The sequence below is a fragment of the Schistocerca americana genome, unplaced genomic scaffold (genome assembly GCF_021461395.2).
Source record: "Schistocerca americana isolate TAMUIC-IGC-003095 unplaced genomic scaffold, iqSchAmer2.1 HiC_scaffold_277, whole genome shotgun sequence".
Lineage (NCBI taxonomy): Eukaryota > Metazoa > Arthropoda > Insecta > Orthoptera > Acrididae > Schistocerca > Schistocerca americana.
In genome coordinates, this window is record NW_025725991.1 from 4,281 (window position 1) to 148,459 (window position 144,179).

Genomic DNA, 144,179 nt, shown 5'->3' on the forward strand with positions numbered 1-144,179 from the left:
TCAGTGCCAACCAGCATGGCAGTGCTCAGCCCAACTCACACTTTTCTCAAATGACATACTGAAAGCTGTGGATCAAGGCAAACTGGTGGGTGCAGTGTTTCTTGATTTCCAAAAAGAATTTGACTCAGAACTGCTCCTATGCTTAATATCAAAAGTACAATCATATGGGGTATCAAGTGAAATTTGTTACTGGAGTGAGGACTTTTTGGTATGGAGGACTCAACATGTTAACATTTATTTATTTATTTAGCCATCTGTGGAAAATTTAAAATGTATGGATGTTGTCATCATCAGACCTAGAAGTAACTTTCGATGTGCCCCCGGTGAGTGTGTTGGGACCCTTGCTGTTCACGTTGTTTATTAATGACCTTGTAGAAAATATTAATAGTAAAATTAGTCTTTTTGCAAATGATGTAGTTACCTATAACTAAGTTGAAAGGGACACCCTCCTCTAACATCACCTTTATGGAACAGAAGTAATCGATATGAAAAATATTTTCGAATATTGTATAGGTTGATAATATCTCAGCTGTTTAACTAAAAGAATTTCATATGATTTTGTATATGTCATACATTTCAGACTAAAACGTATAAAAAAATTACTTTGTTACAAATGATATGTACTAACTGTGTATGTACAGTTAAAATTACTCATCTTTGAAAACATTTGAAATTACAAAATATTTGGCACACTTAAAATTCCTATTATTAATCACACAATCTGACGCTAATTATTAAATTTATTTCTGGATTTATTTACAAAATAATGATACAATTTGGTGAAGATTCTTCTTTTGTCAAGAAAGTTTGTAAACTGTTTTGTTTTGAAAACTTTTTGGAATATTGTTAATACCTCAGAACGAGGTAGTAGCAGGCATGCTTCTGATGTGATCAGAAGTTTATTTTATGTTTGGCAATAACAACATAATTTGTGGTGATATAGAAGTGAAAACTGTAAAGACAGTGTAGTATAGAAGAATGTGACATAATGAAAAAGGGAAAAAAGAGAAATTAGGAGCAGGCTTACTTAAACATTATCATGTCATATGGAAACTGAAATGTCAAAAAATTCAGCCTCATGAATGAACCCCTAGACATAACAAACTGGAGCCAATGACAAGAAAAGAAGATAAGTAAGAAAGTTTATTTGTAAATCTCACTCCTCTCAAAGCTCATGAAATGAGTCAATTATGAAGTGAGTGAAAATCAACTGGTGATGTGAAAAACGGTAAGATTACAAAGTGTGAAGATTTCAATATGGTGCAGAGATTGGCAACTTGCTCTAAATGTTCACAAATGTAAAATTGTGCACTTGAAAAAATGAAAAAAATGTGGTACCCTATGACTATATCAGTGAGTCACTGTTGGAATCAACCAACTCATACAAATACCTGGGTGTAACACTGGGTAGGGATATGAAATGGAATGATCACATAAGTTCAGTTGTGGGTAGAGCAGGTGATAGACTTCAGTTTATTGGGGAGGTGCAATTAGTCTACAAAAGAGACTGCTTGCAAATCACTTGTGTGACCCATCCTAGAATACTGCTGAAGTGTGCATTAATCCAGATAGGATTAACAGGTGATATTGAATGTATACAGAGAAAGGCAGCATGAATGGTCACAGGTTTGTTTAATCCATGAGAGAGTGCCACAGGGATATTGAAGGAACTGAAATTGAAGACTCTTGAAGACAGACATAAACTATCCCAAGAATGTCTGTTAACAAGTTTTGACAATGGGCTATAAATGATTACTCTAGGGATCTACTACAACCCCTTACATTTCATGTGAGTATGAGATTAGGAAATTTACTGAATGCACAGAGGTATTCAAACAATCATTCTTCCCACACTCCATACATGAATGGAACGGGAAGAAACCCTAATAACTGGTTTAATGGGATGTACCCTTTGCCATGCACCTCACAGTGGTTTGCAGAGTATAGATGTAGATGTAGATATAGGCAGATGACAGGCACACATAGGGCTGCCATGATTATGTTTTGCTGGAATCCACACCATAGGGTATTACATCATTTCAGAGAGAGCTGCATGAGGACGGGATAGAGAAAACATTTTTGACACTATTACAGCACTCTTCTGTACAGATTCACATCCATCTTGACTGCAGACGATATTGGAATAATAGTGAGCGATGTTATGGAATCTCTGACCAGTACCTCAAGTGCTCACAGTTAAGGTTCTGTTCCAATAGGCTGACCCTTAATATGAGGAAAACAAACTATATACAATTTTGAAAGATGAATCAAAACCTGGTATTGGATGGAAATGAGTTAGAAAGGGTACGATGCATGAGACTTTGAGGAATGTGTATTGACCAGACAAACTATGAGGACCATGTAACCAAACTTTCTCAGAGGCTCAGTTCTACAAGATTTGCTCCGGGAATTATTTCTAAAGTTTGCTCTCTAGATGGTTCCAGAATGGCTTTTTTGGGTACCTTCAGTCCTTTTAGCTTATGGAATAATTTTCTGGTGTTTAATCAAAAGTCTGTCAGATGAGATTTTTAGATTACAGAAAAGGGCTATTCAGTTCTTATCACATAGCTCTGCCAGTGCTGACACCAAGCCCCTATTTAAAAAGTCCTGTTTGCTTACGCCTCCTTGAACATATACAAATGTATGACGATGCCAGGAGCTGGACTTGGTGACAAAAACTAGCTCTAATTACCACAGTTATAATACTTGTAACTGTGCGTCCATCCACATAGGACAAGGTAGAAGGACCTATGCTCAAAGATATCTGAGCCACTTTTTGTCATTCTTTTTATGCACTGCCAACACATATAAAAATGTTGAGATGGAAATGGCTATTAGAGCAAAGTTAAAATTGTTTCTTGTTGAGAAGTATCTTTACAATGTCAATTTTTTTTCTTTATTCTGATTTCATTCCCCTGCCAATATGTGACATGACATGACAACTAATACGAGAATAAAATGTTACACATAAGGTGACAAAAAAGGGGGACATAGAACAGGGTAAGGGGAGATAATGGAGGTAAAAGTACAATGACATAGAGACGTTCATGGGTGGACAATTAAAAAAGTTGACATAAAGTTAAAACACAGAGTTGGTGATTTTTAAAACACAAAGAAGACACTGAAGGCACACACACAGGTTAAAAGTCAGCCACAGTACTCCATAACAACATGTTATAAACCCACTTGGAGCACACACGATGAAGAATAAAACTACCAGATGGGACCTGCCAAGGGAGAAGCTGGAGAGGATCAAAAAGGAGGGAAGAGCAAGGTGCAGCAGGGGAAGGGGTGGGATGAAAAGAGTAGGGGTGTCAGCAGGTACACTAAGAGGCAGGAGGCTGGTGGGGCAGGAGATGAAGAGGGAAGACAAGGCAGGACAATGTCAATGAATATTTAAGCATGTAGGGATACTAAGCCCTCATTACTTGTTGAGTTCTTTGGATTTTCTTAATTGATGTACTGTCTATGCTGTGTCTTTCCTTCCAAAGAATGTTTCCCTGTTGGTTTTCTGTGGTCCCTGTTCACATGCAATGCAATGCACCTCCTCTGAAAACGGAAGTGGAGCCTGCTCGGTTGTGGTGGATATAGTGTCAGCGGGTTTTTTTGTGTTTGTGCATTATATTTTTTGGCAGTGTTATATAATATGTTCATATGATTTTATTTTTTCATGAGGCTTTTTAGATCAATGTTTCATGATTTAGCTACATCACTGATTTATTTATTGTGCATCTTGTACTTTTCAGTGGTACTACGTAATGTGTTCATGTGTTTTCACTTTTTCAGCAGACTTTTCATTTTCAAAATTTCTATGTCATTTATTAAGTTCTTTTGCATGTTGCAATCACAATACAGACTATGTTTCTGTGAGTCCCCTCATAATCATGCACTCAGCAAGGTAGCTACACCACTGTGGTATCGGACTTGTATTTGGGAGGACTTAATTGCCCATCTGGCCATTCTGACTTGGATTTTCCATGGTACCCCAAGCTGCCAAGATGAATGGTGAGATAATTCCTTGGCTTAGACCATGGCTAACTTCCTGCCCTATTCTCACCTAATTGTCTTCTAATGTTTTATATATGTACATATTATTTTTGTACTGTATCTTCACATGTCAGATACTGTTGTATTAAATCGTCTATGGATGAATAAATAAATAAATAAAAGGCGATGGCATCAAAACTGCCACTGTTCCAAGGAATCAGTATAATTTGTTGTGGATGATGTGAAAACCAAACATATTCCTAAGACAGCTAGTCGTCACAAAGGTCACAGTATTTCCTCTTGTGCCAGGAAGTGTTAACCTGCAGATTAGTAATGTCACAGAGAATCGTTTATAGAAGCTCTATAGAATTTTTATTGTAACGGAAACTACTAAGAGGAGTTAGTGCAAGTATTCGAAGATCCTCAAAAGGTTTTCTACAAGATGTACGGTTACCTACTTTATACAATATTGTCTGTGGCCACTCCACTGGATAAACACTATGTTTACCTGAGATGCACTGCCCAGGAAGAGAATTCTGTAGATGTGAAAGGAACAAAAATATGCAGTATAAGCCAATAAACTATTGTTTAGACCAATACAATAAGAAATGTTTCTAGGAGAAAATCGTACTCAATTGTACATCTTGAGCAGTTTATTTATATGTTTATTCAGTTTTAACTTGTTATCAGAAAGGACACAAAAGAAAAATTAGGAGGGTCTTGGCATAATTTCATTTCATTCACATGTATCCTTGGAGCTGAAATTTTCTTCAATTGTAATGTACAATTGTCAATTACTGGCAGTGACAGATTGGCTATAGAAGGCCTTACATTCTCCATAATGGAATATGATGTATCTCTGTGGCACTGAGGGGTGAGACTTGACAGGTCTTAGCAGACCATTCCACACATATGTAATTACGAACTAATACCCCACTGTTGGATATCTTAATAACCTCACTCATAACAACAATGTATAACACTAATAATTTTGGTCTGAGGTACTCAGCAAAACAAATGGTAGTGAAATGTGCTCCCACACTTTATGTTGCCCATTTGTGTTGCCAAAACTTTTGAGATAATATACCCCAGCAACTCATGAAGCTTTTAACTGAATAGCTTTTTCAGAGCCTTTCAGCAACTGCTGTAACACCACCAAAACATCCAGTCTTGCTTAATATGCACACAATATCATAATTTCATTTAAACTTAACCACCCCTATATTGTAACTTACAGAAATATATCATGTCAAGGGAAAGGTGGAAGAAATAAATAGAAAAGTAAAAAGGGAAAACAACTTGAAAGCAATATTTTAGAAACACTGGGGTTGTAGATGAAGATCAACTGGACATGCTACACTGTGACAAGAATCTGGCAGAGCTATGAGAAACCAAAAATAAAACATGGCACCTGCAGTGGACAACATTTCTTCAGAGTTACTAAAATTCTTGGGACAGCCAGCCATGACAAAGCTGTTTCACCTGGTGTGCAAAACATATGAGACAAGTCAAATCCTTCAGACTTTAAGCAGAGTGTAATAATTTCGATATCAAAGAAGGCAGATGCTAACAGGTGTGAACACTATCAAACCATCAATTTCATGTCATGATAGCAAAATAACATGAATTATTTAGAGAAGAATGGAGAAACTGGTAGATGATGACCTCAGTAAATGTATCTTAAAGATATGAGAAAAGGTAGGAACACATGAGGCAATAATCTTCCTATGACTTATCCAAAAAGACAGGTTGGAGGAAGCACACCTATGTTCATAGCATTTGTAGATATTGAGAAATGTTTTGACAATATGAACTGGAATATACTCTATGAATTTATGAAGGTGCCAGATATAAGATACAGGGAGCAAAAGGTTATTCACAATTTATACAAAACCAAACTGCAGCTATAGGAGTCAAAGGACTTAGAAGAGAAACAATAACTGAGAAGGGAGTTAGACAGGGTTGTAGCTTATCCACAATGTTATTCAACCTATATGGTGAGAATACTCAGAGGAAACCAAGAAGAAATTTGAAAAGGGAATTTAAGTTTTGGGAGAAGAAATAAAACCTTCAAGGTTTTCCAATGACACTGTCATCCTATCAGAGACAGAAAAGGACCTGGAGAGCAGTTGAATGCATGGAGACCCACAGAAATTTTTCCAGTGAATGGTGGGCTAGGGGAGGTCAAGACTCTAAAACTGTCATTCTTTATAATAATGAGCTGGTCAGTTTTGATTCATGTCATGCCATAAAAACTAATTTTTATAGGTGGCACAAAATAACTTATTATATCCCAAAGAGTTCATGTTTATCCAATCAATGTATGAATAAAATCTCTGGATCCAGATCCATGGAGGAAGGGGGGTTTGGGGGGCAGTACATGCCCCCTCTTACCCCCTTTGCAGATGCCTATGGTGAACATAATGGATAACATCTTGAACAGAAATGATAATATGAATATCAACAAGGGTAATAGACTGCAGCTGAGTTATTTCAGGAGATGCTGAAGGAATTAGATTAGGTAATGAGAAACTAAAAGTGGTAAATCAGTTTTGCTGTTTGGGTAGCAAAATAACTGATAATTGCTGAAGTAGAGAGGAAAGATAATGCAGACTTGCTATAGCATGATAAAGATTTTTGAAAAATTGGAATCTGTTATCCTCAATATAAATTTAAGAGTCAGTGGTATTTTGTGAAGGTAGTTCTTGGGAATGTGGCTTTGTACTGAAATAAAACGTGGATGATAAACAGTTCAGGCATGAAGGGAATAGAAGCTTTTAAAATGTGGGGCTGCTGAAGAATGCAGAATACTATATCAGCAGACCAATCTAGTTGAGGAGATACTCAAAGAGACTGGGGAGAAAAGGAATCTATGGCACAACTTGAGTAAAAGAAGGTATTGGTTGGTAGCACACATACTGAGCTACCAAGGAAGCATCAGTTTGGTAATGGAAGGTGGTATGAGTGGTTAAAATTGTAGAGGGAGACCAGGATATGAATACAATAAGCAGCTTGAAATTATAGTAAGTACAGTAGATATTCACGGATGAAGAGGCTTGCACAGAATTAGACTAGTGTAAAGACTTGCATCAAACCAGGCTTCAGATGGAAGACCACAAAATAAAGTCTCATTTTCTCTCCATTAGAAGTGAGTTTCACTGTCTCTAACTGATATAGCAGGGTTTGATAAACATGCCCTGAGAGATCTTTGTTTCCACAGATTTTGTATATGCTGCTGTTTTGGCGGTCAGTAAGTATATTGAACTCTTCTTTAAAATGTTGCTGCCGTTTATCCATACTTTCATACTACATAAAAGTCAACTAAATACATTTCCTAGATAATGTTTAGTCATTACTAAAACTCTACATTCACATTCTAAATATGTAAAATATACCTGGAAAAGCATTGGCCTATGAATTTAGAGAACAGCCATTGACCTCTTCATTCTTGCTGATGTAATAGGTATATGTAGCCACAAGAGAATGATTACATTATTTTAACTATGTTTTGCTATATTTGTAATTACATTTGGTGTCTGCATCTCTAAAACACAGTTAAGGTATGCTTACAAACTAATCACTTGAGTTGTGCTGTGCATTCATAGAAGTGCAATCGCTGTATGTAAGACACAGTAACTGTCTTCTCGAGCACTGTGTACCAATTCTCCAGCACAGCATAGATCAAACTGCAAACTGCTCACAGGGGGCAGGGGGGGGGGGGGGGGGCACAGGAGATGCAGCAGTCATACTGCTGCAGTCAATGGAGCCAATCAGGATGCAACCCCACGTGATTACATCAGGCTGTCATGGCCTCAAAGGGGAGTCATCTGGTGGACCTCCTGGAGTATGTAGCAGATCTTCTCTCAGTCATGCAGTTGTTACTGTGATAGTGTTTAGAGGAGACCAACTTTTGCTACAGACATGAACGCAAGTCATTAGGCTGAGTTATGTTTCACCTTGTTTTCAGAATAAATTTTCTAAGTTGTAATTAATTCTGACTTTCCATTTAGTAGTTTGTACCTGGGACACAACTAGTTGTTCTTATTTCATTAAAATTTGTATCTTCAATTCAGAAAATTCGAAAAGGATTCAATTAATAACTATACAACAATGTTTATTTCAACTTGTGTCTCCTACATTTACTGTCATGTGAAAACCAGTCCAGGGGCAGCAGTGCAGATGCAGTAAGTGAATTGGCAGTCAGCAATATTTTTTTTTCTTGCAACACTTTAAAAATTTTTATTTATCTGCTATGCATGCTGGTTTTTACTCCAAACATACGTCCTTGTTTGCATGCATGGAACTCTCTTGTAGCAATAAGAGGCTATCCCCTCTCATGGCCCAGCCTCATGGCTGGAGCCACAAGCCAAACATGTATGGTATGCTGTGGCTATTGTGACATCACCTGCTTGACTTTGTCTGTGGAGGGGTCATGCAGTGAGATAGATAGAAATTTTATTCCCAGCTACTTCTGGTTCCAGATGGTAGACTGTAAAGCAGTGGCTGGTGCTTCCATCTGTAGAGTGTTTAGCGCTGTATGTTTCAAATATGAATCCTGCTATACCCGGGCCACTGATACATGTGACTTCAAGATCACTTCCCAAGCGCCATAGAGTTGGTAGTATAGCTAACAAAGTGAGGAATGGGAGGTGCCATGTCTTCTGAAGCAATAACAGCACGGAACAATAGCCGGTACCACCATCGACGCTACCACGTTGCCGGATTCCGTGTAAACATTGTATGTTAGTGTGTGAACACCTGCTGTTGTGTTGTGTTACCACCTTGATTACAGTTTTTGTTTATTAAACAATGTCACCAAAACAATGTTGTTCACCAAGTGGCAATCTGTTGCGCCGTGGAGTGCCATTAAATAGTCAGGCTTTGGAATTGCTACGGAGGACGCTTTACCAGCAAGAAAAAGAATTTGTTTCTGTTCATGGACATGCATCAGTTCCAGGCTATAAAGTTTTAGAGCATACCTCAAAAACTCTAGGACTCAGTGAAAGAACAGTTATAAGGAAAGGGGTGCTACTTCAAGACTTACAAGACAGTGAAGTAAACAGTGTGGAAGAAAGCCCCTGTGGAAGAAACAGTTTGTTTTTAAGTACTCCAAGCAAGAAAAAAAAGCAGCCTTGTCCTGTTACAGATATTGATTCTTTTGAATCTGATGCAATTCGTCGACACGTATACAGATACTATAAAAGGAAAGAATACCCTGCAATAGCAAAGCTGCTAATTTCTTTAAAAGAAAGTGAACTTTTCTCAGGGGGGAAACGTCATTTAAAATGATATTAAAAAGTATTGGGTTCCATTTCAAAAAGTTTGATGGATGAAAACTGTTACTAGGAAAAGCTTATGTCATTGCAGCTTGTAGCATTTTCTTACACAAAATTGCAGGAAAGGACATACACTCAGTCACATGGTTAGACAGAACCTGGGGCAATGCTGGAAAATCAGTTAAGAAATGCTGGACAGATGATACTCTGAATAGCAGTGGTCATCAGCCAACAGGAAGAAGATGCCTATTAATTATGGCCCAAGCAGGATCTTCAAACGGCTTTGTGCCTGAAGGACTTCTAGTTTTCCTATCAAACAAAACCAGCGACTATCATGAGGATATGGACCACCCACAGTTTCTACAGTGGTTTAAAAATTTGTTGCTACAATTTAGTGTTCCGACAGTTTTTGTGATGGACAATGCATTGTGCCATTCTGTGATTTTAGATAAAACTCCGACCACTAGTGACTGTAAAGAAACTATGGTGCAGTTGTTGCAGGCGAGAGACATTGCTGTGGACATGAGCATGATGAAGCTGCTGTTATACTCCCTTGTGAAACAAAATAATCCTGTGTCACCTAAATACATTGTAGATGAAATCACCAGCAAACAGGGTCACTTGGTAATTAGGCAACCACCTAATCACTGCCAATTTAATCCAATTGAATTGGTTTGGAGTGAAGTGAAGGCATACATTATAAGTAACAATCAGACTTTTACTATAACAGAAGTGGAATGACTGCTAAGTGAAGGTCTTGCTACTGTAGACGCTACCTCTTGAAGGAAAAAGTAGACCATGTTGCTAAACTGATAAGAGAAGCACAGACTATAGATGGTATTATAAATGAAAATGAACAATTAATGATTTCTCTTAATGATGATGATGATGATGATGATGATGATGACAAAGACAATGGTTTTGGTGCCAATTCCTATGATAATGAAGGAGAACTAGATGGAACTGCGCCATTGACATCATAAATTGGTGAGTGTAAATGTATGCAGAATAAATTCTTTTTCTCTCTTCAATTTGGTAGGCTATGCATGTTTTGCTTTATTTCTTTCTATGAGTGTTGATAGTGTGTTATTTGGTATCCTTATATTTAAATTATTATACAACGATTCTCATGCAGCTTTACTGTGACAATTTGGAATGACTTGTCATATATATTGTCATTAGCTTTGGGTGTTTTTATTTCTCAGTTTCATATACCATCAAACACCTAGTCTCGTCATTCTCTACATTGTTAGAAACATGTACTTTGTTGCACTTACGTATATACGTTGATTGTAGCTTACATTTACAAAACGTACTTCAGAGTTCTGGGCTTGTGCAGTGGCAGCTACTGCAACCTCATAATCGCAGTGTAGCCAACCACACGTGAGCTGTCAAGTGACATGTTTCACCGACCTGAGTATAATGTGCTAGTATGTATTTTATTAGAAATGAGCTTTTCCTATTGTGTTGAGCTTTGTCAGGAAATTTTGTATCACTTTTGGATGGAAATGTATGAGAGACGTGATCCAGTTCATTTGCATTGCTGATACCATGAAATAATTTAAAGAATATAACACATTTTTCTTCTAGTGCACTAGAAAACTTACAAAATTTCTTTGTACCTGTGTTTTTCTAGACACAATGCTTATGAAATGAACTCCCTAATCATACGTTGATGAGAAGAGAACAAAAATTTCCACCAGAAAGATGTTCAAATTGCTTAATGATATACTATTCTCCTATATTCTGTCCATTTCTTCTATTACAGTATCTATAAAATAAAGCTTTTCCTGCTTGAAGCAAAAACACACCTGAGAAATGTAATTTTAGGAGAGAGACTTACTTCTTTAGCAAATACTTCAATTCAGAAAGAATTTATGGCACAGCAAGTAAAAAAAGCCATTCCTTAAAGCTATCACCAAAAAAACTTGAAGACTTAAAGAACCGAAAGATTGATTTGGTGTACAAGGAATAGCTAAGTTCAATTATTAAGATACGTTTGTGTAAATATAGGTATATTTCTCTTTCCTTCTAGTTCTTCATTTAACTTACTAGACATGGCCACTATGATACACTTATGATGTGTTATGAATGGAACTGGACGACTTTTTTCAAAAAAATTGTAACCTAAAACAAATACAAATGTAATTTGTAATTGTCATTCATCCTCTGCCAATGGCATCAGCAGGTGCAGTATGTGGAAGTATGTGCTTTGCACACCACTCTCCCAGTCATTGTCAGGTTTCTTCATCTACATCTACACTCTACTTCATAAGCCAAGAAATGGTGTGTGGCAGAGGGTACTTCTGGTACCACTAACTGTTCCCCTTTTGCTGTTCCACTTGCTGATGGTGCATGGGAAGAATGATTGTCAGTAATCCTCTGTATTGACTCTAATATCTTCAATCTTTTCATCAGGGTCATTACATGAGATGTATGTGGGAGGAGGTAACATGTTGTCTGACTCTTCCCAGAAAGTGCTCTTTCAGAATTTCAATCTGCAACCCTCTCCATGATTCACAACACCTCTTTTGTAACATCTACCATTGGAGTTTGTTAAACATAACAGTAATGCTCCCATGCTGTCTAAACAATCCCACGCTGAAATGCATCACTCTTTCTTGGATCTTCTCTCTCTCTCTCTCTCTCTCTCTCTCTCTCCCTCCCTCCCTTTCTGTTTCTCTATCTCTCTCTCTCTCTCTCTCTCTCTCTCTCTCTCCTCTCTCCCTCACTTTCCCTCTCTCCCTCTTTCTCACTTCTATCAGTCCTATCTCCTAAAGGTCTCAGGCTGATGAACAATTCACAGGAACTGGTCAAGGAAGTGCCTTACAATCCACTTCCTCCATGGTTGAGTTACATTTACTTAATATTCTTCCTATGAATCTTGAATGACCTTGAAACCACTACTAATTGGCCTCACTAGGCTGAGTGCATCCCATACCACTTTTCCCACAAAGGAAAAATCACTGGAAGTCTAGCATACAAAATTAAAGGAAAATGAAGCAGCCATTCTTATTGCCAAAATCAGCAGCTGCAGTATAAGAAGATGGAAAGTCACTAAGAACTATGTAAGCTGAAGACATAAAACCTAGAATTATGATGTCTGCAATGTGAAAGAAATAAAAATGTAACACAGAAAAGAAATTGAAACAAATTTTCCTTTCTGGAAATCAGGGTGATCCAGTAAGTAGTGATGTACTGCTCACTACCATTGTATTGACTGATATCAGCCCCTGCTCAAATTATTGATTGGACTGCTTGTCACTTCCAGCCAAACAAGTTGTTATTTTGCCTTCCCTAATGCTTCAAATTTGAACTGTGTAATTCAGAGTTCTTCCAATTGCAAAGCTATAAATGTTACATGATTTTTGAGCACTTGGAAATTGAAACCTGCAGAAATTTACAGCCAGTAAAAGGAAATGTATGCTGGTAGAGTAATGAAGGAACAAAAAATGAGAAAATTTTGTTAAGCAATTCACAAAGAATGAACAAATTTGCATGATGGAACTGGACATCCAATGTTTGTCACAGACAATATGAGGAATCAAGAGAACAACAAAATTGTGCAAGACTCACTTTTGAATAAAGCTCAAAGCTTTTCTGAGTGGGAAACATTTAGGAAATGATACCAAGATAAAAAATGCAGTGTCTAAATGGCTTAATGGACTGACAGCAAATTACTGTGTGATAGGGACTCCACCACTTATGGATGGACAAGAAGAGATTGAAATAGTATAGGTGATTAAAAAAAGAAGAGAAAACAGACAACAGAAGCATTACTTGCTACTGATGAACCAAATATCTTTATAATAACAGAACATGGACTGGTTGAAAATGAAATACAGATGTACAATTTACAAGCTTATAATAGTGTGTCATTTTTTTTCTGCATTTCAACATAAAAGTGATGAGATAGATTGTATGTGGATAGCAGTAGAAGTGAGTGTGTTCTGTGGCCATGTACAAACTGCAACAAAATTCATTTTGAAGCATCAGTACTTCAAATAAATTTTCTGGTGGTCAAATGTCTGGTGTTAGGGATTAGAGATATATCACCCTCTGACTGCTATGATTAAAGCTTTCCTAGCAGAATTTTAAATACTATTTTACAAAGCTATTAATGAACTTCCTTTATGTAACAGCAGTTGCTGAGCTAAATATAAATACAATGAAACTGAGCAGTAGTAGAAAATATTTTAATGATATTGTTAATACACATAACATGAAGCTGTGATTACGTAGGCTTTTCCTGGCATAATAAGTCTTGAAAGTCTCTTCGGATTTGCTGCCGGATCCTAAAATCGACTTGACTCGATATTTCGGTGATCCAACTGGTCGCCATCTTCAGCAAATGCTGCTTCCGCTGATGAGTCCCCACTGAGAACTGACGCCAGGCTGCAAATCAATGTCCTATATAGGCCACCATTCAGTACACGGCGCATGCGCCGCCCATCACAGTTGCTGCCCTCCAAGACAGGGAGGTGGCGCCGCCCTTGGCGGAACACTGCTGGCAGCGATATATCGCACTCAGGGCCACACCAAACAACGTTCAATTTTGATGCCAGATAATACAGGATTCCACGTCTTGCTAAGAGGAAACCCATTGTCTCTGTTGATTAAATTATCAGCCAACCAAATTTCAATCGCCTCTTTATAGACACTGTTCTAAAAACTGAAAATTTTGGCAACTACCACAGTTTCATCAAATTTCATACTGAGTCCCTCATATAAGCCTCGTACGATGGTGATGTTACACACACCTGTCATGCACTGTGCGAATCGAACGGCCAATGTAAGCTTCCCCACATTGACACGGAATTTTGTACACACCAGGTTTCCTAAGCCCCAAATCATCTTTCACAGAGCGGAGCAGTGCCCTAATCTTAAATGATAAGTGTCCAGCATAAGGAAGAAAGGCTACCGATCTATGTTCCTCTTCGTACACCTCCGGAGATGGTCCAAACTCCATAGCCCAATGAATCTGCTTCTCGGGTGTACCCATTTTCCTTAAAAACAGCCATCAAATGTGCAAGTTCTTGGGTTAAGCTGTCTGCATTGGAAATGGCATATGCTCTCCGTACCAATGTCCTAAGGACACCACTGTGTAGGTGTGGTGGATGACAACTCTTAGGACGCAGATACCAATCTGTGTTCGTTGGTTTTTGGTGAATACTGTGTCCCAAAGTACCATCTGGTTTTTTATACACCATAATGTCTAATAATGGAAGCATCCCATCATTTTCAAGCTCCATAGTAAATTTGATATGGGGATGAAGACAGTTGAAGTGGTCCAAAAATCTATTAAGAGCATCACATCCATGCGGCCAGACGAAGAAGGTATCGTCCACATACCTCCAGAAGCACGTTTATCACCCATAGTCACCAATTTATTTATGGAGGACTTTGAGGACATGGCAATGTACTGGCAGGCCAACTGCCTGGTACTGACACAACAGTTGCCTTCCACAGTGTTAATCACATTTTCCTCCAAATTTGGTGTCTGAACATTTTGGTACATCCTTCATGATTTCCTGTTTCCTGAAGCGACTGTCTCAGACAAACGGCAAAACATTGTTGCAAACATTGAATGCTCTGGTTGTTGTCAGCATGGATGGGTCTCCTAATACAACCTTGCTGCCTGCCACCCATTGCCCTTAGCCTTTCTGTAAGTAGACACCTTGTCTAGACAGGGTCCCATATGCCACCAAATTATGCTTCCAGTATTACTGACATGTTAGTGTCTATACAGCCCATGAAACACATAGATAATACCTGTTTCGGTGGAATACCAAACTTTTAAAACCTGTTCCTAATGGTTGACTCTTACTTAATCTGCACACAGCCCCACTGTTTCAAACTGAGTTTCATTCAGTCACTATTTTTGTAAGTAACACTAATGTCACATTTTTTTCTGCATGTAAGCACTCATGACTGAATCCACCCAGCTGATACAACAGAATATATGGTAAACTTGTGCTCAGTTTCAAATGTTTTTCATGTTTTTGTTGCTTCATAACTTCACACTTTGTTTCTGTCTCAAATGTTGTTCACATTAATGTCTCCCATGGCAGAGTCTGGAGTCAGGAAGACAATACCAAAATTAGAAGTTATAAAGCACAGACATGGTTACAATTTCTATTCAAATAGCATACATAAATATCACACAAACCCTTTTAGCAAACATAAATGAATCCTTTACTTCAGGTATTTTTACAGAATACCTAAGTCACACGTGAGTCGTTCCCTTACTATTTATTTATTTAGCATTCTTGTATTTCATTATTGTATGAGAATATAGGGTATGTCATACATGATCTTACATAGATAATTGGGCATGAAAGATTTATAATTATATGTTAGCTGATAAAATATTCTTACATATAACATGAAGCCATACACATAATGTCATAACATGTTAAATTAGAATAATAAATGAATACAACTTATTTTTCAAATGGGCACTTCATGTCACTATGATGAAAGAAATGTGCTGCTCTATTGTGAATGCTGATGATTCAAGTGTTCTTTGACAGTAGAAAAGCTCTTGTGAATTACCATTTTTTTAGTTCTTTTTTAAATATGTGGAATTCTGATATACTTTTAATTTTCCTTGGTAGTTCACTAAACAGAATTTTAGGCTGATAAAGAACACTTTTCTGATATATGTCTTTTGCATGAATTTTTCTTTGAAAATCATCGGTATTTTTTTATTTTGTAGTTGTGGACTTGACTGTTTAACACAGAATGTTCGTGGCATGCCTTCAGAAAACATATACTTTCATAAATAGAAATATATGATAGGGTTGTGATTTTTAGTTCCTTAAAATTTTTTGCATGTATCACTAAATATGGGAGAGAATGTCACAGAAATGATACAGGATTTGGGCTGGAAATCATTAAAAGAAAGGCGTTTTTTCATTGCGATGGAATCTTCTCACGAAATTCCAATCACCAACTTTCTCCTCCGAATGCAAAAATATTTTGTTGACACTGACCTACATAGGGTGGAACAATCACCACTATAAAATTAGGAAAATCAGAGCACGTACAGAAAGATATAGGTGTTCATTCTTTCCGCGTGCTATACAAGATTGGAATAATAGAGAATTGTGAAGGTGGTTTGATGAACCCTCTGCCAGGCACTTAAATGTGGTTTGCAGAGTATCCATGAAGATGTAGATTCTTCATGTGTCAACTCTTTTATTATTCTTATTGCTCTCTTCTGATGTATAAATGTGTGTTTTCTCAGACTGTTATTTTCCAAAAAGTATAATGCCATATCTTACTGTGCTTTACATGGGTGCAAAGTGTGAACATAACACTGCAACAACATTAGGATGTTTTTAGCATTCTGAAAACATAACAACATTTCTATATCTTTATTCCAGATTAAATTTTCATCTAGCCATGCTCATAAAAATTTAGTATGGGGAGTTTTCTCTATCTTACACTGCCCAAGTAAAGATGGTTAATGCAGAGAACAGCAAAAACTATAGGTCTGTTTCACAACTGTTAGTATTCTCAAAAAAAATTTATCAATCATGAAAGATATGCCAATGAATCATATAGATGAACTCAACCTTTTAATCAAAGCACAGTGGCTAAAACATACTTTGTAAGTGATGCATGCTAAACAGTTAAAGATTACTTAGAGGGCTCAGAGTAGTTGTTAATAAAGTGAGGGACAACTAAATCACCCTGTCACATTACAACACATGACAACAATGTAATACTATTACAAGAAAACTATTATTTATAATGTGTGACAGTAATGTTTTGTCATTATCCTGAACTCAGTATTTCACTGATCATGGGAGTTTGGGGGGTGGGGGCAGTGCTGTCTCAGTTTTCCAGATGGACTGAAAGGAGGACATGAACACATGCATTGGGCTTTGTAGCATGTTTATGAGCCTTGAGTCAGCTTCCTGAACCAAGTGGAGAGAGTGCAAGGGGCAAAGCATCACATTTGTGGTCCGAGTCATCAGTGGGTGTGCATATTGTGTGCAGTGATACGCTGTGTTTTATATAGTAAGTAATCTGTTACAAGCAATAATGTAACTGGGTAGTTTTAAAAATTGTTCACAAAGGGGCAGCAGGAGAATGCACACATGTGAATTTTAAGGAAATTTGCAAGCTTTCAGAGCCAGTGGCTGCTTCTACTGGGAGTAGGTTTGAAGGGGAAGGAAGAGGAGTGAAGAAAAAGAGCTGTTAGGTTTAGGAAATGGGAAGAGCATGGGAAAAGTCACCCAGAACTATGAGTTAGGGGAGACTAACCAGATGGATTGAGAGGAGAAGACTGATTGTTGGGGACTGTACTGGAGGAAATTTGAAAAGCTGGGAGCTTAGAAGTGAAAGACAGGGTAACACATGACACAGAGATCACTGATAAAATATCATGCAAGAACTAATAAGAGTGAAAAACTAAATGCAATTTATGTGGTAGAGGTGGGAGATGGGGAAAAATAGATGGGTCAGGAAATGGAAGAAACAGTAAATTCAAAGAGAGTGAAGAGAGGGATAGTTACTTTGAAGAAGTGCTGAGACTAAAGGAATACATGTACATTAAGGTCAGATGGGATGTAATGTGTTGTAATGTTTGTTTCCACCTGTGCAGCTCTGAGAAGTTAGTGTCTGAGGGAAGAATCCATAAAGTAACAAATAACAGCTGAAAAACAACATTTTTGTCCTCATGAATACCAGCATCTATGTATTTACTTTGAAAATCACTATGAAGTGCATGGCAAAGTGCACTTCACATTGTAGCAGTTATTAGGGCTTCTACCCATTTCATTCACGTATATAAAGTGGGAAGTTAGATTATTTCAATGCCTCTGTGCGAGCTGTAATTAGTCTAATCTTGTCCTCATTATCCCTGTGGCAGTGATACTTAGTCATTGTAGTATATTTCTAGATTCATCACTTAAAGCTGATTCTTGAAACTTTGTGAGAAGCCTTTGTTGGGAGAGTTTGTGTCTATATTTAAGCAACTTTCAGTTCAGTTCATTCTACATCTCGTGTGACATCCCTACAAGTTGTTACATTCATGTATATGTACGAGGGTCAGTCAAAAAGTAATGCCTCCTATTTTTTTTTCTACGTTTAATTGTCAGGAAATTTAAATGCAATTACATAGGTTGAAAACCACAACATTGAGGATCATTTTGTCATTTTTCAATGTAATCTCCGCCTATCTCTACAGTTTTGGTCCATCTTTGAACAAGGGCATGTATCCCAGCACGGTAAAAATCACAGCTCTGCTTCCTAAGCCATTGACGCACGGATGTTTTGACGGCCTCCTCATCTTCAAAATGAATCCCACGATGAGCTTCTTTTAGTGGCCCGAACAGATGGAAGTCTGATGGTGCCAGGTCAGGGCTGTATGGGGGATGAGGCAAAACTTCCCATCCAATTTTGACAATCTCGTCAGAGGTGTGACGACTGGTGTGTGGTCTTGCATTGTCATGCAAAAGAAGAACATCTGCCATTGATTTTGTTGGGCGAACTCGCTGAAGACGTGCTTTAAGTTTGTTGAGGGTTGTGACGTATTGAACAGAATTTATTGTGCATCCCTGCTCCAAAAAATCAACCAGAATCACACCCTCTGTATCCCAGAAAACTGTTGCCATAACTTTCCCTGCCGATCGCACAGTTTTGAATTTTTTCTTCCTCGGCGAGCTTACGCCACTCCATTGACTTCCTCTTTGATTCGGGTTCAAAAAAATGCACCCATGTTTCGTCCCCGGTCACAATTTTTTTCAGAAACTCATCTCCCTCCAAACGGAAGCGCTGCAAGTGTTGGGAGGCTATTGTTTTCCTTGCCTCTTTATTCTGATCGGTTAACATTCTTGGAACCCACCGTGCACAAACTTTTGAGTACCCCAATTGTTTAATAATCGTGATCACACTGCCTTTACTAAGAGAAATAATGCGACACACTTCATCTGCAGTCACCCGACGGTCACCACGAATGATGTCATCAACTTGCTGAATGTTGTGTGGAGTCACTGCACTCACCAGCCTGCCGCTCCGCTTTTCGTCAGTCAACGGTGTTTGCCCTTCAGCTTCCTTACAACGACGAACCCATCGTCTAACAGTGCTGACATCCACTGTCACAACACCATACACCTTCTTCAGTCTTTCATGAATGCGAATGGGCGTTTCACCTTCTGCATTCAAGAATTCAATCACACAACGCTGTCTCAAATGAACATCGATGTCGGCCATCTTACAAACTTCTGCTGTGCTGCCACCTGTTGACACAGAAAGTTACTACTGCAGTGGATTGCAGAAGAAGGTTTGAGGAATGGCGCCAAATTCAAATTTTTCACTTAACTTAATTTCTTTAAGTAGAAAATAAATGGGAGGCATTACTTTTTGACCGACCCTCGTATTAGTTGACAGATTCCTGAGGTACAGAACATGGAACTGAGTAACTATTGAAAACATGATGGTTGAATGAGTTGTACAGCAATATGTGTGATCAGAAATGACAATTTTACACCCAGATTAGCTCATGAAGAGCTGTCAAAAAATTGCAAAAAGAAAAAAAAGGATGCCCGTAAACCTTGTCAATGTCAAGGAGCCTGTTATCAGCTTGTGGGTGAGACTGAATTGATCAAAACTACTAGTGTTCAGAAAAATGCGCTTACAGCTGATTTTGTGCATCAATGAGTGAGTGTGTGTCAAGCAGAATGTGATGTGATCAGTGATTGATTTTGTCAACATTAAACTGTACTGTCAAAATACTAATTCACCTATTGAAGAAATGCAGGTAAAATAAATCATGAAACTGTTGGTTACTCATCAGCTAAACTGAAAAACTGTAAGCAACCCAGATAAGACATTAAAGCCTTCTCCCTAACAATTTAAAGAGAAACTCAGACATTGTACTATGATTTAAAAGCCACACATTAACCACCTCATCATCAGCTATATTAATGGGCTGATCAGCTGGTAAACTAATCCCTACCCTTCTGCATGAATGTGAACTGCAATCGGTTAAAATGTTGTGCACTGAAATATGAATGTATTAAACACTCTAATAACTGCTACAATGTTAAGTACCCTCTGCCAGATCAAAAAACAGTGTGTCCTGAGCTCAATCTGTGGACTAATGAAGCAGGCTTCACCTGCCTCAGAAGTAGACAGCAAGAGGTATGACTGTTTCTTTTTGTCTGCCCCTTCCAACTAGTCTTCCTACCACCAAAATGTAACTCTGTACCACAACAGAGAGGACGTATAGGGTACAGCACACAGAGTTGTGGGATCTTGAGCACATGCTTCTTAGGCTGTCACAATTAATAATTCAATTGCCTGAATTAAAAGAGTGAAAGTTTGGACTGGCACTGGATACAACAGATGATGTCCTCTCCTAAGTATCAAGAGAAATTTGAATACCAAAATCTACATTTCTTACTGAGTATTGGAACCAATTTCTGTGACTGAATCCTGGATGTCTTTGCAGACAATTTTCACCTTGTTCTTGTTAATGGGATAAAATTAACAGCTGTAAAATTAACTTTGGGAGTGCCCTGAGCTAGTGTTATAGGAGCATTACACTTTAATCTTGATTTTTGAAGTGCAGATGTAGACATAGATCAGAATAATTAGACAGCCCAAGCAGCTGCTCTACTTGGCAACTGTGGATGCCATACATCAGCAGGGCAGTTACCAGACACATGCAGTGAGGAAAGTGCAGGCATCTCAGAAGAATGATGATTTTCACTGCTTTCTGCAACCACACACTCTCCTCGTGTGCCACTGATTCAGTACATATGAGACAAAGCTGATTCACAACATGTTCACAGCAATCCTCCAGAAATCACTGCCAATACTTGCTGGACACACATTTGAATCATGTCAAGGAGGTCACAAGGAACTCTATCCGTCCACCTACAATTGCACACCATAATGTTTGGAGACACATTAGGGCTCACACAGTACTGAGGTATAGAATTCTCAGATGATGTACCCATCTTTGCTTGTAACTATCTGTGTTTGGTTAGGTATCCAACCAGTTTATTCATTCATTCAGTCATTCATCCATCATGTTCCATAGACCAAAAAACTGTATGTTCCATATACCAAAAGAAGAAGGGGGCTCCACAGGGATATGAAATGAATCAAGGCATACATAAACCAAAGACAAGCAAATCACAGAAATTTGGTCCATATGCCACCCTGTACCAACAATAAATTGTAATCATACTACCTGACATTACACATGCTAAAGCCAGTTAAATTTAGTCACGTAATTCAGAAAGAAAGCTGCTACTTCAAAAATACTGCTGCATCACTAGTTGGATCTCATACTGGTGGCTTAAAATTTACTTGATATCACTGGTGTTTTTCAAAGAAAATAGTTGCATGCAATTGTAAATACTAGGCCCTGTTTTCAGTACATTACTACTTTACTGTGAAGACAGCTACTAGCACTGTAGCACAAAAATTTTCAGGCCTTGAATATAGACATGTAGATAATTTATACAAGAAGTGGCTAATGAGGTAAGTTTTCTATTTTCTTTTGAACTGGCTGGGATTCCCAGTTTCTTGCATTATGTTAGATGCAAGCTTGTTGAATACTTTTGTGTATCTTCAGAAATTTTTCCAAGAGGGACCAAATTCTGAAATAGCAAGGTTTTTTATATTATTAATTCAGTGAGACAGGAAATGTTTTGTGGCTAAGCAACTAAATTTTACAAGAAGTGCACAGAATTTATTATACCTCAAGCAACTGATAGTTATCTAATTAATATTTTTAAGATAAATTACTAGGATATTTTAATGTACTGGTAACCATTTTGAATTATATATCTAAAATACTTTCTTTATAGTATTAATATTAATATGGATGCTACTTTTTCGATTTGACAATCTAAACTTTCATCCTCATATGCTTAAATTCAGCATATCCATGAGTTAAGAAACAAAGCTTTAGAATGTTTGCAGAACATGTATTTATAGTTGCACAATGTATGAAATGAAAATTAAAAATCTGGAACATAAAAAATTACAAGAACTGAGAAAACACAGTTGAATATAAAAACTAAACAACATTAATACTCCCGAAAGCGCAAATTTGAAAAAAGGCTCTTTAGATGTTCTGCCTTCTACAACATTTTCTTTGCTTGCAAAACACATCTGATAATCTTAATGGTTTTATTTCATCACTGTCACGCTTCTTTTTGTACTGACAGGCTGACAGGATGAAATGGAGCAAAGTGTATTTTGATAACTATGTTTTTATGACTTGGAAACATAAAGTGTAATCTAGGGCCTGTAACCGACTAGAGATATCTACCATAGGTTACAGTAAGAAGAGGACCTAACTCAGCTGCATATCCAGTACAGAATCTGAAAGCGATTACATCAGAGCCTGGAGCTTTGTTCAGTTTCAACGATTTCAGCTGTTTGTCAACACCACTGACACTAATTCTTATTTCATTCATCTTTGAAATTGGTGCAATTCTCCTGGGTTTTCCTTGGTAAAGAGACATTTGAAAATAGAGTTAAGAATTTCAGCTTTTGCTTTTCTACTCTCAATTTCAGTTTCTGTCTCATTCACTAGGAACTAGACACTCACTCTGGTGCCAGTGCATATCCATCTACATCTACCACTATTATGAAAAGCAAGGTTGCCACTCACCATATAGTGGAGATGCTGAGTCACAGATAGGCACAACAAAAAGACTGTCACAAATAAGCTTTCAGCCAGCAAGGCCTTCATCAAAAATAGACTGAAGCACACAATTGCCAGAGACTGCAGTCATGTGTGTGGGAGTTGCGTTTGCATTTGTGTGTGAGTGTGTGTGTGTGTGTGTGTGTGTGTGTGTGTGTGTGTGTGTGTGTGTATGTGTGTGTGTGTGTGGCCTATTTTTGATGAAAGCCTTGCTGGCAGAAAGTTTACTTGTAATAGTCTTCCTGTTGTGCCTGTCTGCGATTTAGCATTTCCATTACATGGTGAGTGGCAATTTTCCTTTTCATAATATTGTTACATTCCATCCCAGATGTTACATCTTCATCCATATAGATATTCCATATTCCATATGGTGGATAGCAGGAGGTACCCTGCAGCAATACTTGTCATTTGCCTTCCTGTTCTACTTGCAAATAGACCAAGGAAGAAATTGCTGTCTATAGGCCTCCATATGAGCCCTAATTTCTCATATCTTGTCTTCATAGCCCTTACACACAATGCATGTGGGTAGTCTTTACGTGTGACCAGGATTTCCTTGGATTTTGTGAGGGCATCACACACTGATCTCTTGACAGCCAAAAGTGTTTTGTTCAGAATCTCTCTATATATATAGCCCTACACTTTCTTTTACTGTCCCCTGCTTCCTCAGAAATGCTATCTCCCATGAATGAACCACAGAATCTCAGTAGCAGATTACTGTTCATCTGTTGAACAAGAAGACTAGTGATACATTTCAAATTCAAATTTCATAATTTAATCGGATAGATAAGAAATCTACTCACCACAAGGCAGCAGGGGAACACTCATAAAAAGTATTACATATGCAAGGTTTCATAGCCAATGGCTCCATCTTCCAACAGTGTATGTCCTTTCCTACAATTTTGTGTAAGAAAATGCTACAAGCTGCAATGACATGAGCTTTTTCTAGTAACAGTTTTATGGAAGCCAATAATTTTTAATATCATCTTAAGTGACGTTTTCCCCCCTGAGAAAAGTTCACTTTCTTTTAAAGAAATTAGCAACTTCACTATTCTTTCCTTTTATAGTATCTGTATATGTGTCGACAAATTACATCGGATTCAAAGGAATCAATATTTGTAACAGGACAAGGCTGCTTTTCTTTCTTGCGTGGAGTACTTAAAAACAAACTGTTTCTTCCACAGGGGCTTTCTTCCAAACTGTTTACTTCACTGTCTTGTAAGGCTTGAAGTAGCATCCCTTTCCTTAGAACTGTTCTTTCACTGAGTCCTAGAGTTTTTGAGGTATGCTCTAAAACTTTATCGGCTGGATTTGATGCATGCCCGTGAACAGAAACAAATTCTTTTTCTTGCTGGTTAAGCATCCACCATAGCAATTCCAAAGCCCGACTATATAAGGGCACTCCATGGTGCAACAGATTGTCACTTGGTGAACAACATTGTTTTGGTGACATTGTTTAATAAACAAAAACTGTAATCAAGGCGGTAACACAACACAACAGCAGGTGTTCGCACACTAACATACAATGTTTACATGGGAGCCGGCAACGTGGTAGCGTTGATGTATACAGAGAAGTGCAGCATGAATGGTCACAGGTTTGTTTAATCCATGAGACAGTGTCACAGGGATATTGAAGGAACTGAAATTGAAGACTCTTGAAGGCAGATGTAAACTATCCTGAGAATGTCTGTTAACAAAGTTTTGACTATGGGCTTTAAATGATTACTCTAGGGATCTACTACAACCCATTACGTGTCATGTGAGTATGAGATTAGGAAATTTACTGAGTGCACAGAGGTATTTGAACAATCATTCTTCCCACACTCCATACATGAATGGAACAAGAAGAAGCCCTAATAACTGGTATAATGGGATGTACCCTTTGCCATGCACCTTACAGTGGTTTGCAGAGTATAGATGTAGATATAGGCAGATGACAGGCACACATAGGGCTGCCATGATTATGTTTTGCTGGAATCCACACCACAGGGTACTGCGTCGTTTCAGAGAGAGCTGCATGAGGACGGGATAGAGAAAACATTTTTGACACTATTACAGCACTCTTCTGTACAGATTCACATCCATCTTGACTGCAGATGACATTGGTATAATAGTGAGGGATGTTAAGGAATCTCTGCCCACTACAACTGATAACAGACCTCAAGTCCTCGCAGTTAAGGTTCAGTGCCAATAGGCTGACCCCTGATGTGAAGAAGACAAACTATATACAATTTTTAAAGGTGAATCAAAACCAAGCTCTCTCTCTGGTATTGGATGGAAATGAGTTAGAATGGGCATGATGCATAAGACTTTGAGGAATGTGTATTGACCAAGACAAACTATGAAGACCATGTAATCAAACTTTCTCAGAGACTCAGTTCTGCAATATTTGCTATGGGAATTATTTCTAAAGTTTGCTCTCCAGGTGGTTCCAGAATGGCTTTTTTGGGTACCTTCAGCCCATTTAGCTTATGGAATAATTTTATGGTGTTTAATCAATAGTTTGTCAAATGAGATTTTTAGATTACAGAAAAGGGCTATTCAAATCTTATCACACACTGTTCCCTCCTTGAACATATGCAAATGTATGTTGATGCCAAGAGCTAGACTTGGAGACCTGAAAACTAACTCTAACTACCCCATGTGTAATTCTTGTAGCTGTGGGCCCATACACATAGGACAAGGAAGAAGGACCCATGCTCAAAGACATGTGAGGCATTATTTGTCACTCTTTTTAATGCTCTTTCAATGCATATAAAGACGTTGGAGAGGGAAATGGCTATTAAGCAAAATTAAAATCGTTTCGTGTGGAGAAGTGTCTCTACAATGTTAATGAATATTTTTGCTTATAGGGATGCTAAGCCCTCATTACTTGTTGAGTTATTTTGATTCTCTTAACTGATGTACTGTCTATGCTGTGTTTTTATTTCCAAAGAACGTTTCCCTGTTGGTTTTCTGTGGCCCCTGTTCATATGCAATGGAATGCACCTCCTCGGAAAACGGATGTGGTGCCTGCCTAGTTGTGGTGGATATAACGTCAGCACGTTTTTGTGTGTTTGTGCATTATACTTTTCGGCAGTGTTATATAATATGGTCACATGATTTTATTTTTTCATGGAGCTCTTTAGATCAATGTTTCATGATTTAGCTACATCACTGATTTACTTATTGTGCATCTTGTACTTTTCAGTAGAGTTTTATTTTCAAAATTTCTTGTTCATTGATTAGGTTCTTATGCATGTTGCAATCACAATACAGACTATGTTTCTGTGAGTCCCATTATAATCATGCACTGAGCGAGGTAGCTACACCAGTCTAGTATTGGAATTGTATTTGGGAGGACTTAATTGCCCATCTAGGCAGTCTGGCTTGGATTTACCATGGTTCCCCAAGTTGCCAAGATGAATGGTGAGATAATTAGTTGGCTTAGACCATGGCTAACTTCCTGCCCTATCCGCACCTAATTGTCTTCTAATGTTTTATATATGTACATATTATTTGTGTACTGCATCTTCACATGTCAGATACTGTTGTATTAAATCATCTAGGATGAATAAATAAATAAATAAAATGGAATGACAACAAAACTGCCACTGTGCCAAGGAATCAGTATAATTTGTTGTGGATGATGTGAAAACCAAACATATTCCCAAGACAGCTAGTCATCACAAAGGTCACAGTATTTCCTCTTGCGCCAGGAAATGTTAACCTGGAGATTAGTAATGCAACAGAGAATCATTTCTAGAAGCTCTAGAGAATTCTGTACTCAATAAAAAGCCTGTACCCTTGTTCCCACTTGCTGTTACCTGTGTCAGAGTACATAACTCCTCTCTGAACCTAAGACACATGAATCAAAGTCTGTGTGGCAATTATTTTCTATCTGGTAATGTTATGTAAATTGCAGGTCAATTGAAACTTAATTTTTATTGTAAAGAAAACTACTAAGAGGAGTTTGTGCAAGTATCCCAAGATCCTCAAAAGGTCTTCTACAAGATGTACGGTTACCTGCTTTATACAATATTGTCTGTGGCCACTCTGCTGGATAAACATTATATTTACCTGAGTTGCACTGCCCAGGAAGAGAATTCTGTAGGAGTGAAAGGAATGAAAATATGCAGTATAAGCCAATAAGCTATTGTTTAGACCAAGACAATAAGAGATGTTTCTAGGAGAAAATCATACTCAATTGTACATCTTGAGCAGTTTATTTATATGTTTACTCAGTTTTAACTTGCTGTCAAAAAGGACTCAAAAGAAAAATCAGGAGGGTCTTGGCATAATTTCATTTCATTCACATGTATCCTTGGAGCTGAAATTTTCTTCAATTGTAATGTACAATTGTCAATTACTGGCAGTGACAGATTGGCTATAGAAGGCCTTACATTCTGCATAATGGAATATGATGTATCTCTGTGGCACTGAGGGGTGAGACTTGACAGGTCTTAGCAAACCATTCCACACATATGTCATTACGAACTAATACCCCACTGTTGGATATCTTAATAACCTCACTCATAACAACAATGTATAACACTAATAATTTTGGTCTGAGGTACTCAGCAAAACAAATGGTAGCGAAATGTGCTCCCACACTTTATGTTACCCATTTGTGTTGCCAAAACTTTTGAGATAATATACCCCAGCAACTCATGAAGCTTTTAACTGACTAGCTTTTTCAGAGCCTTTCAGCAACTGCTGTAACACCACCTGAACATCCAGTCTTGCATAATATGCATACAATATCATAATTTCATTTAAACTTAATCACTCCCTTTATTGTAAATGTCTGAAATATCTCATGTTAAGGGAAAGGTGGAAGGAATAAATAGAAAAGGAAAGAGGGAAAACAACTTGAAAGCAGTATTTTAGAAAGACTGGGGATATAGGTGAAGATGAACTGGAGATGCTACATTGTGACAAGAATCTGGCAGAGCTATGAGAAACCAAAAATGAAACATGGCACCTGTGGTGGACAACATGACTTATCCAAAAAGACAGGTTGGAGGAAGCACACCTATGTTCATTGCATTTGTAGATATTGAGAAATGTTTTGACAATATGAACTGGAATATACTCTATGAATTTATGATGGTGCCAGAGATAAGATACAGGGAGCAAAAGGTTATTCACAATTTATACAAAACCAAACTGCAGCTATAGGAGTCAAAGGACTTGGAAGAGAAGCAATAACTGAGAAGGGAGTTAGACAGGGTTGTAGCTTATCCACAATGTTATTCAACCCATATGGTGAGAAGACTCAGAGGAAACCAAGAAGAAATTTGAAAAGGGAATTTGCCAGCCGAAGTGGCCGTGCGGTTAAAGGCGCTGCAGTCTGGAACGGCAAGACCGCTACGGTCGCAGGTTCGAATCCTGCCTCGGGCATGGATGTTTGTGATGTCCTTAGGTTAGTTAGGTTTAACTAGTTCTAAGTTCTAGAGGACTAATGACCTCAGCAGTTGAGTCCCATAGTGCTCAGAGCCATTTTTGAAAAGGGAATTTAAGTTTTGGGAGAAGAAATAAAAACTTCAAGGTTTTCCAATGACACTGTCATCCTATCAGAGACAGAAAAGGACCTGGAGAGCAGTTGAATGCATGGACACCCACAGAAATTTTTCCAGTGAATGGGGGGTAGCAGAGGTCAAGACACTAATGTTGTCGTTCTTTATAATAATGAGCTGGTCAGTTTTGATTCACGTCATACCACAAATACTAATTTTTATAGGTGGCACAAAATAACTTATTATATCCCAAAGAGTTCATGTTTATCCAATCAATGTATGAATAAAATCTCTGGATCCAGATCCATGGAGGAAGGGGGGTTTGGGGGGCAGTACATGCCCCCTCTTACCCCCTTTGCAGATGCCTATGGTGAACATAATGGATAACATCTTGAACAGAGATGATAATATGAATATCAACAAGGGTAATAGACTGCAGCTGAGTTATATCACGAGATGCTGAAGGAATTAGATTAGGAAATGAGAAACTAAAAGTGGTAAATCAGTTTTGCTGTTTGGGTAGCAAAATAACTGATAATTGCTGAAGTAGAGAGGAAAGATAATGCAGACTTGCTATAGCATGATAAAGATTTTTGAAAAATTGGAATCTGTTATCCTCAATATAAATTTAAGAGTCAGTGGTATTTTGTGAAGGTAGTTCTTGGGAGTGTGGCTTTCTTCTGAAATACAACGTGGATGATAAACAGTTCAGGCATGAAGGGAATAGAAGCTTTTAAAATGTGGGGCTGCTGAAGAATGCAGAATACTATATCAGCAGACCAATCTAGTTGAGGAGATACTCAAAGAGACTGGGGAGAAAAGGAATCTATGGCACAACTTGAGTAAAAGAAGGTATTGGTTGGTAGCACACATACTGAGCTACCAAGGAAGCATCAGTTTGGTAATGGAAGGTGGTATGAGTGGTTAAAATTGTAGAGGGAGACCAGGATATGAATACAATAAGCAGCTTGAAATTATAGTAAGTACAGTAGATATTCACGGATGAAGAGGCTTGCACAGAATTAGACTAGTGTAAAGACTTGCATCAAACCAGGCTTCAGATGGAAGACCACAAAATAAAGTCTCATTTTCTCTCCATTAGAAGTGAGTTTCACTGTCTCTAACTGATATAGCAGGGTTTGATAAACATGCCCTGAGAGATCTTTGTTTCCACAGATTTTGTATATACTGCTGTTTTGGTGGTCAGTAAGTATATTGAACTCTTCTTTAAAATGTTGTTGCCATTTATCTATACTTTCATACTACATAAAAGTCAACTAAATACATTTCTTAGATAATGTTCAGTCATTACTAAAAACTCTACATTGATGTACTAAATATGTAAAATATACCTGGAAAAGCATTGGCCTATGAATTTAGAGAACAGCCATTGACCTCCTTAATCTTGCTGTTGTAGTAGGTATATGTAGCCACAACAGAGTAATTTAATTATTTTAACTATGTTTTGCTTTTTTTTGTAATTATATCTGGTGTCTGCATCTCGGAAACACAATTAAGGTATGGTTATAAACTGATCACTTGAGTTGTGCTGTGCATTCATAGAAGTGCAATCGCTGTATGTAAGACACAGTAACTGCCTTCTCGAGCACTGTGTGCCAATTCTCCAGCACAGCATAGATCAAAGTGCTCACAGTAAGACAGGGGGGGGGGGGGGGGGGGGGAACAGGAGATGCAGCAGTTATACTGGAGCCAATCAGGATGCAACCCCACGTGTCTACATCAGGTTTTCATGGCCCCGAAGGGGAGTCATCTGGTGGACCTCCTGGAGTATGTAGCAGATCTTCTCTCAGTCATGCGGTTGTTACTGTGATAGTGTTTAGAGGAGACAAACGTTTGCTACAGACATGAACGCAAGTCATTAGGCTGAGTTATGTTTCACCTTGTTTTCAGAATAAGTTTTCTAAGTTGTAGTTAATTCTGACTTTCCATTTAGTAATTTGTACCTGGGACACAACAACTTGTTGTTCTTATTTCATTAAAATTTGTATCTTTAGTTCAGAAAATTGGAAAAAGATTCAATCAATAATTATACAACAATATTTATTTCAACTTGTGTTTCCTACCATTACTGTCATGTGGAAACTAGTCCAGTGGCAGCAGTGCAGATGTAGTAAGTGAAGTGGCAGTCAGCAATATTTTTTTCTTGCAGCACTTTAAAATAGTTTATTTCTCTACTATGCATGCTGGTTTTTCCTCCAAACATATGTCCTTGTTTGTATGCATGGAACTCACTTGTAGCAATAAGAGGCTTTCCTCTCTCATGGCCCAGCCTCATGGTTGGAACCACAGGCCAAACATGTATGGTATGCTATGGCTATTGTGACATCAGCTGCTTGACTTTGTCTGTGGAGGGGTCATGCAGTGAGATAGATAGAAATTTTATTCCCAGCTACTTCGGGTTCCAGATGGCAGATTGTAAAGCAGTGGTTGGTGTGTACTTGGAGCATGCTTCCATCTGTAGAGTGTTTTTGCTGTATGTTTTAAATATGAATTCTGCTATACCCGGGCCGCTGAAACATGTCACTTCAAGGTCACTCCCCAAGTGCTGTAGAGTTGGTAGTATAGCTAACAAACAAGTGAGGAATGGGAGGCGCCGTGTCTTCTGAACCAATAACAGCACCGAACAAAAACCGGTTCCAGCATCGATGCTACCACGATGTTGGCATCCATGTAAACACTGTATGTTAGTGCACGAACACCTGCTGTTGTGTTGTGTTACCACCTTGATTACAGTTATTGTTTATTAAACAATGTCACCAAAACATCGTCGTTCACCAAGTGACAATCTGTTGCGCCGTCGAGTGCCATTAAATAGTCAGGCTTTGGAATTGCTACGGAGGAGGCATAATGGGCAAGGAAAAGAATTTGTTTCTGTTCATGAGCATGTATTAATTCCTGTGAACTTTTCTCAGGGAGGAAAACATCACTTAAGATGATATTAAAAAGTATTGGCTTCCATTTCAAAAAGTTTGATGGATGAAAACTGTTACTAGAAAAAGCTCATGTCATTGCAACACTCAGTCACATGGTTAGACGAAACCTGGGTCAATGCTGGAGAATCAGTTAAGAAATGCTGCACAGATGATACTCCGAATAGCAGTGGCCATCAGCCGACCAGAAGAGGATGCCTATTAATTGTGGCCCAAGCAGGATCTTCAAACGGCTTTGTGCCTGAAGGACTTATAGTGTTTTGATCAAACAAAACCTGTGACTATCATGAGGATATGGACCACCCACAGTTTCTACAGTGGTTTAAAAATTTGTTGTACAGTTTAGTGTTCCGACAGTTTTTGTGATGGACAATGCATTGTGCCATTCTGTGATTTTAGATAAAACTCCCACCACTAGTGGCTGTAAAGAAACTATGGTGCAGTGGTTGCAGGTGAGAGACATTGCTGCAGACATGAGTATGACAAAGCTGCTGTTATACTCGCTCGTGAATCAAAATAAGCCTGTGTCACCTGAATACATTGTAGATGAAATTTCCAGGGAACGGAGTCACTTGGTAATTAGGCTACCACCTTATCACTGCCATTTTAATCTAATTGAATTGGTTTGGAGTGAAGTGAACACGTACATTAGAAGCAGCAACAAGACTTTTATTATAACAGAAGTGGAATGACTGCTACGTGAAGGTCTTGCTACTGTAGACACTACCTCATGGAGGAAAAAAGTAGACCATGATGCTAAACTGATAAGAGAAGCACTGACTAAAGATGGTATTATAAATGATTAATGATTTCTATTAATGATGATAATGATGATGATGAAGACAATGGTTTTTGTGCTGATTGCAATGATAGTGAAGGAGAACTAGATGGAACTTTGCGATTGACATCGTAAATTGGTGAGTCTAAATGTATACAGAATTAATTCTTTTTCTCTCTGCAATTGGGTAGGCTATGTATGTTTAGCTTTATTTCTTTTTATGAGTGTGGATGGTGTGTTATTTGGTATGCTTAGATTTACATTGTTATATGACATTTTACATGCAGCTTTACTGTAATAATTAGGAATGACTTGTCATATATATTGTCATTAGCTTTGGGTGTTTTTATTTCCCAGTTTCATACACCATCAAACGCCTAGTCTTGGTGTTCTCAGAATTGTTAGAAAAATGTACTTTGTTGCACTTATGTATAAACATTGATTGTAGCTTACATTTACAAAATGTACTTCGGAGTTGTGGGCTTGTGCAGTGGCAGCTACTGCAACCTCACAATCGCAGTGTAGCCAACCACATGCGAGCTGTCAAGTGACATGTTTCACCGACACGAGTATAATGTGCTAGTATGTTTTTTTATTAGAAATGAGCTTTTCTTTTTGTATTGAGCTATGTCAGGAAATTTTGTATCACTTTTTGATGGAAATGTATGAGAGACGTGATTCAGTTTGTTTGCATTGCTGATACCACAAAATAATTTAAACAATACCACACATTTTTCTTCTAGTGCACTTGAAAACTTACAAAATTTCTCTGCGCCTGTGTTTTCCAAGACACAATGCCTATGACATGGACTCCCTATTTCATTATTTCATATGTTGATGAGAAGTAAACAAAAATTTCCACCAGAAAGATGTTCAAATTGCTTAATGGTGATAAGGTCATTTTTACAGATCCTTATATACTATACTCCTTTATTTTGTCCATTTCTTCTATTACAGCAGCTGTCAATTAAAGTTTTTCAAGCCAGAAGCATATAAAAACACACCAAAGAAATGTAATTTTAGAAGAGAGGCTTTCTTCTTTAGCAAATACTCCAATTTAGAAAGAATTTATGGCACAGCAAGTAAAAAAGGCCATTCCTCGAAGGCATCAATGAGAAATTTGCAGCCTTTTTCTTTAAAGGCATCACCAAAAAACTTGCAGACTTAAAGAACCAAAAGATTGGTTTGGTGTACAAGGAACAGCTAAGTTCAATTATTAAGATATGTTTGCGTAAGTGTAGGTATATTTATCTTTCCTTCTAGTTCTTCATTTAACTTACTAGGCATGGGCACTATGATACAGTTATGATGTGTTATGAATGGAATTGGACGACTTTTTTCAAAAAACTTGTATCCTAAAACAAATACAAATGTAATTAAGTAAGCAAAGTTCCATGTTCTGACCCTAGATGGGCCAACTGGTCCCAGTCAATTGTCATTCATCCTCTGCCAGTGGCATCAGCAGGTGCAGTATGTGGGAGTATGTGCTTTGCACACCACTCTCCCAGTCATTGTTAGGTTTCTACATCTACATCTACACTCTACTTCATAAGCCAAGAAATGGTGTGTGGCAGAGGGTACTTCTGGTACCACTAACTGTTCCCCTTTTGCTGTTCCACTTACTGATGTTGCATGGGATGAATGATTGTCAGTAATCCTCTGTATTGACTCTAATATCTTCAATCTTTTCATCAGGGTCATTACATGAGATGTATGTGGGAGGAGGTAACATGTTGTCTGACTCTTCCCAGAAAGTGCTCTTTCAGAATTTCAATCTGCAACCCTCTCCATGATTCACAACACCTCTTTTGTAACATCTACCATTGGAGTTTGTTAAACATAACAGTAATGCTCTCATGCTGGCTAAACAATCCCATGCTGAAATGCATCACTCTTTCTTGGATCTTCTCTCTCTCTCTCTCTCTCTCTCTCTCTCTCCCTCCCTCCCTTTCTGTTTCTCTCTCTCTCTCTCTCTCTCTCTCTCTCTCTCTCTCTCTCTCTCTCTCTCTCTCTCTCTCCTCTCTCCCTCACTTTCCCTCTCTCCCTCTTTCTCACTTCTATCAGTCCTATCTCCTAAAGGTCTCAGGCTGATGAACAATTCACAGGAACTGGTCAAGGAAGTGCCTTACAATCCACTTCCTCCATGGTTGAGTTACATTTACTTAATATTCTTCCTATGAATCTTGAATGACCTTGAAACCACTACTAATTGGCCTCACTAGGCTGAGTGCATCCCATACCACTTTTCCCACAAAGGAAAAATCACTGGAAGTCTAGCATACAAAATTAAAGGAAAATGAAGCAGCCATTCTTATTGCCAAAATCAGCAGCTGCAGTATAAGAAGATGGAAAGTCACTAAGAACTATGTAAGCTGAAGACATAAAACCTAGAATTATGATGTCTGCAATGTGAAAGAAATAAAAATGTAACACAGAAAAGAAATTGAAACAAATTTTCCTTTCTGGAAATCAGGGTGATCCAGTAAGTAGTGATGTACTGCTCACTACCATTGTATTGACTGATATCAGCCCCTGCTCAAATTATTGATTGGACTGCTTGTCACTTCCAGCCAAACAAGTTGTTATTTTGCCTTCCCTAATGCTTCAAATTTGAACTGTGTAATTCAGAGTTCTTCCAATTGCAAAGCTATAAATGTTACATGATTTTTGAGCACTTGGAAATTGAAACCTGCAGAAATTTACAGCCAGTAAAAGGAAATGTATGCTGGTAGAGTAATGAAGGAACAAAAAATGAGAAAATTTTGTTAAGCAATTCACAAAGAATGAACAAATTTGTGTGATGGAACTGGACATCCAATGTTTGTCACAGACAATATGAGGAATCAAGAGAACAACAAAATTGTGCAAGACTCACTTTTGAATAAAGCTCAAAGCTTTTCTGAGTGTGAAACATTTATTAAGTGATACCAAGATAAAAAAATGCAGTGTCTAAATGGCTTAATGGACTGACAGCAAATTACTGTGTGATAGGGACTCCACCACTTATGGATGGACAAGAAGAGATTTAAATAGTATAGGTGATTAAAATAAGAAGCAAAAACAGACAACAGAAGCAGTACATGCTACTGATGAACCAAATATCTTTATAATAACAGAACATGAACTGGTTGAAAATGAAATACAGATGTACAATTTACAAGCTTATAATAGTGCATCATTTTTTCCCATATTTCTACATAAAAGTGATGAGATAGATTGTATGTGGACAGCAGTAAAAGTGAGTGTGCTCAGAGGCCATTTACAAACTGCATAAAAATTCGTTTTGAAGCACCAGTACTTCAAATAAATTTTCTGGTGGTCAAATGTCTGGTGTTAGGGATTAAAGATATACCACCCTCTGACTACTATGATAAAAGATTTCGTAGCAGAATTTTAAATACTATTTTACAAAGCTATTAATGAACTTCCTTTATGTAACAGCAGTTGCTGAGCTAGATATAAATACAATGAAACTGAGCAGTTGTAGAAAATATTTTGGTGATATTGTTAATACACATAACATGAAGCTGCAAGTAAATACCCAACAATGAGCACTGAATCATCAGACTTGTTAATAGATAATGATTTTACAAATGTAACTTTACACAAATTAATGGTACACATAATTAACACACTCATTCCAGATCTCCATGGTAAGATAATTGAACTATTGAAGTACAAAATAATAAAAATGGAACTGGAAATAGAGTTCTAGAGCAAATGCCGACAAATGCTGTAACTCTCCACATATTGGAAATGTCACTCAGAAGACTGGAAGGCTGTACATAACATCTACATCTAAATCTATTTTCTGAAGACCACTATTAAATACACTGCAGAGGGTATTTCTCATTCTACCACTTATTAATGGGTTTTCTCATTCTATTCACATACACAAAGTGAGAAGTGCGACTGCTTAAATGCCTCTTTCCTGATGATGCAACAGTTTGTTGCGAAAGCTTGAATTGTGTGTGTATGTTTGTGTTTGTTTGTGTGTCTGTAGACCTGCCAGCACTTTCATTTGGTAAGTCACATCATCTTTGTTTTTAGATATATATTTCCTATGTGGAATGTTTCCCTCTATTACAACGTGATAAACTGACGCATTTGTTTAAATTGACTAATGTCATCTGTAACTCATTGATATTATGTCATGGGACACAACATTTTTTTTCATTTTATGGAGTGCAAAATCGACATTGCTGAACATTTAAAGCTAGCTGCCAATTTTTGCATCACTTTGTAACTTTTTCAAGTTCTGACTGAATATTTGTGCAGCTTCTTTTATACTGTACCTCATTACAGAAAACTGCATTGTTTATGAAAAACCTGAGGTTACTATTAATATTGACCACAAGGTCATTAATATACAACATGAACACATGGGACCAAATACACTTTCCTGTGGCACACCTGAAGTTGCTTCCACATCTGCCAATGGCGGTCCATTTCAGATAACTAGCTATGCCATCCCTACAAAAATTCCTCAGTTCAGTCACTAATTTTGCTTCATACTCCATGTGGTCATATTTTCACATGGAATAAAGCTGTAAGAAAGTCATTTGAAGCTCAAGTCATCACATAAACATAGTTTGTCCAAAGGTCTGCAGAAAGATAAATGTCAGAAATAGTATGACATTAATTACCAAGGAAATCATGAATGCTAGAGAAGATTTAAAAGATCTGCATGAATGATGTCAGAAATGTGATAGACAAAAAGATCATGAATGTATCAGACGTAAGAAGAAAAGATATAGCAGGATGATAAGGAAACCAAAATCTACATATTTTTATTGTTGTTGTGGTCTTCAGTCCAGAGACTGGTTTGATGCAGCTCTCCATGCTACTCTATCCTGTAAAAGCTGCTTCATCTCCCAGTACCTACTGCAACCTTCACCCTTCTGAATCTGCTTAGTGTATTCATCTCTTGGTCTCCCTCTACAATTTTTACATTCCACACTGCCCTCCAACGCTAAATTGGTGATCCCTTGATGCCTCAAAACATGTCCTACCAACTGATACCTTCCTCTAGTCAAGTTGTGCCTCAGATTCCTCTTCTCCCCAATTCTATTCAGTATCTCCTCATTACTTACTCAATCTACCCATCTAATCTTCAGCATTCTTCCGTAGCACCACATTTCAAAAGCTTCTATTTTCTTCTTGTCTACACTAATTATCATCTGTGTTTCACTTCCATACATGGCTACACTCCATACAAATAATTTAAGAAAAGACTTCTTGATACTTAAATCTATACTCAATATTAACAAATTTCTCTTCTTCGAAAAGGCTTTCTTTGCCATTGCCAGTCTACATTTTATATCCTCTCTGCTTTGGCCATCATCAGTTATTTTGCTTCCCAAATAACAAAACACATCTACTAATTTAACTGTATCATTTCCTAATCTAATTCCCTCAGCATCACCTGATTTGATTTAGATATTTTAAACATAAAATTGGAACCTAATCATATGTTTCTCCTACAGTGCACTTATTGTATGCCAGACTCTTCTGATGTGTGCTGCTTTTAGACATTTGTTTTCATCACTCTTAGCCTACTTGGTTGATAGTTTACAGTAGACAATAAAAACCACTGATTTTAATGATATCTTTTACATGGAATATCTAAATTGATTTGTTTCTAATTTGCAAAATGGAAGGAAAACTTGATGTGCTGGTAGACTGCCTGTAGTGAAGCCTGAGGCTTAAGTTAGATTGGAATGCAATAATTTCATTATGACATTCTGCATCTATGAAACAGCTTAAGAAATCACAATTTTCTGATCTTTCATATGTTAACGTCAAACTATTTCTTTGATAGAATACCCGCAAAGTATAAGTATCATTCTAACAGTTTTGAAATCTACTCAAATAGATCACACTGCAGCTAACATCTGGCTGTGTTCCTGAGCTAATGTGTAGGAGAGCACCTATGAACTTTCTGTACTTAGTACCATGACTTTCTTCTTGTGCTGTTTGTAGTTTCAAATTTTCTTCATCTGGAGTACTGTACAACTATGAATGTTCAATCTAATATTTCCTAGCTAGAGATCCATTATAGCTTACCTGACTTGGAGTCACTCTCTTCTTGTATAATTATAATTAATATTTATCCTCAATATAATTCTTATTCATTTAAGCCTTTCATCTTAAATTGTTTGATGATTTTTTGCCTTTACTTTTGGAACAAATTAATTGCAAATCATTAACAAACACAATCTTATGACTTTTTCAAAAGTCATCCAACAATCATACCATATTGTAGGACTTTCCCTCAAGCCATATGATGCCTTCAATAACTAACAAATACTATGTGTTTCATCCTTATACCAGGAGGTCACTTCACATAAACTTCCGAAAAAACTTTAGTATTAAGAAATGAGGTCTGTACTTCCATTTGTTCTGCAAAGCCTTTTGACATCAGAATAACAATAACACTTTCAGTGATTGCATCAAAGCAAATGGCAAATAATTATCATTACTGTTTGCTGTTCTGCTGCCATGGCCCATTATATGCCAAATTTTGACACACTGTTCTGTATGTCCCACATTGATTTTTGTGCTTACACTACACTGTAGTTACACTTACAACTAATTTTGCTTGATGTGTGTTACCTGATTTTCTTGTAAAGAGCCACTTTACAAGAAGAACATTAACACTGAGCTGACAAACGTCAGTGTTAGTTACCTGTACATCTACAGATGGTGGTGGTATCACATACACAAGGTGTAAAAGAGCAGGGCTTTGATGGAGCTGTCATTTGTACTCAGGCAATCAATACAAACCGATTCCTGACTGATTATGATGGCACAATGGGAATTAACAGACTTTGAATACAGAATGATAGTTAGAGCCAGGTGCATGGGACTTGCATTTTAGAAATCATTAGGGAATTCATTTTCTAAAATCTACAGTGTTAAGAGTGTGCCAAGAGTATCAATACCTCTCACTCTGGACAGTGTAGTTACTGACAACCTTCACTTAATGGCCAAGAGCAGCAGCCTTTGTGCAGAGCTTTAAGATTAACAGAGAAGCAACACCACATTAAATAACCTCAGAAATCAATGTGGGACACATAACAAGTGTGTCTGTCAGGACAGTGCAGTGAAATTTGGTGCTAATGGGCTATGACAGCAGAAGACTGAAGTGTGTGCCTTTGTTACCTAACAGCGTGACATCACTTGCAGCACCTGTTCTGGGTTCATGACCATATTGGTTGAACCATAGATAACTCGAAAACCATGGCCTGCTTATAAGAGTCCTAATTTCAGCTGGTAAGGGCTGATGGTAGGTTTCAAGTGTGGTGTAGACTCCATGAAGCCATGGACTCAAGTTGTCAGCAGGGCACTGTGTAAGTTGGTGGTGGCTCCATAATGATGTGTTCTGTGTTTACATGGAATGGACTGGGTCCTCTGGTTCTTATGGTTATGTTCAGCTACTTGTAGACCATTTACAGCCATTTGTGGGCTATATATTCTGAAACAACGATGGAATTTTTATGGATGATAATACACCAGGCAACAAGGCCACACTTTTTCATCACTGATTTGAAGAACATTCTGGAGAATTAGAGCAAATGTTTTGCTACACAGATCACCAAATGTGAATCCCTTCAAATATTTATGGATAATTGAGAACCCAATTGAAGTACATAATCCTGCACTGACAATACCCTCACAACTATGGATATCTATAGAGGCAGCCCGGCTAAATATTTCTGCAGGTTGACTTCCAACAATTTGTTGAGCTCATGTCACATCAGGTTGCTGCACTACACCAGGCAAAAGTAGGCCTGACACAATATTGTGAAGTATCCCATGACTGTTGTCACCTCAGTGTATATTCACTGGTGTAATTACTAGTTTTCAGATTTTATTCTTATTTAAATATCCGATTTACTTACCCAGTGCTCACTTACAAATTTCTGACTCATTACTATTTTTTACCTCCTCAAAATTCTCTGGGCTATCAGCACTACAGAAGTTTACAAAAGGTACTCATGACACAATCATTAAATCAATCAGGCATCCTATGTTCCTTAGTTGAGCTTCTCCACCTTTGTTCCTGTTCTTGTTTATGATTGCTTGTGCAGCTTTTGATACCTCTTGCTTCCACGTGCTCATTTACTGATTCTTTGTCTATGCCTTTCACTCAGAATCACTAAAATATTCACAAACTTATTCGGTCTCCTTAACATCAATATATCTGACATCATCTTCTGCAACATCAAAATGTCTGGAAATGATAATCTTTTTGTATTTATTTATTTATTGTTCCGTGGGACCAAATTAAGGAGAAGTCTCCATGGTCATGGAACGAGTCAATACATGAAATTATAACACGACATTAGAAACAGATAAAATGAAATATAAAGAAACATATTCAGGTGACAAGTCATAAATTTAAATGAAGAAAATCAACAATGTAACACTGGAATTTGCTTAATTTTTTAGCTCTTCCAGGAGCTCCTCGACAGGATAGAAGGAGTGAGCCATGAGGAAACTCTTCACTTTAGACTTAAAAGAGTTTGGGCTACTGCTAAGATTTTTGAGTTCTTGTGGTAGCTTATTGAAAATGGATGCAGCAGAATACTGCACTCCTTTCTGCACAAGAGTCAAGGAAGTGCATTCTACATGCACATTTGATTTCTTCCTAGCATTAACTGAGTGAAAGCTGCTAACTCTTGGGAATAGGCTAATATTTCTAACAACAAATGACATTAAAGAAAATATATACTGTGAGGGCAATGTCAGAATTCCCAGATTTTTGAATAGGGGTCGACAAGACGTTCTCGAACTTACACAGCATATAGCTCGAACAGCCCGTTTTTGAGCCAAAAATACCCTTTTTGAATCAGAAGAATTACCCCAAAAAATAATACCATATGACATAAGCGTATGAAAATATGCAAAGTAGGCTACTTTTCGTGTTGAAGTGTCACTTATTTCAGATACTGTTCTAATGGTAAATAAAGCAGCATTTAGCTTCTGAACAAGATCCTGGACATGGGCTTTCCACAACAGCTTATTATCTATCCGAACGCCTAGGAACATGAACTGTTCTGTCTCGCTTATAATATGCCTATTCTGTCTGATCAAAATATCGGTTCTTGTTTAATTGTGAGTTAGAAACTGTAAAAACTGAGTCTTACTGTGATTTAGCATCAAATTATTTTCCACAAGCCACAAACTTACTTCATGAACTACATTATTTGTTACTGTTTCAATATTACACACAAGATCCTTCACTATCAAGCAGGTGTCATCAACAAACAGAAATATTTTTGAATCACCTGTGATACTAGAAGGCATATCATTTATATAAATAAGAAACAGCAGTGGCCCCAGCACCAACCCTTGGGGAATGCCCCACTTAACAGTGCCCCATTGGGACTGAACATCGCTACCACTCTCAATATTGCAGAGAATTACCCTCTGCTTTCTGTTCTTAAAGTAAGAGGCGAACTAATTGTAAGCTACTCCCCTTACTCCATAATGGTCCAACTTCTGCAGTAATATTTTGTGGTCAACACAGTCAAAAGCCTTCGTTAAATCAAAGAAAACATCTAGCATTCGCAACCTTTTATTTAATCCATCCAAAACCTCACAGAGAAAAGAGAATATAGCATTTTCAGTTGTTTAACCATTTCTAAAACCAACCTGAACATTTGACAGCAAATTATGTGAATTTAACTGCTCCAGTAACCTTGTATATACAACCTTCTTGATAACTTTAGCAAACACCGATGGCATAGAAATAGGTCTAAAATTGTCAACATTATCAATGTCTCCCTTTTTATAAAGTGGCTTCACTACCGAGTACTTTAATTGGTGAGGAAACCGACCACTCCTAAAGGAAAAGTTACAGATATGACTGAGAACTAACATACATAGAACAATACTTCAGTATTCTGCTAGATACCCTGTCATATCCATGAGAGTTCTTGGTCTTTAGTGATTTAATTATTAACTCAATCTCCCTCTTGTCAGTATCATGGAGGAGCATTTCAGGTAACAGTCTCGGAACACTTTTTTCTAAGAGCACTATATGATTCCCTGTTGGGACTAGGTTTCTATTTAGTTCACCTGCTATATTCAGAAAGTGATTATTAAATACTGTACATATATGCAACTTATCAGTAACATGGACATTCCCACTACACACTGATCCTATATCCTCGACCTGTCTCTGCAGACCAGCAACTTCCTTTACGACTGACCATATGGTTTTAATTTTATCCAGAGACTTAGCTATTCTATCTGCATACCACATACTTTTTGCCATCCTAATAACATTTTTAAGCACCTTACAATACTGTTTGTAATGGGCTGCTGCAGTTAGATTTTGACTGTTTCTAACGTTTTGATATAATTGCCACTTTGTTCTACAAGATATTCTTATCCCTATAGTCAGCCACCCAGGCTGCCTGTTTGTGCTAGTACCCTGTTTTAAACATTCTAACGGAAAGCAACTTTCGAAGAGCATGAGAAAAGTCTTGAGAAAAGCATTATATTTATCGTCTACTGTATCAGCGCTATAAACATCTTGGCACTCTTGTTCCTTTACTCTGCTTTCTACATCGCTATACCCAATTAAAATTCCTTAGTCTGCTTTGTAATTCCAAATTGTCTTTCCCAGATGTTGTGGCAAATGTACAAAAACCCTGCTTCAACACTATTCAAGGTGATGATGGAGGGAGGAGAAGGGGAAGGGAAGAGAAGCAACTAATGATATCAGCTGGACTGGGACAATGAATGAAAATGTAAGCCAGACTGGGACTTGAATGTGAAATCTATTGCTTACTATGTAGTTGCATTAGCTGCTGCACCATCTAAGTGCAATGTTTACCACAAATGCATTGACTATTTTGACACACTCCCAGACCAACCCACATTCCCATTTAGCGCCACCTATCCGCAGCCCCATCCACTTCCCTATGCTCACTAATTCAGTATAACTTTTGAATGTTTAACATTAGGTTTCTTTTGCAGACAATATTTCATAAGAAGTTTCCTTTTCTATGGTATTAGCTAAAGTTCTGTTTTTAAGATATGAAACTGCACAAACTACTTCAGGGCAAGTCTCCTGTCTGCTCTTTCTTCAACTAACAGGAATCCTGATATATCTAAAACTGACATTTTTAGCTTTCAGTTGCACTATTTAATTTGTGTACATAAAGAGGACATATGCATTTAAAATGATTCCTTTCTCTCTTATAATCTGTTACAGACCTGAATTTTAATATTTGTTCCCACTGTTAAATCTCAATTTGTTAATATTTTTTCCTAGGTAAATTTGCAGTTTCATTAACATATTCCACAAAACAATCACAAACTTGATATTTAAGTTTTAGTGTGTAGACTCTAGCTGCTTTACCATAATCAATAAAAATGAGAAAAATCTTTCACCAAGCAAACCATGAGGTGAGTGAGGCCTATTCAAATCAGTATGAATAACCTGTAATGTTTCTTTTGCTTTGTGGCATTATTTTGAAAACATAAATTGCACATTTTGTTTTCAATACAAAATTTAGATTTCATAAATCCTGATTCTAAATCTGTTGGCAACCCATCAGCTAACTGATGTTTACACAATGTATTTGAACAGTTAAAATCTACACGTTGAAGAGTACAATGCCATTTCTCCTTTACTAACATGCTACCCTTACTACCAACACTATTTGCATTAATCTCTTGCTTGTAAATTTTACTTGTAATTTGACACAACATATCTTCTTTCAAAGCAGTCACAAGTAGGTTATTGTCTTTATCAGAAACCTTTGAGATATTGCCTACACATAAAATTTTATGTTTTTCTGTTATTTTAGCATAGGTAATCAAATTTCTGTCCATGCATGTGAAATAAAGTACATTTTTCATTCCAGTTGGAATCATGTCATCATAAAGTGTAAAATGGTATTTAAATTTGTTCTTTTGTAACTTGCAAAACTTTACCATCCACAATTTGTACATTCACAGGTTCTTTTAAAGTTATGCACTCAGAAAAATAAATTATTAACAGCATGATCTGTGCAACCATTATCCAATAACCAATCAGTCCGTATGTTGTTATCTGACTCAACATCATTACACACCACTGTATGTTGTGCATCTGTTAATCTGTTACAAAACTGCTTATTCCAGTTCCATTCTGTTGACATCACCTGCATCTTGGGTGATGACTGCCTCCTGAACAATAGTGTTTATTGTGAATTTGTGACCAGTTGCTGTCCCTGCTGCAGTGATCACTCTGCCTATTTTGCAAATTATTGTGCCCACCTCTTCAATGATGTCTGCCACGTGTCCATGAATCGCTGCTTGTTCCTTACTGATGACAGTCCCCCTTGAAATGTCCTGGTTTGCCACAGCCATAACACAACTGTTCCTAGTAGTTCATACCAGTCTTGTTTTCAGCATGAAATCCATTGGATTTTACACTTTTACTTCCATCCTAGACTTTCAACTTCATCATCTGAAGTACAGTTTTAACATATTTGATTGCCTGATATTCTCTTTCAGAACATCATTTAAATTCTGAATATACTTTAAAGATTCAGTCTAGATTCTCAGTGTGTGATTTATCTTCTCCTTTTCCATCACTTTCACATCTGCTAATTTTAATTTGTTCACTGTTTTTTCAAAAATACTGAAGAATGTTGTCATCTCACTATAGCCTTTTAATCTCTTTTTTCTGACTAGCTCCTGCACAAAACTTGTAGTGCTGTTGATTCTTTGGAGTTTAATTTGTCAAAATGTTTCACTATCTCAAATTTTCTTCTCTTATCACTCAGGAATTCTAGTTGCTTCTTGTGTATGGTTCATCATAGTCGTATTTTCTTCATCTCAAGTATGTGCTCTGTCTACACTCGTTTTTACTCTTGAAGCCACTGTACAGCATTCCTTCATTTTCAGTTACATTTCTATTTCCCATTTCCAGTTCCCATAGCCTTCTCGATCAAACAACAGTACCTTAATTTCAGCAATGTCTAATTTAACCAACCACACTTTTTGAATGACAATCTTATTTTTTGTTTGCAACTGGTCAGTACTTTTCTGAGTGACAGTCTCCTTTTTTTTAAATTTATGATGTTGGACTGATTCCATGTCAAGAATGTTTATTTAGAAAAAAGTAAATACAATATATCAATCTTGGCCCAGTGGCCACATTTATACCACAGAACTAACTCAATAACTATTGTATAATAAAAAAAATAACAATCACTGTTGAGATCCCTATTGACACAGCCAATATTATCAACATAAATCTACCATGTTCCAACAGTTTAACAATAATCTGAATACATTCTTGGTAACAATGGTGAACTATGTGACAAGATACATAAACCAATGTGTAAACAATGTGTTAAATGATTCCCAAATGAGATTTTCACTCTGCAGCAGAGTGTGTGCTGATATGAAACTTCCTGGCAGATTAAAACTGTGTGCCGGACCGAGACTCAAACTCAGGACCTGTCTCCACAGTATCCATTCTTTCAGGAATGCTAGCTCTGCAAGGTTCACAGGAGAGCTTCTGTAAACTTTGGAAGGTAGGAGACGAGGTACTGACAGAAGTAAAGCTGTGAGGATGGGGCGTGAGTCGTGCTTGGGTAGCTCAGTTGGTAGAGCACTTACCTCCGAAAGGCAAAAGTCTAAGTTTGAGTCTCGGTCCGGCACACACTTTTAATCTGCCAGGAAGTTTCAATGTGTTAAATGTTTAGATAACAATTTCAGTTAGATGTGTTTTGCATTTTTGGTTAACTGTCTTTTCCCACACCTTGCAAAATCATATCACTGAGAAACGTACATGCAGAGGACATAGATGACATATCTGCAAAAGTAATTAAAACACTGCTCACAGTGCCCAGAAAAACCCCTGATACTCCTAACAAGCTTGGTAACTGAGAAGCATCTGTCCCCAACATGTCTGAATTCAGTTAGTGTAGCACCTTTTTCATTGATGTGTTTACAAGGGGATCATGGAAACTATAGATCTATAATGAACTGCCATTGGCTTCTGCCTCGGGTCCTTCAGCCGATGTTCATCTAATGATTTTTCTGACATTTCGCCAGCACGAGTGGCTGATATTGTCAAAGCTTCACCCTCCATTGCCAGTGGTGAACTGGAGGCGAGCTTGCGGCCGCAGACTATATGTACCTGGCGCGCCAACGTCCGAGGGCTTCTCCACGGTCATTTCCGGTGCGGTGCAGAGCACGCACTGAATGAGACCGACCACGTAATAAAATTCGCCGACACAGAAGTTCTGGCTGTAGAGAATCACTAAGCACTATCACATGTGCTTGTTCAGAGAAGCTGTAGAAATCCAAAAACACATGAACAGTTTCAACAAGAAAGAGGAAAGCCTTAAGGTAAACAGATCCTGGCTTCCCGTACTGCAGTGAATGACCGTCGCAGGTAGCAAGAGGAGAACTGCACCAGAAATGACCACGGAGAAGCCCTCGGACGTTGGCGCGCCAGGTACATATAGTCTGCAGCCGCAAGCTCGGCTCGCCTCCAGTTCACTACTGGCAATGGAGGGTGAAGCTTTGACAATGCCAGCCACTCGTGCTGGCTAAATGTCAGAAAAATCATTAGATGAACGTCGGCCGAAGAACCCGAGACAGACGCCAATAGGCAGTTTGTCAACAAGTGGCCACGAAAGCCTTAACAATTTTGTAGATCTATAATGGTTATATCCACCTTATCAAAAATTATAGAAGCAGCTATACAAAACAGAGTTAAAGCTCATAGAAAAATAAAATATTCTGGATGAAGCACAGCACTGATTTAGGTAAACAAAGTCCAGAAAAGCAGCAGTAACAAGTTCAATGGTACACAGAATCAGAGGAATACGAGAAAGTTTGCAGTTTATTTCTGGATATCTTAAGAGACTTAGACGGTTTATTTCATACTATTTGCTTAGATAAAATGTATAGATAAGATATCAGGTGGAATGCAGCTGGTCTAAGAAAATCATTTGTGGAAGTAGAGGGCAATGTGTAGACTTAAGTACAAAGTGATCAATATGGTGAGAACATTTTACCCAAGTTTTCAAGTAGTAAGGTACAACACAGCACTTGACTCAATACTCAGTCCATAATATCTCCACTTTATGTGAATTATTTGACAGAAACCATGAAAGAAGCTCACTATAACTTATAGTTTGTTAAATCTTGTAGAAATAATACCTATCACAGACACTGAACGGGCAAACAAAAATTTAAGTGAAAGCAATTTACTTGCACATAAAAAGGAAACAATCTACTTGGAAATACTTGCAATGAGAAGAAGAAATGAAAAGGAACTAAACATAGGACATCGCAGAAGTTGATATTAACTGACAATGGATGGATTTATGGCTTGGGAAAATCATATGAATCAAGAATCAAGAATTTTATTCACAGTAGATTATTTTACAATGTTATTAGCTTCGTCATACAAGATGTACTAGTACATATAGAATAATAAAATAAACTTCTGTCAATACATTATAGAATACATTTGAAGCACGGCAGTGTACCAAATTACAAAGGATGGCTTTTAAAAGTTAACGCAACAAGCTATCTTATAATCTAATATAATATGCTATTTTATTGTTTATAGTATAAACTTTGTAATTACACACGATTAACCACAGCACAAAATAATATGTTTAACTACAGACAACTTTTAACTGCTTATATTCTCATCAGGCATCTCAAAGAATTCTTTAATGTCGTAGAATGGATGATCTGACAGCCAGCTGTACCACTTAATTTTAAAAGCATTTGTATCCATAGACTGAACATGAACTGGCAGTTTATTGAACATTTTGAGTGGGTTAACTTTGTGGGAATTTCCTGTTATCGCTAATATGTGGTGCGGTATGTCTAAATTACCATTAGCCCTGGTGTTGTGTTCGTGTATTTCCCTTCTGGCAATAAATTCTGAAATATTATTTTTAATATAGAGTACAGACACATAGATGTATAGATTTATAATTGTAAGTATTCTGAATCTGGAAAAGAGAGGACGACAGTGCTCCCTATGACCTCTTTTACGTATTATACGTATGACATTTTTTTGTAATTTCAATACGTTTTTGATGTGAGGGGAGTGCCCCCATATAATCAGACCATATGAAATATGTGACTGGAATAGCCCGAAGTATGTTACCCTGAGGTACTGCAAGCTCACTACCTCCCTTAGTTTCAAGAGAAGGTATGCCACCTGAGATATTTTTTCACATACATGATTGACATGTTCCTCCCAGTATAGTTTAGAGTCAATGTGAATACCTAAGAGTTTTACCAACTTGTTGCCTACTTCATTTGATGTTCCCATTAAAAGTTGTTGTGTTTTGTCAGGGTTGCATAGGAGCTTATTGGCTGCAAACCAGTCCAGGGCCTTATCTAGTGTTTCTTTTGTTAGGTTATTCAGATCTGAAATGTTCTGATGTGTGGTAAGTAGTGTTGTATCGTCAGCATACCACACAACAGGGTGAGCTATATTTTTAGGTAAATCATTAATAGTGACAATGAAGAAGAAGGATCCAAGGATAGACACTTGTGGTACACCTGTGCTGATTTCCATGATGGAAGAATTTAAATTTCTGACTGAAACGAATGGTTTTCAGTTACTTAAATAAGAATTTATCACAGATAAAATGCTCCCTCTCATATGCAAAAGACCTGCTCAAAAGTAAGCAACAGTGTATTTTAAATGAAGAAAATGTCACACACAGCTGATATAGCTGCACTATCAAAGCTGTACTATTGCAGAACTCATCCACATTTATTGTATCATATAGTAATACAGGAGAGTGGAGCAAAAGTGGATATCAACAGATTGCTGAAGCTGCAACAAAAGCAATCAGGTGTATTGGAAGACTGTCCTCTCAAAACTTATTCAAGGAATTTAAATTTTAACAGTCCACTGTATGTACATATATGTGACACTCATGTATATCCAATTAAACTTATGTGTCATTGTTAAACTCAGAACTGCAGAATTACGGACCAACAATCAAAGATAATTATTACATCAACAGCAGCTGACTACAAGTGGCTGATAAGAACCCTTCCAAAGGTAGGTGCTTATTATGCAACAAATTACCACAGTTAAAAATGTAAAAGCTCTACCAATTTTCAAAATGAAACTAAGAGAGTACATGAATGCAACATGTTTATACAGTGCCAAGGAATACATTGAAACTAGTCCAAAACAACTAAAAAGAATTGTGGTAATAAGGCAAAATCCTATAACACGTTATATAGATGGTGCCAGTGAAAAAACACATGGAATCTTTCTTGCATTTAATGAACCGTTAAGCATTGGAGCAGAAGCTGAAATTTGATGCCGGTAACTAGTAAATCACATTAGTAACAAAGTTTTTAATTCACCAGTGTTTTCATTTGTTACAGCTATACATAAAAAGCAATGTCCTGAGAGACTTACTCATTTTATTGCTGACTGTGTCAGCATCACCAAGCCCAAAGCACTGATGGTAGGAACTTGAAATTTGTGGTGGGTGTTGATCTTACATTGTAGGTATTGTTAAAGAAGGGAAATGTTGAAGTTCAACCCCTAGGTGGATGAAAAAGGGGATGAAATATTTTTTCAAAATATAGCACTAATAAGGCAATTTTGAAGACAGCCCTGTGAAAACTGATATTTGGTTCCTTGGTCAGGAATACAGAAACATGTGTTTCAGATTTTTTTTAAATTGAACTTCTATAGGAATGAAGTAGTGGATGAAATGTTTTTTTTTGAAAATAAATCATTATTAAAGAACTACTATGAAAACAACATACATGAAAATTGGTATTTGAATTCTCAGTTAGAAATACAGGAATACTTGTTTCAGTGTTTTTGGAAATTCAACCCCTAACGTTGAAATGTTTTATGAAACTATCTCATTTTGAAAGCATTTTAAACAAAATCTATAAATTTCTAATTTTGCTAATCTGGTGGAAATAAAAAAAAAATACACATTTCACTGTTTTTGGAAATTCAGCCCCTAAGCAGGTGAAACATGGTATGGCCATTTTTAAGAAAATAATTTGTTACATAAAAATTTTTTGAAGCCTATTTTATGAAAGTCAGTGTATAGCTTCTTGGTTGGATATTAAGAAATATGTGTCAGGGGATGACAGTTTCTATGGAAAAATCACTGCAAGAATTCAAAAGGTATGATTAATGAAAACCTTGGAACTGAGCTACCATAGTCTGTTTTTACCAGAGGTACATTCAGAAAAGACCATGTTCCCATATCCTTACTTAGTGTAAAAAGTTCAGAAAGTGTTGCGGTTGTGAATAACATAAAAATTCAATTAAAGAGAAACAAAAATCTCTGCCGACCATACAGTGTTCATGAGCAAAGCAACAGGCAATAAGGTAGTTTATACATATATGTGTATGTAAGACAACTGTAAAATAATGTGAGTGCTGAAGTTGCAATGTACCCTGTACCTGTGAACTGTAAATGTCCTCTGCTGTGTCCATTATCGCACTAAACAGTGATCCAATGCTGATTTAAAAAATACAGCTACTTTTGTAACACAACCTTTGTTTGCTGCCAGACCACTTGGAGCACTGCAGGTTTATCAGTCCATCATCTCACATATCACTAAGAATAATTGATTTTTGAAAATATAATGTAACTGAATAGATAAAAAAGCTGTTCTGCAAGTGGCAGCAAGACAAAACACGTATAAAGGTATTGAAATTTCGAAGCTTTCTGTCCAACTGGCTTCTTTTTCTGGTAGAAGGGTTGAAGGGGAAGAAAAATGGTTCAAGGGAAAGGACTGGTGAGACTTAGGAAATAGGGAGAGTTGAGAAAAGGCACTTGAAACCCCAGGTCAAAGCAGATTTACTGGACATGATGTAAACCCTAGTCTTTCCTTCTCATGCCATGTGGTTAGTCTCCCCTGACTTGGGCTTCTGGCCAACTTTTCTGATTTCTCCACACTTCCTGAAAGTCATCCATTCTTTTCCTTCATCCATATTTCATCCCCGTCAACACATCTGCCAGAGGAAGGAACCAGTGGCTCCAAAAGCTTGCAAATTTAAATACCTTGCCCTAAAGAAAAGACACCGTAGTGATGGTGCAGCCACTATGAATCAAGCCACAAAGAAATTAGTGTTGACATCAGCTGCCATTGGGCATTGATTTAAATTAATAGGGAAAGCTGAAAATTTGTACTGGACTGGTATTTGAACCCTGTTACCTGCTTACTAGGCAGATACGCTGAAAACTGTGCCATATAGACACAGTGGTTGTTACAACTGCAGGGAATACTGCCACACACACGTGCTGCTGATTGTACTCCTTGCCCATTATCCTTATTCCTCATGGCATTTCACTGAATCCTGTAAGGGTTTGAGCATGCTGTGTATCTGCAAAGAGCAACAAATTTTGCTCTCTAGTTGTCCTGAGTTTGCAATAGAGCGACAATCTGAAGAGATGAGAACTTACTAGTTTCCTCACCTTAATTATGTATGTGGAGTTTGTTCTATTCAACATTTCAGGAGCATCCTGAGATAGAGGTGGGGCATTACACACTACCCTCGACTTGTGAAGTGTAGCTTTGTTCCATAGACAGAATAAAGATAGATAAACTTCCATAATATGGAATGAACAAAGACATACATTAACAAAAGACAAAGAAATCAGAGAAATTAAGTCTATACTGACAACAAACTATAACCATCTTGCCTAATGTTATACATGTTAATTGCAGTTACATTAATCAGTGATTTATAAACAAAGCTACTACTTAAAAAATACTGGCACATCTCCAGGTTCATCTCCTACTGGTGTCTTAATATTTACTTGGTATCACTAGTGCTTTTAAAGGAAAATAGTTATGTACAGCCCTAACTACTGGGTCCTGCTTGCAGTGCATTACTGCTTCACTAAAAAGACTGATACTTGCACTGTGGAAAACAGAACTTATCAGTCCCTGAATTAAGATATTCAAATAATTTGTACAAGAAGTGGCTAATGAGGAATGTTTTCTATGTTCTTTTGAACTGGCTGGGATTCCTAGTTGTGAAATAGCCAGTTTTTTGTATTTTAACTCCACGAATCAGACAATGTGCTGTGCCTCAGAAACTAAATTTGACAAGAAGTACACAAAATTTATTGTAACTTGGGCAACTGATCAGTATTTGTTCTGCCATCTACAACATTTTCTTTGCTTGAAAAACACATCTTATCACCTTAATGGCTTTATTTCATCAGTCTCATGCTCTTTTTATGCTATTTGGCTGACTGAACTGAAACACAACAAAACGTATTTTAAGAATGACCCTCTTGAGGCTTGGTGACATAATGCATAATGTAGGACCCACAACCAAGTAGATGAATGTAAGAAATCTTTCAAAACCACCCTCAAGTGGGCCTGTAGTATCCAGTATTAACAGCCTGTGAGAGAATCTAGTAAGTTCTCATCTCTTCAGATTGTCACACTATTGCAAACTCAGGACAACTAGAAATTTGTTGCTGTTTGACAGCATTTCACACTGTGTTACAAATTGAAGAGAAAAAGTTCAATTACTGGGGAGAACATCTTTATGACCTTGAAAATGTACCCTTTTTTCCTCACTACTGGTGCATAAAATGAAATTTACTGGTTTAACTGAAGCATCTGGACTCATACATTAAGTACAGGTGACTCTGTTCTTCAGAGACCACTGCAATACTTTTGCCATATAAAACTGCAAGTAGAATTTATCAATCAAAATCATATTACACATGCAAGCTTCTAGAGCCAATAACTCCTCCTAATGACAGAAGGGATAAGGGGAAGGAAGAGTGGTGAAGGAAAAGGACTGATTAGGTTTAGGAAATGGAGGACAGTTTGGAAAAGTCAGACAGAACTCTGGTTGGGGGAACTTGCTGGATTGGATGAGAAGGAAAGACCATAAGCATGGCATAAGCTTGTCATAATCCAATAAATGTCCCCTGACTGGCTTTCTTGTTGACTTCTTCACAATTTGCTTCATTCCCTAAAACTCGCCAGTCCCTTTCCTTCACCCTTCTTCATTGCTCACCTACCATTCTGTTGGATGAAGGAAACACTGCCTGCAGAATCTTGTTTCCATAATACCTTATTCATGTGTGTTCGCCTGTCATTGCTTGGTAAGTAGGTTTTTAATCTGTCCAATTGCATTATGAAAGTAGCATTTGCAAAGCATCACTGAGTGTCTTTGTCCACAGATGAACAGTGATCTACTTTTGAAATTCTGTTTTGTATCCATGGGAGACAGCATACTTCAAGAAGCTGGGGACAGACACAAGGCATGCACAGGGCTGCCGTGCTTATGTTTCGCTGGAATCCACACCACAGGGTGTATGGTCAGTCCATTTCTCAGTTCAAAAAGAGCTGCATGAGGATGAGACAGCAAAAACAGTGGTGACAACATTAAAGCACTCTCCTGTAGAGATTCGCATCCATACTGGCTGCAGATGACACTAGTGTAATAGTGAGTGACGTTAATGAATCTCTGCCCAACACAACCGATATAGACCTCAAGTCATTGCAGTTAAGGCTCAATACCTATTAGCTGACCCATAATGTGAAGAAAACAAACTATATACAATTTGGGACAGTTAACCAAAACCAAGATCTCCTTCTGGTACTGGGTGGAAATGAGTCAGAAAAGCAATGAAGCATAAAACTTTGAGGAACATATGTTGACCAAGACTTAATCTGGAAAGACTATATAATCAAACTTTTTCAGAGACTCAGTTCTGCAAGTTTTGCTCTGAGAATTATTCTAAAACTTGCTCCTCAATTTGTGCCAGAATGGCTTATTTTGATTACTTTCTGTCTCTTGTAGCTTGTGGAATAGTTTTATGGGGTAAAATCAATAGTCTGTTAAATGAAATTTTTAGATTACAGAAAAGGGCTGCTCAAATCTTGTCACAAAGTTCTGCTAGAGCTCAATGCAAGCCCTTAGTTAAAAGGCCCTTAGTTAAAAAGCTATGTTTGCTTACATATATAAATGTGCATTGATGATGAGAGGTAGACTTGGTGACCTACAAACAATCTTCAGTTTCCACACTTACAATACTTACAAGTGTGAGTCCCTCCATATAGAACAAGGTAGAACAACCCCCCCCCCCCCCCCCCCCTCAAGTTCAAGCAAGCCACTTCCATATCATTCTTCACAATGCACTGCCAACACACACAAAGAGGTTGGAGATGGAAATGGCTTTTAGAGCAAAGTTAAAATAATTTCTTTTAAGAGGTGCCTCTACAGTATAAAAGAAAAATGAAAATGAGCATATGGCATTGTTGGCCGTGAGGTCCCCATTTGGGTAAGTTCGGCCACCAAGTGAAAGTCTTATTTCAATCGATGCAACACTGGATGACTTATGCGCTAGAATGAGGATATTATGATGATGAGGACAACATAACATGCAGTCTATGAGCTGAGAAAATCTCCAACCTGGCCAGGAATTGAACCTAGGCCTGCTTGCATGGGAGGCGAGTATGTTACCATCCAGCTAAGCATGCGGAAATATGAAAGAATATTTTAGCTTATAGACATACTAAGCCCTCATTTCTTGTTAAGTTCTTTTGATTCACTTAACTGATGTACTATCTACGTCCCTGCAGAGAATGTTCCACTGTTGCTTTTCTGTGGCCTCTGTTCAGATGCAATGCAGTACACCTTCTCTGAAAGGGAATGTGATGCCAGTGTAGTTGTGGCTGATATAGTGTCAGCAGGTGTATGTGCATTATACTTTCTGTCAGTGTTACATAATGTTTTCAACATATTTTTTTCCTGGGTATTTTTAGATCAATGTTACATGATTTAGCATCACTGATTTACTTATTGTGCATGTTGCACTTTTCAGCAGTGTTATGTAAAGTGTTAATGTGTTTTCACCGATTTTCAAAATTTCTTGTTCATTGATTTCCTTCTTGTGGATTTCCATTTACAACAGGAGGCAGCTGCATGAGCACTAGTGGTCATGCTCACTTGCTACCTGGGAGGTGAGGGCTCATAGTGAAATGTATCCATCAGACGTCATTATGTAGTGTGGGGGAAGTGCAAAGGGTGCACTGTCTGTAGAAGAATGAGAGTATGTTAAGCCTGCCATAGTTTTATACACAAACCTATAGTTAATGGTGCAGTGCTTAAAGTGGAGAGTAGCTCTTTTAAAATGTAATGAAAAGCAGCAGCATGGCCAAGTTAGGAACTTCAAAGTAGAGGTCAGATGCACCAATGACACATTATAACAGATTAGTGCAGGATGTCTAGCTACAGTTAGAACTTACAGACCTGCAAGTGACAGGAAGAAGAGTAATAAGATTCATAATAAAATAATTCTTGTTGACTCATATAAAAATTTTCTTCAGCATAAATTTCCACATCAAAATTTTGCCGCTGTTGTTATGTCAATGTTAGGACTTATATATTTGCACGTGTAACATTTCCCCCCTTGAAAAGAGTGACATCTACTCACAGAAGCTCATTGACATACTAAACTTAAGAGCTTATGTTCAATTCAGCAGTGCTCAAAAAGTGGTGCCTGGCATTAATTCCTTAGTGAAAAGCAAGATAAGCAGTATTCCCTGAAGGCAGTGTTTCCATATTTATTGTGTGAATAAAGTAGTAACAAAACAGAAGTAGATATCAATTTAAACTTCATCTGAAAATGACATTCATCATACAGCTGACTTAACAAATGTCATATCTAGTATATAGCTGCTCCGTATTCTTTGCCTCACCAATAAAAAGAAATGTAAGTTTCATTTCATTGTAATTTCTCACCAGTACATCAGTTTTAAGATATAAATCTGCAACAAAAGGCATTAATTCGCCACCTAGAAATTTACATCTGCTTAGAACTGTTAGAGAAAGTAGGATAGCCTCTTTGACAACAACTTCTTGTTCAGAGCTGCCTAGCTCCAATTCATTCTCCCCTCCCCTGCTCTAGCCCTACCAGTACTTGCTGTGAGTCGCCTGGTAGCTCACTACTAAGGCATGAGCTTGAGCCTGCTTGCACAAGCAGATAGGTGAACAGGCCTAATGTAGACTGTATATTTCTCATCCCCTTTCAACCACGTACCAAGTGAGGTGGCTACACCAGTCTTAATGCACTAGATTCACATTTCAGGACCAGAGTTTATTCCCTATCTGACCATCCCTACATGTGTGTTCTACGGTTTCTCCATGTTGCCAATGCGAACACAGGGAATGGTTCCATTGATTAGGCCACTTGGCAGACTTCTTGCCCTGTTCTCACCTAATACTATCCTACTTTGTTAATGTTTTGTATCTCTACATATATCTTAACTGTAATGTATCTGACATGTCTGATACTTCTGCACTAAGTAGTCTATGGATGAATAAATAACGAATGAATTGGAATAGTGCCAAAACTGCCACCATGCCAAGGAATCAACATAACTTTTTTGTGAACAACATGAAAACCGAACTATGCCTAAAACAGGCAGTCATCGCTAAAACAGCATTAATCTACACATTAGTAGCTTTGCAGATGCTAGTGCCAGAAATTCTAGAGATTTCTGTACTGAATAAAAATCCTTTACACAGATTCTGGGATGGGGCAAGTGGCTTTCCTTGCTCCACCCTGCAGTTGCCTATGCCACAATACGCAACTCACCATTGGACCCATGGCAAAGTCTAATGAAAATGGGTTTTGTCATGTACTGTGATTAGGTAAATTTGAGTTCATCTGAAATTTTATTTTTATTGGAGACAACAAAATCTATTAAAGAGTAGACCTATACGTACAGGAAATTGAGTGTAATTATTCCAACATTCTCCAAAAGATGTGTGGTTATCTACTTCATATTATGTTCTCTCTGCCCACTTCTGTTGAATGAACACTTTATTAACTTGAGGTGCATGCCCCAGAAGGTAATTCCATAAGACAAGAAGGAGTGGAAAAATATTCAGTATAAGTCAGCACACTTTTTCCTTCGACCAAGACAATGATAAATGCCCCTAGGAGCAAAACATGTTGAACTGAACTTCTTGACAAGTTTGTGTACATGTTTACTCAATTTAAATTTGTTGCCAAACACAACCCTAAGCAAAAGCCCCCTGAGTTTTGGCATAACTTCATTTCATTGACACACATTCTTGGTGTTACAATTTTATGAAGCTGTAGTCTACAATTGTCAACTGCTGACAGTGAGAGACTGGCCATAGAAGATTTTATATTCTGCAAAATGGAATATGATGTAGTTCTGTAGCACTGAAGGGTAAGACCTCACACTTCTTAGCAAACCATTCCACACTGATGTAATTCTCTGAACAGTCCCCAGAAGGGAAAAATTTGTAACAACATTCTAGAGCACTAAGATCTTTGATGTGAGGTACTTAGCAGACAAATTTTACTGAAACGTGTTCCAAAATTGCAACCCATTTGTGCTGCCAGTACTTTTGATACAATATATCATGGCGGTCTATTACACTCACAACTGAACAGCTTTCTCATTGACACAATGCAAGCCTATAAGCAACTCCTATAACATACCTATATATCCAGTCTTACTTATTCTGAATACTATAAAATAGTTTCATTTAAACTTCGCCAGCTCTGATATTTCAAGTCACAGATATGTCTCATGTCAAAGGAAAGATAGAAGGAATAAATAGAAGAGTTATACAAGAGGAAAGAAGTTGAGTGCAGTATTTTAGAAAGAGAAGAGGAAATAGATGAAGATGAACTGGAAGACACTTTCAATTCAATTCAATTTATCACCTTCCATTTTATCATATACGTGATACAGGAATTGTCGTATAGAAAGAGATAGATAGATAGATAGATAGAGAGAGAGAGAGAGAGAGAGAGAGAGAGAGAGAGAGAGAGAGAGAGAGAGGAGAGCATGATTTATATTTTTAACAATTGAAGGAAATAATATTTTATTAGTTACACTTTACACATTTTGTCTTCTTTTTACATCCAGGGTGAAAAAAAAAAAAAATTTACAAGTTTTATACCAGAAAATCCATTAAGGGAAACAACATTTTCTTAGTTACACTTTAATATTTTCTTAATTACACTCTTCATATTTTGTCCTCTTTTTACACGTAAGCTGGAAAAAGAAAAGGTTTATGCAGAAAAATCAAAAGATGAGCACTATCTGTTTAGATAACAAAGAACTTCATCAACGTTATAGAAACTTTGACCTAATAGTAGCCTCTATAATTCTTTTTTAAATGTATGTAAGTTTTGTATGTTTCTTATTTCTTTTGGTGAGTTATTGAACATTATTTTGGGTAGATACATCACACTATTTTGGTACAGGGATTTTGAATGTATGTTTCTATGGAAATCATGCCTGTTTCTGGTTTGATATTTGTGTACTTCACTGTTTAGAGAAGAGAATTCTTGATTTGACTTCAGGAAACTTACTAATTCGTAGATGAATAAACTAGGGAGGGTCAAAATTTTCAACTCGTTAATGAGTCCTCTACGTGGATCTCTGTAGGCAACACCCTAGCTTTTTTTTTGGAGCTTAAAACAACTTTTTGTGAAACCTGTATTCCCCCATATCTTGGACTACTATGTATGTAAGGGTAGTAGGCACATAGTACTGTTTCAAAATTGCAGTTTTATTTATGTTTTCTTAATATATAACAGTATTTACTAAGTTTTTTATTCAATAGTTCAACATGTTTTTCCCACCTCAAGTTAGTGTCCAGGCATACACCTAAAAATTTTGTAAAAGAAGTTTGTTCTTTTTATTTATTTGTTTATTTATTTATTTTATTATCCATCTTTAGGCATTAGAAATGCAATTGATGTCATCATTTGTGTACATATTCAGTTTACATTACTAACAGAAATAGTGTAATATATTGCAGATCATTTTTGTCTAATAAGATACAAAAATTTGTCCTTGATGCTGCACAACGTATTTGCATCATAATTACATGCATAAGTTTGATCTAAGTGAAACTATATTAGTACCGGTACTTAAGATCATCATCTTTAGTGCACATTATAAACTCTTCTATTGTATAAAAAGCTTTTTATCCAAGCCATTTCTTTGTAACACTTTTAGACTCATTCAGAGACACATTATATGCCTCTATTGGCAACGTGTTAAATAGTTTTACTCCCATGTACCTGGAACTATCTTGAGTTTTCTTTAGTCTAGCAACTGGGATGTCAATTTACTATTTTATACATGTGTCATGGTGATGGATAGATTGTCATAGTTTGTGACTGTGTTGGTTTTCTTTTGTGTGTATCAGACAACTTAGTATAAAGAGGGCTGCAACTGTTAGTATTTTTCGATTTTTGAAATATGGTCTACAAGACTCGTTATTTCTGACTGCCTTCTTTTGCCAAATGAAAACTTGTTTTGCTCCAGGTGAGTTTTCCCACAACAAAGTGGTATATGTTAAATGGGTGTGGAAAAAGGCATAGTATGCATTGAGTAATAACTTACCACTAACACATGACCTTAGTTTACCTAACAAATATGTCACACGTGCTAACTTAGTACAAACATAATTGGTATGACTCTTCCACTTTAATTTTGAGTCAAAATGGATCCCAAGTAGTTTAGCTGAGACACAATCAATCTTATCACTCTTAACACACAAGCTAAAGAGAATATTTGCAGTTTTATCATGATTTATGTGCAAGTCATTGAGTAGGAACCACTTGATGGCTGCTCTGAATGAGCCTCACTTTCCTCGTTTAATTTTCCTAAGTCTTTCCCTGCTGTAACGAAAGTTGTACGATCTGCATAGAGTGTGGATTTACATGACATGGTGCTGGGCAAGTCATTTACATATATTATAAAAAGTAAAGGTCCAAACACAGAGCCTTGTGGTACACCCTGCATGATATGCAATACATATGACCTCATGTTGTTAAAATGCACAATTTGTTTTCTGTCGCTTAGATAGGATCTGATCAGAGATAGTTCTGAGCCGCTAATGCCATAGCAGTGCAGTTTTTCTAGTAGTATCCTGTGACTGACAGAGTCAAATGCGTTGCTGTGGTCCACAAGAGTGGCATTAACTGATAATCCTGATTCAGATGATGAGAATATATATGAAACAACATCTTCAACTGCTTTTGCTGTTGACACACCGGACCTGAAGCCATACTGAGAGTCACTAAGAATATTCACAGACAGATGTTGACTGATTTGGAACTGTATGCAATATTCCACTACTTTTGATATGATGAGTACAAGGTAGATTGGACAGTAATTTTTAGGACAAGACTTGTCACCTTTCTTGTGCAGTGGAGTAACTCTTGTGTTATATTTTACTTTGTTTCTTATGGGCCTAAAGTTCATCCAAGTAGTTTTTTTGTAATTTATAATTAAGTAATTGTCCTTGAGCCATTCATTGTTAAAGCTATTTTTTCTTATAGGTCAGTTTCACTAACTCCCTTAATAAAAAGGCTCATATCGTCTGCAAAAAGTACTGATTCAGCTCTTGTTAGAGGGTTAAGAAAATTATTATTAAAAACTAGGAATAGCAGAGGGGCCCAGAACAGAAGCCTGTGATTCACCACAGTTGACTTTCAGATATGTTGAGTAATATTTTGTGCCATTATGTATTATTTCAACACTTTGATAGCTGTTGCACAGATACGATTGAAACCAGCTGCAAAAATTTCCATGTACTCTGTAGCAATATAGTTTCTCTAGCAACAGTTCATGACTGATGTCAAATGCCTTGGATAGATCCAAACATATTCCACAGTTTAAGTCCTCATTATCCATTGCAGTTAAAACCTGTTCCAAGAAGTGATATACAGCTGTTTCTGTAGACCTGCTTTTCCTGAACCCATTCTGTGCATTGGTTAAAATTTTGCATTTGTTTAGGAAACTCAACAGTCTCTCACACATAATCCTCTCAATTACTTTAGCAAAGCCTGAAGGTTGAGACAATGGTCTATAATTTTGTATGGTATATGGACAGTCTTTTTTATAAAGTGGCTTAATTATTGATTTTTTAAGTGCAGAAGGGAATTCACCAGTTTTAAAAGATGTATTAATAATATTAACTCGTTAAGTTATTATTTTGTTTGCACTATGTTTTATGACCTTATCAGGAATACCATCACATCCACAGGACATTTTATTTTTTAGCTTGTTAATTACATTTCTTACTTCTGAATGCGTAAATGAGTACAAAAACATTGTCTTTTCATTTGCTGGAACTTTTGACTTACTACCTTTTGAGTTCCACAGGTTCTTGATACGATTTTGAGCACTGTTAATGTAGTAGTCATTGAACATATTGGCAACCTATGAAGGGTCTTCAACAACTTTTCCTCACTTTTTTATGATAAGTTTATTGTTTGTCACTTTGGATTTACCAGTGTTATGGTTTATGACCTAACAAACTGATTTGGTTTTATTGCTGCCTTTTCTGATAGTTAAATCATTGTTTAGTTTTTTTCTGTATGAATAACTTTCCTGTAGACTTTTCTGTAGCATGTAAGATATGGTTTTAATGCTGCATTACACTCTGAGTGCCAATCCAGATTTCTAAGAGTACTTGCAGATTTCTTAATTCCCACAGTTAATGATGAATTAAATTTGAGAGAGATTTTTACTTTTTTAAGGGGGAAAACAACATCAAAGCAGTATTTATAATCAGAGAAAATTGACTCATATTTAGAGTATACAGTTTAGTTTGAGTCTCCGTCCCATTTAACACTATGCAACATGCTATGAAAATCCCAAAGGCTACTTTTATTAATGTATCTTGTTTTTTCATAGTTTCCACAGCCATGATTTTTCCTAACCATACTTTTTACTAATAGCTTGATTGCCATGTGTTCAGAGGAACCAGTATCTGTTACTTCAACCTCATAGCTACAGGTCTCTTTGTTAATAAACACCTGATCAATTGTTGTCTCATGCCCATCTCCACAACTGGTGATATCAGTTACTGTAGCTTGTAAATTATATGAGGTGAAGATATTTAGCAATTGAGCATCACGTGAAATACCATTATTTCTAAAATTGATGTTGAAATCACTCAGTACAACTGTTGATTTTGACCTAAGTCTCAATTCATTCATTAGATCCTCAAGATTTTATAAAAATAAAGGAATATTCCCAGAAGGTGACCTACATATACAGACAATTACCAAACCACAGTCAGTCAGTTCATAGGCACAGTATTCAAATTTTTTTTCTATACATGTTACTTTGCTTAACTTTACTTCTTTAGAATTAAGATTGTCTCTATCATAAATACAAACACCTCCAAATCTATACTTTTCTCTGCAAAGGCTGCTTATGATTTAAAATTTGGGAAGGACTGCTGTACATATTTGAGCCTTTTGTACTGTGAGATGAATTTGACAAAGCCCTGAGAGACCAAAGTTGAAATATGGCACTTGCAGTGGACAACAGTGTTCAGAATTACTAAAATCTTTCTAGCAGCCAGCCATGACAAAACTATTCTACCTGACATGCAAAACTTATGAGACAAGACAACACTTTCAGACTTTAAGCAAGGTATAATAATCCAGTTTCAAAGAAGGCAGGTGTGAATACTATTGAACCATCAATTTAAAAGTTGCAAAACATTAACCTCAATCATTTACAGATGAATTGAGTAATTTGTAGAAGGTGCCTTAATAAAGATCAGTTTCAGATATGGAGAAAAAAAAAATAATGACCCTATGCTATATCCATAGCATTTGTAGGTCTTGAAAATTCTTTTGTCAATTCAGATGGAATACACTCTTTGAATTTCTGAAGATAGCAGGGATAAGATACAGGCAGCATAAGATTATTTACAATTTGAACAAAAACATAACTGCAGCTATAAGAGTCAAGGACATGGAAGACAAGCAGTAAACGAGAAGGGAACTGGACACCACAGTAGCTTATCCACAATACTATTCAATCTATATAGTAAGCAAACTGGGGAAGAAACCAAGTAGAAATCTTAGAAAGGAACTTAAGTTCAGGGAGAAGAAATGAAAACCATATCAGAAACAGAAAAGGACCTGGACAACAGCTGAATGCATGGACACCCACAGAAATTTTTCCTGGATGAGGTTTTGGCAAGACTCTAAAATTGTCATTTTGTATATAAATGAGATATTTGTTAGCCTGAATATAAATTTAAGTATCATGAATATTTTGTGTAGGTAGTTCTTATGAGTGTACCTTTCTACTGAAATGAAATCTGGATGAAGAACAGTCCAGGTATGAATTGAATAGAAGTTTTTAAATTGCACTTCTGCAGGATTTGATACACCGGCTTCAGTTTTTTTTTCTTTTAAAGTTTCATATCTACTGCCATTTCAGAGCTATGTAAATATACTGTGTTTTTCCTTTAAAATGTTGCATTTGTTTATCTATACTTTGATCTAATTAAATTTCAATTAAACCCATTTTCTGGCTGATGTCCAATGATTACAAAAAATGCTGAATTGATAGAATATATATGTAAAATATGTATGGAAAAATGTTGTTCTATGAACTTAGAGAACAGCCACTGACCTCCTTAAGCTTGCTGTTGTAATGGATTTATGAAGCCATGAATAAGAAATTCTACTATTGTAGCTAGGTGTTGCTATATTTTTTCTTATGTTTGCTGTTTGTATCTCTGAAAGAGAAATAATGTATGATTATAAATTTAAATTGATTACTTCTTGTTCTTATTTTATTAAAATTTGTATATTTAATACAGAAAAATTGTGAAAGATTAAGCTAGTAATTGTAATATCATTTTTATTTCAGACAAAGTCCCCCACAATTGCTGTTATGTGGAAACCAGTGCATGAGTGGCTATCCAGATGTAGTGTGTGTGTGTGTGTGTGTGTGTGTGTGTGTGTGTGTGTGTGTGTGTATGTGTGTGTGTGGAGCTTACATGTTGGCAACAGCAAGGTTGTCAACATTCAGGTGTAGTAAGTGAAGTGGCATTCAACAATGTTTTATCATGCTACACTTTAAAAAAAGGTCATTTGTCTTACCACTTGTGCTGGTTTTTACTCCAACCATATTTCCCTGTTGTATTGTGCAGAAGTCTGTTGTAGCAGCAAGCATGTGATTCTGACCAACTAAAGTAAAGTGGCATTCCTTCCTTGCAGCTCAACCTCATGGATGGAGCCATATGATGAGCAACTGTTGTGTCACCTGCTTGAGTTTATCTGTGGAGTGGGCATGCAGTGAGATAGATGGAAAATTTATTCCTGACTACTTCCGGTTTTCAGATGGCAGAGTGTAAAACAGTGGTTGTTGTGTGAATGGAGCAAGCTTCCATCTGTAGAACGTTTAGTGCTGCGTGTTTTAAATATGAAACCTGCCTGTGATATAGTGTGTACTTTACTAGAAACACCCTTTTGACATTGTATTGAGCCTTCTGTTACAAACTTTTCGATGACTTTTTGATGTAAATGTGTGAGAGATTTCATGATAGTCAAAAGATTTAGTTTGCCTTGTTGATACCACATAATTTGAAGAATACCACATGTTTTCCTTTTAGTACACTTGAAATCTTGCAAAATATCTTTGAGCATCTATTCTCCAAAACATAATGCTTCAGAAATGGATTTTCTGTTTTGTATGTTGATGAGAATAAATAAAAATTTCCACCAGAAATTTGTCAGAAATGCTTAATGATAATAAGGACATCTTTAAAGGTCATTACAAACTGTTCTCCTTTATTCTGTCCATCTCTTCTACTATAGTATTGTAAAATAAAGCTTTTCTTGCCTGAAACATATAAATACATATCTGAAATAGGCAAACTTTTCTTCATATAATAATTCAATTCATAAAGAATTTATAGCACCAATAATACAAACAGCAATTCTTTGAAGGCATCACCAACGAATTGGCAGACTTAAAGAACCAAATGACAGTTTTAGTGTATGAGAAATAGGGAAGTTCAATTCTTTCAATAAGCTGATGTATTATAAGTATATTTCTCTTTTGTGCTAACTCTTCACTTAACTTCCCAGCTATGAGCCACCATTGATGCAGTCTCAATCTATTGAGAAGGAACCAGATAACAAAAATATACATTTTAATCATATTTATGATGAGCTTTTCCCAGAAACAGGTCATGAAAGAAATCAAAGTTAAAATAAGTAAATAAAGTTCCACATTCTAGGCCTAGATGAGCCACCACTGTGTCAGCAGGTGCAGTATGGAGGTGTATGTGGTTAAAAGACCACTCTCCCAGTCGTCGTATGGTTTCTTTATTTACATCTACATCGTACTCTACAAGCCACCTAATGGTGTGTGACAGATGGTACTTCAGGTACTACTAACTGATTTCCCCTACCCTGTTCCACTTGCAAATGGTGCATGGGAAGAATAATTGTCAGTAATCCTCTGTATTGGCTCTAATTTTTTCAATCTTTTCTTCAGGCTCATTAGACGAGATGTATGTGGGAGGAAGTAATCTGTTCTCTGACACTTCTGGGAAGACACTGTTTTGAAATTGCAATAGTAAACCTCTCCATGAAGCACAATGCCTCTCTTGTAACATCTGCCAGTGGAGTTTGTTGGCCATCTCTGTAACACTCTCACACAGAATACATTCTCCCACTCTTCTTTGGATATTCTCTATCTCTTCTGTCAACCCTAGCTGGTGAACTGGTCCTTTGGTATTACATGTATGTCCAAAGGAACTTTGCATCATAATTAGAATAACACTGGCACTACAATACCATACTTATCTGCTAATAGCGGACAAGTGACTTTCAATTACAACATCTGACCTCTATGGGAATATACATAATGGATGCTAGAGTTCACACTGTAGATGCATGATCGACAACATATGGAAATCTGGGTCTGGCCATGAGTTGTGCATGGACAGCCAAATGTTGTGGTGACCACTCACAATATGTGGGAAAACCGGGTTTGAGTCCAAATATGGCAAAAATTTTCATTGTTGTCACTCAATTCTACAGCTTATGGTAGTCCTTATTCATTTGATGTACCTATCAGTCCAGGGTCAAATCATTGTCTTCATAACTTGCCCCTACCAGTAAAAAACTGTTATTTTGTCTACCCTAATGGTTCAAAACTGAGCTGTCTAATTCAAAGTCATACTGATTGTGAATCAGTAGATGTTACTTGATTTTTGAGCACTTGAAAGTTGAAACCTGCAAAGATTTATGGCCAGAAAAAGGAAATGAATGGTGGTAAAGTAATGAAGGAACAAAAAGTTGTAAAGTGCTGCAGAACAGTCAACAAAGAATGAAGAAATGGGCATGATGAAACTCTGTCTGGACATCCAGAGACTGTTACATACAATTTGAAGTATCAAGAGAAGAAAACAGCTTATGGACTCCACAGCTTATGGGGGTAGAAGAAGTGATTTAAATAGTAGATGTGATTAACAATAATGTTAACAAAAGCTGTATGATTTGTAAATGACATAGCTTTGTAAAAAAAATATATTTCTGGAATTCAATAGAGCCAAATGGCCTTTACTTCCCATATTACCCTCATATATCATCAAAATGTTGAGTATGCCTTGAAAAAAGGTGCAGAGGAGATAGAAGCATTACTTGTATTGTATTGTATTATATTGTATTTTTATTGATCCAGGCAATCATAATATTGTACAGCTGTACGTATGATGTTGGATAGGTCAAGAGAGCTATTTACAGTAATTTTTACAAATTGATGTTTACATTATTTTGTAGTAAGGAAATTATCTATCTTTGCTGCTACTTGCTGCTAAGGAACTGATTATCTTTATAATGTCTGGCGAATGGAATGGCTGAAAATGAAATAAAGATGTACAGTTTTAAAGCTTACAGTGTGTGTTACAGATTTACAGATTTGAACATAAAAGAGATGAGATAGATTGAACATGGATAGCAGTATAAGTGAGAATATTCAGTGTCTAATTACAAACTGTAGAGAAATGTGTTTTGAAGAAAGAGCAGTTGAAACAAATTTTCAGAAGCGCAAATGTATAGTGTAAGGAATATGTTGCTCTCTGAGAACTAGAACAAAAGATTTCCTAGCAGAATTTGAAATACTACTTGACAAAGCTGTTACTAAATTATCTGGTTTTAATAGCAGCTGGTAACCTAAATATAAACACATTGAATCAATGGGGGTTAGGGATGACTCCGTGGACAGCCAACATTGCTCATGTTTCTGTGGTGCCTGTGGGGTTGGCTTCTGTTTTATATATATTTGACATGCCCCTCAGTCTGTGTCAGCTTCTGTATCTCCCTCTCCCTTCACAGTCCCCAGATTTATCTGTCTTCATTTTCTACATATGATTAGTACATATAAAAATTGGATACATACAAAAATGTCTGTGACAACACTTCTGAGCTTTTGGGATTACTGATGTTGTTTTATGCCATGACTTGTTCCTTTCATGGATATCATCAAGAATGTATCAATTCCTATGTCCACTCATCCCTTTGTTGAATCTGACTTCTTCAATGTTCTACAAAATATGTGTACTTCATTCAAATAACTACTGTATGTGTACCTACATTAATGCATCTTGGGTTGAGTTTTACTGATGCAAAAGACAACCACATTAATCCTATTGACTATGGGCAGCTTAAGTATTGTGTTCAAATCGTTAATACTTCCAGGGAAAAATGTGTTCAGTCTACTTGTCATGTTGTACTTTCACCTAATTACGTCATCTTGACACTGTGTAATTTGGCTTTCTCAAGACAGCTTACAACTATCTTTGAAATTGTGCCACTTCAGTTCTTTTAACATATCTGTGACAGTCTCGCATGCACCAAATGAACTTGATCATTCATGTTGCCCTTCTGCATGTTTAATGTCCGCTGCAGGTCCTGTTTGATATGGGGCTCACACACTTGAATATTGTCCTAGGATGTGTCGTAAGCACTCTCCTTTGCAGACTGAGTACATTTCTCTAGTATTCTACTAATAAACCAAAGTCTGCTACCCAATTGGCCCATGGCTGTGTGCAATGATCATTCCATTTCATATCCCTACAAAGTGATAAACTGATGTATTTATATGGATTGTCTGACTGATACTGACATCACTATCATAGGACACAAAATTTATCAAGTGCGCAATTTTGCATTGCTGGACATTTACTAGCTACCAATTTTTGTATCACTTTCTAGTCTTTTCAAGATCTGATTGAATATTTATGCAGTTTCTTTTACACTCTACCTCACTGCAGATAACTGCATTATCTATGAAAAGTCTGAGGTTACTGTTAATACTGCTCACAAGATCATTAGAACACAACATGAACAGAAGGGGCCCAGCACACTTCCCTGTGGCATGTCTGAAATTGCTTGTGCATCTGTGAATGACTCTCCAAGTCAGATAACTTGCTATGCCATCCCTACAAAAATTCCTCAATTCAGTTACTAATTTGGTTTCATATTCCACACAATCATATTTTCAAGTGTAAGAAAACTGTAAGACAGCCCATTGAAGCTATAGTCATCACATTAACATAGCTTGTTGAAATGTCTGCAGAAAGATAAATCTAACAAATAGTAAGACATTAATCACCAAGGAAATCATGAATGCTAGAGAAGATTTAAAAAATCTGTATGGAGGATAATGGAAATGTGATAGACAAAATATTTTGCTTAAAGTGCATTTATGGAGTTCCAGAATCTTCTGCTGTGTGCTGCTTTTAGATATTTATTTTCAACAGTCTTAGCCAGTTGATTGATAGCTTACAGTAGTCAATGAAAATCACTGATTTTAATGATATATTTTACATTGAATATCTAAATTGATTTGTTTCTAATTTGCAAAATGGAAGGAAAACTTGATGTACAGGAAGACTGACCTGTAGTGAAGCCTGAGGCTTAGGTTGGATTGGAATGTCACAATTTGACCATGACCTTCTGCATCTACAAAGCAATATAAGAAATCATAATTTTCCAACCTTTCATATTTTAATGTCAAACAATTTGTTTTATACAAATGTTCCAGTACTCACAAATCATACTTATGACTGTAAGTACCATTGTAACAGTTTTGAAATCTACTCAAATAGATCACACTGCTGCTAATATCAGGTTGTGTTCCTGAGCTAATGTACTTAACCACTATTCAAAACAGACACAAAAGAACATAGGGTGGAACTATTGCCCAGTCTATCTTCTTCCATCACTGTTGTTGTTGTTGTGGTCTTCAGTCCTAAGACTGGTTTGATGCAGCTCTCCCTGCTACTCTATCCTGTGCAATCTTCTTCATCTCCCAGTACCTACTGCAGCCTACATCCTTCTGAATCTGTTTAGTGTATTCATCTCTTGGTCTCCCTCTATGATTTTTACCCTCCACGCTGCCCTCCAGTGCTAAATTGGTGATCGCTTGATGCCTCAGAACATGTCTTACCAACCGATCCCTTCTTCTGGTCAAGTTGTATCACAAACTCCTCTTCTCCCCAATTCTATTCAATACTTCTTCATTAATTATGTGATCTACCCATCTAATCTTCAGCATTCTTCTGTAGCACCACATTTCGAAAGCTTCTATTCTCTTCTTGTCCAAACTATTTATCGTCCATGTTTCACTTCCATACGTGGCTGCACTCCATACAAATACTTTCAGAAACAACTTCCTGACACTTGAATCTCTACTCGATGTTAACAAATTTCTCTTCTTCAGAAACGCATTCCTTGCCATTGGCATTCTACATCTTATATCCTCTCTACTTCGACCATCATCAGTTATTTTGCACCTCAAATAGCAAAACTCATTTCCTAATCTAAATCACTCAGCGTCACCTGACTTAATTTGACTACATTCCATTATCCTTGTTTTGCTTTTGTTGATGTTCATCTTATACCTTCGTTTCAAGACACAGTCCATTCCATTCAACTGCTCTTCCAAGTCCTTTGCTGTCTCTGACAGAATTACAATGTCATCGGCGAACCTCAAAGTTTTTATTTCTTCTCCATGGATTTTAATACCTACTCCAAACTTTTCTTTTGTTTCCTTTACTGCTTGCTCAATATACAGATTCAATAGCATCAGGGAGAGGCTACAACCCTGTCTCACTCCCTTCCCAACCACTGCTTTCCTTTCATGTCCCTCAACTCTTATAACTGCCATCTGCTTTCTGTACAAATTGTAAATAGCCTTTCGCCCCCTGTATTTTACCCCTACCACCTTCAGAATTTGAAAGAGAGTATTCCAGTCAACATTTTCAAAAGCTTTCTCTAAGTCTACAAATGCTAGAAACGTAGGTTTGCCTTTCCTTAATCTCGTTTCTAAGATAAGCCGTATGGTCAGTATTGCCTCACATGTTCCAACATTTCTATGGAATCCAAACTGATCTTCCCCAAGGTCGGCTTCTACCAGTTTTTCCATTCATCTGTAAAGAATTATCATTAGTATTTTGCTGCTGTGACTAATTAAACTGAAAGTTCGCTAATTTTCACATCTGTCAACACCTGCTTTCTTTGAGATTGGAATTATTATATTCTTCTTGAAGTCTGAGGGAATTTTGCTTGTCTCATACATCCTGCTCACCAAATGGTAGAGTTTTGTCAGAACTGTCTCTCCCAAGGCTGTCAGTAGTTCTAATGGAATGTTGTCTACTCCCAGGGCCTTGTTTTGACTTAGGTCTTTCAGTGCTCTGTCAAACTCTTCACGCAGTATCATATCTCCAATTTCATCTTCATCTACCTGCTCTTCCATTTCCATAATATTGTCCTCAAGAACCTTGCCTCTGTGTAGACCCTCTATATACTCCTTCCACCTTTCTGCTTTCCCTTCTTTGCCTAGAACTGGGTTTCCATCTGAGCTCTTGATATTCGTGCAAATGGTTCTCTTTTCTCCAAAGGTTACTCTAATTTTCCTGTAGGCAGTACCTATCTTGAATCTTCCTGGCAGATTAAAACTGTGTACCCGACCGAGACTTGAACTCGAGACCTTTGCCTTTCGCGGGCAACTGCTCTACCATCTGAGCTACTGAAGCACGACTCATGCCCAGTCCTCACAGCTTTACTTCTGCCAGTATCTCGTCTCCTACCTTACAAACTTTACAGAAGCTCTCCTGCGAACCTGGTAGAGCACTTGCCCGCGAAAGGCACAGGTCCCGAGTTCGAGTCTTGGTCGGGCACACAGTTTTAATCTGCCAGGAAGTTTCATATCAGTGCACACTCTGCTGCAGAGTGAAAATCTCATTCTAGTATCTATCTTACCACTCATGAGATAAGCCTCTACATCCTTACATTTGTCCTCTAGCCATCCCTGCTTAGCCATTTTGCACTTCCTGTCGATCTCATTTTTGAGACATTTGTATTCCTTTCTACCTGCTTCACTTACTGCATTTTTGTATTTTCTCCTTTCATCAATTAAATTCAGTATCTCTTCTGTTACCCAAGGATTTCTACTAGCCCTCTTCTTTTTAACTACATGATCCTCTGCTGCCTTCACTATTTCATTCCTCAAAGCTACCTATTCTTCTTCTACTGTATTACTTTCCCCCATTCCTGTCAATTGTTCCCTTATGCTCTCCCTCAAACTTTGTACAACCTCTTGTTCTTTCAATTTATCCAGGTCCCATCTCCTTAAATTCCCACCATTTTGCAGTTTCTTCAGTTTTAATGTACAGTTCATAACCAATAGATTGTGGTCAGAGCCCACATCTGCCCCTGGAAACGTCTTACAATTTAAAACCTGGTTTCTAAATCTCTGTCTTACCATTATATATTCTATTTGAAACCTTCTAGTATCTCCAGGGTTCTTCCATGTATACAACCTTCTTTCATGATTCTTGAACCAAGTGTTAGCTATGATTAAGTTGTGCTCTGTGCAAAATTCTACCAGGCAGCTTCCTCTTGCATTTCTTAGCCCCAATCCATATTCACCTACTATGTTTCCTTCTCTTCCTTTTCCTACTGTTGAATTCCAGTCACCCATGGATATTAAATTTTCATCTCCATTCACTACCTGAATAATTTCTTTTATCTCATCATACATTTCATCAATTTCTTCATCATCTGCAGAGCTAGTTGGCATATAAACTTGTACTACTGTAGTAGGTATGGGCTTCGTGTCTGTCTTGGTCACAATAATGCATTCACTATGCTGTTTGTAATAGCTTAACCACACTCCTATTTTTTATTCATTATTAAACCTACTCCTTCATTACCCCTATTTGATTCTGTATTTATAACCCAGTATTCACCTGACCAAAAGTCTTGTTCCTCCTGCCACCAAACTTCACTGATTTCCACTATATCTAACTTTAACCTATCCTTTTCCATTTTTAAATTTTCTAACCTACCTGCCCGATTAAGGGATCTGACATTCGACGCTCTGATCCGCAGAATGCCAGTTTTCTTTCTCCTCATAACGATGTCCTCTTGAGTAGTCCCTGCCCGGAGATCCAAATGGGGGACTATTTTACCTCTGAAATATTTTACCCAAGAGGACGCCATCATCATTTAATCATACAGTAAAGCTGCATGCCCTCGGGAAAAATTACGGCTGTAGTTTCCCCATGCTTTCAGCCGTTCACAGTACCAGCACAGAAAGGCCGTTTTGGTTAGTGTTACAAGGCCTGGTCAGTCAATCATCCAGACTGTTGCCCCTGCAACTTCTGAAAAGGCTGCTGCCCCTCTTCAGGAACCACAAGTTTGTCTGGCCTCTCAACAGATACCCCTCCGTTGTGGTTGCACCTATAGTACCGCTATCTGTATCGTTGAGACACGAAAGTCTCCCCACAAATGGCGAGGTCCATGGTTCATGGGGGGGCTTCCATCACTATCAGAAATTTATGAAAAGGTAGTCACCATACAAATTCATGTATTTATCACTGCCAGAGTTAAGCGGAGAAGAGCCTCAGGTAGAGCGATGAGCAGGAAATGTGCAGCACACTTCAACCAAGGCCAAGAAGCCTAGGAATGTACAAAGTGTTAAGAGGAAGAAAGTGCTACTGCTAGGTAATAGCCATGGTTGAGGTGTAGGCCCTCAGTTACAGGAAAGTTTAGAGGCAGCGTACCAGGCCACCAGTATCTTCAAGCCAGTTGCAGGGCTAAGTCATGAGATAGAGGACCTAGGGTCCTTATGCAAGGACTATGCAAAAGAGGACCATGTAGTGATAGTGGGTAGGGCAGGAAACAGTTTGAACGGGGATGGGGTATACGACATAGGTGGTGATCTGGACAATGTAGCTTCCCTGACTCGTGGCACCAACGTTCACTTTGTTGAGCTGTTCTGGTGTCATGATCAACCACACCTTGATGGAGCTGTGAGGTGAATCAATGTAGGTTAGGAATGGCTCTGAGGACAGCCAACATTGATCATGTTTCTCTGGTGCCCATCAGGACTATCAACAGATCGGGTTTGACTAGGCATGGCCTACACCTAAACAGGACTGGGAAGGGAAGTTTGGTACAGCTGATTCATGAAAGTATAGGGGGTGGATCTCGGGCCACACATGGTCAAATACATCATAGGTAGGAAAAGTAGGTCTTTTTTAGGAAAAATCTAAAGAGTATCTCCAGCACTTTAAAAAATACTGAAACAATCACTCACAAGACAGATTTTAACACCTCAACTATCACGTATATCAGATATCACAAAGAAAAACAAAGCATTGGCATTTCACAGACTTAACAATCCTCCATCAAAACATGCAATCAATAAAAAATAAAATACAACTATTAGAAGTTAAACTCCAATCTTTGAACTGCACAGTGGTTTTTATTACTGAGCACTGGTGTAGGGACACAGAAATCCAACATGTAGTATTATCATTGTATGAAAAAGCAAACTCTTACTGCAGAACTACTTCAAGGGGTGGAGGATCATGCATTTATATCAGAAAAGGAACACAGTTCAAATCAAGCCATGACCTCAGTACTGTAAGTAAAGAGAAACACTTTGAAATATCAGCTATTGAATTAATAGGGCTTGATATCTCCAAGAAATTAATCATTTTGTGTGTTATAGATCTTCAAGTGGTAGTGTGGACACTTTTTTCAATAAGTTAAGAGAAGTTCTAGATAAAGTCTCAAGTACAAAGGTCAACATAATTCTGGGTGGGCACATTAACATCAACACTAACATCATAAATGAATCCAGCAGCACCTTCATAAACATCATTCAATGTTTTGACATGTCCCTATTGGTCAATAGTGCAACAAGGGATATGACAATGACGTCAGTAACTGACCATGCAGCTTCAAATATCGACAGGGAAAAATGTGAGGTAGCTGTAAAAGATCTCGGACTATCAGACCATCTTTGTCAAATAACAACAGTAAAGTCAAGCATTGTATCATTCCCTAAACTACAAGCCTACAAATGACATCTATCAGAAATCAAAATAAAAGATTTTTCAAAAGAAGTAGAAAAACAAAGCAGGGACGAAGTGTATAAGGAAACCAATGTGAATATGAAATTCTCTAAATTCTCCACATTGTTTAAATTGAACTTTGAAAAGGTATTTCCAAAGGTATGCATGTCTGCATCAACATCTCACAAAAACAGATGGATAACAGCAGGTATTATAAGTCCTCCCAAACACTTAAACACCTCAGTTCCACAAAAAAGATTCCCAATGATCCAGAATTCTTAAATTTCCATCACAGATACAAAAATATCTATAGGAAGGTTCTGATTGCTGCAAAAAAGTCATTTAATGACAAAATAATAACTAATGCAGAGAATAAAAGCAAAGCAGTCTGGGATGTTATACAAAAGGAAACGGGGAGAGGCAAACAAATGCAGAATAACATACTACTAAGGATGGGTATAAAGTAATAAATGATCCACAGCACTTAGCAAACTATGTAAATGAGCATTTTTCAAATATTGCAGAGAAGTTACAGCAAAAATTCCTCTAAACAAATATAACACCTGTAAATAATGTTGCATAAAATACAATGATGTTACTTCCAACCACAGACAAGAAGTCAGTAAAACAATTAAAAACTAAAAACAAGAAGTAAGTAGGCTTAGATGAGATACCAATGTGTGTTCTGAAACAAAGCATAGAGATTATACAATGCCCCTTAAGAAATGCAATAAATGAATCCTTCACATTAGGGACATTTCCAATGCAGTTAAAACGGGCAAGATTTGTACCTTTGCTTAAGAAAGGTAATGCAGAAGACAGAAAATTACCGGCCCATTTTCCTACTGTCAGCATTCCCAAAAATAATAGAAGCAATTATGAATGACAAATTAATGAATTACCTGAATAAATACAATCTTTTAAGCGAATCACAGTTTGGTTTCTGAAGTGGCAAAAATACAGAGTCACCCATAGTAGAATTCACAAAAGTTGTACTTGATGCCCTTGATAAAGACGAGTGTGTCGCAGGTATATTTTTGGATCTTTCTAAGGTGTTTAGTACAGTTGACCACAACACTCTATTAAATAAATTAGAAACATTAGGAATAAGATGGATAACTAATGACTGGTTTTGATCATACCTAACAGATAGGGTACAAAGAGTAGAGGTAACACATCCTTCAAATAGATCTAAACATTTAGTAAAACACTTATCAGAACCAAAATACATTAATACAGGGGTTGCACAAGGTAGCATGTTAGGACCAATACTGTTTGTTCCTGATATACATCAATGACATTCCCAGTAGTGTTACTCATGGTGAAAAAGTCCTCTTCGATGATGACAGCAATATTATAGTCACTGAGAAAACAAGAGAAATTCTTGCTGAGAAAGCAAATGAAACTCTCAAGGAAGTTTGTGTTTGGTCAATAAGTAATGAAGTGACATTGAATGTAAAGAAAACTAATGCCATGAATTTCACTTTGAAGAGCAAAAACGACAATGTTAAATTAAATGTAGTTGGCACCTCTATAATACAAAGGTACCTGCAAACAGAATGTCATCAGCACTCCTTCCCTCTTTCCTGATGAGGCAACAGTTTGTTGCGAAAGCTTGAATTTCGTGTGTATGTTTGTGTTTGTTTGTGCGTCTATCGACCTGCCAGCACTTTCGTTTGGTAAGTCACATCATCTGTGTTATTAGATATATTTTTTCCACGTGGAATGTTTCCCTCTATTATATTTAAATTTGTAAATACTTTGACATGTCCTATACCCATGTAAAAAGAGATCTATGGATGAATAAATCTACTACTACTATTACTACTACAAATTCACAGTTTCATAGAAAAATTTAAAATAATCACTAAAAATCTGTATGGATTTCAAAAAGGCAAAACCACAGTATCTGCTATAAATAGTTTTGTTGATAAAATTAGCTCATCTCCAGACAGCTCACTGCATGTCACAGGAATTTTTGTGAGCTATCAAAAGTCTTTCATAGTGGGAATCACTCCTTGATACTCTATAAACTGGAAAAGTATCGCATTAGAATGCTTTAAGTCCTATCTAAGCAACCAAAGACAAAGAGTGGTTATATCATCAGAGAGAGGAGGTTATACTTCAAAATGGAAAACCATTTCTGTTTTGACATGAGTGATCTGCCACTTAATATTGAGTGTCAGTCAGTTTTACTTGCAGACGACACATCTTTAATCATTGAAACTAACAGTACTGATCAAATTCAACAAACTGTATTAAATACTTTAGAAATATTAGATAACTGGTTTGATTTAAATGGACTAAAATTAAACATGGAAAAGACTCAGTTAATACAGTTTAAAACAAAACAAAAAAATCAAATGACATTCAGGTCAGTCACAGAAACCAGGATTTGCAGGAAGATAGCTGTGTGAAATTCCTAGGAATGCAACTAGATCAAAATCTATCATGGGGATCACATATACAGTACCTTGCAAACAAATTAAATACCCTAGCATTTGCAATGAGGATATTGTACAACACTACCAGTATGGGGATAAGAAAAGTAACACATTACAGCTGCTTTGAGTCAGTAATAATGTATGGTATTTATTTTGGAGTTACTCAAACCGTATGTGTTGACTATTAAAACTTCAGAAAACCATCATTAGAAATACGCACAATGCAGGGCAAAGGAAACCATGTCAACCACTTCTAAGAAATGTAAGCATATTAAGTGTTATCTTTGTACACAATAACCCTGATTTATTTGTAGCAAATCATTTTAAACATGATTACAACACCAGAAAACAAAATAACTTTATGGTGGCCCGATCTAAAAATTTATACTCAAATTCCAAATTATACAGGTATGAAAATTTATATAAAAGTGAAAGGAAATGAATTGATCAGCATAAATTTAGTAGCACTGAAAATGTCCTTATATCAGTAACTAGTGCACAAATGATACTATTCAGTAGAGGAAGTCATAAATGAAAACTTGAAAATTTGCGCAGGAGGCATAAAGTACTTAGAACTGAATTTTTACAAGTTTTTTATTTTTGAAGAAAAATTATTAATTGCTTAATTAAGTAATTATTACCGAGCGAGGTGGCGCAGTGGTTAGACACTGGACTCGCATTCAGGAGGACGACGGTTCAATCCTGCGTCCGGCCATCCTGATTTAGGTTTTCCGTGATTTCCCTAAATCACTCCAGGCAAATGCCGGGATGGTTCCCCTGAAAGGGCACGGCCGACTTCCCTCCCCATCCTTCCCTAATCCGATGAGACCGATGACCACGCTGTCTGGTCTCCTTCCCCAAAACAACCAACCAACCAACCAAGTAATTATTCCATTCTGTATATTATATTACTGGTGTTATGAGGAAAACTGTAAACTAGTTTTTCTGTTTTGACGAGTCTCTTGTACATTAAGTCAATGGCTTGAAATTGTATGTTACAAGACAATGAACCTTTATTCTATTCTAAAACCAAAACTTTCATCTTGTGCTATTTCTAGTTTCAAATTTTCTTCAACTGGGCTACTGCATAACTATGAATATTCAATCTGATATTTCCTAGTTACAGATTTATTATAGCTCTCCTGACTCAGTATAATTATAATTAATATTTATCCTAAAGATAATGCTTTAATTCATTTAAGCCTTTCATCTGAAATCACAGGATAACAGATTTTTTATTTCTCATATTTCCCCCTTACAACAAATTATTTGAAAATCATTAGCAACCACAATTATAAAGATAACATAATTTGTAGTCATCAATACATACAGGAATTAATAACATTTACTTCTTTTAAAACCCTGACTTCTTCAAAACTCATCCAACAATTATACTATGCTCCAGGACTTTCCATCAAGCCATATGATGCTTTCAGTAACTCACAAACACTACTGTTTCAGCCTTATGTACTGGTGGTTCCACCACATAAAGTTCTGAGAAAAATAATGCTGAATATACATTCATTTCTTCTGCAATGAAAGCCTTTTGACAACAGAATGACAAAAGAACTTTCAGTGTTTGTATCAAAGCAAGTGGCAAATAAATATCATTTCTTTTTGTTGTTCTTCTGCCACTGCCCATTAACACCAAATTTTGACACACTGTTCTGACAGATATATTTTCTATATGTCCCATACTGCTTTCTGTGGACCCAAATTGTCAGCAAGGCACTGTGTAAGCTGGTGGTGGCTCCATAATGGTATGTTCTGTGTTTACATGGAATGGACTGGGTCCTCTGGTCCTTCTGGTTATGTTCATCTACTTGGAGACCATTAGCAGCCATTTGTGGGTTTGACATTCTGAAACAACAATAGAATTTTTATGGATGACAATACATGAGGACACAAGGCCACACTTTTTCATCACTGATTTGAAGAACATTCTGGACCATTCGAGGAAATGATTTGCTACACAGGTCACCAAACATGAATCCCATCAAACATTTATGGATAATTGAGAAATCAGTTCATGCTCATAATCCTGCACTGGCAATACCTTCACAATTATGAATATCTATAGAGGCAGCTTGGCTAAGTATTTCTACAGGGGACTTCCAACAATTATTTGAGTTCATGTAACATCAGGTTGCTGCACGATGCCAGGTATAAGTAGGCCTGACATGATATTGTGAGGTATCCCATGACTATTGTCACCTCAGTGTATATCCACTGGTTCAGTTACTCGTTTTCAGATTTTATTCTTATTTAAACATCCAGTTTCCTTACCCAGAGCTCACTTACAAATTTCTGACTCATTACTATTTATTACTTCCTCAAAATTCTCTGGGCTATCAGCACTACTGAGGTTTTCAAAAGAGAGTTACTCATGACACAATCATTAAATCAAAAGGTTGAACTTCTCAACCTTTGTTCCTGTTCTTGTTTATGATCGCTTGTACAGTTTTTGATACCTCTTGCTTCCATTTGCTCATTTACTGATTCTTTGTATATGCCTTTCGCTCAGAACCACTAAAATTTTCACAATCTTATTCAAATTCCTTAACATCAATATATCTGACATCATCTTCTGCAACATCAACATGTCTGGAAATGATAATCTTTTTGTAAGTCAATATTCTGCTTCCTACATCGCTATACCCTATTAAAATTCCTTAGTCTGCTTTGTAATTCCAAATTGTCTTTCCCAGATGTTGTGGCAAATGTACAAAAACCCTGCTTCAACACTATTCAAGGTGATGATGGAGGGAGGAGAAGGGGAAGGGAAGAGAAGCAACTAATGATATCAGCTGGACTGGGACAATGAATGAAAATGTAAGCCAGACTGGGACTTGAATTTGAAATCTATTGATTACTATGTAGCTGCATTAGCTGCTGCACCATCTAAGTGCAATGTTTACCAAAAATGCATCAACTATTTTGACACACTCCCAGGCCAACCCACATTCCCATTTAGCGCCACCAATCCGCAGCCCCATCCACTTCCCTATGCTCACTAATTCAGTATAACTTTAAATGTTTAACATTAGGTTTCTTTTGCAGACAATATTTCCTTTTCTATGGTATTAGCTAAAGTTCTGTTTTTAAGATATGAAACTGCACAAACTACTTCAGGGCAAGTCTTCTGTCTGCTCTTGCTTCAACTAACAGGAGTCCTGATATATCTAAAACTGACATTTTTAGCTTTCAGTTGCACTATTTAATTCGTGTACATAAAGAGGACATGCATTTAAAATGATACCTTTCCCTCTTATAAACTGTTACAGACCTGAATTTTAATATTGGTTCCCATTGTTAAATCTCAATTTGGTAATATTTTTTCTTAGGTAAATTTGCAGTTTCATTAACATATTCCACAAAACAATCACAAACTTGATATTTAAGTTTGAGAGTGTAGAGTGTAGCTGCTTTACCATAGTCAGCAATAAAAATGAGAAAAATCTTTCACCAAGCAAACCATGAATTGAGTGAGGCCTATTCAGAGCAGTATGAATAACCAGTAATGTTTCTTTTGCTTTGTGGCATTGTTTTCAAAAGATAAATTGCACATTTTGTTTTCACTACACATTTGATTTCTTAAATTCTGATTCTAAATTTGTTGACGATCCATCAGCTAACTGATGTTTATGCAATGTATTCAAATAGTTAAAATCTACATGTCTGAAGAGCACAATTCCATTTCTCCTTTACAGACACGCTACCCTTACTACTGACACTGTGATGAAGCAAGCTGGGATCTCTTTGCTTCCTTTCTTGTTTTTCCATCTGGCTGCTTAAATTCGTTTTTTTCATTTTTGACAAATTACCATTAACATACATGAGTATAATCTGCATTTCCATAAAAGAGAGAGGTTGGCCCACAGTCTCAAGAAATACAGCTCATCAGGTCTAATTTTGTGCTCAGTTTTGTGAATATAATTATTTTTCTGATTTATTTTTATCATTCCTAGTTAATATCTTTTGCTACAGATCATTATAGGGTGAAATCAATAATTGTTTCAGGACTTGGATTCTATTGCTGACTTCCAAACAAATATAAATTCTGTACTAGTTATAAACTTTTGGAAGTACTGCTAGCATTCTTAAAATATTTATTTATGTCTATTCAAAAACATATTAGCAAAGCAAGCTCTTAATTAATTCCAAAATACCATAATTACCAGATTTGTCAAAAGTATTGTTTGTATAAATATATCAGCTAAGTTCATTATTTAAGTAAATAATTCAGCCTAACCTTTGTGGTAGAACGAACTGTTATAAAGAAGGAATTTTTTGATAGATTAATTTAACTGAATGAGTGACATTTTAATTGTAATTTCTGTAACTTAAACATCAAACATCAAACAGTGTATAGTTTTAGTGCCTATTATTGTCAGGATGTATAAAGTAGTGATTTTTTGTCGCGAAATAGTCAGCCCTCGGCTGATCTTTAGACATGAAACATGTACCAGGTAGATTAACAACAATGCATCAGCTTAACAGTTGAATAAGTATAACACAAATAGGCCACATGTTAGAATGATCTGTGACAATGTCTGTTTACTTTATTTGAAGAATAGTGTCACACATACCATATTATTCTACAAGAACTGTGAACTTTGTAGTTAGGTTTTTACTGCTCATAGATGTTTAACAGCAAACTATTGTAGCACTGTGCTGATGTTGCCTGCAACCTATTAATGAGGCTTATCAACATTTACCAATAGTGAACTGTGTAATATATATAAATTGAATTTGAATATGTGAACATATAATTATAATTACTTCTGCAAAACCTGTCTGTGCTTAACTTAATATCCTTTGATGCTTGGACTTTGCCAAGATATTTGAAGATGAAGGCAGCAAAGGACTCTGTGGGCACTGGCACTGGTTGTAATTACACAAAAATCCACTTCACATTCTTCCATAAATAAAAATGCTTAATACTGCTCTTGAACATTATATTCTTCACACTCATTTTAAATACATTTAGACTGTAGTACTTTTTGCTCTACAAAATGCACATCCTTCTCTCTTATGAGAAAAACTTTGACTGTCCTCCACAACTAAAACAAAAAACAGTACATCAAAAAATGAATGTGAAAAAATTTCTTCATTTGTCTGCACCTGCTTAGTTATTGTCTCTACCAAATTTTATTTTCCATCAGTATCTTATCCTTGCTTGTTCTTAATTAAATACTAATATAGCAGCATCCTGGGGGGTCTTACATCATGTTCCTGTACAATTGCCCTCATACTGTAAGTGGACATGTTATGGAGACGTACAGTGTTGTTCTTTTTTAGTTTACACTTGCTGATAGGTGTCGACATCCTTTATTTGCAGGCTTACCTTACTTTTTTTTTGGAATGGATATGTCAGCTTATCCTAAAAATTCTACAAGAAATTAAAATATTATACACATAATACATCAGTTCATTACATATTTAAGTTTTATGTGTTAACAATAACGTCCAGATTGCTTCATTCTCACTGCCATGTTGTACGCTTGCATACTGGCTGTTTTAATGGCATGAAACAGTTGCCAATGGTCAACATGCGATATGTTACCATTGCGCGTGGGTGCACTCGTTTTCTTGGTGTTGATGTCATATCGAGTGTTACACTTTCACTTGGTTGCCATGTATTGAAGAATTGATGTGATGTTTCTCTTCATTTTGAGTGCAGTGAGTGTGTGCTTATTGTTCAAAATCTATTTTGGCAGCCCAGGTGTCAATACTACCCATCGTACTCCCATTTTCAGCGGAGAGAAGCCTGACCATCAGCATCTGTCAATGAGGTGAGTACCTGCTAAACAACTTTAGTTCACTTGTCCATGTATCAAGCATTGTGAGCCACAGTACTCATTTCATTGCACATGCATGTTCATATCACCACACTTGAACATGCACTTGTTAAAAGACACATATAGCCGTCTAACACGTTGTATAAACCACTTGTCCTTGAAGTTCATTTCTTCATATAGAGTTTGGTTTTCAACGAAAATTCAAACAAGTCTTTACAACAATACACATAACATGATAGCTTATACCTATGGGTGACATTCCATCCATTAGTTATATTATGGAAATAAAATTTTTCACTAACTAAAGTTTGCTTGTTTGATTCAACTAATTTTCAGTTAAATCACATATACAAATTAATTCCATATCGCATTTTTATACCACAATACAAACATATGATACATTTCTGCTTCATTTCATAGATAGGCTCTTATCACTTATGGGAGCTCATTTTCTTCTTAGTTAGAGGAGGTAAAAGGAAAGAACATTTGAAATATGACTAAAACATTGTGCATTGTTGGCCCAACTACTGGTTCAAGGATTTATGAGGAAAGGTTACTCATAGAATCATGAACTAGTTGCTAAGGAGCTTTGGTTCATTGATATAATGTATACCGACTAACCATTGACCAAGTGTCATGTTGTTTCTTCACATGTTAGTGCTGTTTATTACAATTCGAGTGTAGCTTAGTGTGAAATCTAATGTTTTCACCATTGTATATTTAGTTTTCTTCAGTACCTGAATCTGTCATTATTCAAGCTTTCATGTGACATAATAAAAATTAATGGGTTTTTGTAAAAATCTCCTGCTTAATTAAGTATGTGTACTCTGCAGTGAATAGGTAGTAACAATTGTCACAGAAACATACTGCGATGATGCATATTTCATTTTTTCATTTGCCTATGACCTTTTCTGTAATTCTTCTTATAACTAAATTGTTTACTCAATGTGTGGCCCATTTCTTCATTTGGAACCTGCTTTCTCAACGCAATGGTCTTCTGTGCCGTAACAGTGCACTGGTCACTGAAAGAAAATAACTTAAAACTAATTTAAAATTAATTGCATTTCATAGCTGGATGGCCACTGATATATTTAGTCATTGCATATGTCTGCAGATATTTCCATACTTTGCTTCAATTCATAGATTTTCGTTTATTCTGTTATCTATTATGATACTTCATTCTGCAAAGAAAGTTATTTGACTTTTCTTACGGCATTTTGTCATTAGTCCTTAGCTCACACATCTTGTAAGTTTCTCATAACACTTCCCTTTGGTTGTAAATATTGTTGTATATGGCTTAGTATTTAATTAGATCTATGTGTACAAGTAGCAATGGGTTCCTTAGTTCTTAGACAGTAGGTGTATTTGCATAGTAATTCCATTTACTTTATATTTAAGTTAAGTATATTTTCCATTCCTATTTTGTTTGCGTCTTCAGCCAAACTGTCGCGCATGCCCACAGGTCAGTGCCTCCCCCCCCCCCCCCCCCCCTCATCAGCATGTATTGTTGAGCCATAAGCTAATTTTGATTATACTTTTGCTTCTTGTGAAGCGGCGTGTTACTTCTCATTGCTGATAAGTTTTATGCCTATGTGTACAAATAAAGAGAGTCACTTATGCCTAAACACATTACATTATCTTAAATTATTATCTAGAAGAAAAATTAGACTTAGAATTATGTACACTATGTACAAATGTACAATTGTCTTGTAATACAAAAATGTTACCTAGCTTCACTATTCTATAAAGGCTTTTATATCTTTGTGAGGGTAGAGACCATTGTCGATTTAGGGTGGATCCGTAAAAGGACTCATTACCCTACAAAGAATTCTGTAGCATGTTTCAGCTTATAAATTTTCTTTCTATACTGAGCCCTGTTTTCTAGAGTAACTATGGCTTGTTTGAATTTTTTCTGTACTGCCATTTCTGTGGTGGGCGCCTTTGGTATGGATGACTCCCACTTATTCATTTGTTTTGTCTGGAACATAGATTCATTAGGTGTGAAAGCTGTTGAAGAATGTGGAAGGTTATTGACAACTTGCATGAAAGGAGTAACATATTCTACCCATTGGGTGTGTGTGTCTGGCGTGTATGTCCTAATAAACTGGTTAAATTCCTTAAAGACTCGTTCAGCTGGGCTTTCTTCTGGGTGAAAAAAGCTTACTAACATGTGCTTTACGCCTTGTGATTTCATAAATTGTTTCCACTTTTGCCCAACAAAATATGAAGCATTACCAGTCAGTAGTACCTTTGGTTTACGTACTCTTCTCAAATAGTCTCCCTCCATTCTTTTCTTGATATATGTGGCTGTTGCATTTTTAATGGCATACATTTTGACATGTTTCGAAAAAAAATTGTATAGTGCTACTATGTATTTTAGTCCTCTTTCACTTCTTGGATATGGACCAAATATGTTTAGGGATACCATATCTTGAGGGTTTTTTGTGAGTGTTGGGTGTAGCTCAGTATATTTTGACACATTTGACTGTTTTGATTTTTGACATACTGCACACTTTCTTAATACCTGTAGGACCCCTCAAATTTGGAAAATAGCAAAGTGTTGCAATTTTTTAGAACATTTGCCTACTCCATAATGTCCCTTGTACTCCTGATACCATTTGTTTACCTTTCCACCTCCATCTTGCTTAAGGTTTTGCATGGCTTTCCTCCATCTGCGGTCTTGCTGCTGTATAATTTTCATCTGCTTACAAAACTTATGATAATCAGAATGTTGTGTCATACTTTGCATTAATAGCATTTTGATTTCTGCATCTGGCTCTGTTAACTCACCTAATTCCTCTACACCTAGTGCTCGCCTAGTCAAGGCATCTGACTTCCTTTGACATAATCTCAAAATTGAATTCTTGTAAATGTAGGCACCACCTAGCTAATATACAGTGCAATGGTTTATATGTTAAAAGAAATGACAGTGACTGGTGGTCACAGTACACTTTGGTATTCCTGCCCCACAAAAATTATTCAAACTTTTTAAATGCCCATATTAACGCTAAACTTTCCAATTCTGACACAGACAATGTGCTTCTGATAATGGGCGACTAGCAAAACTGATGACCTTGGGTACTTCTTTACCTTCTTCTTCTTGCATCTGGAATAAGCATGCCCCCAGCTCTTGAGATGAGACATCTGTGCATAGACTAAAATTCTTGGACATATCCGAGTGGCTAAGAAGGTTTGCATTTACCAATGCCTGTTTAATGTTATTAAAGTCCTCTTGACACTTATCATTCCATAACCAAAGCCTATTCTTTCGTACCGTAATAGACTGAGCAATGCATCACCGTTCATTAGTTGTTGTGGTACAGATTTACGACATTTAGTTGTTTTTTATTCCTTGGAGCTGGAAAATTGCATATGGCATCAACTTTTTTTCGGATCAGGTAATATACCTTGTTCTGACACAACATGTCCTAAAAATTTGACTTGCTCCTTACAAAAACTAGACTTTTTTAAATTGGCTGCTACTTTGTAATCTGCAAATCATTGAAGCACCTGTTCAATGAGCCTGATATGTTCTGACCAAGTAGGCGTGGCTATTAGCAGGTCATGTAGATAGACAGTGACTTTGCTACGCAATTCTGTCCTAAAACCTCGTCCAATGCAGATGTAAGCACAGCCCTGCGCCAATGTCCAGTCCAAAAGGTAGAACACAAAATTCGTAACTTCTGCCCCCATGAACAAGTGCAGTACAGTATAATTTCAACTTTCTTCATGGAGCTTTATTTGCCAGTAGGATATTTTTAGATCAAGTATACTGAAATATTTTGTATTGTAAAACTTTAGAAGCTGTTCGTCCAAGTTATCTGGCCTTATGTGTACTGGTACCATAATCTCATTGATAACTCTGGCGTTGAGAACCAATCTTACAGAACCATCTGGTTTGCTTGCTGGTAATCTTGGACTACAATAGGTTGAAAATGAAAGTTGTACAATTCCTCATTTAATCATACGATTGATCTCTTCCTTTGCTACCTCTCGTTTTGCCCGTGGAATAGGATATGACATTACACAAAATGTTTCATGTGGATGGACTACAAATTTTTATTCATAGTCTTTGATTACTCCTGCCTCCTAACTGAAAACACTAGCATACTCAACTAAGTTCTCGTCATTGCATCTCATTTAGTACTTGTGATTCACTTAGTTTCTGCATTACCAATTCATAACTAACCTCAGTGTTCACTTCTTGTTCAGTATCAAATTTGTTGGTGAAATACGAAGCTGCAAAGGAATACTGTACTACGACATTTGACACTGGTTTGTTTTTGTTACTTTCATGAGGTGCTTTGACTAAATCAATAAAAAAGATCTGATTCCTTACATAAAAGTGGCATTTACCATTACCTATGTCAATCTGTGTTTTGCACATTCAAATTTGTCCAAGCCAATAAGACAATTAACAATAAGTTTGCCACTTATAAGAAGGTTGCACTTCACAATGAAATGTTCAATTTGTACTGGAATAAGCGCTTGATGCTTAACCAATTTAGTCTTATCGCCTGTAGCAGTTTGCAATTTTGTACAGGAAATATTGGGAACTTACCTCTCTTGTTCAGTTCACAAAAAAATGCATTTGACATTAGGTTAGTAGTTAAACCCGAATCTAAAATTAACTGTGTGTCAATATTAGATATTTTCACCTTAATGATTGCTTGTACTTGATCTTCCTTGACCTTATCTACTATATCTAACTCATGCTGATACAAATTATCCTTGATGTCATCTTGTTTGTCAAATCTTATGAAACATGTTTGTAGTTCTGCCTTGCCTGAGAGGTCAATAGCCCTGGACTCTATTATGACCGGTTGGTGTTTTCCAACGGCGTAGTGTGACTTAGTTCATTACCTGGAGAAATCTCAGTGATTTGCACTCTGTGTGTACTTAGCCAATTTATATCTTTAGCTGCTGTGCAGTTATTTTGCTGCCCAAAAGTTGGCTGTAGTTCTAGTATGACAAAAGAAAAAAAAGGTCAAATATATTTCAGTTTTTTCCATTTTAATCTGATAATTATATATATATATATATATATATATATATATATATATATATGTCACCAAGAAATTGCACTCCTACAGCTCTCCTGCCTATTCCAGTTAATTGTACCTATCCTTTCACACTCTTTGATAGCTTACCATTTGCATTAATAATTTTTATTCCAGAAGCATGCATCACTACTATAACCTCTGTGTTCTTAATAGAGTCAAAAAATGCCTGTGAAGTGCCATTCAAGTCATTACCACTGTCCAGTAAACACATTGTACACTTGCTGTTATCACAGGGTGCCACACTTCATTTAACTTACTATGTGATCTTCTTCACACAACAAATTCTCATTTGTCCTTTCCTTGGAAAAACTATCATCCTGCTTACCAAAACAATTATCAGACACAGTAAAATGACAGATAGCATGGGCCTCATCCTCATTACCACTCTCAAACTCTAACTCTTCATTAAGCCTAATATTATCCTCCTTTATTCTTTTTTACTTAACACATTGCCATAATTATAAATTCAAATACCTCATCCTCATCACTGCTGGATTTATCACTACTATCATCATTACAGCTACTATCAGAACCCGACCCCCTGACACTTTCATTCTCCTCAAATACTTGGCTAATTAGTTGTTCCTTGTTTCCATTATTAGACCACAAAGCAAAACACCTGAATTTCTCATGTTCTCTTAAAAATTTACCATCCATTTTTATACTTTGGACATCCTCAGCAACAGCAATGCACTCTGTTTCATCACTTAGATTCATTATAGTAACTTGCTCCTCTCCTTTTACATGATAAACATAGCTACATGCACCATCATTCAACATCTCACTATAATTAGAATTTACTCTTGTCTTACTACTATCATTTACATTACCCTTAACTGTGATTACACCACATTTATATACATGTGGCTATTCATGACTACTTGCTCTGGTGTAATCTCAAACTGGAGCATTACCTAGTTTAAATGGTTTGATCCAGAATTGCCATCTTCTCCTCAATTTCTATACGTCAAATTTCTACTAGAACAAGTTCTGGTCATCCTATTTACCTGAAACTCTCTCCCTGATTGATTATTATCTTCAAAATTCCTCCTACAATCTTCCACTGAGGGGTTCACCCTCTCCATTTTATCAACACAATTCAAAAAATCACTAATATTACCCCTAGGGGGAGGGACAAACAATTCTCTAACTTTCTGAGGCAACTTAGTTTCTAACTCCATAATTACTGATTCACCACCTAGCTCCTTGTCCACATATTTCAGTTTGCTTATCCAAAACTGAAAGAAACCATCCACAGTACCCTTCCTAGAGTTAAATCTCTCTCCTCCTCAAAATTCTCTGTTGCATCTCTTTGGACCAATATTCATCTAAAAATGCTTTCTTAAAACTGTGCCACAAAGAACAACTGTCAGCTACCTGAGCTGCCCATCCATAAGCTTCCCCTTTCAAAAGACCTCTCACAAATAATGCTTTTTCTTTGTCATTTCATGTTTCAGGCAAATCATCAAATTCTCTAATGAAATCCAATGGATGCAATTCCCCATATGATCCAAATTATTAAATTTCTTACAACTAACAAGTGAAGGCATGTTTGGGACACTACACACTCTATGCTATAGAATTTGTACCTCTTCCACCTCTTTCTCCATTTCAACTAATTTTGAATCTTCATTTTTATTTACTTTTACCAGTTTTTCCTCTACCACTACTGAACACTTGGTTTATACCTCCATTTCTAAAACATTTTTAATCTCATCGATTTGGTAATAAAGTTTCTAACCCAGTTTCGGCACAAAATTTCCTGGCTGGTGTGACTTCATCTTTACACTGTTTGTCAAAAGCCTCCACCCACCTACTTTAGCCATCTCAATGTTTCTTTCTCTCTTCTATACATTTACTACTCATTAATGTTAATTTCTCATTAGTATTCTGTACTGTTTTCTTTACCCTTTCATCACAATCTTTCACTACCACCAAAACATTCTTATTTACGTCTGAAAGATTAGAGCTGAATACCTTAATTTCCTTTTTGATTTTTTCTTCAGTTCATCCTTTAAGCTAGACAGGTCAGTTTTAATGCTATCAGTTTTATTTTCCACCCTACTATTGCCTTCTCTCATAGTCATACTACTCATACTACTCATAATTTGCCTTAACATTGCTTATAATTTTCTGCCTGCCATAAACTGCTGTGTTTGCTTTCTTTTGCTACTAGATTCTTTCTCCTCAGCCTTAACAATTTCACCCACTTCAGCACTGTTTACATCATTTTTGCTCACATAACCACACAATGTAGATGACGATTTTATCATCCCATCTACAATGTGATTTTTGTCCCCATCATTCAATGTTACATTCATGTCTGATTTCTGACCACTATCATCTACTGAATCAGTCCCCATTAAGTCTTTCTGTTCATTTAAAAACTTAACCTCTTTTGTCCATTCTCGCCCATCACACTTTCTTACTCGTTAAGGCCACTCACAATGTAACATCTAATATAAAATGGCTTTTGCTATTAATTATCTTATTTTTATTCACTTGTCTCCCGGTGCTGCTTCAGTTACTCCCACTCATCCGGAATCCACTTGTTTATATCAGGTGAGTTGAGTCCAGTTGGCAGCCTGATTGGCTGCTACGGCTGCTCCAATGAGCTTGATTCCTGGTTGGCTGCTGCAGCTGTCCTTCATAATGACTGCTCCAATGAGCTTCATTCAAGAATGGCTGCTGCATTCAACATTTGTAATGCCTGCAGCCATAACCTTGGCCAGAGATTCATTGATTGGTAAATGTTGATAAGAATCATTAACAGGTTGCAGGAAACATCAGCATAGTACTACAATAGTTTGCTGTTGAATCCCTATGAGCAGCAACAATCTAACCACGAAGTTCACAGTTCTTGCAGAATAATATGGTACATGTGACATTATTTTTCAAATAAAGTAAACAGACATTGTCACAGATTGTTCTAACATGCGGCTTATTTGTGTTACACTTATTCCACTATTCAGCTGATGCATTGTTGTTAATCTACCTGGAACATGTTTCATGTCTAAAGATCAGCCGTGGGCTGACTATTTCTCGACAAAAAATCACTCCTTTATACATCCTGACAATAATAGGCACTAAAACTATACATTGTTTGATGTTTAAGTTACAGAAATTATAATTAAAATGTCACTCATTCAGTTAACTGAATACATCAAAAAATTCCTTCTTTATAACAGTTCTTTCTACCACAAAGGTTAGGCCAAATTATTTGTTTAAATAATGAATTTAGCCAATATAGTTATACAAACAATACTTTTGAGAACTCTGGTAATTAATTTTGAATTAATTACAGGCTGGCTTTGCTAACACATTTTTGAATAGACCCAAATAAATATTTTAAGAATGCTAGTAGTTCTTCTTCCAAATGTTTACAACTAACACAAAATTTATATTTATTAGAAATCAACAATACAATCCAAGTCACAAAATAATAACTGATTTCACCCTGTAGCAAAAGATATTAACTAGGAATGGTCAAAATAAATTAGAAAATTAATTACATCCACAAAACTAAACACAAAATTAGACCTGGTCAGCTATATTTCTTGAGACTGAGGGCCAACCTTTCTCTCTTATGGAAAATTCAGATTATACTCATGTATGTTATTGGTAATTAGTCAAAAATGAAAAAAATGAATTTAAGGAGGCAGATGGCAAAACAAGAGAGGAAGCAAAGAGATCCCAGCTTGCTTCATCACAGTGTAACATGTCTGTAAAGGAGAAATAGCATTGTACTCTTCAACATGTAGATTTTAACTATTTGAAGACATTGTGTAAACATCAGGTAGCTGATGGATTGCCAACAAATGTAGAATCAGAATTTAAGAAATCTAAAAATTGTAGTGAAATCAAAATGTGCAATTTACCTTTTGAAAACAATGCCACAAACCAAAAGAAACATGAGAGGTTATTCATACTGATCTGAAAAGGTCTCACTCAATTCATAGTTTCCTTGGTGAAAGATTTTTCTCATTTTTATTTATGACTATTGTAAAGCAGTTAGTCTACACTCTCAAACTAAAATATCAAGTTTGTGATTGTTTTGTGGAATATGTTAATGGAATTGCAAATTTACCTAGGAAAAACTACTAATATGTGAGATTTAACAATGGGAAAGAGTATTAAAATTCAGGTCTGTAGCAGTTTAGAAAACAGAAAAGAATCATTTTAAATGCATGTCCTCTTTATGTACATGAATTAAATGGTACAACTGAAAAATAAAAAAATGTCAGTTTTGGATATATCAGGATGCTTGTTAGCTGAGTAACTCCCTTTTATAAACTTCTGTAGAGTTGACAGTCCAGAAAATTTTGAGGAGGTGATAATTAGCAACAAGTCAGAAATTTATTAGTGAACAGTGGGTAAGGAAATCGGATGTCAGGCCTACTTTTGCCTGGCATAGTGCAGCAACCTGATGTGACATGAGCTCAACAAATTGTTGGAAGTCCCCTGCAGAAATATTTAGCCAAGCTGCCTCTGTAGATAGCCATAATTGTGAAGGTATTGGCAGTGCATGATTATGTGCATGAATTGATCTCTCAGTTATGTCCCTTAAATGTTCGATGGGATTCACGTTTGTTGATCTGTGTAGCAAATTGTTTGCTCAAATTGTCCAGAATGTTCTTCAAATCAGTGATGAAAAAGTGTGGCTTTGTGGCCTGGTGTATTGTCATCCATAAAAATTTTATTGTTGTTTCAGAATGTGAAGCCCACAAATGGCTGCAAATGGTCTCCAAGTAGCTGAACATAACCAGCTGGACCAGAGGACCCAGTCCATTCCATGTAAACACAGAACACATCATTATGGAGCCAGCACCAACTTACACAGTGCCCTGCTGACAACTTGTGTCCATGGCTTCATGGGGTCTGAACCAGATTTGAACCAAACCATCAGCTCCTACCAACTGAAATCAGCCCTCTTTTGACCAGGCCATGGTTCCCAAGTTATCTATAGCCCAACCAATATGGTCACGAGCCCAAGAAAGGCGCTGCAGGTGATGTGATGCTATTAGTTAGCAAAGGCATTCACATCAGTCATCTGCTGTCATAGCCCATTAACACCAAATTTCACTTCACTGTCCTAACAGACACACTTTCCATAAGTCCCACATCGATTTCTGTGGTTATTTCAAGCAGTGTTGCTTCTCTGTTAATTTTAAAGCTCTACACAAACGCTGCTGCTCTTGGTTATTAGCTAAAGGATGTCAGTAACTACACTGCCCATGGTGAGAGGTAACACCTGATATTTCATGTTCTCAGCACACTTTTGACACTTTGGATCTTGGAACATTGAATTCGCTAATGATTTCCATAATGTTATGTCCCATGCATCTAGCACCAACTATTGTTCTGCACTCAAAGTCTGTTAATTCCCATTTTGCCACCATAATCATGTCAGAAACCTTTTTTTATGGGTCACCTGAGTACCAATGACAGCCCCATCAATGCCCTGCCCTTTTATACCTTGTGTGTGTGATACTACCAACATCTGTAGATGTACAAGTCACTATCACATGACTTTCGTCACCTCAGTGTAAATGATTTTCTTGTAAAGTGGCTCTTTACAAGAAAATCAGATATCACTTGTAAAGCAAAATTAGTTGTAAGTGTAACCACAGTATAGTGTTACCACAGAAATCAATATGGGAGATACAAAATATATATCTGTTAGAACGGTGTCTCAAAATTTGGCGTTAATGGGCAATGGCAGCAGAACAACAAAAAGATTCTACACAGAGTACGCAAAAGAACTTGCCCCCCTTCTAACAGCCGTGTACCGCAAGTCTCTAGAGGAACGGAGGGTTCCAAATGATTGGAAAAGAGCACAGGTAGTCCCAGTCTTCAAGAAGGGTCGTCGAGCAGATGCGCAAAACTATAGACCTATATCTCTGACGTCGATCTGTTGTAGAATTTTAGAACATGTTTTTAGCTCGCGTATCGTGTCGTTTTTGGAAACCCAGAATCTACTCTGTAGGAATCAGCATGGATTCCGGAAACAGCGATCGTGTGAGAACCAACTCGCTTTATTTGTTCATGAGACCCAGAAAATATTAGATACAGGCTCCCAGGTAGATGCTATTTTTCTTGACTTCCGGAAGGCATTCGATACAGTTCCGCACTGTCGCCTGATAAACAAAGTAAGAGCCTACGGAATATCAGACCAGCTGTGTGGCTGGATTGAAGAGTTTTTAGCAAACAGAACACAGCATGTTGTTATCAATGGAGAGACGTCTACAGACGTTAAAGTAACATCTGGCGTGCCACAGGGGAGTGTTATGGGACCATTGCTTTTCACAATATATATATAAATGACCTAGTAGATACTGTTGGAAGTTCCATGCGGCTCTTCGCGGATGATGCTGTAGTATACAGAGAAGCTGCACCATTAGAAAATTGTAGCGAAATGCAGGAAGATCTGCAGCGGATAGGCACTTGGTGCAGGGAGTGGCAACTGTCCCTTAACATAGACAAATGTAATGTATTGCGAATACACAGAAAGAAGGATCCTTTATTGTATGATTATACGATAGCGGAACAAACACTGGTAGCAGTTACTTCTGTAAAATATCTGGGAGTATGCGTGCGGAACGATTTGAAGTGGAATGATCATATAAAATTAATTGTTGGTAAGGCGGGTACCAGGTTGAGATTCATTGGGAGAGTGCTTAGAAAATGTAGTCCATCAACAAAGGAGGTGGCTTACAAAACACTCGTTCGACCTATACTTGAGTATTGCTCATCAGTGTGGGATCCATACCAGATTGGTTTCACGGAGGAGATAGAGAAGATCCAAAGAAGAGCGGTGCGTTTCGTCACAGGGTTATTTGGTAAGCGTGATAGCGTTACGGAGATGTTTAATAAACTCAAGTGGCAGACTCTACAAGAGAGGCGCTCTGCATCGCGGTGTAGCTTGCTCGCCAGGTTTCGAGAGGGTGCGTTTCTGGATGAGGTATCAAATATATTGCTTCCCCCTACTTATACCGCCCGAGGAGATCACGAATGTAAAATTAGAGAGATTAGAGCAAGCACGGAGGCTTTCAGACAGTCGTTCTTCCCGCGAACCATACGCGAGTGGAACAGGAAAGGGAGGTAATGACAGTGGCACGTAAAGTGCCCTCCGCCACACACCGTTGGGTGGCATGTGGAGTGTAAATGTAGATGATGTAGATGTAGAAATGATATTTATTTGCCACTTGCTTTGATGCAAATACTGAAAGCCTTTTTGTCATTCTGTTGTCAAAAGACTTTCATTGCAAAAGAAATTGATGTACAATCTGCGTTATTTTTCTCAGACGTTTATCTGATGAAACCACCATTACATAAGGCTGAAACAATAGTGTTTGTGAGTTATTGAAAGCATCGTATGGCTTGAGGGAAAGTCCTAGAGCATAGTACGATTGTTGGACGAGTTTTGAAAAAGGCAGGGTTTTAAAAGAAGTAAATACAAGAGGAAGGACCCACTGAACAGCTCAAAGTAGTAGAGCCTGATGGCGGCCAACTATAAATTCCTCAACAAAACCCAAAGGATATACAAGTTGCTGGACCTTCAGGAGTGTTATTGTTTCCAGCCATCTCTCCTAAGTTGTTAATGCCTCCTCCAAAGTTAAATTTGGAGGCGAGAACCAACAGATAAATGAAAGCAATATGAAAAAAAGGTGAAACAGTGATACTTACTTCTTCACCATACAAAAATTAGTTGCAAGAAGAAGTAAAAAAGAAACAAGAACGAGAAGAAAAAACTGAAAAGAACACTTTTCAAGACCTAAAACCAAATTCCAGAAAGGCAAATGTTCCAAAATGATAATATCTCTGGAGAAGCAGTCAATCTCAACAACATGTAGCCTGGTAAAAAATCAAAGAAAATATTTGATGAGAGTTCTAGCTCTTCAGACGAAGACAACTCTAAGGAAGCTTGCATATTTTGCAACGAGTTGTATGCACAGTCTCGTTCGAAAGAAGGAAGGATTCAGTGCATTTCCTGTCATGGTTGGGCACATGAGCCATGCTCCAATGCCAAAGAAGAGGATGACACATTTGTTTGTGACTTCCGTTCGTAGTTGATTAGAGCTAAGTTTTGTTTGCAAAATTTGTTCAGTTCTTGAAAATTAATAATTAAATTTAAAGCTTTTTAAAAGATACCAGTCATATTTATTTTATAATTTTATAAACTGACAATTTACCTATCAAGTAAAATTGGCCTAAAGACATTGATTTTTAAGTATTTTAGGCCGACATATTTAGTAAAAGAACTTGTGGGCGTCTAAACTATTACATTTATTGACAATTTCGAAGTTTGTATTGAGTTAAAAGGTTTTCAGTAAAAGTTTACATAAAAGTATAGATTGTTTTATATTCCGTTGATTTAAATGGGTACCCAATTTTACCCAACCCATGGCTTAAAACCGGGTTTTTGCCCCTGTTGAACAAAAAAACTGTAAAAATTGTGTGTTAATTTTAAATTAAAAACATAATAATATGTTGATAACATATAAGTCAGAAACCCAAAAACTGTGGTTTGTTGATCTGTTGTTAATAGATATGTTTTTATGGCAATTTTAAGTTATGATACCCGGTTTTGTCCGACTCTCTCCATATACACAGGCTACAGTGAAAAAACCAGAACCTGCTGGCATTTATTTACAGATTGTCACGAGTCCCATAGCAGGTACAAGTGACAGATTTGGAGTGCAAAATGTAAAAACTCCCACAATTCCAATACCTTAGCAGTTACCTACCAGAATTTCAGGTAACTACAATAACAACATAAATACGACTGAAAATGCCACGTGTCTCTCAATTACTTTGCAGACGAAGGTTTTCTGAGACATTGCCAGTTTCCTACATTCACTAACAAAGGCAAAATAATGAAGCCAGTAGCATATATCAGTGCTTTTTGTCATGTATTTCCATGCAACTGGACGGAAGCACAGAAAATCAGATTTGCCATGGGATATACGCAAGGTGACGTTCTTTTATATACAACTGAAGTGGCCAAAGTTTGCAACACTTCTATTCAATTTGAACAAGCTTTCCACGACTGGTCTGAGGCAGTGTAAGAAAGACTCAGCTGTGAGGTTTTCAACCCCGCACCATTCAATGGAGAATACGGTAGTGTATGTGGACACTTTGAAAAATATCTGAACAAGACACACTACTGGACAAACCCAATATCACAGGTAGGCGTGTTAAATATTTTAAAAAGTCGTTTATCATCGCACATTAGAGAAAAGTCAGTCACAAAGCCAGAACACAAGACTGAATCCTTTTTGTCAGCGCTTGATTCTATCGACTTAATTTATGAGGAAAGACCTGTACCGAATAGAACAACAGCAAATCAGGCACAACGTCAGCATAGTTATGTAAATCAGTCAGTAAAACGTGATCTAAATACATAGCAAGGATGGTCCACACCACAGCAAAATTATATTCCCAGAGGAAACGAGCATGGTAACAGGAACGGAAAAAACAAATGATTTAAGAGAAATTTTTAAAACAACAGCAGTAATTTCAACGCTCGAGCGAATTACAACCCACTCTCACGAGACCCTATGCCAAATGTGAATATAAACTGCCAGCAGCAGTAGTTGCCGACGCTCGGCAACAATGCCATGCCTTATGCTGTACCGCAACTGACCTTAGGGCAGGAAAATAATGGCACAGCAGCAAATGACACAAATTTGCGAAGTACCCACACAGTGCAACTAACTGAAATTACTCCAGGTAATGAATTAAGTTACACCACACCGCCAGTAAACACCAACCAGCCATAGTTAAGCCACAGCCTATTGACCTCTCTGGGGTTGGGGTCATAGCAAAACTACAAACATGTTTCATGGGGTTTGACAAACGAAGTGACATCAAGGATGATCTGTATCAGCATGAGTTAGATACAACAAATAATATCCAGGAAGAACAAGTACAAGTAATCATTAAGGTGAAAATACTTAATATTGACACACGGTTAATTTTAGACACAGATTCAACTACCAACCTAATGTCAAATTCATTTTTCTGTGAATTGAAGAAGAGAGACAAATTCACAACATTTCCTGTCGAAAATAGCAAGACGCAAACTGCTACAAGCAGTAAGACTAAACTGCTTAAACATCAGGCACTTATTCCATTACAAATCAAACAATTTGCAGTGGTTGCAATTTTCTTATAATTGACAAACTTGAAGTTAATTGTCTTATTGGCATGGACACGTTTAAAGAGAGAGACACAGATTGACATAGGTAATAGTAAATTCCACTTTTATGTAAAGGATCTGATTTTTTTCTACTGATTTAGTCAAAACGCATGATAAAAGTAAGAAAAACAAACCAGAGTCAAATGTAATAGTGCAGTATTCCTTTCCAACTGTATATTTCACAAGCAAATGTGATACCGAACAAGAAGCCAACATTGAGGTTAGTTACGAAATGGTAGAACAGAAACTAAGAGAAACAAAGGTACTAAGTGATATGCAACAACAAGAACTTCCTAACTTGTTATTTACGTATGCAAATGTTTGCAGTAAGGAGGAAGGAGTAATCAAAGACAATGAATATAAATTTGAAGTCAGTCCACATGAAACATTTTGTGTAATGTCATATCCTATTCCATGGGCAAAACGAGAAGCAGTAAGGGAAGAGATCAGTCAAATGATTAAATGGGGAATTATACAACCTCCATTTTTACCCTATTGTAGTCCAATATTAACAGTAAGTGAACCAGATTGGTCTGTAAGATCAGTTCTCGATGCTGGAGGTATCAATAAGATTTTATTACCAGTGTGCATAAGACCAGACAACTTGGACGAATATTTTCTAATGTTTTACAATACAAAATATTTCAGTATACTCGATCTCAAGGCATTCTGCTGGCAAATAAAGCTGCAAGAAGAAAGTCGAAAATATACAGCATTTGTTTGTGGTGGCAAAAGTTACGAATTCCGTGTTCTACTTTTGGACTGAACATATGTTTATATCTGCAGTGGACAAGGTGTTAGGACCAAAATTGCATACCAAAGTCGCTGTTTATGTAGAGGACATGTTAATAGCCACACCCACTTGATTACAACATATCAGGCTGATTGAACAGGTACTTCAACGATTTGCAGATTATGGAGTAACAGCCAACATAAAAGTCTAATTTTGGTAAGGAGCAAGTCAAATTTTTAGGACATGTTGTGTCAGGACAAGGGATACTACCTGGTCCATAAAAACTTGACACCATACGCAATTGTCCAGCTCCAAGGAATAAAAAACAACTAAAGCCTTTTATACGACTAACATCCTTCTTTTGTAAATTAGTACCACAGCAACTGATGAACAGTGATGCATTACTCAACTTGTTATGAAAAAATAGGCCTTGGTTGTGGGAAGTTTAATGTCAGGAGGACTTTAATAATATTAAACAGGTATTAGTCAATGAAAACATTCTTAGGCACCCTGACATGTTCAAGGATTTTTGTCTACGCACACATGGCTCATCGCAGGGGCTGGGGGCATGCTTGTTTGAGATGCGAGAAGAAAAAGGTAAAGAAGTACCTAAGGTCACCTGTTTTGCTAGTCACACATTATCAGAAGCAGAAAGCCTTTACTCCGTGTCATAGTTGGAAAGCTTAGCTGTAATATGGGTATTCAAAAATTCTGAATATTTTTTGTGGGGCAAGAATACCATAGTTTATTGTGACCATCAGTCACTGCCATTTCTTTTAACATGTAAACTGTTACACCGTAGATTAGCTAGGTGGTGTCTACATTTACAGGAATTCAATTTCTAGATCATTTATATTAAAGGAAATCAGAATGTTATAGCAGATGCCTTGTTTAGGTTACCACAAGGTTTAGAGGAATTTGGTGGATTAGCAGAGTAAGATGCAGAAATCAAAACGTTATTGATGGCAGGTACAACACAAAAACCTGGTTACCATAAGTTTTGTAAGCAAATGAAAATTATACAACAGCAAGATCGCAGATGGAGTAAAGTCATGCAAAACCTTAAGCAGGATGAAGGTGGAAAGGTAAGTCAGTGGTATGAGAAGTACAAGGGCGTTTTCGTTTCATAGAACACATGAAAAATCTGATCAATGGTGTGTGTGTGTGTGTGTGTGTGTGTGTGTGTGTGTGTGTGTGTTTATTCCTGGTGATTATATCAACAAATTTATAAGACACATGCATAAAGTATGGGGCCATTATGGAGCAGGCAAATCTACTGAAAAATTGCAACACTTTGTTATTTTCCAAATTTGAGAAGGTGAGTCTTACAGGTATTAAGAAAGTGTGCAATATGTCAAAAATCAGAACAGTCCAGTGTGTCAAAATATACTGATCTACACCCAGTTCTCACAAAAGAACCCTCTAGATGTGGTATGCCTGGACATAGCTGGTCCATATCCAAGAAGTAAAGGAGGAGTAAGGTATGTAGTAGCACTATATGATATTTTCTCGAAACATATCGAAATGTGTGCTATTAAAAAAGCAAAAGCCACAAACATCACAAAAAGAATTGAGGGAGACTATTTGAGAAGAGTAGATAAACCAAAATGATAATGCTTCATATTTCATTGGGCAAAAGTAGAAACAATTTACGACCTCACATGGCATAGAACATATATTAGCAAGCTTTTTTCACCCAGAAGCAAGCCCAGTAGAATGACTCTTTAAAGAATTTAACCAGTTCATTAGGACATACACCCCTCACAAACACACATGATGCGTAGAATACGTAACTCCTTTCATGCAGGTTGTCAATATCCTTCCACATTCTTCAACAGGTTTCACACCTAACGAATTGATGTTCCGGACAAAACAAACAAATGAGTGGAAGTCGCCAATACCAATGATACCCACTACAGAAATGACACTACAAGACAAAATCAAGCAAGCCATGGTTACACCAGAAAATAGGGCCGAGTATAGTAAGAAAATTTATAATAAGAAACGGAAACGTGTTACACAGTTGTTTCAAGGGCAACAAGTCCACTTATGAACGCACTCTAAATCAACAAAATTTTGCAAACTGAATAAGAAGTGGCAATTACTCTGTTCGGGACCATATGTAATTTCCAAAATACTATACTCTGGGATGTGCAGATTAGTCTATGAGAAAACAGGGAGAGACAAGGGTCTCCACCATTACTAAGATATAAAAGCCTTTATAGAATGATGAGACTAGGCAGCATTGTCTCTGTCTATCACAAAATAATTGTACGTAGTGAACATAACTCTAAGTATAATTTTTCTTCTGGATTTTATTTTAAGATAAAGTAATGTGTATAGGCCTCATGGCTCAGTCGCATGCACTCAACAATATGTCACAGGCTGGCAGAAGGCACAACCAAATAGGAATGCGATGTGTACAAGTACCTAACTTAAATACAAAGTAATTAAATACTAAGCAATTGCTTGTACTGTCTAAGAACTAGGGAATCTATTGAGATATGTACATAGAGACTTAATTAAATACTAAGCTATATACAACATATTTACAAGTAAAATGAAGGAGTATGAAAAACTATACGAGACGTGTAAGCTAAGAAGAAACGACAAAATACCGTCAGAAATATCAAGTAATTTTCTTTGCAGGGTAAATGATCATAATGGGTAACAGAATAAATGGATGTCCATGAATTTAAACGAAGTACGGAACTATTTGAGGGCGGATGTAATGACAAAATTCTTCAGTGGCCACTGAGCTACGTAATGCAATTAGTTTTAAGTTAGTTTTAAATTTATCTTTATTTCAGCGACCAGTGTATCGTCACAGCACAGAAGAAGAGAATTATGTTGAGTGCAGCAGGCACCAAATAAAGGAATGGGCTGAATCTCGAGTAATCAATTTAGTTATAAGGATATTTATACAAATGTCATAAGGCAGATGATAAATGAAAGTATGCATCGTCACAGTATATCCCTGTGATATTTACCAGTACCTGTTCACTGCAGAGTACACATAAACATTTAAGTATATGATTTTGCAAAAACCAATTAATTTTTATCTTGTCACATGAAAGCTTAAATAATGACATTTTCAGGTATTCAAGAAGATAAGTCTACAATGACTGAAACTTCTTGATATTTCACACTAAGCTACATGTGAAATGAAGTAAACAGCTTCAGTGCGTGAAGAAACAACGTGATACTACGTGATTGATTAGTCAGTACACATTATTTCCATGAAATAAAAATTCCTTGGCATCTAGTCCATGACTGTACGAGTAACATTTACTCATAAATCCTTGAACCAGTAGATGAGTATTTCCTTTGTTCCCTCCCAAGCAAAGGAGGCAGCACCAAGCGTAGTTAGGCTAGCAGTGGGGTTATATTCTAGTCCTATTTCGAATGTTATTCTCCCTCCTCTACCTAAGGAAGAAATGAGCTTCCATAAGTAGTAAAAGCATATCTGTAAAATGATCAGATGCTTGTATTGTATCATAATAATGTGATATGTGATTAATTTGTACATGTGATTTGAATGAAGATAAGTTAAAACTAACAAACAAACCATAGTAACTGAAACCAGTAAATGAAAAATCTATGACTTTTGAAACCTAAGAAATTTATGTTCATAATATAAGTGATGGATGGAATGTCAGCCACAGGTATACGCTATCATGTATGCATATTGTTGTGATTCAATACATGTATAAATTTTCATTGGAAACCAAACTCCATGTGAAGAAATGAACTTCAAAGACAAGCAGTTTTACAATATTTTGGTGGGCTACATGTGTCTTTCAACAAGTAGACGGTCAAGTGTGGTGACATTAACACACATGTGGAACAAAATAATTTCTGAGCATCGTGGCTCACAACTCTTGATACATTAATAAGTGAACAATACTTGCTCGAGCCAGTACTTACCTCATCGACGGATATTGTTGGCCAGGGTTCTCTCCGCTGAAAATGCAAGTATGATGGGTAATAATGATGCCTGGGCCATAAATATGGAGATCTTCTGCCACAGCGTCGGATTTTGAACAATAAGCACACACCCACTGCACCCAGATCGAAGACAAAAGCCACGGCAGTTCTTTAATATGTAAAACCCAGGTGAAAGTGTGACACTCAATGTCATATCAACACAAAGAAAACGAGTGCACGCACGTGCGACAGTAGCAGGTAACATGTTGACCATTAGCGACTAGTGCTTAGGCGTCAAATCTGATAGTGTGCAAATGCGAAACCCACCAGTGAGGCCAAATCAAACTGAACATTATTGTCAGCACGCTAAATTCAAATATGTAATGCACTATCATGTTGCTAATAGAATCTTTCAATTTCTTCTAGAACTTTAACATACATAGGATAAGCTGGCATATCCATTCCATTAAATAACAGAGAAGCCGACAAATGAACTGCATCAACCCCTATTGGAAAATGTAAACATGTACAGGCAAAAAAACACCGTACGTCTCCATACCATGTCAACGTACAGTGTGGGGCAATTGTGTAGGTACATGATGAAAGACCCCAGGATATCGTAAAGATAAAGTTTACTGACAACAAAAAATGAAACTGCGAGCAACCATAAGCGTCGGCAAAGACATTAATTAAGAATGCGCGGTAAGGCACAGACAAATGAAAAAAAAACATCACTCATTTTTCTTTGTACATGATTTTGTTTTTCACACTCTCTTGTATGTAGAAGGATGATGAAGATGTACTGCTTAAAGTATGAACTATTATAAGTGCTAGGTGTTATATGTGTGTGTGAAAAAGATAATACTTAACATCAGTATTAAGTACACTACTGGCCATTAAAATTGCTACACCACGAAGATGACGTGCTACAGACGCGAAATTTAACCGACAGGAAGAAGATGCTGTGATATGCAAAAGATTAGCTTTTCAGAGCATTCACACAAGGTTGGTGCCGGTGGCGACACCTACAATGTGCTGACATGAGGAAAGTTTCCAACCGATTTCTCATACACAAACAGCAGTTGTCCGGCGTTGCCTGGTGAAACATTGTTGTGATGCCTCATGTAAGAAGGAAAAATGTGTACCATCACGTTTCTAACTTCGATAAAGGTCGGATTGTAGCCTATCGCGATTGGGGTTTATTGTATCGCAACATTGCTGCTCGTGTTGCTTGAGATCCAATGACTGTTAGCAGAATATGGAATCGTTGGGTTCAGGAGGGTAATACGGAATGCTGTGCTGGATACCAACGGCCTCGTATTGCTAGCAGTTGAGATGACAGGCACCTTATCCGCATGGCTGTAACGGATCGTGCAGCAACGTCTCAATCCCTGAGTCAACAGATGGGGACGTTTGCAAGACAACAACCATCTGCAGGAACAGTTCGACGACATTTGCAGCAGCACGGACTATCAGCTCAGAGACCGTGGCTGTGGTTACCCTTGATGCTGCATCACAGACAGGAGCGCCTGCAATGGTGTACTCGACGACGAACTTGGGTGCACGAATGGCAAAATGTCATTTTTTCGGATGAATCCAGGTTCTGTTTACAGCATCACGATGGTTGCAGCTGTGTTTGGGGACATCGAGGTGAACGCACACTGGAAACATGTATTTGTCATCTCCATACTGGCGTATCACCCGGGGTGGTGGGTACACGTCTCGGTCACCTCTTGTTCGCATTGACGGCACTTTGAACATTGGACATTACATTTCAGATGTGTTACAACCCGTGGCTCTACCCTTCATTCGATGCCTGTGGAACGCTACATTTCAGCAGGATAATGCATGATCGCATGTTGCAGGTCCTGTACGGGCCTTTCTGCATACAGAAAATGTTCGACTGCCACCATGGCCAGTACATTCTCCAGATCTCTCACCAATTGAAAACGTCTGGTCAATGGTGGCCGAGCAACTGGCTCGTCAGAATATGCCAGTCACTATTCTTGATGAACTGTGGTGTCATGTTGAAGTTGTACACGCCATCCAAGCTGTGTTTGACTCAATGCCCAGGTGTATCAAGGCCGTTATTATGGCGAGAGGTGATTGTTCTGGATACTGATTTCTCAGGATCTACGCACCCAAATTGTGTGAAAATGTAATCACATGTCAGTTCTAGTATAACGTATTTGTACAATGAATACCCGTTTATCATCTGCATTCCTTCTTGGTGTAGCAATTTTAATGGCCTGTAGTGTATTTTTATTGAAGTGAAGTGAAACCAAGTAAGGAGGATTTTCTTTATTTTTTGACATGCACTGGTGTCCTTGAAGTCGGCTGGCTGCATCTACAATTGAAATGTAAGATAAATAGTCTGATACCCTAAATTTTTACAAGCAGAGCATTTCTAATGACGCAATTACATTAGCCTTAAAAGAATTTCCCATTCACATATGCATGTAAAACGTTTCGACCAGAACACTACGCTCACTGACCTATTATCGATATAAACCCATCCAAGCAACAGCAGCGTCACCTGGTGAGGAATGACTACTGGTCAGAGACACTAACGGAGCATGTGGTATCAGTGAGTGTGCTGTACATGCAGAGAATTGGGAAGGCACACGATCTGTCAGAGTTTGACTAAGGACAGACTGTGATGGCCTGGGGGCTCAACATGAGCATTTCGGAAACTGCACGACTTGCTGGGTGTTTGAGGAGTGCTATGGTGAGTGTCTTCAACACATAGTGAAACCAAGTACAGACATCATGGGGTGGGCAGCCACCCCTCAGTACATATGTTAGACATCGTAGGCTGGGCAGACTGGTAAAACAGGGCAGGTGGCAAACTGTGGTGGAACGATCATTGGGCTTTAATGCAGGGCACAGTGCGAGTGTGTCTCAACACACAGTGCACCAGACACTCCTAATAATAGGACTCCACAACCGACGACCCACGCTATGCCAATGTTAACACCATGCCAGTGGCAAGTGCGATTGAAATGGACACATGACCAGCAGAATCAGACATTAGCACACTGGCAGAGCATTGCACGATCTGATTAATCCCAACATCTTTATCATGCTGATGGGAAGACACGATTCTGTAGTCTTCCAGGGGAACAGTTCCTTGATACCAGTTCTGTGGGATGCAGACAATCTAGCAGTAGCTCCATAATCCTCTGGGAATATTCACTTTGGCACCCATGGTCCCAGTGGAGCTTATGCAAGCACTGTGATGGCCAAGGAATATCGTACGCTGGTTGCATATGTACACCCCTTCATGACAATCAGGTTTCACGATGGCAGAGGCATTTTCAACACAATAATGTGCCATCTCACAACACCAGGAGTGTGCCGGAGGAGTTCGAGGAGTGCAGTGGCGAATTCCAATTGATGTACTGGCATCCTGACTAGCCAAATCTGTACTCGATCAAACATATCTGGGATGTGATTGAAAGTGGCGTCAGAGCTCATCGTCCTTCTCCCTGGAATTTACAGGAATTAGGTGACTTTTGTGTGAATACATCTTGCCAACTCCCTTCAGCAAGCTACCAGTGCCTCACTACTTCCAAACCATGATGCATCCCCACTGTTACCCATGCTAAAGGGGAACATACTGTGTATTAGCTAGGTGGTCATAATGTTCTGGCCTATAAGTGTACATGTTAATATCCCAACTTTAGGGAATGGAACACAGCATTAGTTTCTTGGTTTTGCACCACAAATGATTCTTACAGCCTTGTTCTGTAACTTTTAAAGCTTATGAAGATTTGCTTCTGTTGTGGCATCCCATATTTCTGTTCCATGCTTTATAACAGAATACATTGACATATGATAAGCACACCATGGTACATGGGTATTGTTTCACTATTTGATCTGCCAATTTATTGAAAATATATTTTAAGCGAGTTTGCTTGCCAGAGAGTAAACATAAGCATCCCAGTATTGTTATACCCAGTATTTTTATATAGTTTTCAAAATCTGTCTTTTGGGGTTAAAATTGATTACTACTGTTATCTTGTGCTGCCAATAAGATGAATTTCATTTGAGTACTGAATTATTTCATTTGTAATACAGTTTCATAATTCGACTCGTTCCACATCATTACGAAATATCGTATTCATGATCCATGGAACTAGTATTAATCTAATCTAATCTAATCTAATCTAATCTGTAGTTGTCATGATCTTTATGTTTGCATCCAATAGATGTAGCGTCAGCATGCACCTGTATATGAACTAATTTTGCTGGTTGCTTTGTCACCACATTTCTTTTTCTTCTTCTTCTTCTTCTTCTTCTTTTTTGTGTGTGAAGCCATAAATATCCTCATTGAGCAAGGCAGATGTACTTGTCAAACTTAATGTTCATTGATGATATTTCTTAACGATCTGGATTCAGGGCCAATCCACATTCCTTCAGAACCTCAACACCCTTTCTTCTTTCACAATCTCAGTACTCTTTCTCCTACCTGCTTCACCTGGTCCTCCTCTATACAATGTGCCATCTTCCTGGACGTTGACCTCCACCTCTCTGATGGCTCCATCCACACCCCTGTCTACAGCAAACTCACTAACCACCAACAATACCTGCATTTCGACAAATTCCACCCTTCCACACACAAAATTCCCCTACATACAGCTTAACAATTTGTGGCTGACATATGTGCACTGAGGAGAACTGTCTTGCCCTGCATGCTGGAAGGGTCACAAAGGTCTTCACAGACAACATCATTCCACAAATTTAGTTCATAAACAAATTTACAGTGCTATGTCCTCACAACCCCACAATCCTCCCACCACCCCCCAAGAATCAGCTGAATGGGATGCCCCTTTTCACCTGATATCTGTACTGGAACAAGTGAATCGTGTCACTTACTAGGACCTTATTGCTCTTCCTGTCCTGAAAGAGAGGCATCCTACCCCACACCAGTCACACCTCTCCTAATGTGGTGTTTCATCGCCTGCCCAACCTACACATCATCCTAGTCTATCCCTACGCCATTCACCCTCCCGCCAGCCTGGCACGGGGATCACATACATGTGGCAGACCAAAGTACAAGACATGCTTAATCCACTCACCCAGCATCTACTTCTCTAGTCCTGTCACTGCCTTACCCTACGCCATCAGAGGCAGAGTAACCTAGAAAGAAGCCGTCATATTCCAGCTCTGGTGCTATCACTGCATAGCTTTCTGTATTGTATGACTACCAACCAGCTTCCACCAGAATGAATGGCCACCCTCAAACTGTGGCCAAAACCAAAGAGACCACACTTGTGGCACAACATGCAGTTGAACACAAAACACTTGATTTCAATGGCTGCTTCACAACCCAGGTCATATGGATCTTCTCCTCCACCACTAGCTTTTCTGAACCACACAGGTGGGAATCATCCCTACAAAATATTTTCTGTTTCTGAAATTATCATGGTGTCAGCCTACAGTAATATACTATCCCCACACCCTCCACCCAACAATTTGTATCCCCTCTGTCCTGTCACCCCTCCCAAGTTAAGTCACGTTCAGCAAGTGCCTCTTTCTGCTGGCCACTATAAACGTGCCAGCCCATATACCTGCCACACACCCCTCCCACATTCCTAGCTGGCTACCTGCCTTCCACCTCCCTCTCCCTCCACCCACTCCACTTGACACTGCCCCACCACAATCAGTCCACTTGCCACAAAATCAAAATAGCACTGACCCTGTGAGCCTAGCTGGCACTATGTAGGGACATGCAGAGAGAGATAGATGGAGAGAGAGAGAGAGATAGTGTTTTTTTGTTAGTCTAGTTCGTCAAAGGGTAAATATGAAATCTAGCAAGTTTTCTTTCTTTTGTTTGTGCCTATCGACAACTGAATACTTCTGCTTTTTGGAAAGTGGTCTCAGTTTGCTGATGATACAAGTATAGTAATAACATCCAAAAACCAAGAACTAAGTGATGTAATTGTAAATGATGTTTTTCACAAAATTATTAAGTGGTTCTCAGCAAATGGACTCTCTTTAAATTTTGATAAAACACAGTATATACAGTTCCGTACAGTAAATGGCACTACTCCAGTAATAAATATAGACTTTGAACAGAAGTCTGTAGCTAAGGTAGAATTTTCAAAATTTTTAGGTGTGTCCATTGATGAGCGGTTAAACTGGAAGCAACACATTGATGGTCTGCTGAAACGTCTGAGTTCAGCTACGTATGCTATTAGGGTTATTGCAAATTTTGATGATAAGAATCTCAGTAAATTAGCTTACTATGCCTACTTTCACTCACTGCTTTTGTATGGCAGCATATTCTGGGGTAATTCATCATTGAGTAGAAAAGTATTCATTGCTCAAAAACGTGTAATCAGAATAATTGCTGGAGCCCACCCACAGTCATCCTGTAGACATCTATTTAAGGATCTATGGATCCTCGCAGTAACCTCACAGTATATATATTCACTTATGAAATTTGTTGTTAATTATCCAACCCAGTTCAAAAGTAATAGCAGTGTGCATAGCTGTAACACCAGGAGAAAGAATGATCTTCTCTATGCAGGGTTAAATCTGACTTTGGCACAGAAAGGGGTAAATTATGCTGCTACAAAAGTCTTTGGTCACCTACCAAACAGCATCAAAATCCTGACAGATAGCCAACCAACATTTAAAAATAAATTAAAAGAATTTCTAGATGACAACTCCTACTCATTGGCTGAATTTTTAGATATACATTAAGGGAGGGGAAAAAAAACCAACTTAAACTAAAGAGTTTATCTTGTTTAAAACAGTCATATGAACGTCTTTGAGCAGGATTTCACTAGAAATGTTTTTTTTTTATTTTTTTTATAATAGATGTCTTCGAAGGATGAACTGTTTTTCATAAAAACTGAAAAATAAAAGATTAAAAAAATTGAATTAAGGTGAGGGGGAGGCAGACGCCTACCCACTAGGGCAGGCAGCTTTTCTGTTTCTCACTACTACATCCAGTATCAGTATTTTCCTAAAGTTTCAAAACCTTATAAATTATTTCCCCCATTTTTCTTGATTTTCCTGAGGTTAAGAAAGGCAGTAAGCTACAGGCTGCCATCACCTGATATTCTTAGCTGTTTTTTTTAAATATTATCTCAAAAATGTAACACAGATAAATAACTATCAACTATATTCACTGAGTAACACATATTTATAACTGTGGGTATGGCATGTTATTAACAACATGGCTTAACTCTGTATCTTATTTGTATTAATATTAGCAGGCACAAATTGCTCCATTGCTATCCAAACACCCCCAAAAATTCAAGGTAAGGACATTATCATCCTTTATTTCCCTCAGTCTCCTTCATGAATTGGAGAAGCAAGCTACTTGAGAGTATGCTAACTATCCTTTCCAGCCATAGGTTTTAACAAATTTTATTTTTATTGCATTTATATCCCTTTTCTTGCAGAAAGAATATAATTTGTTTAGTTCAGTCTTAGAATTTTAAGTTATTACTTTAGATTGTTGTAACAAATTTTACATATACATTATACATATAGCTAAGGAAAAGACAAGAACACTGAATTTATAAGCGGTACATGTATAGCTTATGAAAATGTGATAATAAAATGGCAAGTAAACAATGTTATGCCTTAGTGTAGTTCCTCAGGTCCCAGCCTTAGCTGGAACTAATCTTTTCCTTACTAGTATGAAAAAAATGGTCTGCCACTGTGTCTCACAAACAACCCAATCTTTGTTGTCTTTTATCTTCTTCAAAGTTGCTAATATTATGCCAGCCACCCTTTGTAGTGCATTACTTCATCAATTATCACTATCTGGTAAATCGTCACTGTTCAAGTTGATTTGACTCTATCCTCTTAGGTAGCCTACATCAGTTGTGTTGTGCAGTTGGCCAACATCACCCTTCTGCTTTCCATCTCAGGTCAACCTTTGTGGTCATCCACATGGGATGGCTGTGTCTCTCATGTTGTTGAGAGTGGTCTTTAATTTGGGAGGCTGTCATGACACCCATCTATGCAATGACCTGCATCAGTCATGGCCTTGCTTGTGGTGGTCGGTGGCAGGCTGCTCAGCAGGTGGTAGGTCTCCTTCAGTAGAGAACAGGCTGCTTCCAACTCAGCAGATGGTGTGCTCCTCACAACGAAATTGTATAGCATTCCCTATTCAATATGTCAATGAGTGTGACAATTATCATCATAAATAGGCTGAATCCATGTTCACTTATGGTAACTTTACTAATGAACTAGAAATATGTAGTTTAAAGATGTGTCTTAATTTAGCTATTATTCAACAGAACTTTATAAAATCAGCACAAGACCATCCCAACACCAAAATGTTGGTAGTAATGTAGTTCACAGAAGTTACCACACCCAGTTCAACTACTGTGTATTGTCTCAACACTGTCAGACTATGCTAAAATATTGATACTGATTGGCTAATGTTCACGATGTTACATGGTAATTCAGCCAATATGGAATGCTGCCTTTTTTGCAAGGACTGCATTCAGCATTTGTAATTGTGAATTTTACTGTAGAATTATCTGGAATGATGATTTCATACTGAGAATTTCTATGCATGCTTGATGAATGTGCATAAAGTACAACAGAAGACATCATTAAGTGCTCCAAGGAAGACTACAGGTTTTTGGCTTATTTGAGATTACATTGGCAGAAGAGTAAGTTATGGTTGTGCTAGAAAAATGGCTGTATTCCAACTGTGGGATGGTAAGTACCATTGTAAAATAAATAGCCTACAGTGTGCACATTTAAGGTAGTTTTATTTTTCCTATTAACAGGTGAAGAGCAATTCTTGGTACATTTCTTGAGTTTCATCCTTTGAGACCATTATTCTGGTGCATCTTTAAACTCCTGTTGAAATGTGTATATAATGGCTTTTCTTTCCTATAACGCTCTATTCTCTGAAGAATTTGCTTATCTTCTAAATTAAGGTCAGGAACATACTAATCAACGATGGTTAGTGTAGTGTCTATTCTTGATAGCTGATAACAGTAATCACTGTAATTTGTACAATATCGATAGTATATCTACACATTGTATTGCAATCTTTAAAATTTTTACTGATTTATTATTCAGTTGTGGCAAAGGAAATGCACCGAGAGTAACAATGAGCAAAATGTGGAATTGTAATTGTATTGAACATTACATAATCGAGATTTTATTACTCTACCATTCATTGTCTAATGTTCCAGGTTCAACTTGGTTTGCAGGAACCATGGGCATAAGGTATATTGCATTAGTAACACTACTGACAAAGTACTACCAAAGGATGTGAATATTGCCTTGCGGGATTGTCTTGTGCATCTTGCTTCCTGTGTTGAAATATGTATCTAATATTCTTTATTTTGGGAAAGCAATTTCTAAATAGCCAATTTTTAATCAGTGGTTTTGTAACAGTGAAGTAAAAAAGATCACAAACATACAAATCTGCTAAGAATGATAATATTACCTAGAAAACCTAAATATTAGGAGCCCATAATGATTAAAAATTATTTTGTATTTAATGATTTTTTTTGAACAAAAATGCTGAAGTCTGCAAGTTATGCAATACCCCAAGTAACATGTACAAGACCATTGTATCCTAGTTTCCTTTGGTCGCAACACAATTAAAATGAAACCAGTATTTTCTTGGCCAATGTCCTTGCCCCAGTGGTAACAATAGTTCCCGTCAGAGCACCAAAGTTAAGAGCTGTTGGGCTTGGCTAGTACTTGAGGCCAATTAAGGAGCTGCTTGACTGAGAAGTAGTGACACCAATCACGAAAGCTGACAACAGCTGGGAGAGTGGTGTGCTGACCACATGCCCCTCCGTATCTGCAGCCGGTGATGCCTAAGGGCTGAGGATGACACAGCAGCTGGTCAATACTGTTGGGCCTTCAAGGCCTGTTCAGATAGTGTCTTCTTTAAATATTTTCTTGAACATGCTGGAACCATGTTAGAAATGGTTCTACATCCACTGACTATTTTATCAAATGTTTGTTGATTGTAAATATTAGAACTGAGAATAGGTAATGGAAAATAATAGAGATACAGATGTATATTTGATGCCCTTTAGAAGCAACTCTGACAATTTTTACTGATGCACAAATCCATGAGGACATCACAATGTTACAAGCATTGGCTGTAACTGTAGTTGATTTACTCAGGAAACTTGGATATATTTTGTTATAAGACACAGTTTCCATTACATTTTGTTATAAGGCACAACTTACATCCATTTGAAACTGCTTACAGTAGTCAAACATTGGTGCGCCTCTGTAATTTTTACCCCACACTGTTCCCTCTAGTACCAAATTGAATTGATGATTCCCCAATGCTTCGAGGTGTGTCCTATCAGTCAGTCTCATCTTTCAGTCAAGTTGTGCTATTAATTTCTCTTCTTACCAACTTGATTCTGTACTACCTATTTAGTCATCCGGTATACCCATAAGTTTCCAGCAATTCTCTGTAACACTGCATTTCTGAAACTATTTTCTTACACAAATGAATTTTCAGTTTGTGTGAACAGCTACTTCAAAAAATGGCTCTGAGCACTATGGGACTTAACATCTGAGGTCATCAGTCCCCTAGAACTTAGAACTACTTAAACCTAATGAACCTAAGGACATCACACACATCCATGCCCGAGGCAGGATTCGAACCTGCGACCATAGTGGTCGCGTGGTTCCAGACTGAAGCGCCTAGAACCACTCAGCCACACCGGCCGGCAAACAGCTACTTCATCTCCCTAAATGAACACTGACATAACAAGGCTGAATAGGCATTTTGTTGTTGTGGCTGATCTGTAGAGTAGCCTGAGGACTAGGTTAGGCTGGAAGGTGACAGTTCGGTTGCATGTGGCCAAGCTGAATGTGGAAGCAGAGTGTTAAGAGTGAAATAGTATTGTATGGGTGGGTAAAGTGGAAGTGGTGAGGGTTTCATTGTGTGTATGTACTACCCAGTAAGAGGATTCAGTTCAACAGATGAAGTCTACTCAAAAGCAGAACTTCTAAGCTAGAGTGAGTGAGTCTGCAAAAAATCATACAGACAGCTCATCCTAGTGCAACTAATAATGTAACTAACTGGAGTGTCTAACAAAAACAACCACCGCAATAGCAGTTAACACAACTGCTGATAGTGGATGACACACACTCCTCAGCAGATTACTGGAGACTGAGGTGGTCACTCCTACAGAACAGTAAGGTAGATACACCTGGAGCTGAGAACAAGAGTGATTCTGTGTGGGTGCCAAGTTATTTTGAGCTACATGTAACATTGATTTTAAAGTAGCATGATGCCTATATTCATGCCATATTTAATGCACTTTTTGTTATAAAAATGAACTGTATGGTAAATTTAGAAACCATATACAAAATAATAAACAAGCACCTTGTGAGTGCATAACATTTATTGTACATAAACTACAAAAAATACAGTGAGAAAATGGCATAAGTCTTTTAACCACATACAATAAACAGGTGTAGTTTATTTCATGATAAATAGTTGAGAACATTTAACTTGAATTATTACATGACTTCAGTAAAGTTATGTCTGGTTAAAACTTTTATTATTACAAACAGCAGTGAAAATATTTTAAGCTACTTGATAGATTTGGTAAAGAAGATACCACTCATTGTAAAGACTGGAATTCCAATTTTTCACAAACAAAGTTAAAATCTCGTGGAAATAAATAACTTACAAAATAATTAACATTAAAGTTAAGAAAGAGCCACGTTTTAAGCAGCAGATTTTGACTCAGTGCATTTGTATTTCATCTTTGGTTGCTATACTTTTGCTACTCCAATTTTTGTGCACAAGGTGGCTTACTTCATTAACTGATTGACCCATTAGTTATGGATTTTGCATAATCTACTATGATGTTCAATATTGTGCTTGTATCCATAAACAGGTTAGTGGCAATGCAGATGCATAAAATGATTCTGTGTACCCTATCAAAGTCTTAGGCTACTACACTTTTTACAAACCAAATTACTGTTGATAATTACAGTCTACCTTGTGTAGCAATTTTTCACTTTGATTTTAAAAAATTGGTCATCATCCAACAATAGCACCTTGAAGACAATATGTGAAAAAGTGAAACCAAAATTGTGGTGGTGTCTACATTTTTCAACAGACACCATCCTGTATTCATTAAGATTTTCAGCTTTATGACAGCAGACTGTAAAGGGACACCTCCTCTTGCTTGTTAACAAAGTGAACAGAGACAAGGGTAGGAGTGATGTAGAAGTGAAAGCTGTAGAACATAGCCAGGACATGTTTGAGCTGAGTGAAAGCGTATTCAGCAAAGTAACAGTAAAAAATGACATTTTTCATTTAATTTTGGCAAAAATAGAGGAAATGAAGCAAATTTAGTGCAGTTAATGAACAGTTAACTGAAATAAGAACAGAAAATGATAGCAAATTTATGTCTCTACTAGGACAATTAAATTACCTAAAAACTGAAAACAATAGTAAAATGGATAGGGTATAATACCAAATAGACCAACTTAGCAATCAAGTTTCAGAACTAAAAAAATGGATTGTCGTAGGGATTAAAAAGTCTGACTGGGAAAGTTAATGTTTTACAAAATAAATTTAATGTTTTGGAAAACAGTTAATAATTGAATTGGCAAGCCAGATGAAGAATGTTAATGACATCAGGGTTGAACAGAAGGCCATAGTGGAAAACATGGAACACAACAACACTAGTTCAGACAAAAAGTTTTAAATGTTGAAAACAATATGCAAAATAGTGTAAATGTTTCAGATCAAAAAATTTCAACAATTCAGGAAAACTGAATTCTAAAAAATTTAAATTCAAACAATGGTGGAGTCCAGTACTCCAATCAAAAGTTTTCCATCACACAATTTACATCCAGTGGATTTGGTGCCCCACTGTTGAGATAGTTTTGTGTCAGATATGAGTGGGAATCAAAAACATAAAATTTGTTGTCGGGTGTCTTGAAGGGGAAGCTCTATAATGGGTAAATTTAATTTTACACCAGTGGAAACATGTCAAATTAAAAAAAAAAATACATTTTGGTCAGAAACAGGGGAGAATTAAAAACAAATTTTTGAATAGTCCTAATTATAGGAATAGGGACAGTACTCAGAAAGAGTTTTGTATGAACGAACTTAAGACATTAACACATCTTGATAACCATTTGACGAAATGACATTGCTTGATGCACTCAACAGGAGATTACCAGAAAGGATGCAGTGAGATTTAGTACTCTGACCTGATGATTGTCTTGAACAATTTTTACGACTTGTTGACAGGCTGGATAGGGCAGTGGAAAGAAGTATCTAACATAACAATCAGAATGATAGAAATCACAATGGGAATAATTACAGAAACATAGATAATGGTAACTTCTATCAGGATCAAAATTTAAACAGAGACAGAAATTTAGAACATCAGCAGGATAGGATTTTATGGGGATAACTATCAGCAATTTAATAGAAGAAATAATCATAGAAGTAACTACTTGGGAACAGCAGTCTGCCTCAATGAAGGTCCACTGCTCTGTGGTGAGAAAACACAACAAGCACAGGACCCACAATTTACACATCCAATTAGACAATAATAACTATGTGAATGGTATGGCACAGGTATCTGAAGTTTAACTGGAGGAATATCAGATTTCTCATTTATGTATTGATCAAACATTTCAGGATACTATGTTTAATTATGGTGAAGTAGGTACCAATCACAAAACAGAATGTTACAGCAGTGAGAATTTTTATGTAGGCACTAATGATTTCTGCATGCTCAGAAAAGAGTGTTATTGATGTATGTAAATCAGGTGATGACTGTATTTGATCTGAACTAGGTGATATTTTTGATGTAGATGTGAAAGAAAGCTGTGAAATAATTGAGGTTGGTAAGTCTCAGATTGATAGCTTATTACAAATGAATGTAGATGAGGTCAGTGACTTTGAGTTGTTAACAACATTGTTGATGAAGTAATTTTGGAATAATATGATGATGATGATAATGATGGTGATGTTAACAGGTATCAGGTAACTATGGAATTTAAGAATAAGTTATTTGTGAATAATGTTGACAGTACAGTAAGGTAAGTGAGGTATGTGATGATGTGAGTGAGAATCACGAAATACCAGTCCAGTCAAAGCAGTTTTTCATTAATGACATGCAGAGCAATGATTCAAACAGTAAAGGTGACATGTGTAAGCATAGAGAGTAAAGGTGAAAATTTTTTGAAGTTTGTTCAGAACCAAATTAATGATAAGGTAGATAAATGTACATTGTGGAATAAGTTAACTGTGGTTAGTCAAAATGTGTATCCATATTGGTGGACTGAGGTAAAAGAAGATCTAAGCTGGAAATATAATTTTGACTGTAATATATTTTGTGTTCTTTCGGTAATAAGTGATGTTAGCTGTACTCGTGAATCCATTCATCATTTTCAATCTTTACCAGACAACGTGAGGTTGCTGTAAGTAGTGCTGCAATACCAGTAAAGTTGACAAAACCCTGTAAAGACAGTGTGGATGCAGCAATTGATGAAAGTGAAAGCGATCTTTTATGTGAAGTGTCTAATAACAGATATGAGGATTTAGATTTTGGGTGAAGATTTAGATTTTGAGGATAATGTTTTGGGTAAGACAAAGATTTAGGAACCAGGTTTTAAATTGTAAGACATTTCCAGGGGCAGATGTGGACACTGGCCACAATCTATTGGTTATGAACTGTAGATTAAAACTGAAGAAACTGCAAAAAAGGTGGGAATTTAAGGAGATGGCACCTGGATGAACTGACTAAACCAGAGGTTGTAGGGAGTTTCAGGGAGAGGGAACAATTGACAGGAATGGGGGAAAGAAATACAGTAGAAGAAGAATGGGTATCTTTGAGGGATGAAATAGTGAAGGCAGCAGAGGATCAAAGAGGTAAAAACACGAGGGCTGGTAGAAATCCTTGGGTAACAGAAGAAATATTGAATTTAATTGATGAAAGGAGAAAATATAAAAATTCAGTAAATGAAGCAGGCAAAAAAGGAATACAAACGTCTCAAAAATGAGATCGACAGGAAGTGCAAAATGGCTAAGCAGGGATGGCTAGAGGACAAATGTAAGGATGTAGAGGCTTATCTCACTGGGGTAAGATAGATACTGCCTACAAGAAAATTAAAGAGACCTTTGGAGAAAAGAGAACTACTTGCATGAATGTCAAGAGCTCAGATGGAAACCCAGTTCTAAACAAAGAAGGAAAAGCAGAAATGTGGAAGGAGTATATAGAGTGTCTATGCAAGGACAATGAACTTCAGGGCAATATTATGGAAATGGAAGAGGATGTAGATGAAGATGAAATGGGAGATATGATACTGGGTGAAGAGTTTGACAGAGCACTGGAAGACCTAAGTCGAAACAAGGCCCGGGAGTGGACAACATTCCATTAGAACTACTGACAGCCTTGGGAGAGCCAGTCCTGATAAAACTCTACCATATGGTGAGCAAAATGTAAGAGGCAGGCGAAATACCCTCAGACTTCAAGAAGAATATAATAATTCCAATCCCAAAGAAAGCAGGAGTTGACAGATGTGAAAATTACTGAACTATCAGTTTAATAAGTCACGGCTGCAAATTACTAACATGAATTCTTTACAGATGAATGGAAAAACTGGTAGAAGCCGACCTCGGAGAAGATCAGTTTGGATTCCATGGAAATATTGGAACATGTGAGACAATACTGACCCTACAACTTATCTTAGGAGCTAGATTAAGAAAAGGCAAACCTACGTTTATAGCATTTGTAGACTTAGAGAAAGCTTTTGACAATGTTAACTGGAGTGCTCTCTTTAAATTATGAAGGTGGCAGGGGTAAAATACAGGTAGCGGAAGGCTATTTACAATTGGTACAGAAACCAGATGGCAGTTATGAGAGTCGAGGGGCATGAAAGGGAAGCAGTGGTTGGGAAGAGAGTGAGACAGGTCTGTAGCCTATCCCCGATGTTATTCAATCTGTATATTGAGCAAGCAGTAAAGGAAACAAAAGAAAAAATTTGGAGTAGGTATTAAAATCCATGGAGAAGAAATAAAAACTTTGAGGTTAACCAATGACATTGTAATTCTGTCAGTAACAGCAAAGGACTTGGAAGAGCATTGAACAGAATGGATAGTGTCTTGAAAGGAGGGTATAAGATGAACATCAGCAAAAGCAAAACGAGGATAATGGAATGTAGTTGAATTAAATCGGGTGATGCTGAGGGAATTAGATTAGGAAATGACACTTAAAGTAGTAAAGGAGTTTTGCTATTTGGCTAGCAAAATAACTGATGATGGTCAAAGTAGAAAGGATATAAAATGTAGACTGGCAATGGCAAGGAAAGCGTTTCTGAAGAAGAGAAATTTGTTAACATCGAGTATAGATTTAAGTGTCAGGAAGTCGTTTCTAAAAGTATTCCTATGGAGTGTAACCATGTATGGAAGTGAAACATGGACACTTAATTGTTTCGATAAGAAGAGAATAGAAGCTTTCAAAATGTGGTGCTACAGAAGAATGCTAAAGATTAGATGGGTAGATCACATAACTAATGAGAAAGTATTGAATAGAATTGGGGAGAAAAGGAGTTTGTGGCACAACTTGACTAGAAGAAGGGATCAGTTGGTAGGACATGTTCTGAGGCATCAAGGGATCACAAATTTAGTATTGGAGGGCAGTGTGGAGGGTAAAAATCGTAGAGGGAGACCTAGAGATGAATAAACTAAGCAGATTCAGAAGGGTGTAGGCTGTGGTATGTACTGGGAGATGAAGCAGCTTGCACAGGACAGAGTAGTGTGGAGAGCTGCATCAAACCAGTCTCAGGACTAAAGACCACAACAAGAACATACTTTAAGATTGAGACTGTCGAGTGGGGAGGTAAATGTTCGATTGATACACGTAGCCCAATTTGTGGTATATCTGAATAATTTAGAGACAAGATTGAGTATAGTACGAATTTTGTGGAAATGTCCATTGTGGGTGTAAAGATAAGAGGAGCTACAGGTAAGCAAAGCAAATTCATAAAATCGCAGGTACTTTCAATGTTTAGTATAGTAAACAAAACCTTTGAACATGGATGTTAAGTGACCCCTAGCCTGGAAGAAAATATAATTCTCGATATTGCTTGAATAGTGAAAGTTGAGGCTTGTTTTGGATGGAATTCTAAGAAATTGTTTGTTTTGAAACCTAAAAGTAATACTTATGTGAAAACAAATTTCTGTATTTTAAACTGTGGGAAAAGTTGTAACTGTTTGCAAAACATTGTGAACCAAGGTGAGTACCAGGTGTTTGATGAGACTGAGGATCAAGATCTTGAATGTATAGTAGATTCTTAAGTAAGGGAAGCTGCAACTCTTAATGAACAACTTAGGAATTTGTTATTGGGATTTAGAAATACGCTTAGTAAAAAACCAGGGAAAGTGAAAGGCTGTCAGTGAATGCTTTACCTTATAGATCATCAACCTGTCTTTCTCAAGCCATAAAATATACCATTCTCAAAAAGAAAACTTGTAGGGAAAGAGATTCACAAAATGGAGACATGGGGTGTAATTGAGAGAAGTAGGAGTGATTTCAATAATCATTTACTCGTGATAAGTAAGAGAAATGGTGGAGTAAGAAATGTTTCGTACTCTAGACATCTTATAAAATTTCTTATCAGAGAGAATGGCCATCCTTAGAACATGGATGAGCTGATACACAAATCTGATTATGTAAAATACGTGAGTATCTTGGACTTCGACTCTGGATTTCACCAGATAACACTTGAAATTAATTCTGCAAGGAATACAGCATTTTTGTCTGGAGGTAAGTGTTTTCAATACTGTGTTGTGCCATTTGGGCTAAATGTATCTGCAGCTGAATTCATGAGCTCTGCATTCTGTCTTGGGTAGTGAAGTGAGTTCAAAATTAATTGTGCATGCTGATGACATTCTGGTCATAGTAACGACTTGGGAACAATTATTTGGTGGTATGGCTGTACTCTGCTGGACCAGTCAACTTACAAGAGATATTAGATGCTGAGTAATGTACTCATGCATCTCTCAACTACATCAGTGTTGTGACTGAGATTTGTAAATTGTTAGCCAAGACTGCCAAAGAGAGTGTTATTCCACATATATAGACGTTTCTTTTCAAGTAGAGCGACTGACATCCCAATACATTATATAACTTTCAATCAGTATGGTTTTCCCTTTTTTCTTGTTTTTCTTTTTTTACCAATTGTAAATGATTCTATTAGGCCTTTACATAAGTAGGTTTATTTGTATGAACAACTAGCAAATTGTATGGAAGACATTACTAGTATAGACAATATAACATGATGCAGATATGTCAGCTTTCATACACTGATTTTTGTCCTCAAGGTACTTGATTATGTCATCATTCAGAAGCTAATTATGACTCTGTTCACCTGTTTTTCATCCTGAGTACTGCACTATTGTATCTGACTGGAACTTTAATTGTGGGCAAACTCATGCTTAACTCTGTTTTGGGTACCCCTTGTCATCACAACAGTGTGTGTGTACTCAAGGAGAGCATGCAACTATTGATTGAGGCTAGATACTTCTTACAATTATTCTTTACATATGATTGAAATGATTGTGAACTTTATTCATTTAGTTGTGTCGAAAGATTTTTTGCTGGTTTGTACATGTGTGGCTTGAATTCATGCGTTGGTCCCTACATCATATGCTTGTTGTTGTTGTTGTTATGGTCTTCAGTCCAGAGACTTGTTAAGCCCTAATATTTTATCATTAATTTGTCCTTCGTGCATCGACATATGAGGGGCGCTTGACAAGTCCATGCAAAAATAAAAACTATTTACATCTGTGGGGTAAACATTTTTTATTTTTCAAAATAGTCTCCTTTTAGACTTATACTCTTCGTCCAACACTGTTCTAATTTGTTGATCCCTTCCGAATAATAGAAATTGTTGAAGTCTGCAAAATAGCTATTAGTTGCTGCAATCACCTCCTCATCTGAATAAAATCTTTGTCCCGCCAGCGCTTTCTTCAAATTGAGAAACAAATAGTAGTCTGAGGGACTGGAGAATAGGGGGGATGTGAAACGAGTTGGAATCCTATGTCCATTAATTTTGCGACCGCAATGGCTGAGGTGTGTGCTGGGCATTGTCGTGATGGAAAAGGACTTTTCAGCGGTTCAATTGCCTGTGTTTTTCTTGTAGCACGGTTTTCAAATGGTCCAATAACGATGAATAATATGCATATGTAATAGTTTTACCCCTTTCCACATAGCCAATGAGGATTATCCCCTGCGAATCCAAAATGACAGTCACCATAACCTTTCCAACCAAAGGAATGGTCTTCGCATTTTTTGGTTCAGACTCTGCCTTGGTAACCCATTGTTTAGATTGTTCTTTGGTCTCAGGAGTATAGTAATGTATTCATGTTTCATCCACAGTGACGAAAGGGCGCTCAAAGTCCTGCGGATTCTTTCTGAACAGCTGCAAACTATCCTTGCAACACTTCACACGATTCCATTTATTGTCAATCGTGAGCAATCGCGGAACCCATCTTGCTGATAGGTTTCTCATGTCCAAACGTTTATGCCAAATTTTATGTATCCATTCACTCAAGATGCCCACAGCACAAGCAATCTCACACACCTTAACACTTCTGTCATCCATAACCATATCATGGATTTTATCAATGATTTCTGTAGTCGTAAACTCCACAGGGCGTCCAGAACATTCAGCATCACTTGTGCCCATATGGCCACTTCAAAAATTTTGAAACCATTAATAAATTGTTCTAAACGAAGGTGCAGAGTCGCCATGATGTTTATCAAGCATCTCTTTAGTCTCCTGAGGCGTTTTGCCTTTCATAAAGTAATGTTTAATCACCACACAAAATACTTCTTCCCCCATTTTTTGACAATCACTCGACTTCTTTGATTCACAAGAATGCCGAACACAAAGAAATAGACCAATATGGCTGAAACTTGATGTTCGCTCTTTCCAAAGATACTACTAACTAAACATAACCTCGATACGTGCCGATGGTGCCAACTCTCGGACTTTGCATGGACTTTTCAAACGCCTCTCGTATCCTTAAATACTCAGCTTCATGTGGCTGATTGATTTTGTGCTACATTCCTTCTCATGATTGAGTATATTTTTCTGATCTGTACCCATCATTGTGTTTTTCGAGTCTGCTCACTCGTCTTACAGCTATGCTCTGAATTTTTTCTCATCTCCTTTGAAGATTTGAAGGTTTGATTTTTATGGATGTAAACTTGAAATTTGTAATTCTAGTAATTTATCTTGACTCAGTATTTGTTTCTACAGTTTAGTGTTGTAATGTTGTAGTTTTGATTTTGCATTATTTGTCTTGGGGCAGTATGTTCCATAGATCAGAGAATCGGAATACCATATCCTGCTATATGTATAGTAGATATTTCTTTTATGTTTTCTGAAATGTGTTACATGTCAGATACTTCTATACAACTGTATTCTGGGGCAGTATGTTCCACAGATCAGAGAATCGGAATACCATATCCTGATATATATATAGTAGATATTTCTTTTATGTTTTCTGTAATGTGTTACATATCAGATATTTCTATACACCTGTATTCTATCTTTTGGCATCATTCTGTCACTGTTTGGCAAACCTTATAGTCCGTCACAAAATATTGTAAACACATTGCTTCCACATTTTGTGAGGAGGAAATTGTAAAGGGACACCCTCTTCTAGCATTACTTTTCTGAACAGAAGTAATCGATATCAGAAATAATTACATTTTAAACTGGTCAGTATTATCTCAGGCGTTTTCTGAATGAATTACACATGATTTTGTGCATGTTATGTTATATTTCAGACTAAAATGTGATCAGACATGTTTTAATTTTTGCAATAACAATGTAATTTCTGATTTTGAATTGTAGATTGTAAAGACAGTGAAAATGTAAAAGAATAAGAATTACAGAAGCAGAATTTTCTGCTCAGGCAATACTTCAGCATTATTTACATCAATTGGAATCATTAGAACCTACAATGTCAAAAATTTCAGCTTCAGGAATGAGCACCTAGACATGAAGAATTGGAACCAAGTGTGAGCAAACGAGATAAGTAAAAGGGTTATTGTAAATCTCATTCCTCTCGAAGCTTATTAAAAGAGTTGATTATAAAGTCAGTGACAATCAGCAAATGATGTAATGGAGGAATGAATTACAAGACTGGTGTGCTGCTGAAGAGGCATCACAGAAGAGACTACATTAATCAGGTTGTTAGGGTTACAGTCCTTGGGCATTACAGTGGCCTTGGTGTGGGTGGCAGAAGCATGGAAACAGCAATTAAAGCAGCTGCACTGTTACAGTGAATGTTAAAAATCATAACTATATTTTTGCACTGTATGCCAGACACTAATACTGAAGCATTTGCACAGTCCTGAGAGAAAATTGACTATTTTTTTGCATAATGAACTAAGGACAGGATATATATTCTTGGTGACATAAATACTGATTTAAGACTAAGGCAATCACACATTTTAGTTTTCTTAAAATGCTAAGATTGGGTAACTTGTACTGAATTAACGATAGTTTGTAACAATTTTTCTGTCGTGATCAGTGTTCATCAACAATACTTCTTAGAATGGCAGAGTTATGACTACCTCTCATTTTGTCCTGGGATGAAAAATATTTCCCCTCGCTTAGACCGTCAGTGAGAGCGCACCACGAGTTCCTGCTACTAGTAAGTCGAGTACACCATTCGCTTGTCACATATTTTTACGAGCTTCAGACAGGAGCGACTGCAGTAATGGATAGGAACTGTGATTGTTGTGTACAGATGCGAGCTGAGTTGGCGACCCTTCACTCACAGCTCCAGGCTGCATTGGATTCTGTCACACAGCTTGAGGCTGCTGCCAAGGGGCGTCGCTGTGGGGGATCGAATGCGGGGATGCGAGGGACGTCGAGCACGTCCCGTGTGTCCTCTGACTGGTCCACTGCTGTGACCGCCCTGGGTACTGCCTGCACTGAGGTTGGCCCCACACCCATGCTCGAGTGGGAGATCATTCCAAAGTCTGGCAGGAAGCGAATAACTTTCCAAGGCCCGATCATAGGGCCTCCCTGATTCATTTGACGAACAAGTTTTGGGCGTTATCTGTGGCTGATGATGTCTCCAAGTCGGATGCAGTTGTCCACCATGTTCCAGAGGAAGCTTCTCAGCCCGCAAGGTCTGAGCATTCACAGAGGGTGGGATGGCTGGTAGTTGGGAGCTCCAACGTTAGGCTCATAATGGGGACCCTTAGGAACATACCTGGTAAGGAGGGGAAGGAAGCCAGTGTGCGCTCTGTGTGCATTCCGAGGGGAGTCATTCCGGATGTGGAAAGGGTGCTTCCAGATGCCATGAAGGGTACAGGGTGCAGCCAACTGCAGGTGGTGGCTCATGTTGGTACCAATGACGTGTGTCGCCTTGGATCGGAGCAGATTATGTCTGGTTTTGGGCAGCTAGCGGAAATGGTAAAGACTGCCAATCTTGATTCGGAGACTGAGGCGGAGCTCACCATCTGCAGCATTGTTGACTGTGGTCCTTTGGTGCAGAGCCAAGTGGAGGGTCTGAATCAGAGGCTCAGGCGGTTCTGTGACGTGTAGACTGCAGATTCCTTGACTTGCGCCATCAGATGGTGTGTTTCCAGGTTCCACTTAATAGGTCAGGAGATCACTACACACAGGAGGCGGCTACACGGGTAGTAGGGGCTGTGTGGAAGGGACTGGGCGGTTTTTTAGGTTAGAGGGTCTCAGGAAACCACAGAAGAGGCGACCGTCTAAAAGTGGGCATGTAAAACACAGTAAGGTAGTTGTAGAAACGATTGGTATTGTAGTTGTAAGTTGTCATAGCTGTGTTGGGAAAGAACCAGAGCTTAGAAAGCACTGAAGCTCAAATAGTTGTAGGTACAGAGAGCTGGCTAAAGCTGGAAATAAGTTCAGCCGAAATGTTTTCAAACAATCTAACAGTGTTCAGAAAGGATAGATTAAATACAGTTGGTGGTGGAGTATTTATTGCTGTCAGAGGTAGTTTGCGTTGTAGCGAAATTGAAGTAGATAGTTCGTGTGAAATAGTATGGGGTAGAGGTTATACCTGACAGTCGGACTAAACTATTAACTGTATTGTTTTACTGATCCCACGTCTCAGAAGATATAGTTTCTGAGCGATTCAAAGACAACTTGAGTCTCATTTCAAATAAGTGCCCTGCTCATATAATTAAAGTCGGTGGTGACTTCAATCTACCATCATTATGCTGGAAAAATTATAAGTTTAAAGCTGTCGGCAGGCATAAAACGTCATCCGAAATTGTGCTGAATGCTTTCTCAGAAAATTAATTTGAACAATTGGTCCATGAGCCCACTCGAAGCGTAAATGGTTGCGGAAGCATACTCTACCTTATAGCAACAAATAATCCTGGACAAATAGTGAGTATTGTGACGAATACAGGGATTGGTGACCACAAGGCAGTTACTGCTACGCTTAATACCATAACACCTACAACCATCAAAAAGAAATGCAAAGTATATCGATTTAAAAAGCTGATGAAAATGCTCTTAAAGCCTTTTTAAGAGAGAGTCTTCACTCCTTCCGATCTGATCATGTAAGTGTAGAAAAGTTGTAGAATGTTTTCAAAGAGATAGTTCAAACGGTTCAAATGGCTCTGAGCACTATGGCACTTAACATCTATAGTCATCAGTCCCCTAGAACTGAGAACTACTTAAACCTAACTAACCTAAGGACATCACACACATCCATGCCCGTGGCAGGATTCGAACCTGCGACCGTAGCGGTCACGAGGTTCCAGACTGAAGCGCCTAGAACCGCATGGCCAAAGAGATAGTATCAACACCATTTGAGAGATATATACCACATAAATTATTAAGTGATGGTACTGATCCCCCATGGTACACAAAACGGGTCAGATCGTTGTTGCAGAAGCAACGAGAAAAGCATGCTAAATTTAAAAGAACGCAAATTCCCCAAGATTGGCAAAGTTTTATAGAAGTTCGAAATATAGCGCGTTCTTCAATGCGAGATGGTTTTAATAATTTCCACAACGAAATGCTGTCTCAAAATCTGGCAGAAAACTCAAAGAGATTCTGGTCATACACAAATCACACCAGTGGCAAGACGCAATCTGTACCTTCACTGCGCAATAACAACGGTGAAGTCACCAATGACAGCTCCACTAAAGCAGAGTTATTAAACACGGTTTTCCGAAACTCCTTCACCAAAGAATACAAAGTAAAATATTCCTGAATTCCAATCAAGAACAACTGCCATCATGATAAACATAGAAGTAGATATCCTCGGTGTAACAAAGCAGCTTAAATCACTTAATAAAGGCAAGGCCTCTGGTCCAGATTGTATACCAGTCAGGTTCCTCTCAGGGTATGCTGATAAAATAACTCCATATTTAGCAATTATGTACAACCACTCGCCCACAGAAAGATCCGTACCTAAAGACTGGAAAATTGTTACAAGTCACACCAATACCAGAAAAGGGAAGTAGGAGTAATTCGCTGAATTACAGGTCTATATCACTAACGTCGATTTGCGGTAGGGTTTTGGAACATATACTGTATTCGAACGTTATGAAGTATCTCGAAGAAAACGATTTATTGACACGTAGTCAGCACCGATTCAGAAAATATCGTTTTTGTGAAACACAACTAGCTCTTTATATTCATGAAGTAATAAGTGCTCTCGACAGGGGATGTCAAATTGATTCCATATTTTTAGATTTACAGAAGGCTTTCGACACCGTTCCTCACAAGCGTCTTGTAACGAAACTGCGTGCCTACGGATTATTGCCTTAGTTGTGCGACTGGATTCGTGATTTCCTGTCAGGCAGCTCACAGTTCGTAGTAATACAGGAAAGTCATCGAGTAAAACAGAAGTAATTATCCGGCGCTCCCCAAGGAAGTGCTATAGGCCATCTATTGTTCCTGATCTATATTAACGACATAGGAGACCATCTGAGTAGCCGTCTTAGATTGTTTGCAGATGATGCTGTAATTTACCTGTCTTGTAAAGTCATCAGATTATCAAAACAACTTTCAAAATGATTTAGATAAGATATCTGTATGGTGCGGAAAGTGGCAGTTGACCCTGAATAAAGAAAAGTGCGAAGTTATTCACATGAGTACTAAAAGATATCCGCTAAATTTCGACTAGGCGATAAGTCACACAAATCTGAAGGCTATAAATTCAACTAATTATTTAGGGATTACAGTTACAAATAACCTATATTGGAACGATCACATAGATAATTTTGTGTGTAGAGCATACCGGAGATTGCGATTCATTGGCAGAACACTTAGAATGAGCAACAGGTCTACTAAAGAGACTACTTACACCACGCTTGTCTACCCTATTCTGGAGTATTGGTGTGCGGCGTGGGATCCGCAGCAGGTGGGGCTGATGGATGACACCGAAAAAGTTCAAAGAAGGGCAGCTCGTTTTGTATTGTCGTGAAGTAGGGAAGATAGTGTGACAAACATATGTGGAGTGGCAATCATTAAAACAAAGGCGTTTTTCGTTGCGGCGGGACCTTCTCGTGAAATTTCAGTCACCATTTTTCTACTCCGATCGCGAAAACATTTTGTTGTACCCACCTACATAGGGAGAAATGATCATCACGATAAGATAAGAGAAATCATGATCGCAGAGAAAATTTAAGTGCTTGTTTTTCCCGCAAGCTGTTGGAGAGTGGAACTGTTGAGAGACAACTTGAAGGATGTTAATTGAACTCTCTGCCAAGCACTTTTTTGTGAACAGCAGAGTAAACACGTAGAAATAGATCCTCCGCAAGCCACTTAGGGCGATTAGCGAAGGGTACCCAGTAGCAATGCTAGTCATTTCCTTTCCTGCTCCACTCGCAAACACAGAGTGGGAAAACACCTGTCTACATGCCCCCGTATGAGCCCTAATTTCTCCTGTCTCATCTTCCTGCCTCCCTCCCTCCTCTTCCTCCGCCCCCCCCCCCCCCCTCCTCCCGCTGCAATGTATGTTGGCGGCAGTAAAACCGTTCGGCAGCCAGCTTCACATCCCAGTTCTCTAAATTTTTCCAATAGTATTTCTCGAAAAGAACGACACCTTCCTCCAGGTATTGCCATTTGAGTTCCCGAAGCAGCTCCATAACACTTACGTGTTGTTCGAATCTACCCGTAACAAACCTAATAGCCTGGCTCTAAATTGTTTCGATGTCTTCCTTTAATCCGACCTGTTGCGTATCCCAGCGTTACTCAAAAATAGGTCGCAGCAGTGTCTTATACGTGGTCTCCTTCACAGATGTGCTGAAGAAATACACTCCTGGAAATGGAAAAAAGAACACATTGACACCGGTGTGTCAGACCCACCATACTTGCTCCGGACACTGCGAGAGGGCTGTACAAGCAATGATCACACGCACGGCACAGCGGACACACCAGGAACCGCGGTGTTGGCCGTCGAATGGCGCTAGCTGTGCAGCATTTGTGCACCGCCGCCGTCAGTGTCAGCCAGTTTGCCGTGGCATACGGAGCTCCATCGCAGTCTTTAACACTGGTAGCATGCCGCGACAGCGTGGACGTGAACCGTATGCGCAGTTGACGGACTTTGAGCGAGGGCGTATAGTGGGCATGCGGGAGGCCGGGTGGACGTACCGCCGAATTGCTCAACACGTGGGGCGTGAGGTCTCCACAGTACATCGATGTTGTCGCCAGTGGTCGGCGGAAGGTGCACGTGCCCGTCGACCTGGGACCGGACCGCAGCGACGCACGGATGCACGCCAAGACCGTAGGATCCTACGCAGTGCCGTAGGGGACCGCACCGCCACTTCCCAGCAAATTAGGGACACTGTTGCTCCTGGGGTATCGGCGAGGACCATTCGCAACCGTCTCCATGAAGCTGGGCTACAGTCCCGCACACCGTTAGGCCGTCTTCCGCTCACGCCCCAACATCGTGCAGCCCGCCTCCAGTGGTGTCGCGACAGGCGTGAATGGAGGGACGAATGGAGACGTGTCGTCTTCAGCGATGAGAGTCGCTTCTGCCTTGGTGCCAATGATGGTCGTATGCGTGTTTGGCGCCGTGCAGGTGAGCGCCACAATCAGGACTGCATACGACCGAGGCACACAGGGCCAACACCCGGCATCATGGTGTGGGGAGCGATCTCCTACACTGGCCGTACACCACTGGTGATCGTCGAGGGGACACTGAATAGTGCACGGTACATCCAAACCGTCATCGAACCCATCGTTCTACCATTCGTAGACCGGCAAGGGAACTTGCTGTTCCAACAGGACAATGCACGTCCGCATGTATCCCGTGCCACCCAACGTGCTCTAGAAGGTGTAAGTCAACTACCCTGGCCAGCAAGATCTCCGGATCTGTCCCCCATTGAGCATGTTTGGGACTGGATGAAGCGTCGTCTCACGTGGTCTGCACGTCCAGCACGAACGCTGGTCCAACTGATGCGCCAGGTGGAAATGGCATGGCAAGCCGTTCCACAGGACTACATCCAGCATCTCTACGATCGTCTCCATGGAAGAATAGCAGCCTGCATTGCTGCGAAAGGTGGATATACACTGTACTAGTGCCGACATTGTGCATGCTCTGTTGCCTGTGTCTATGTGCCTGTGGTTGTGTCAGTTTGATCATGTGATGTATCTGACCCCAGGAATGTGTCAATAAAGTTTCCCCTTCCTGGGACAATGAATTTACGGTGTTCTTATTTCAATTTCCAGGAGTGTAGATTTGACGACAAAAAATTAATTTTCTTTGGAAGATTTATTTTATTTAGTTTCGTTGTCTGATTTATCTAAAGGTAGTGGATCATCAATCACATCGGTAGGCATCATTGCGCGAAGAGCAACTTAACGTTAGAAATGTTATTTGTGAAGAAATAGGTGACTATTTCCGGTTGTTCGTGTTTCTCTCTGACCACACACAACTTGCGTTCACCTGCTGGGATACTTAAAAATAAAAGCATTGCGGCGTGCTTTTTCTGATGTTTCAAAAGTGAATGTAGGCCTCGTAAAATCAACTATGTTTGCTATCATCGTTGGTTTTATGAACCATTCGTTAAACGATTGATGGGGCAATTGCAGCGATGTTTGTTGACTTTTATGTTTTTATAGGGCGTGGTTTGGATGGGTGGAGATTAATAATTGATGGGACAACTGCGCCGTCCACGTGTGCGCGACGTTTTACTACCCACGTAAATGGAGGATGGATGTAATCATCAGAAGAGGTGAGACTACAGTGCGTTTAAAATTAGTTGCGACTTTTGACGTTTGGCTCAGCGGCGGGGATGAGTCGCCGTTGCCCAGGTAACAGCTAAGGCGAGCCGTCTTTCCCTACCACGCCACCAGCAATTCGGCTGGTAAAGCGCCCCTGTTGTCACGCCGAGCGTAAACATTACGAAGTGGTGTCGCGCATCAGAGGCACCAGTGTTCATTAGCTCTCGTTGTAAAGTGATATCTTCTGGCGTTGAAGTGTTCTATAGTCGTCAGGTATCGTGAATAAGTGTTTTGTGCCGGTGCTGTTTTAATGATAACAGTGCATTACGTCTGAAAACTTAATATTCATAATAAAAATGGACGTTCAAGAAACACATTCACTGGCAGTGAAAATAATGTTCTGCTGCCAAATATGTCTCTGAATTCGACAATAATAATGGACGTTGCGCCATACCACTCTGTTGTCAAGGATAAAGCTACAACAACGCAGTAAATGAAAGCAGATATTTGGTTCCAGGTACAAAGAAATGTTCCACTGTATAAAGTTGAACATAGCATGTACAAGGTGAAGTTAATGGAGCCTTAAATGCTGTAAGAGCAGAAAGCCCCACGGTACCAGGTCGACAATCTGGCTGACGCCAAAGGACATAGTTTAATCTTCCTTCATCCGTATCACGCTACTTTAAATGCGACTGAGAATACGGTCAATGAGGCTAAAATGCTGAAAGAAGAAGCCATTGGAAATGTTACACCACAGGACAAGTCTCGAGTTGTCAGCCATACCAAGTAGGTAGTTGAGGAGAGATGGATTCACAAAGAACTATAACTTCTCTTGTTGCCTTGTTAAACTCTGCCTCTTTTGTCGAAACACAGCATAGTTTACAAATATTCATCTCACTAACATTCTAATGCAGTTGAAATTGCGACAGAATCATGAAACAGAGTGTTATTAAACTAGTAACTAAGGGCAAGTCAGGTCAACAGTTCATAAAACAACCCATTCTCAGAATAGAATAAACGCCTAACATCTTTACTTATTTTGTCAGAAAACCCACAGCAATTCTCGTTTCACCGAATATGGATTGTCCTTAAGAATTACATTATTGCACTGAAAAAATCTATAGTTGCTTCATTGTCGCAGCGGATACGAAAGTTTCGCATAATAATAATATGGCAAAATACTCTGTTCTTTGTGTGCTATCCTTTGCCAAAAATCTTGTTCCGAAAGCTCGAACAGTTTATGAGATATGTGGGCTTTATGACTAATTCTTTCTGGTTTTTTCTTTGGCGCGTGCTTTCATGACGGAGTGGTTTTTATACAATCCGTTTTCTCGAGACCGCAGACAGATCACTTCAAGTTTAAAAAATAATTTAGTGTGTGTTCTGCCCATGATACGAAGGGTATGATCTAACTTGCACGAAACGCAAATTCACCGCGGCTCTTATTTTTCACTGCAAACCTTAAGAATTCTTTGCCGTAGTTTGCCTAATATCGAAGCATCACAAGGACTCTGAGCGTTACCGAAATGCTCCATAGTTCACTATAGTGGTGGGCAGGAAATCGCGTATCTATTAGAAATCGCAGTGACTGAGAAGTCACAGATATCACAGTAGCAACCTTACAGAATCTAACTGCGATTTCAGTTACAGTTAGCAGTTGCAAGTAGTATTTCACATTGAAAGACGTGAGCCATCTATTGGTCGAATTTAGCACTGCTTTCTGCGATTTCCGTGACAAGTCGCAACTGAGAGTCGCAAGTAGCAACTAAAAAGCGCAATTAGCACTGCCATCTGTTGAGCAAAGTTCATACTACGCTATTCGCTACCGAGTCAAACTGCGATTTCTGTGACAAATCGCAACTAAGAGTCGCAAGTAGCAACTAAAAGCGCAGTTAACATGCTTTTCCTAGTGTCATCTGTTGACCGACGTATGTACTTCGTTATGAGAGCCTTGTGCCTCACGAGATCGATGTGCTGTGTGTGCATATGAAGGGCTTATTTCAATAGTGGTACAAGTCCATTTTTGTTAATTTTGAGATATAGAGTCGTAAAGTTAAATGAGTGCTGAAAAATCTGCAGTTGAGATACCAGAAATATTCAAGCTAGAGATGAACCTTTATTTATGTTTGTTTGGATCACTAATTTCAGAAGCATTATAGACAGAAAAGTGTAGGTAATGGACTTGTACCACTATTGAAATAAGCCCTTCATATTATATGACGACATGCACATTCAGCATCAGTTATGGTTGGTCAAATACTGCTGTGACTCTGAATGTATTATATTAATAAGAAGCAACATTGCCTTTTTCTCCTGAAAATATCAAGTAACGTAACAAATGTGTTTGATTCTGCTTCCAATATGACAGTTTTGGTTAATACTCCACATGCCTACAGGACTTTGCAATGTTAACACAGCAGAACTCAGACATCTGTATAAGTGTAGAGAAATGAAAACAGTCATATGAATGCCTCACTTTTGTTCCGACACAGTTCAAGACTCGGGAGAAAAGTTTTACACCTGGTGTTCTACATGGCAACTTCACACACAAGAATTTTTTGCCGACACTACTACCACCTACATAAGTAAGCTTTTCCTGTGTAACTTTCAAGTAATGCACTTAAGCTATTCCTGATTTAACTGGAAGATCTGTACTTCCCACTTTCATATCAACAGCCTCAAAATGCATATTGTAGACTTCGGGATATGTTACAGGTCAGTGTCACACCAAGATTGTGGAGAAAGGGGGGGGGCGGCATGTCACTCTCCAACAAGTGTTTACCAATAAATAAATGGCGGAAAATTACGGGTATAGGACGGCTTAACATGTGGAAAATGAGATTTTTATTATTCACTCAATGTATTTAACATTTATTATTCCTTTAAAATCGCACAACAACTTCAATAAAACACTTTAATCAGTCACACACTTATTTCATAATTATTTCACTTTTAAACTGCAAATCCTCTAAGAGCTGTCTTGAATCTTCACGAGTCTCTCTCAACAGCCTTGATGTGGATAGATATGTACAGCAACCAGTAATCAGTCAGAACTGCGTCTGCAAAAACACAAGGATTATTAAACAATTTTTGCTGTCACTAATAACTAGCAATATAATTGACAGAGTAGATTGCTAATATTTGCTATATCACATTCGCAAGAACGATCTCACTGAAGTAATTAAGTCCATCAAAACGCTTAGAAACTAACCTGTCGTCTGACGAAAACGGTCTAAAGACTGGCAATTTCTTCAGATCTGTTGACAATGATATTTTGAATTATCACTTTACTGAGTGACTGAAATGTAGTTCAGGTACCTATGAACATAACAATATGTTAGAATTCATTTTCTAAACACGAACTATTACGGTACTGTGCGGCTACTTACATATTAATTACACTATTAATATTTTCACAGTTGTTTCTTTAATACAAAATTAAAGCCAACGGAAGAATAAACGTAAAACATACTTACCAATGACAGGTTTGTTGAGATGCAATTTTCTGTGTTGACAGATGTAACTTTTTCATACGGTGGTACGTCGCAGAAATCGCAGAAGTCGCGGAAGTAGCAGTGGCGGAGGGATACGCGACTTAGGTTCCTTAGCTGCGACAAATCACAGTTAAGAATAACAGATACTTAAAATTAAACCATGGCTGTAGACTTAGGTTCCTTAGCTGCGACAAATCACAGTTAAGAATAACAGATACTTAAAATTAAACCATGGCTGTTGGCTCTGTTTATATCAATTTTGGGGCTCATCGGCCCTTTCAAAAATTTCGAACATTCGAGAACGGTGTTTGACGACGTGCCGTGTGAGATATGCATTACAAACAATTATATATAGACGCAGGATTTGGTGATTTGAATGGGTAGAGATGTTTTCCTGGTTCTTCAGCCACGGTATATGTTTCCGTAATAGTAAATGCAATTATCAATATATATATAAATTATAATTTCCTGTCTTACATTCAGTAATTATTTGCACTTTCTCCGTTTTTAAATTATATACGGCGTTGTAACACTGAGCTACCAGTGGCGCCGCTCAGCGCCGGGAAAGGGATTTACTTCGGCGTCAGATCGATGCGCCGTTCTAATACTGAGCTACCAGTAGCGCCGCTCAGCGGCGGGAATGGGAGTTATTTCGGCGTCAGACCGCAGCGCCGAGTCGGGAGTGCAGTTCTGAGGACAGGGCGATGGTTGCACGATTCTTTCCTACTTACAGACGGAGCTGTGGTCTGACATTCTGACATTTCTATGCAAACATCGCAGTATCTGAGAAGAAACACGCTTCGCGTTCGTTAAGCATGTGAATCCATCTCCGCCTCCTATAATTACTCTCATTAATTAAGTTCCCTCATGCACCCGTGTCCCCCCGCCCCAAGCATCATTCACATTCATCACTGACTATATTTCAGATCTTCAAACAAGTTTTGGTATTTTCCACATATGGTTTTTTTTACGAAAAATCTTCGATTATTATCATCTGCTTTTACGTAAAAATCGTAAGTTTCTAACACCAATGTGGTTTTTACAAAAATCTTGTTATCGTCACCTTTTTATGTATTTTAAATATCTTTGAAATGCAGTAAATGCGACCTTTGGCTGAAATGCGGTTTTTATCCGCTGCTAAGCTGCCGTCTTTGTGCGGTAATCAAACTACAATTAGCAAGAGAACACAGAATTCCTAACGTTTCTTCTCTGCACAGTATTTATTCTCACTTGTGTAGGTCATTCACATTTTTAATGGAAGAGACAGGTTGCAATGTGCCAAACCGTTTTCAGCACGAAAAAAGCGCATCACTTGTTTCTATCGTCTCAACTTAGTATCGATTGGTATGTGCTAGAAGAATGAAGGGATTAGAATGTTGTAGATATGTGACACTTGATGGTCGAGAAGAGCTGTGTCCTGTCAAGTCAGCGAGTTTGCAATGCCCAGCCGATTGCTGGATCGCGGCGTGCGGCAGGGATGACAACACATTAATTGTTAAAGAAAGCATTAGAGTGGTTTGTTTGTTCGCAGAGGACGGTTCTTAGCTTATCCTTTTAGGATTTTAGTGGTATTCGAATAGTATCCGAATATCTTTCGAGTAGTGAGCCTCGAGAGAGATTATCTCAAGAGGGTGATGAGATCGGCTCACACATACGATACATCAACTAGTCTGCTATAGGGACAGAACTCAAATGTGTTCAAAGCAGTTCTAAGTCGTTTAGAAAGGTATTTTGAGAAGATTATCGGCTTATGAAGCAAATGATTGGTTCGTCTGTTTTTGGTGAGGTGTAGACTCAAGAAAAGTTCCGATTTATTGAAACATGAGATTAGTTTCCCCTAGTTGTGATTAATGGTGCTGAACCATGAATTTACTTTCAAAACTTTTTTTTCTTTTTTTATAATTTGCTTTATTTCCTAGCGATTCATCAAGAAGATTAACACATTTAATCACACTATGTGAGTGTGGAAATACTTGCCAGTGGGTAACTGATGAAAACAAATCAAATTTGTTTCAACAAATGGAAATTTTATTCCTAAAAGCCTTTTTTTAACAGATTTAAAATTATAATCAGAAAGCACTCTCTAAATATCAAGTTACAATTTATTCAGAGGCAGAAAGAACAATTTTTGACTGTAAGAGCTTTCGGGCTGAGAACCTTGTCGCTCCTTTTTGACACGGCCGTAGTCATGACCGCTCACAACATCTTCTGAAAGATTACACTGGTGCAAATCTGCAACACACCAGATTACTTTAAACTAAAAAATTTAACAACTCACACAAGCACATAAACTATACACCCCGTGGGAGGGATGGAAATGGTACAAAACACTAACACTAAAAGATTAACTTGCCACCGAAGGTGCAACTTGATTAAAAAAAACTCTTACGGTGGAAGGGTGGCAACTTTATATGCTAAAATGACCATTTAAATAAAAACCTATGAAATGCAGTCTTACATAATATATACAAGGTTGGCCAAACATGCTCTACATTACACATATACCGCCTCTAAAGATGATAGGCAAGATAAAAACATATTTCAGGAATTCGGCCATTACACTTCAAGCAATAAATTCGTTAACACCGAATCCGACAAATATGACAGAGGCAGCTATTAACGTATGGCAGATTGACAGGGAGATTACCAAACAACCCGAACCGCAAGTTGCTCTAACACGCCCCTACTCCACAAGAGAAAAACAGACCCCTAATTCATAAATAACCACCATCCCGCGGGTGGGCAAACGGAGAAGAATGGTGGGACGACCCCAAAACAAAGCGCCTGGTGACCTCACCAAGAAAACAAGTAGAATCTAACAAGTAAATGAAACAACATATCTCCAATCACTTAACTTGTAATAAACTGTGATTTCTGGAGAAGACCTGACACAGCACCGCCAAAACGCTCTTCCAGACCGTCCGCTGCCAGCCGCTTCAACGGATGCAGGAAGGCGCGCCGATCTCCCGTCTCACGGCGTCGCAGCTCGCGCCGGCCAAACCGATGTCGTGGGTTGACTCCTGTCGCTCTCATGTCGACCGCGAAGCCACTACCCCTGGCAATACGGCGCGGCCCACTGGACTCTCGTGGCGAACTCACATGCGCCGCCGCTCAAGGCGGACAAGTTATCAGTGCGCGACCAACCAACCAATCGATCCAACCGCCAATGACCGTTGCCCGAGCAACTCGAGCAGACTGGCGGCCTAACGCGCAGACTCAGATGCAGGAACTCAGCCCCAACCGAGCGACCAATAGCTGTGTTCTGTTATTGGCAGAGTGGTAAGACTCTCATTTCGCCGTCTTTAAAGTTTGATCCAAACGACAGACATACTAGCACTCCGAACGACAGACAGACACTAACTGCCGCACAAATGCGAACGAGAGACAGACCAGCAACTGGTGACAAGTGACTGAGCCAGACTCACTCCGACTGACCAACTGACACTTGGCGAGCTCGTAGTGCCCCTTAAATGCAAGTGAACAGGCAACCTTTCCCCTTTCCCACCAGAGGGAGACTCCAAAGCTGCGATTGCCACAGCGGCGTCACCGCCAGAAACGGAGGGCGACTGCTTCATACAATGCGCTGTGGCGCATTCAAAACATCAATTTTTCTTCCACGGCTCCGGTGCGTTCCGCTGTTTCATAGCCTCGCGATGGTATGAAACAGTATTTCAATATTTTTGTGAGATTTTCCGTTGATGCTGTATCTGAAGAGACGTGTTCACTCGAAGTCGCTTAGTTCTTTTGTGTCTGAGGATTAAAGCACGCAATAAGGTATAGTCAGGCTGCATTGTATTATTGTGGTTGTATAGGTGTAAGCAGGCACTACGGTGTAGTGACTTAGTGATGTTTGGGTTAGGATTTATTGTGTGAGCTTTTCAGTATAGTAAATTCAGTAAATCTCATTGGACGCACTTAATGTGTAGTCTATATTAAAGAGAACCGTCGCCCTACACAATAGTTATTGCGGATGTTCACTGAGAATGTGATAGCTTGCCCCTTTGGCCCTACTCGACAAATTAAGAACCATTTAAAAGAGAATGCGCTAATTCTCTCTGAAAGAGATCATCGAGTACTTTGTTTGGAAATTTAAATGTTAGTGGGTCGCAGAAATCAACGCCTGCAGTGGTTGAGCTTTGTCTGATTATCTGAACTTCACATAGCTGAGAAGCGGCGGTGACATATGGGTTTTTTATTTTATTTTTTATTGTATTTCCGCTTAGTGGGGCTTTGAAGAGACAACCAACACTCGTAGAAGAAAACGCTGACTTGGAACTGTAAGTGATTTAATTGCAAGTAGTAAAGAAAACGGTTTTAAACTGACAAAGTCAGTACCCCACTTGTCCTTTATCTACAAACTATACACGAAAAAATAATCAGAGGCTTATTTGAAAACAGACTAATATCTGGAATATATCTTTTCCGAATAAAGTAACTGCAAAAGCCAATAAAGAACTGGAATATTGCTAAAAACAAAGTTGAAGGAAATTAAAGATAAGGTGTGATATTTTCCATGAAAGACTTGTAAAGAAAAGAAAGATAATTAATCGTTGGCAGGGGAAGCCTCTTATGGAAAGCTGATTAACTATAAATGAAAAGTTATTTCATTTAATTCTGAAAGATTAATATTAACGAAATAGAGTCAAGGATATTGTAGAGGTTATCGTTGATTGACAACGAGACATAAACAGTATACAATTATATCTTTGCCTTGTGAACGTATTCTCCAATATGGGTTGCTGTAATTGGTAGGGTAGAAACATCATTCCTACTCCGCACATAGCCTAGACTCCAGCATTTAGTATTTTTCTGGTGTTTGATACCAGATTTCGGGGTAGTTCATCTTTCGAACCTAGTGATAGTCAGATGCGTTCTTGTAATTAATATCCAGATAGCTATCACCGACCCGACTATACAGCAGAAAGTGTTTGGTGTCTATCCTTTCGTACATAGTGACGTCGTAGCGGGCGGTAGTGCAGGTTTATAGCGCGAACGTAACGTCGTGTTAGTACAGACGATTATTTCGTCACACAGACTACGTCGTTGAGTGTAGGCAGGATGTTGTCAAGACAGTTATTACGAGCTTGGGCTACATTGTCCGACGTTGCTTTTCACATACGTATTACAGGCTGTTTCTACAGTACATGTCCTACGATTAAAATGATGTACAAAGTTGGCGTTAGAGGCATCTAAAGGACGGCGCAGCACAAGGTGCCCCTTTTAATGAACACCGTCCTCTTTTTCAGTCCCTTTTGACTATTCTTTTCTCCTTGTCGTTACACGTTGGTCTTTCCGATTTTAATTTAAAAAAAATGAAAAAAGAAGAAATACAAAATTCAACATATTTTATGTAAACAGCTTCACCATGACACAGTTATCTTCTTATACTTCAAAAAGTACTGTTTTTAAGATTTGGGTGGTTAAGTTTCATAGTAATGTCATTATTTACATCGGAAGAGTGGGATACTCAGATGCTGGGTAGCCACACCAGCTCAATTGTGGCAAGTGGGATGAAATAATACTTAAAAGAATTTATTTCGTGACCGTTCATTAGAGGGTATACTGTTTAAGATGAGACATCAGAAACTTTCCCTCGCACATTCAACGTAAACCCCAGGACTGCAAGTATTACCTCCAGCCTTTACCTGAAATTGGAAATAGCATCAATAAACGTTGTTCTGTCAAATACAGTTGTCTGTCTCGTTCTCTTACTATTTCAGAGTAATGAAGGAATTTTTTTGAAACTAGTGAGCAAAAAAGGGAAAGAGAGAAAATACAGGGCGAGCACAAGATCTTTCCCTGACTATGAAAATTTTACTTCCTCAGTTAAACTACAATTTGCGAAGCAACCGCACGGAAATGTGGACGTGTGTCGTAGACTACCATTTACAATAAACAGCATTTCCACGTCTGGGATAATTGCTAAGAAATAAATTTTTGTGTTCAGGCAATGACTTCACGCTCTCTTTGTATTATGCTGGTTATTCACGTAATGTTCCCAAGATGAAGCTTGAATAGTTTCTTTGATAAATATGAAATGCTATTCGGAGTTTAGATGAAATGGAAGGAGCACTTTGCTAAATCTGTTATTAATATTTGTTTTTGGTTTTTAGGCGGTTTCCCACATATGGGGTTGCCATATCTAGGTGGGATCCCGTCATGGCACTCTGAGATGGGGGCGTAGAAATGAACTAAAAATTTTATTTAATATAATTATTTTTTATTTAGAACAGAATGACATGGAGCTTGTTGCGGCAGAAGTAGTTGGTACACCATATTTTTCCGAAGATTTCACCTTTCTCAGCAAGTCTTTTTTTTGTCTTTTACATACTTATGAAACTCCATGCAAGCCAGTCTGTAGTTAAACTGGTACCTTAAGAATGATTGAGCGCAGTCCCTGGCAGCAGTCGATTTCTTTCATCAGTCCACTGGTCCGACATCAGCGAAAATATTCTTTTCACAGTGGCGTTGTGTGTGGGAACAGAAAACAAATACACGCACTATTTTAGCAGCTGGCGTCTGCGTTCAGGATTTGCGGTTTCCGTGAGAAAGTAAATCCACCTTTCTTCCACGCAGTGTTTAGACTTCCACTCTTCCAAGTTACGCTTAGTTTCTAAAAAAGCTTTTCAGATACATATATTCATGAAAACAATTGTCGCCCGAAATATTCGCACCCTTATTAGTCAGGTATACAATAGTGCTCTCATTCACGACCCAATCTGGGGTTCAAGTAGCGCCATCCAATCGGATACTTCATATTTGCTAAAAGAAATATCTTTTTTCTGCGAGTAATCAAATGCTATGATATAAAAATCCATTGTGTCTTCCTCAGATTTCGAAATCAAATTAATTATTTCTCGATTAGGGTTCTCATTCTTTCATTTGTTCAAATTCCTCCTGGTTTGCATGCCAATAAAACTGGCAATCTTGCTTTCATTCAGACACCTTTGACGATGAACATATTTCTTACTTCATCTACTGAGACTTTATTCATTTTTCACGCTATGATAAGTTTATTGCACAATAACGCTTTAGTGATCGGAGTACAAGTCAACATAGTCTTCACGCTCTATATGCCCGCAGTAAACACTTCAAACATTACTGACTTGCTCTCGATCTTCGTATTACGTTTAGAAAGAATCGTCAGCTCGCTATATCGCTATTCAAATGGGAACTGCCTGATTCTTGCACGTCACGCTGCTTAAAACAGTTCCAGCCCTGTACTACTGGAGAAGTCTGGTATTTTCTTAAATGATGGTGCTTCATCTAGAACAGCGCTTCCCAACCTTTTCAGCTGGCGGACTCCTTCTTCAGTCGAAAATCCATGGCGGACCCCTAGTCAGTCAAGAGCACAGTAACTTTAAATTTCAGAGCGAAACCCATGGCAACTGAAAGCTTCTTAATGTAAGGTAAGTGCCATGTTCCCAATGACCCCCCCCCCCCCCCCCCCCCACGGAAGTATCAATAGTCTTTGGTTTAGAGATGACTGAAAACAACTTGAAATTAACGATCCAATTTTAATTCCCATTTGGTATTTGAAATTTTACGCAATGGAGCTGTCTTCCTCCAATCCTCCAAGAGCAATCAACGTCACGTCCAAACTGTTCGCTGATGACAAGCTGCCGCTTATGGTCTGTTCACTTCCACTATTTGGCTACTGCTGTGTAAGGAGCATGCATATGTGTGTGTTTGTGTGTGCGTGTGTGTGTGTGTGTGGTTTTTCGTGAAATCCGAAGAAAATATTCAAATGTATGTAAAGTCTTCCTTTGGTCGTCCTCCCTCCTCATTCATTTCAACTGGAAACTTCCCTTGTTGTGTAGGCGATGGAGAAACTGCACCCTTCTTTAATGATCCTGACTTCAGCCACCGATCCATCTTAGAAGTAATAAACTGGTCAAAAATCGACTTATGAAATAGGTAGCGCACTGACAAAGCAAGTTTAACATTTAATGATGCCTGGGGCCGCATACGTGCCAGCGAGCGCTGTGATTGGTCGACAAAGCTCGCTCCGCGCATGCGTAAAAGGTTTCAGCGCATCTAGCGCCGTGACTTGGGAATACGACCTGAAGTAAAAGTACACACGTTTTTCACACAAAAAAAACACAGTGATGAATTTGATTTTCACATTTTTATTCTATAATTTTACTCATTATTTTACACTATTTTACACTGATCTAGAAGATGCTTGTATCGTCGATACAGGATACGCAACATGCAGCGCCATCTGTGGCACGACCTTGTCAACATAAACCTGTTAATAAATAAAACTGACAAGGTAAACTCTCAATCGCACCTCTGGCAGATTTAGTGGTAAGATGACCCAGTGAACAGCCTGTCAAAACTTGGACGCAGATCAAGCATGAGAACAAGAAGAAGGTATACCAATCTTAAGAAAAAAACGCAAAATAGAACTATTGGACGCTCGAAGGACGAGACATGCAATACAGAGTAGCTCTGTATTCAAATTTGTCCTGTGTTGTGGTGTAACGCCCGTTTACAACAGTGAGGTGTAAGGAAGGGACCTATAACGACAGCTGATTCTACACAACTACTCTATTAGCAACCGAAACGTAGTGGCTTTCGAATGGGAACCGCAAACCTTTGATGACAAGGCAACAAGTCAACCGAGCCCTCCGCTGCGAAACACATCTGGTATGTCACACACGCCACTAGTGACAGTACGTGTGTGACATGACAGGAATCTCTTACCGACACACCTAATTTGTATGCCTGGTAAGTGAGCGAGATGTGGCACCTTATCCAATTTAGGTGTTCATTAGAATGTGAGTGTAATCACTCTCAAGGAAATGATGAAAACACAATGGTTCGTCACATAAACTGCAACAGATGAACGTAACAGTTGCACAATCACACAGTTTCTCTGTGCTCTGTCAAAACATATATTTTAACATTTTGTCGCGCGGGATTAGCCAAGCGGTTAGGGGCATTGCAGTCTTGGACTGTGCGGCTGGTCGCGGTGGAGGTTCGAGTCCTACCTCGGTCATGGGTGTGTGTGTTTGTCCTTAGGATAATTTAGGTTAAGTAGTGTGTAAGCCTAGGGACTGACGACCTTAGCAGTTAAGTCCCATAAGATTTCACACACATTTGAACATTTTTTTAACGTTTTTGAAGTTGCGTTGCGTTTTAAAACTTTTGGCGGCCGGAGTGGCCGTGCAGTTCTAGGCGCTGCAGTCTGGAACCGAGCGACCGCTACGGTCACAGGTTCGAATCCTGCATCGGGTATGGATGTGTGTGATGTCCTTAGGTTAGTTAGGTTTAATTAGTTCTAAGTTCTAGGCGACTGATGACCTCAGAAGTTAAGTCGCATAGTGCTCAGAGCCAATTTGAACCTAGTTAAGACGTAATGCTACCTGCTATGGAAGATTTTTCCACGAATTTATCGTGAACTGAAAGTCATAATCTAACACCAATCTAGGAACTTGCACACTAGGCCTAGATTGTAAAGTGACTAAATAATGCTAGAGGCAAAGTTTTTGTAAAGTCGAGCCTGGCTCTGGAGGGCAAGTGCGCAATGTGTGGGCAGACATGACGTGGGACTTACCTCAGATCAGACGAAAATACAATTGTTGTCAGAAACCTGAAGAAAGGCACATATCAGTAAATAGAAATTGGAACTATGTATTTGGTGAAAGAGACTGGTGAAATCCAGCACGAACCAAAATCCAGTTTAGACTGAACTGCATACATTAGTGCTTGTGTACTAACCGAACAGTTACTTTAAACAGTGTAAAAAACTGTGAATGTGAAACTGTTACTACGGATAGTGAAGTGCAAGTACTGAACGTTCAACAGCGATGAGTATGCCAAGCGCCAAAATTATGCACGAAGAACTGTGAGTGGTCTTATAATTGTGAACTGGTAACGTCAAATGAACGCAGAACCAATATTTTCGGGAGAGACTGTATTTTCATTG